This window comes from Malaclemys terrapin, chromosome 22 (genome assembly GCF_027887155.1).
Source record: "Malaclemys terrapin pileata isolate rMalTer1 chromosome 22, rMalTer1.hap1, whole genome shotgun sequence".
Taxonomy (NCBI): Eukaryota; Metazoa; Chordata; order Testudines; family Emydidae; genus Malaclemys; species Malaclemys terrapin.
In genome coordinates this window covers 434965-577190 of record NC_071526.1, presented here as the reverse complement: position 1 = coordinate 577190, position 142226 = coordinate 434965, and the positions used below count along the sequence as shown (strand labels likewise).

General features: G+C 50.3%; 3 protein-coding genes across 3 annotated transcripts; all 3 read right to left on the bottom strand.

Moving 5' to 3' along the window:
• Positions 1–53575: 53575 nt before the first annotated feature.
• Positions 53576–84398, bottom strand: LOC128827732 (maestro heat-like repeat-containing protein family member 7). Its single transcript, XM_054011809.1, has 11 exons — positions 84366–84398; positions 83175–83335; positions 69289–69418; positions 65870–66045; positions 65172–65309; positions 64884–65001; positions 63629–63770; positions 57915–58006; positions 57474–57527; positions 54058–54109; positions 53576–53625 (listed from the first exon to the last, which is right to left on the bottom strand). Exons 1-11 carry the CDS (start codon positions 84396–84398, stop codon positions 53576–53578), a joined length of 1146 nt encoding a protein of 381 aa, XP_053867784.1.
• On the bottom strand, positions 69344–96250 carry LOC128827622 (maestro heat-like repeat-containing protein family member 7). Its single transcript, XM_054011561.1, has 9 exons — positions 96176–96250; positions 95490–95569; positions 94788–94932; positions 91901–91996; positions 90869–90973; positions 89154–89263; positions 84366–84518; positions 83175–83335; positions 69344–69418 (listed from the first exon to the last, which is right to left on the bottom strand). Exons 1-7 carry the CDS (start codon positions 96227–96229, stop codon positions 84470–84472), a joined length of 639 nt encoding a protein of 212 aa, XP_053867536.1. The 5' UTR covers positions 96230–96250; the 3' UTR covers positions 69344–69418; positions 83175–83335; positions 84366–84469.
• An 11740-nt stretch (positions 96251–107990) lies between these two features.
• On the bottom strand, positions 107991–119696 carry LOC128827621 (zinc finger protein 501-like). Its single transcript, XM_054011560.1, has 5 exons — positions 119515–119696; positions 112512–112600; positions 111802–111928; positions 110313–110426; positions 107991–109252 (listed from the first exon to the last, which is right to left on the bottom strand). The coding sequence occupies exons 2-5, from the start codon at positions 112587–112589 to the stop codon at positions 108159–108161; spliced, it is 1413 nt and encodes a 470-aa protein (XP_053867535.1). The 5' UTR covers positions 112590–112600; positions 119515–119696; the 3' UTR covers positions 107991–108158.
• Between the last annotated feature and the right edge of the window lie 22530 nt (positions 119697–142226).

The following is a 142226-nucleotide window of genomic DNA, read 5'->3' as shown; positions in this document are numbered from 1 at the left end:
GGGGGTGGGGGTGTGGATAAGGGTTGGGGCAGTCAGGGGACAAGAGGCAGGGAGGCTTAGATAGGGAGTGGAGTCCTGGGGGGCAGTTAGGGGCAGGGGTCCCAGGAGGGGGCAGTCAGGGGACAAGGAACAGGGGGAGGGTTGGGAGTTCTGGGGGGGCGGGAAGTGGGCGGGGCTAGGGCGGGGCTCCTCCCGTCCTCTTTTTTGCTTGCTGAAATATGGTAACCCTAGGGTTTCTGCCTTTAGTTATGGCAACCTTTGCCTGGGTGCCTAAAGGCAGCAGCACGGCCCAGAATCTCTGCAGCACTGTGCGCCGTGGCACCACCCCAGTCCCCAACAAACCCCTCCTGTTCCCACTAGGGCTTGTGAGTGAGTCCTCAGAGGACAGCCTATAGGTGTCCTATGCAGTGCCTGCACTGCAGGAATCCTCCCATGGGCGACGGGAGAAGCTTCCTCTCGGGGAGGCTAGCTCCCCATCCGATCTCTTCCCCCCACCCCCACTGCACCCCAGCCCCTTCCCCTCCCCACTCTCCATGTCCCTCTTCTCTCAGCCCCCGCCACCACTTGCTGGTCCTTTCACTCTCCCAATGGCCTCCCTGCCCCCACCTGCTCTGAGCTTCCTGTCCCTCCTCTCCTGGAGAGGAGGAACCAGCAAGCAGCAGTGGGGGCCACGCGGGGAACCAGCGAGCGGCAGCAAGTACCTCCAGAGAGGGGGGTGGAGAGAGAGGAGTAGCCAGGCAGCGGTGGGTGGGGTGAAGAACGCTGCTGATGAGTTTTTATATGCCGCATGCAGGTTCCAGGGCGGCTGAGGAAGCGGTATCTGCGACTCAGCTTCCCCAGTTCATCTGGAGCCCAGGCAGATTACTGGTGAACCCGGGAAGCTGAGAACCAGATACCGCCTCCTCAGCTGCACCGGACCCTGCATGGCGCATAATAAATAAGCAAAAACTTCCTCCGGCAGAAGTCCACTCCCAGCAGGGAGAGGAAGAGGGAGGGCCATCACTGCCCAGGTGTCTGGTGTGGGTCGGCTCCGGCTTAGCCTCTCCTGACATATACTTGCTGCCCATGAATTTTCCCCTATATGGCTGGAGTCCTGGTCCTTTTACTGAACATAAAGGGGTTGAAGTGGGGTGGATGTGAAAATCTCACTGACGTTGCACTCCATGCGCTTTATGAAAATATGCTTATGAACATGAATTAAACATAACTGAAATATGCTTTGTGCTAAATGCCCCGTGTAACATATCATTAGAAAGGTTATAATCTACTAAGCATGTTCATCCTATTTGTTTGCATGTATTATTTCTATGTCTGGAGTTAGGAAAATAAAATATAAACTTGTACTCTGATGTAGTCAGATTAAGTGGAGGCCATTAAGAGTGCTTCAGAAACAATGAGTTGTGAATGGCTTTGTTTACTTGCAAACCTTCCTGTGTATGCGTGGGCCAGCCCAGGAAGAATGGAGACTGGGGTCTTACAGAGACCATGTCACCTGATACTGGAATCCATCTTAAACCTTCTACCTTTCCATTCAGAAGCAGGGGTGGGGGCCAAGCACAGACAAAAGACTCCTGCCTTGTGCCAAAGCTATAAAAGGGGGTGGAGCAGGACAAAGGAGGTGGCCAGTCCTGAGAAAACCCCTGATTACCACCTAAGATGTCTGCTGGAACTAAAGAAGACTGAACCAGGTGAAAGGATTGAGCCCAGACTAGGAAGGAGTCTAGTCTGTGAAAGAAGCTTACTGGAATATCTTTGAGGGTGAGATATTACCTGTAATCAGTTTCTTAATGTATTAGGCTTAGACTTGTGTATTTTGTTTTATTTTGCTTGATGACTTACTTTGTTCTGTCTGTTATTACTTAAAACCACTTAAATCCTACTTTTTATACTTAATAAAACCACTTTTATTAATAAACACAGTGTAAGTAATTGTTACCTGGTCAGGGGGGCGCAAATAGCTGTGCATCTCTCTCTTTCAATGATAAAGAGGGCAAATATTTATGAGTTTACCCTGTATAAGCTTTATACAGAGTAAAATGGATTTATTTGGGGTTCAGGCTCCTAGAAAGGCTGAACACTGGATGCTGGGAAAGTCCCTGTTAACTGAGAAGCCCAAGGCTGAGTGAATCTCAGTGTCTAAGGAACTCCGGAGGGGTGTGGTCCTAACTCTGGCTCTGTGCTGGAGCTGAACTGGAGAGTCTGGCTCAGCAAGACACAGGGGAAGGGTGCCCGTTCTGGCCTGAGTCTGCAGGCAGCGCTGTTGGCTGCTCACACTCAGCATAGTGGGGCTGGGATGCTGACACTAAAGCCTGATGGATGACAATTAAATGGTCACCATTTGCAGTTACCTCTCTGCTGATCATTTTAGCAGAAACATCCAGGTCATGCACTTCTCCCTCACAGCTGGATGCAAGGGCAGATCCTGGGGAGGGGGGCAGGAGAAGATATTGGGAGGGGGCAGTGGGGAAAGGAGAGCAGTAGTATACGGACCCTGGGCTTCAGAAAAGCAGACTTTGACTCCCTCAGGGAACTGATGGGCAGGATCCCCTGGGAGAATAACATGAGGGAGAAAGGAGCCCAGGGAAGCTGGCTGTATTTTAAAGAATCTTTATTGAGGTTGCAGGAACAAACCATCCCGATGTGTAGAAAGAATAGTAAATATGGCAGGTGACCAGCTTGGCTAAACAGTGAAATCCTTGCTGATCTTAAACGCAAATGAGAAGCTTACAAGAAGTGGAAGATTGGACAAATGACCAGGGAAGAGTATAAAAATATTGCTCAGGCATGCAGGAGTGAAACCAGGAAGGCCAAATCACACTTGGAGTTGCAGCTAGCAAGAGATGTTAAGAGTAACAAGAAGGGTTTCTTCAGGTATGTTAGTGTAACGGGTTGGACTCATCCCTGCGGAGCCTCCTGCTAGTTATCTGGGGAATCAGCTCAATTCAGCCTCCGGAGCGCCCTCTGCAGGCCGGTGATCCGCCTTGTCATGACTTCTGGCCCCCGTGTCCCTCCCAGGACCCCGGTGCCCTTATCTGGGGGGCTGCCCTCTGGCAGAACCCCTTGCTCTGGGTTTCCCCTCCCTGGGGAACCCCCACCCACTATCCCTACCTCGCTTCAGGATAAGGCCACTGCCAGTCTCCAACTAGCTCCCGCTCCCTGGGCAGACTGCAGTATAGGCCACTCTTCATCGGCAAGGTTGGGTTTGGACCTGCTGCCCTCTGCAACCCCTAGTACCCCTTGGCCTTCTCCTAGGCCGCAGCCTGGGGCTTTCCAGGCTGGAGCTCCCCAGCACCTCAGCCTTTCCCCAGCCCTGCTCCACTACAGGTACCCTGTGTCTAACTCCCTCCAGCCAGGTCCTTCTCTCTCTGAGTGCAGAGAGAGACTCTGTGTCTGAGCGCCTGGCTCCCTGCCTTTATAGGGCCAGCTGAGTCTGTTTGGGGCGTGGCCCCAGCTGCAGCCACTCCCCCCTCCCCCAATCAGCTCAGCCTTCCCTGCCCCAGCCTTCTCCCAGGGCTGTTCTAAGCCCCTCAGGGCAGGAGTGGGTGTCCACCCGCTACAGTTAGCAACAAGAAGAAAGTCAAGGAAAGTGTGGGCCTCTTACTGAATGAGGGGGGCAACCTAGTGACAGAGGATGTGGAAAAAGCTAATGTACTCAATTATTTTTTTGCCTCTGTCTTCACAAACAAGGTCAGCTCCCAGACTGCTGCACTGGGCAGCACAGTATGGGGAGGAGGTGACCAGCCCTCTGTGGAGAAGGAAGTGGTTCGGGACTATTTAGAAAAACTGGACGAGCACAAGTCCATGGGGCCGGATGTGCTGCATCTGAGGGTGCTAAAGGAGTTGGCGGATGTGATTGCAGAGCCATTGGCCATTATCTTTGAAAACTCATGGTGATCAGGGGAGGTCCTGGATGTCTGGAAAAAGGCTAATGTCGTGCCCATCTTTAAAAAAGGGAAGGAGGAGGATCCGGGGAACTACAGGCCAGTCAGCTTCACCTTAGTCCCTGGAAAAATCATGGAGCAGGTCCTCAAGGAATCAATTCTGAAGCACTTAGAGGAGAGGAAAGTGATCAGGAACAGTCAGCGTGGATTCACCAAAGGCAAGTCATGCCTGACTAACCTAATTGCTTTCTATGAGGAGATAACTGGGTCTGTGGATGAGGGGAAAGCAGTGGATGTGTTATTCCTTGACTTTAGCAAAGCTTTTGATACGGTCTCCCACAGTATTCTTACCGCCAAGTTAAAGAGGTATGGGCTGGATGAATGGACTATAAGGTGGATAGAAAGTTGGCTAGATCGTCGGGCTCAACGGGTAGTGATCAATGGCTCCATGTCTAGTTGGCAGCCGGTATCAAGTGGAGTGCCCCAAGGGTCGGTCCTGGGACTGGTTTTGTTCAATATCTTCATTAATGATCTGGAAGCTGGCATGGACTGCACTCTCAGCAAGTTTGCAGATGACACTAAACTGGGAGGAGTGGTAGATACGCTGGAGGATAGGGATAGGATACAGAGGGACCTAGACAAATTAGAGGATTGGGCCAAAAGAAATCTGATGAGGTTCAACAAGGACAAGTGCAGAGTCCTGCACTTAGGAAGGAAGAATCCTATTCACTGTTACAGACTAGGCAGGGCCGGCTTTAGCAAGTGCAGGGCCCGATTCCTGGGGCTTGTACTCACCGGGCGGCACTCCCAGTCTTCGGCGGCACTTCGGATTGCCGGCCAGGGGAGGGGGGTCGCGGGGCTTTCCGCGCTCCGGCCAGGGTCGTGGGACCATGGGGCTGCTACGTTCCGGCTGGGCTTACGGGGCCATGGTGCTCTGGCCATGGTTGCGGGGCTGCGGGGCTGTCGTGCTCCGGCCGGCGCTCTGGCCAGGGGAGTGGGGCCGCCAAAGACCCCGGAGCGGATCGCCGCCCGCCAGGGTGAGTAAAAAAAATTAAAAAGGTGCCTAAGGCACAGGGCCCGCTTAGGCATGGGGCCCGATTCCAGGGAATCCGGCGAATCGGCCTAAAGCCGGCCCTGAGACTAGGGACTGAATGGCTAGGAAGCAGTTCTGCAGAAAAAGACCTAGGGGTTACAGTGGATGAGAAACTGGATATGAGTCAACAGTGTGCCCTTGTTGCCAAGAAGGCTAACGGCATTTTGGGCTGTATAAGTAGGGGCATTGCCAGCAGATCAAGGGACGTGATCATTCCCTTCTATTCGACATTGGTGAAGCCTCATCTGGAGTACTGTGTCCAGTTTTGGGCCCCACACTACAAGAAGGATTGGAAAGAGTCCAGCGGAGGGCAACAAAAATGATTAGGGGGTTGGAGCACATGACTTATGAGGAGAGGCTGAGGGAACTGGGATTGTTTAGTCTGCAGAAGAGAAGACTGAGGGGGGATTTGATAGCTGCTTTCAACTACCTGAAAGGGGGTTCCAAAGAGGATGAATCTAGACTGTTCTCAGTGGTAACAGATGACAGAACAAGGAGTTACAGTGGGGGAGGTTTAGGTTGGATATTAGGAAAAACGTTTTCACTAGGAGGGTGGTGAAGCACTGGAATGGGTTACCTAGGGAGATGGTGGAATCTCCTTCCTTAGAGGTTTTTAAGGCCCGGCTTGACAAAGCCCTGGCTGGGATGATTTAGTTGGGGATTGGTCCTGCTTTGAGCAGGGGGTGGGACTAGATGACCTCCTGAGGTCCCTTCCAACCCTGATATTCTATGATTATATGAACAGTGAATTCAGGCCCCTCCCTCCTCCATCCAAATACAGAGTGACCTCTGGTCATGCTAAAACAGGGCGGGGAGAGAGGAGATACAATCCCCCTTCTTCCCCCAGGTACCAAGTGCCTCCTGGATATCAGAACAAATACACACACACACACCCACATGCCCCTTCTTTCTTTACATGGCTGTGGAAAGGCCAGGACACATGTGGATCCCATGTGAAGGATCCTATTAAACACTGCACAAGTCTCACAGCCCCAGCAATGACCCTGGCCCGCCCGGGCCAGGGCTACTCAGGTCTGGGCTCAGGGTTCTAGGTCTGTAATTTCCATGGGGTTTCTTAGGACAAATGGCCCCTCCCCCTTCAGAGCCTGTCTGGGTCAGCGCGAACAGCCCTGAGCTCACTGCTGGGGCACTAGTGCTGTTACAGAGACATTCCCCCTCACCCATTCAAACACTAGCACCTTATTTGTAATTGTTCCACCCCATGGGTGTTTTGCACTTTCTCCAGCACACACATGTAGCTCCCTCCCGCCCTATCAGAATGTCTCTGTACAAATCCCTCCTCACCACAATGCCAGCTGAAATGGGGGGCTCTGCTGCATTTCCCACCCATCACAGCTCCCCACTGCTCTGCAGTGTCCCTGCTGCAGGTGTTTTAGCCATCACTTCCTATGGGCCTCCAGACACAGCCATGTCCCCAAGGGGAGCAAGGAAATCCCCTACTGTGACAATCTTTGCACTGAGTCCCAGCCTCCCTTTGGCTTCATTCCAAATGTCCTCCCGCCTGGCAATCTCTAGTTGACTGATCCACCACATTTTGGGGAAATATTCTCATATAAACATTATCCCACCCCATTGGCCCCACACACTGACCTTGCTCACTTTCCAATGCAGATTGCAACGTCTCTGGGGGGGGAGAAAAGGGGGAAAGATGAGATTTCACACTGTTGTGTTTATGGGAACAACCCTAATGTCAGTTAATGTAACTGGCCCAGTCAATGACCTTTCTCGCTCTCCAGTGCAGATCGCAGAGTCTCGGGGGCGGGGGGGGGGGGGGGGGGGGGGAGAAAAGGGGGAAAGATGAGATTTCACACTGTTGTGTTTACAGGAACAACCCTAAAAAAACAACAAGGAGTTTGGTGGCACCTTAAAGACTAACAGATTTATTTGGGCATAAGCTTTCGTGAGTAAAAACCTCACTTCTACCCCCTGATACTTGGGAACAACCCTAATGTCAGTTAATGTAACTGGCCCAGTCACTGACCTTTCTCACTCTCTAGTTCAGATTGCAGAGTCTTTGGAGGGAGAAAAGGGGGAAAGATGAGATTTCACACTGTTGTGTTTATGGGAACAACCCTAATGTCAGTTAATGTAACTGGCCCAGTCACTGACCTTTCTCACTCTCTAGTTCAGATCGCAGCATCTCTGGGGGGAGAAAAGGGGGAGAACACACGTTAATGGTAACGTTCCTATTGTTTAAGGCAGCTCTGCTGTAGGAGGTCCCTGCACTCCCATCCCAGGCCAACTTCTAATCTTGTGGGACAGTGACACATGGGAACAGCTCCCCCTGGGGCCTGGGTAGATGGGGATGCCCCAGCTAAGAATGGGGTGGAGCTGGGTGCTCAGGTCAGCAGGAGCTAGGGAGGGGGATGTGGATAGGCCCCTCCAGGCATCACCTCTAAGATCAGCTCTGTCCCGCTGGGAGCTCATCCCCTTGGTGTGTCAGCCCTGGGGTACCAGCACTGCTGTAAATGGAGGTAGCGTCATGTCTGCCAGTCACTGCTGAGCACAGCCTGAGCGAGACCATCTTGTGCCAGGTGTGAGCAGCGTCTCAGACCAGCCGTGCAAGTCCTGAGTGCGTTTGTGTTATTACAGCAGCCTAGCCACACAGCTCACCAGTGCACTCTCTGCAAGGCCCAGGGAACAAGACAGCGACAGTTCATTGTTCTGCCTTTTTAATGCTTGGAAATGAGCCCAACCTAGCTCTCTCTTGGCACACAGACAAATTGTACATAGGACTCAAAATGAGTGAATCCCTGTCCAGGACCGGCTCCAGGCACCAGCTTACCAAGCAGGTGCTTGGGGCAGCCACTTCGGAGAGGGGCGGCACGTCCAGCTGTTCGGTGGCAATTCGGCGGACGGTCCCTCACTCCTGCTCGGAGCGAAGGACCTCCCACCGAATTGAGGCCGCAGATTGCAATTGCGATCTCGGCTTTTTTTTTGTTTTGTTTTTGTTTGGGGTGGCCAAAACCCTGGAGCTGGCCCTGTCCCTGTCACCTAAACATGGGCTCAGCCCACATCTGTAAAACCATTGACTAAACCAGTTCACACCTGGTGCTGCTGACCAAGTGTGCAGGTGACAGTTCTAAATGTACAGCATCCAGTTCCAACTTTCACAAGACAAAAGCACAGCTCCTTTCTGCTTCTCTGAATTACCTGCTTCCGTCCCCACTGGGAAATCATTCTAACAGACATTTCCCCTTCCCAGTTCTTCCGACACCTGCAAATTTCTACATAAAGTTCACAGCCCTTCAGGTGAGAAAACCCTCCGGGTAGGACTTTCACAGCTGCCTTGGAGGTTTGCACATTTGGTGCCTATTAATTTAAAGAAAAATTGAGCATTTTTCAGACCCCTTAGGAAGCTTTGAAAACCCCAGCTCCGTGTGAACGCACAGATCACTGAAAGCCAATTTCTGTCCCTTGTGACCAGAGGAAAAACGACAGTTGAGCACTCATACTACACTAGAGAGCTCATTGCGCTGTTCCTGTAGCACAGGCCTGCACAACTCGTAAAGCGGCGAGGGCCATATTACTCCAAAGAAAACAGCTGAGGGCCGAAACCCTCCGAGCGCTCACAACCCCCACCCAGCACCACCCAGCCCCCCCGAAACACAACACGCACACCCCAGCGCCGCCTGCCCCACGGAAAAAAACCCTCCTTCCCCAGCACCGCCACACCGAAACAGCAGTATTGAACCTTGGTAATATGTTATAGCAGGCCCCTAAGGCAGTAAATAAATACTGCCTTGGGGGGAGGGATAGCTCAGTGGTTTGAGCATTGGCCTGCTAAACCCAGGGTTGTGAGTTCAATCCTTGAGGGGGCCATTTAGAGAACTGGGGTAAAAATCTGTCTGGGGATTGGTCCTGCTTTGAGCAGGGGGTTGGACTAGATGACCTTCTGAGGTCCCTTCCAACCCTGATATTCTATGATTCTATGATTCAGTATAATTAAGGTAAAAGAAAAATGTCTTTTTGCTAGAAGTAGAATAAGATCTTCCTCCCACTTTGTAATCAATTGCCCTGTTGAATGAATGAGGTGTGAATGAGGAAGGCGTGGAAGGCAGGCACCTCTAGACAGCTGCAACCCTTGGAGAGGGCAGGGCCGGCTCTAGGATTTTAGCCGCCTCCCCTTTCTTTTTCGTGCCCCTCTGCCCCACCCCAACTCCGCCCCTTCCGAATCCCTTTCCCAAATCCCCAGCACCGCCTCCTCCCCCAGTATGCCGCATTTCTCCCCCCCCATTGCTTCCTGCGGGCCCCCTGTGACCTCCCGCCCTAGCTCACCTCCGCTCCGCCTGCTCCTCCGGGCGTGCCGCCGCTCCGCTTCTCCGCCCTCCCTCTCAGGTGAGGAAGAGCGGAGCAGCGGCGCGTTCAGGGGAGCAGGTGGAGCAGAGGTGAGCTAGGGTGGGGGGGCACAGGAAGTAACGGGGGGGTAGAGGAACCGCTCCCCACTCCAGCTCACCTCTGCTCCACCACCACCGCCTCCCCCGAGTGCCCGCCGCTTGGCTTCTCCTCCCTCCCAGCCTTGCTGCGCGAAATAGCGGTTTCGCGCGTGGCAAGCCTGGGAGGGAGGGGGGAGAAGCGGAGCGGCAGCGGTGCGCTCAGGGGAGCAGGCGGAGGTGGAGCAGAGGCGAGCTGGGGCGGCGAGGGCACTTTCTCCCCATGCCCCGGAGTCGGCACCTATGATGGCCGGTGCCAGAATGCCGCCTCTAGAAATGTGCCGCCCCCAAGCACCTGCTTGTTTTACTGGTGCCTGGAGCGGCCCTGGGAGAGGGGATGGGAGCCAGACCAGATCAGTAGAACAGGTCAGCCACCGACTCACCACTTGCCTCCTCAGCCCCCTTCCCCCGGCTCGCCGACTCACCCCCCGCCACTGCCTGCTCGCTCGCCTCCTCAGCCCCCCACCCCCCCTGGCTCGCCTCCTCAGCCCCCCACCCCCCCTGGCTCACCTCCTCACCCCCGGCCACGGCCCACCCACTCGCCTCCTCAGCTCCCCCTCCCCCGCCACCGGCTCATCTGCCCCCCCTGCCACTGCCCGCCCACTCGCCTCCTCAGCCCTCCACCCGCTTGGCTCGCCTACTCATTCCCCCCCACTGCCTGCCCGCTCGCCTACTCAGGCCCCCTCCCTCACCCACCGCTTGCCTACTAACCCCCCCGTGGGCCGCACAGTAAGCCCATCTACTCAACCCCCGTGGGCAGCACAGTGAGCCCATGTGGGCTGCATGCGGCCCCCGGGCCGCATGTTGTGCAGGCCTGCTGTAGCAGGATCTCAGGCTGAGCAAATCTTAGTGCAGCTACGATAACTGCTAACCTTTCCATTTGCACAGCCCCCCCCCCCTCCTACTTTGCATTCTGGATTTCCTGCAAGCAGCCAAATTACGTCTGGGTGCTCCAAGCCCCACTCACTGAGCCTAGTGTGACCAGATATCCCGATTTTATAGGGACAGTCCCGATTTTGGGGGCTTTTTCTTATATAGGCTCCTATTACTCCCCACCCCTTGTCCTGATTTTTTACACTTACTGTCTAGTCACCCTAACTGAGCCTCACATGGTGTTTCCATCTGAGCCAGGCTGATCCCCATGGAACAGTTCAGAACCACATTCAATTGAGATCCATGAGTGAGATCTGAAGGGGTGAAATCACTTGACACTTCTCTGTTCAATTGTGAAGTCATAATTTATCCAGCTCCCTCTTCACCCTCAGCCCGGCTCCCACTGCCTGAAACTCCTCCGAACACTGAATCAAAGCCCCTTAATCCTGTCTCTTTACTTTTGGTTTGGTTTTTAAATCTCTCTCTCTCTCTCTCACACACACCAAATTCCTGCCTCTTGTTACTTCACCTTTCACTCTGTGTTGCCTCCAGAAGCAGTAACCGGCCAGGACAATGAGAACAGCCAGGAGAGCCAGGATCACCCCCAGAGACACCCTCCAGGGACTGACCATTGGGAAAAACAGCTCTGCAAGAGAAAGTGCCATTGAGTTGGGAACAAATATATACATAAGAACACAAGAACGGCCATACTGGTCAAACAAATGTTCCATGTAGCCTAGTATCCTGTCTTCTGACAGTGGCCAGTGCCAGGTGCTTCAGAGGGAATGAACAGAACAGGGCAATCATTGAGTGATCCATCCCCTGTCACCCATTCCCAGCTTCTGGCAGCTAGAGTTTTAGGGACACCCAAAGCATGGGGCTGCATCTACAATACAATACAGAAAGAAGTCACAATAACTATTCAGAATTTCCTAAACACATGAAAATGAAGTTACAAACACTTGGTAACTAATACCCTTCATTCCAATTATAATCCTGGATTTTAATTTAAATTACATTACAGAACAGCAAAAAACAAACAAAAAAAGTAGAATGTCATTTTAAATTGCTCAGACTTTCACACATGAAAGTCATACAGTTTTGCTAATTATTGTCCTGGACCTGGCATGGTACTTTGGGAAGTGCTTGGTTCTGATTCTCCTGACATTTTATTGACTGCTTGGTGAATGTTTTATTTGCCCTCAAAGTCTTTTTTTTTTTTTTTTTTAAATGGGTAAGTACAATAAACCCTGAGTTGTAATCTAAGCCCATTGTGCCATTTTGGCACAGGAAAAAAGTGAGACAGCACATAGATCTCCCTAAATCCAGGATTCCCTTCCTGTCGTTTATAAGGACTTGGCTACACTTGCAGCTGTACAGCACTGTGAGTTAAACTGTCTTCGTACAGCTGAGTAGGGAAAGCGCTGCAGTCTGTCCACACTGACAGCTGCCCAGCGCACTGTCGTGGCCGCATTTGCTGCGCCATTGGGAGCGGTGCATTATGGGCAGCTATCCCACAGGGCACCTCTTCCCATTCTGGCGCCGTGGGTTGTGGGAAGGGGGCGTGGGTGCGGGGCATTCTGAGTCCTGTCCCAACGCCCTGTGATGCATCGTTTTGCATCCCAGAAATCCCTTTGTTTCCGTCCACCTTTGGCGCCATCTTTCAACAGTTTCTGTGCAGCGCGATCGGTCTGCGGGAAATGGAGCCCAGACTGCTGAGGGGTATGCTGACTTATCTCGCCAGCACATCACGTTTGGCTGTCAAACTATTCCTTAAGATCCAAAGTGACAGTGAGGAGTCCGACGATGCTATCGAGCTGCGTAACGCGTACGACACGAAATTGCTTGTGGCATTCACGGACATGCTCAGCACCATGGAACGCTGCTTTTGGGCTCGGGAAACAAGCACCAAGTGGTGGGATCACATCGTCATGGAAGTCTGGGATGACGAGCAGTGGCTGCAGAACTTTCAGATGAGAAAAGCCACTTTCATGGGACTGTGTGAGGAGCTCGCCCCCACCCTGCGGCGCAAGGACATGAGATTGAGAGCTGCCCTGCCAGTGGAGAAGCGGGTTGCTATTGCAATCTGGAAGCTGGCAACTCCTACTCAGAAGAACTGTGACTCTGAGTAACGTGCAGGAAATAGTGGATGGCTTTGCACAAAGGGGGTTCCCTAACTGTGGAGGGATGATAGATGGGACGCACATTCCTATTCTGGCACCACCCCACCTAGCATCCGAGTACGTTAATCGGAAGGGGTATTTCTCTATGGTTCTCCTGGCACTTGTGGGTCACCGTGGGCGTTTCATTGACATTAACGCAGGCTGGCCCGGAAAAGTGCATGACGCACGCATCTTGCAGAACACTTGGCTGTTCAGGAAGATGCAGGCCGGTACTTTTTTCCCAGAGCGGAAGATCACGGTAGGGGAAGTTGAAATGCCCATTGTGATCCTTGGAGATCCCACTTACCCGTTAATGCCGTGGCTCATGAAACCCTACACAGGGAGCCTTGACGGCAGCAAGGAATGGTTCAACTACAGGCTGAGCCGGTGCCGAATGACTGTGGAGTGTGCCTTTGGCTGTTTAAAGGGCCGCTGGCAGATCTCTGTATGGGAAGCTGGACTTGTCCGAACACAGCATCCCCGCGGTTATATCTGCATGCTGTACCCTCCATAACATTTGTGAAGGGGAGGGTGAAAGCTTCACTCAGGCATGGACCTCCGAGGTTCAACACCTGGAGGCTGAATTTGCACAGCCAGAGAGCAGGGCTATTACAGGGGCCTAGTGCAGGGCTGCAAGGATTAGAGATGCCTTGAGGGAGCAATTTGAGGCTGAAAACCAGCAGTGATATCTGGTGCCCTGCACGGGAGTGAAGTGCAGTAGTTCCAATCTTTAGGAATCAGTGCTTGCTAAACAGACTTGCAGTGCCTGTTTATTTCCTGGGCTAAGGAATCTTTTACTTTATGCAATAATAAAGAATGTTTTCAAAGCCAAAAAATCCATTTATTGAAAAGAAACACAACTGTTGGGAATCAAAAAGGGCAAGGGGGTGGAGTAAGGAATGGTACAATCACAGATTCGCGTATGTCCTATCTGGTGTGCTGTGCAGTGAGTGCTGCACTTCAGGATAGCTATACTGCATGGTGATGGGGGTTGAGTGCAGAGGGTAAGGGTCGTGGTTTTCAGGGTTGGGTGGTGAAGATACTGGTGTTGGAGGCAGTGGGTGGCGTGAAGAACACGGAAGTTGGGGAAAGTGGGTTGGAGGTGACAGTGGGGCACAATGGAAAGAGTTTTGGGACAAGGGCTGTAGAGGGGGGTGCTGTTTGCGGTACTGTTCCTTCTGCATGGCTACGAGCTCCTGGATAGCGTCTGCTTGGCGCTCCAGGATGCTTACGAGCCGATCCGTGCTTTGCTGCCGGTGCTCCATGCTTTGCCGCCGGTGCACTGCATTTTCCTAGCGGATCCTGCTTTCTCTCTCCCTCCAGTTCTATGCTTTTTCATTCTCTTTAATAGATTGCCGCATCACTTCTTGCAGCATGTCTTCTTTGCTTTTTCGCGGTCTCTTCCTGAGTCTTTGCAGTCTCTGAGCAGGCGATAAGAGGGACGGCTGAGGTCTCAAGTTGATGCTGCTGCAAAATGCAACATTTAACAGAGGCAGCATTGTTTATACCAGACAGAGTAATGATTTCCCCCGCACTTAAGGAGTAGAAAACACACAGGGTCTACACAATTGCATAATTTTCCTGTCCCAAACAGAGCACACATATCCCTCGGGAGCCTCAAAATGGTGAGTAAGGGGGACTGATTGTTTCAGGGTAGTACTGTCCTCTGGGTTTCTGTGCCTTGGGGAGAGCCAACAGCTTCAGGGGGCACCTACACTGAGCACTGTCCCAACATTTTCCACAGGAGTTCGTCCTGGATAGTATCTCGCTGCTGAGGGTGCCTTGGGAAGCAAGGGAGGGTCTTCTACTGCAATGCGGCTCCCGCCCTGGCCCATATGCAACTTGCCTGTGTGCAGCAATGGTCCCCCCGCCCCTCGCGGCACAGTGGCGTGGACACGTTAGCCTGGCTGGGACAAGGACCACGGTGGCTCTCCCGATAAACCTGCGCAAGCGCATTGCACACATTCTGGATGAGACATTCGAAGAGATTACCAAGGCTGATTACCGTGATGTGATAAACCACATCAATGCACTATTCCGCATCTAGGCATGCATGCCTAACCCTCCTCTCCCAAAGAGCCCGCACCGAAAAAATTCCTTCCCGAAAAAAAACCCGCTTACCGGGAACCTGCTCTTCTGTTTGTCCTCCACCAAGTACCGGCTGCTGTGACTGGCTATCTTCCTCCTGGCTCGAGAAGAGCTCCTGGCTGCATGGCTCCAGGGATTCTGGGGTGTCTCCATCCGGCCCACCACCATCACTCCTGTTTTCCTCCTCCTCTTCCTCCTCCTCTTCCTTCTCCCCACCCCACACCGGCTCTGAAGTGTCCATGGTGGTGCTCGGAATGGAGGTGGGTTAACTGCAAGTATCGCATCCAGCTCTTTGTAGAATCAGCAGGTCGTGGGGGGAGCACCCGAGCAGCCGTTTGCATTGCGGACTTTGCGGTAGGCACTCCGCAGCTCCTTCACTTTAATCCTGCACTGCAGGGCGTCCCGGTCATGGCCCCTTTCCATCATGTCCTTTGATACCTTCCCGAAGGTATCGTAATTTCTACAGCTGGAGCGCAGCTGGGACTGGACAGCTTCCTCCCCCCAAACACTGATGAGGTCCAGCAACTCGCCATTGCTCCATGCTGGGGCTCGCTTGACGCATGGAGGCATGGTCACCTGGAAAGATTTGCTGATAGCACTCCACGCCATGCCTGGCTGAGCAAACAGAAAGGGGATTTTTAAAATTCCCGGAGAATGTAAAGGGCGGGTCACATGGTTGGTTACCTGAGGCCAGGGCAGTAGAGTTTGAACTGATGACCAGAGTGGCTAGAACAGGCATTGTGAGATACTGCCGAATAATTCTGGAGGCCATTCACAGCACATTGGGCAGCCACACTGGTGCCGCAGCGCTGCAGCAGCAGCGCAATACTTGCTATTCCTCTCAGAGAGGTGGAGTACATGCAGTGCTGCAACCATGGAGATACAGCGCTGCAAATGCCTTGCCAGTGTGGACGGGGAGTGAGTTACAGCGCTGGGGGCGGCTTTACAGTGCTGCATCTCGCAAGTGTAGCCAAGGCCTCAGCCTGTCTCTCTGACATCTCCTCCTGGAGGTCTAGTCATCAGCTTAAATTCAACATGGCTAAAAGAGAGCTCTTAATCCCCTCCCCCCCCACACACCTCTTTTCGATCACTGTGGATAACACCACCATCCTGCCTGTGACTCAGGCCCATAACTTTGGTGTCATCTTTGACTCAGACCTCTCTCTAGGTCCTCACTTCCTTCACTGTCTAAGTCTTGCAGATTCTTTCTGCATAATGTCTCTTAAGATACAGCCTTTCCTATCCATCCACACAGTCTTTCCTATCCATCCACACAGGCTCTTATCTCATTACTACAATGTCTTTTTCTGTGGCCCTGGCAAATGAAATCTTGCCCCACTGATATTCATTCGGAAAGTTGCTACAAAGATGGTTTTCCTAGCATCCCTCCTCCAGTTCCCATGTCTCTATCATATCAAACACAGGCTACTTTTCTTCACTTTCAAGGCCCTCATGATGCATCACCTCAGGGGTGCTCAACCCTGCTCAACCTTAGGCCCCACCCCCACTCCACCACTTTCCCCAAGGCCATGCCCCACCCTGCCTCTTCCTGCACACTTCTGCCTCCTCCCCAAAGCATGCCCTATCCCCAATCCTCCCCCTCCCCCCAGCGCCTCCTGCAGGCAGCAGAACAGCTGATCGTGGTGGGTGGGGAGGCACTGGGAGGGGAAGGGAGAGGGAAGAGTTGATCAGCTGGTGGGCTGGAGGCACTGGCTGGGGGAGGGGAGCTGGCTGTGGTAGGTGCTAAGCACCCACTAATTTTTTTCTGTGGGTGCTCCAGGGCTGAAACATCTAGCTCCTAGGTGCTCTACATGAGCATTGAAGGCACACGGGCACTTTCCATAGAGGGGGATATTAAAATCTATACCTTTAGCCAAAAATGTCCATCTTTTGCTGTTTGCCAATATATTATGTGTGTGTGGTTCAGCAGAGGTAATTGCATGTAGCTAATGGTGAAAAACTTTGTGGTTGTCCACATTTGTAGAGTACATTTCATGCTGGGGAGCTCTTTGATTTTGGCAGCCAATTTGTCTGGCTGCACACGTTGTTTAGATGTGTATCTGCCTCTGGCGTGACAGGTATAATCAATTAGGTCTAATTTTTTTTAAAGTGTGTCAACCAATTTTGGGTGCCTGGCTTGATCATGATTTCGAATTTCCGATGGACCTCAATAAGAGCTGCAGGTGCTTAACACTTTTGAAAAATCAGGCATGTGTGTGTCAAGTTGAGCACCTAAAAATAGAAGCATCCAGAATTAGTGGAAGTGTTGCCCACACCACAGAGTTCAGATTCTAGTACTGCCAACCCCAAGTGTTAAACTATCATGAGTCAAGTTCCCCCAAAATGTGAGATTGGCTTAAAAATCATGAGATTTTTTTTAAAAGTAGGCTCTTTTCAGTTACCTTTTGGTGTTTGATCCTTTAGGTCTCACTCAATTCACACTTTCAAGCTTTTCTCTACAACCGTGAGGCCTAGAAACTTACTTAAAAAAAACAATGAACATTGAGCTTCTCCCCAAATCACATGCCTTCAGGAGCTGGAGCTGCAAGAAAATATCAAATACCACAAGACTTGTGATTAAAAATCACAAGAGTTGGCAACCCTGTTCTGAACTTTCCTGGTTTGGTGGTGGTCGGATTTGGATTTGGTCTGGTCCATTATAGGGACCTGAAGCAAAATCTGCATGCACATTTCTCTGTATTTTGGGGGGGTGTTTGGGTCTGGTGGTTTGGTTCAAATTCACTGCTACTAAAAACGAAATAAATTATATGAATGGATTCAAAATGTTAGTTAAGCAGTTTGTTGTGAGCTGATATGCCTAGAAACAAAGCATCTGTAGAGGTTCATAGACAGATGCCAAAGTAAAATGTCATGCAGAACAACAGGCAGATAGTGTTGAGCCACCTGTATTCAAGCAGACAACATTGTTAAATGCACACATTCTGTTGCCATGTGTTTTATTATGTGTGGCATTTCTCGCTCCATTGCTTTTTGGTCTATATCTCTTTTAAAGTGTTACTCAAATCTTTATTAATTTCACAAGTTCCTTGGAACCATTGGAAAAACTATAACCAGGAACAACTCAGGAAGCAAAAATAGAGACGCTTCTGAATTCCTCTGAAATAGTGTAAAAATAAGTTAATGCTACTACATAAATGTCAGAAGGAAGTTATTACCACACGGCAGCTTTCTAGCCTGTGAAATTGGTGATTCACAATGCAAGTTCTAGTAGATTAAAGTCCACATATAAAAAAACAAAACACATTTGGCACTAATTGTCACCCTTGCTGGCAATCTTAGCAGAGATGCTAAAGTGTGATGGGAGAATCAACTCCCATCCTTCTTCTAGTTTATGGTTCAGTAACATTGGCAGAGAATTTCGCTGCCTCTACCATATCTTATCTGGGGACAGAGGAATTCACACACAGACTGTCAAGGTGGGACTTTTTGTTAGCACTAAAGTTGCACATCCACACATTGCGTTCACTATATTCATAAATGCTGTAAATATTGTAACCACATCTCTCTAGTTTCCTTAGATCCATGCTTTAATGGGATGCCAGGAGTATTTTTTATGTGTGTGTATGTGCTCAGATTCAGCACTTATTCAGCTTGTTTCGTGTGCAATTTAACTTCAGCTGAAAATCAGTCTGACAACAAAGTGAGCCTGAATCAAACCAGAAGCGGCAATGATTTTGCAATTTGCTGTCCAGTAAGGCTAGGATTTGGGGGACAGAGAGAATGGAGAAATACAGAAAACAATAGGTGTACTTGTGGCACCTTAGAGACTAACAAATTTATTTGAGCATAAGCTTTCGTGGACTACAGCCCACTTCTTCGGATGCATAGAATGGAACATACAGAAAGAAGATATTTATACATACAGAGAACATGAAAAGGTGGGATCTATCCAGTTTATTGCACTGAGTGTAGCATGTATGATTACCTGCCCTGTGGGCGGGTGGCGTATGTGTGCATTCGGTGCAAGGAGCTCCTGACCCTCAGAGACCACGTACGGACTCTGGAGGCAAGGGTGGCGGAACTGGAGGAGCTAAGGGAGGCAGAGAGGTATGTTGATGAGGATTTCTGGGACACTGTAGAATTGTCCCACCTCCGGTCAGACAGCCCCTGCGCTGTTGAGGAGGATGAAAGGCCCAGGGAAGCAGAGCAGTCAACGGGAGCAGAGGGAAACATTTCCATAGTTGGGACCCTCCTTCCAGACGGTGCTGGGGTTGCCTCTCGCACTGAGGTTACCTCTCCGGGGGAGGGAACTCCAGTTGCTAGGAAAAGGCAGGTGTTAGTAATGGGAGATTCAATCATTAGAAACGTAGATAGCTGGGTTTGTGATGACCGGGAGAACCGTATGGTGACTTGCCTGCCTGGTGCGAAGGTTGCGGATCTCTCGAGGCATCTAGACAGACTTATGTGTAGTGCTGGGGAGGAGCCGGTGGTCGTGGTACATGTAGGTACCAATGACATAGGGAAGGGTAGGAGAGATGTCCTGGAGGCCAAATTTAGGCTGCTAGGGAAGAGACTGAAATCCAGGACCTCTATGGTGGCATTCTCAGAAATGCTCCCAGTTCCACACGCAGGGCCAGGTAGGCAGGCAGAGCTTCAGAGTCTCAATGCATGGATGAGATGATGGTGTAGAGAGGAGGGGTTTACATTCATTAGGAACTGGGGAAACTTCTGGAATGGGGGGAGCCTATAAAGGAAGGATGGGCTCCATCTAAACCAAAGTGGAACCAGACTGCTGGCACTAAACATTAAAAAGGTTGTAGAGCAGTTTTGAAACTAGGAGATGGGGGAAAGCCGACTGCTGCAGAGGAGCATGTGGATCGGACAGAGACTTCTCTTAGGGGAGAGTCTAATGATAGAGAATCTCCAGGTTATAGTCAGGAGCAGAGGATGGAAGAGGATAAAGTAGGGGCCAGATCAGATGATAAACATTCACATAAAAAAGAATCTGACACATCAGAAAAGAGCAGACAACTAAATAGTGACAAGTTTTTAAAGTGCTTGTACACAAATGCTAGAAGTCTAAATAATAAGCTGGGTGAACTAGAGTGCCCTGTGATAAAGGAGGATATTGATATAATAGGCATCACAGAAACCTGGTGGACTGAGAGCAATCAATGGGACACAATCATTCCGGGCTACAAAATATATCGGAAGGATAGAACAGGTCGTGCGGGAGGGGAGTGGCACTATATGTGAAAGAAAATGTACAATCCAATGAAGTAAAAATCTTAAGCAAATCCGCATGTTCCATAGAATCTCTAGTGTGATGGGGCAAGGCCAGATGGCTACAGTAAAGTAGTGAGGAACAGGTATGTTAGCCCCAGGTTAAACAAATCCTTGGTACCATGGTAACCAAATGGCAGTTGCTCCAGGTTAATCAAGATACCTGGGGCCAATTAAGATCCTTCTAGAAGGCAGTGGAGATAGCTACATTGATTGGGACACCTGAAGCCAATCAAGGGCTGGCTGGAACTAGTTAAAAGCCTCCCAGTTAGTCAGTGAGGCATGCGTGTGAGGAGCTGGAAGCAAGAGGCGCAAGGAGATGAGAGGGTGTGCTGCTGGAGGACTGAGGAATACAAGCATTATCAGACACCTCCTGTAACAGCTGCATGACAGCTACATGATGCGGGCTAATTTAGCTACAACAAGTCAGGAAAAAGATCTTGGAGTCATCGTGGATAGTTCTCTGAAAATGTCCACGCAGTGTGCAGAGGTGGTCAAAAAAGCTAACAGGATGTTAGGAATCATTAAAAAGGGGATAGAGAATAAGACTGAGAATATATTATTGCCCTTATATAAATCGATGGTACGCCCTCATCTCTAATACTGCGTACAGATGTGGTCTCCTCATCTCAAAAAAGATATACTGGCACTAGAAAAGGTTCAGAAAAGGGCAACTAAAATGATTAAGGGTTTGGAACGGGTCCCATATGAGGAGAGATTAAAGAGGCTAGGACTCTTCAGCTTGGAAAAGAGGAGACTAAGGGGGGATATGATAGAGGTATATAAAATCATGAGTGATGTGGAGAAAGTGGATAAGGAAAAGTTATTTACTTATTCCCATAATACAAGAACTAGGGGTCATCAAATGAAATTAATAGGCAGCAGGTTTAAAACAAATAAAAAGAAGTTCTTCTTCATGCAGCACACAGTCAACTTGTGGAACTCCTTACCTGAGGAGGTTGTGAAGGCTAGGACTATAACATAGTTTAAAAGAGAACTGGATAAATTCATGGTGGTGAAGTCCATTAATGGCTATTAGCCAGGACGGGTAAGGAATGGTGTCCCTAGCCTCTGTCTGTCAGAGGGTGGAGATGGATGGCAGGAGAGAGATCACTTGATCATTGCCTGTTAGGTTCACTCCCTCTGGGGCACCTGGCATTGGCCACTGTTGGTAGACAGGATACTGGGCTAGATGGACCTTTGGTCTGACCCGGTACGGCCTTTCTTATGTTCTTAAGTAGCCATACCAACTGTAAGAGGCCAATCAATTGAGATGAGCTATCATCAGCAGGAGGGAAAAAAAAAACTTTGAAGTGATAATCGAGATGACAATGTCCTGTTGGAAGAGTTTTCTACCACCAGAGAGGAATTTTGGTGGATTGGGGTATATATTTGAACAATACAATTCTTACTTGTTTATTATCTTGAGCTGATGATGTTCATTACTGGGTTGTAGCCATGTCTAAAGCAAAGAAGTAAAAACTGAAGAAAATGTCCTCATAAATAGGAAATGTTTGCACATGCTACACCACGGTAAGCGCTGTGGCGCTTCGTGGTCTTGAAATGCCCTGTTTGTGAGTTAACTGAGTGCTAATTGTTTGCAACTAAATGCCTTGTTTCTTTCTTTAATGGGGGGGGGGGGAAGAGGAACAAACCAACAAACTACTGTGAGGCTGGGTCTACACTACCTGCCTGAATTAGCAGGTAGAAATCGACCTCTCGGGGATCGATTTATCGCGTCCCATTGGGACGCGACAATCGATCCCCGAATCTACGCTCTTACTCCACCAGCGGAGGTGGGAGTAAGCGCCATCGACGGGAAGCCGCAGAGGTCGATTTTGCCGCCGTCCTCACAGCGGGGTAAGTCGGCTGCGATATGTCGAATTCAGCTACGCTATTCACATAGTTGAATTTGCGTATCTTAAATCGACTCCCCCCTGTAGTGTAGATGTAGCCTGAGAGGAAGCAGGGCCCTTGTGCCTTGCAGAGTCTGTGGGCGTGGGGGTGTGTCACATCCTTCATGGTGGGAATGCTGCGTGGAGGAGAGGGGGCTCATGTACCTTAGGGAGACAGTGCTGGGGGGGGGGGGGAGGTGGACCAAGCCCTGCGATGTCCCTGGGGGTTCATGCCCCTCAGGGGAATGTTGGGGCGGGCACCCATGCTCTGCAGTGTTGGGGTGGTCCATGCCTCTGAGCAGGGTCGGCTCTAGGCTTTTTGCCACCCCAAGCAAAATAATTTTTGGCTACCCGCACCCCCCAGCCCTGAGCTTCCCCCCCGCCCACCAGTGGCCCCCCCATCCCCTGCCACCCCAGCACTGGGCTCCCCTCCAAACGTGGGATCCGATACCAGCACACGGCGGCCAAGCCCTGGCCCAGCCGTGACTCTGTCCCCATGCGGGTGGAGCTGCTGGGCGGCGCGGAGTGGGAGTACTTCCAGGTGGCGGTGTGGCTGCGGGGCTGCGCGGACAGGGTCGGCTTTAGGAAGTGCGGGGCCCAATTTGAACATTTTTGGCGGGGCCCCGGCAGGGATGACTAACCAAAAAAAACCCCCAAACCCACAACCTGTAAAAAAAAGCCTTTCATTTCTTCCATGTATTATTTACTTTCCCTAATTATATAAATAATAAAATTATATATTATGTACATTGCATCATATATGCTGTTGATCAGTTATTAATGAGCTCTGTTTCACAAGTGTGGGTCCCTGCCACTGCCACTCCTTGCAGATGTGGTGTGCACATGTGTGGGTCCCAGCTGCTCCCTGACCCTCTCATTGAAGCAGGTGTGCAGGGTTACTGCCCTGGGAACTGCAGGGCACCAGTGGACATGGGGCTGGCTGGAGGCAGGGCAGGGGCTGACTGGAGGTAGGGTCTGGCTGCAGGCAGGGCAAGGGGTGCGGGGCTGGCTGGAGATAGGGGTGTGTGGAGCGGGCTGACTGGCTTCAGGCAAGGTCACAGGTGGGTGTGGCAGGGGTTGGCAGGGCTGGAGACAGAGGAGTGCAGGACTGGCTGGCTTCAGGCAGGGGGGTTGGCTGGAGACTGGTTAGGGGGTGCAGGGCTAGCTGCAGGCAGGGCAGGTGGTGCAGCAGGGGCAGCTGGAGCCCCGGCCCTTTAAATAGCCCCTGCGCCCCCACTATCCCAGGGCTCTGGGGGCTATTTAAAGGGCCCGGGGCTCCCCTCCTTCTACTGCCCCGGCCCTTTAAATAGCTGCGGGAGCCCTGTGGAAGTGGCAGGGCTCCAGTGGCTATTTAAACGCCCGGGGTGGTAGAGGCAACGGGAGCCCCGGACTTCTTAAATAGCCCCCGGAGCCCTGCAGCCCTACCCCAGGGCTCCAGCAGTGGGGCTCTGGTGGCAATTTAAAGGGCCTGGAAGCCCCAGGCCCTGTAAATTGTCCCCTGTGGAAGCCAGGCCTCACCGGTACACCGTACCGGGGCGTGGGCGAGGGGCCCTCTTAGGGGCGGGGCCCGATTCAGGGGAATTGGTTGAATTGGCCTAAAGCCGGCCCTGGGCGAGGAGAACACAGCCCCCTCCCTGGGCTTCGCGGCGCTGCTGGTGGCCAAGGTGGATCAGTTTGTGCTCACCGCCCTCACCCCTGACATGTTGGCAGCTGAGGACCTGGAGAGCCCCCCAGACCTGCTGCTCTTCAGCCTCACCGCGCCCTGGCCCAGACCTGGCGGGGGGGAAGGCGAGGATCTCCGGCTGCGGGGCTACCTGCTCAGCACCGATGAGCCCAGCCGGCCGCTCGCCTCCTCACACACTCCGGGAGCCCCTCTCGCCGCCGCCGCAGCCCGGGCTTGGCTCCAGGGGACCCCACTTCCCTCCCTCCCCGGCTCCTCACACACTCTGGGCAGGGCTGCCCAGAGAATTCAGGGGGCCTGGGGCAAAGCAATTTCGGGGGCCCCTTCCATAAAAAAAAGTTGCAATACTATCGTAACATGTATTTGGAAATGTAAAAATAACTAGTGAAATACATTCAAAAATTAATTTGTAATAATTTGAAAATACACTAAATACATTATTTAAAAACATTCAATGCTTTAATGGTATGTATACAGTTGCAGTTACATAATGGGCTGTTGCTGGGTGATGGTGACGGTTGGTGCTAATGGGCTGTCGCTGCCTGGGGGTAGTGCTGCTGTTGCCCTGGTCTGGGTGGGGAGCTGGGATCTGCGTTGGGGGGTACGTGGCTCACAGGAGCTGGGCTCAGGGTTGTGGGGGATGGGGTCGGGAGGAGTCTGGCTCAGAGGAGCTGGGCTCGGAGCTGGGGGTCAGGATTGTGGGGGATGGGGTCAGGGGGTGCCCGGCTTAGAGGGCCTGGGCTCGGTGCTGGGAGTCAGGATTGTGGGGGATGGGGTCAGGGGGTGCCCGGCTTAGAGGGCCTGGGCTTGGAGCGGGGGGGTCAGGATTGTGGGGGATGGGGTCAGGGGGTGCCCGGCTTAGAGGGCCTGGGCTCGGAGCGGGGGGTCCGGGTTGTGGGGAGGATGGGTTAGGGGGGTGCCTGGCTCACAGGGGCTGGGCTTGGCGATGGGGGTCAGGGCTGTGGGGGGGATGCGGTCAGGGGGGTGTCCGTCTCAGAGGGGCTGGGCTCGGTGCTGGGGGTCAGGGCGGTGGGGGATGGGGTCGGGGGTACCCGGCTCAGAGGGGCTGGGCTCGGCGCTGGGGGTCAGGGCTGTGGGGGATGGGGTTGGGGGGTGCCCGGCTCAGAGGGGCTGGGCTCGGAGCTGGGGGTCAGGGCTGTGGAGGGGATGGGTTCAGGGGGTGCCTGGTTCAGTGGGGCTGGGCTCGGCGCTGGGGGTCAGGGCTGTGGGGGATGGGGTTGGGGGGTGCCCAGCTCAGAGGGGCTGGGCTCGGAGCTGGGGGTCAGGGCTGTGGAGGGGATGGGTTCAGGGGGTGCCCGGTTCAGTGGGGCTGGGCTCGGCGCTGGGGGTCAGGGCTGTGGGGGATGGGGTTGGGGGGTGCCCAGCTCAGAGGGGCTGGACTCAGAGCTGGGGGTCAGGGATGTGGGGGATGGGGTCGGGGGTGCCCGGCTGAGAGGGGCTGGGCTCAGAGCTGGGGGTCAGAGTTGTGGGGGATGGGGTCGGGGGGTGTCCGGCTCAGAGGGGCTGTGCTCGGAGCTGGGGTCAGGGTTGTGGGAGATGGGGTCGGGGGGTGTCCAGCTCAGAGGGGCTGGGCTCCTCGCTGGGGGTCAGGGCTGTGGGGGATGGGGTCAGGAGGTGCCCGGCTCAGAGGGGCTGGGCTCGGAGCTGGGGGTCAGGGTTGTGGGGGATGAGGTCGGGGGGTGTCCGGCTCAGAGGGGCTGGGTTCGGAGCTGGGTGTCAGGGTTGTGGGGGATGAGGTCGGGGGGTGTCCGGCTCAGAGGGGCTGGGCTCGGAGCTGGGTGTCAGGGTTGTGGGGGATGGGGTCGGGGGGTGCCCGGCTCAGAGGGGCTGGGCTCGGAGCTGGGGGTTAGGGATGTGGAGGGGAAGGGGTCAGGGGGTGCCCGGCTCGGAACTGGGGGCAGGGCTGTGGGGGATGAGGTCGGGGGGTGTCCGGCTCAGAGGGGCTCGGCTCGGAGCTGGGGGTCAGGGATGTGGAGGGGATGGGGTCAAGGGGTGCCCGACTCGGAACTGGGGGTAGGGCTGTGGGGGATGGGGTCGGGGGATGCCTGGCTCAGAGGGGCTACGCTCGGCGCTGGGGGTCAGGGCTGTGGGGGATGGGGTCGGGAGGTGTCTGGCTCAGATGGGCTACGCTCGGCGATGCGGGTCAGGGCTTTGGGGGATGGGATCGGGGGTGTCCGGCTCAGAGGGGCTGTGCTCGGAGCTAGGGGTCAGGGTTGTGGGGGATGGGGTCGGGGGGTGTCTGGCTCAGAGGGGCTACGCTCGGCGCTGGGGGTCAGGGCTGTGGGGGATGGGGTCGGGGGGTGTCCGGCTCAGAGGGGCTGGGCACGGAGTAGGGGGCAGGGCTGTGGGGGATGGGGTCGGGAGGTGCCCGGCACAGAGGGCCTGGGCTTGGAGCTGGGGGTCAGGGATGTGGGGGATGGGGTCGGAGGGTGCCCGGCTCAGAGGGGTTGGGCTCGGAGCTGGGGGCAGGGCTGTGGGGGATGGGGTCGGGGGTGCCCGGCTGAGAGGGGCTGGGCTCAGAGCTGGGGGTCAGAGTTGTGGGGGATGGGGTCGGGGGGTGTCCGGCTCAGAGGGGCTGTGCTCGGAGCTGGGGTCAGGGTTGTGGGAGATGGGGTCGGGGGGTGTCCAGCTCAGAGGGGCTGGGCTCCTCGCTGGGGGTCAGGGCTGTGGGGGATGGGGTCAGGGGGTGCCCGGCTCAGAGGGGCTGGGCTCGGAGCTGGGGGTCAGGGTTGTGGGGGATGAGGTCGGGGGGTGTCCGGCTCAGAGGGGCTGGGTTCGGAGCTGGGTGTCAGGGTTGTGGGGGATGAGGTCGGGGGGTGTCCGGCTCAGAGGGGCTGGGCTCGGAGCTGGGTGTCAGGGTTGTGGGGGATGAGGTCGGGGGGTGTCCGGCTCAGAGGGGCTGGGCTTGGAGCTGGGGGTCAGGGATGTGGAGGGGAAGGGGTCAGGGGGTGCCCGGCTCGGAACTGGGGGCAGGGCTGTGGGGGATGAGGTCGGGGGGTGTCCGGCTCAGAGGGGCTCGGCTCGGAGCTGGGGGTCAGGGATGTGGAGGGGATGGGGTCAGGGGGTGCCCGACTCGGAACTGGGGGTAGGGCTGTGGGGGATGGGGTCGGGAGGTGTCTGGCTCAGATGGGCTACGCTCGGCGATGCGGGTCAGGGCTTTGGGGGATGGGATCGGGGGTGTCCGGCTCAGAGGGGCTGTGCTCGGAGCTGGGGGTCAGGGTTGTGGGGGATGAGGTCGGGGGGTGTCCGGCTCAGAGGGGCTGGGCTCAGAGCTGGGGGTCAGGGCTGTGGAGGGGATGGGTTCAGGGGGTGCCCAGCACAGAGGGGCTGGGCTCGCAGCTGGGGGTCAGGGCTGTGTGGGATGGGGTCGGGGGGTGCCCGGCTCAGAGGGGCTGGGCTCGGAGCTGGGGGTCAGCGCTGTGGACGGGATGGGTTCAGGGGGTGCCCAGCACAGAGGGGCTGGGCTCGCAGCTGGGGGTCAGGGCTGTGTGGGATGGGGTCGGGGGGTGCCCGGCTCAGAGGGGCTGGGCTCGGAGCTGGGGGTCAGCGCTGTGGGGGGGATGGGGTCGGGGGGTGCCCGTCTCAGAGGGGCTACGCTCAGCGCTGGGGGAGCCTCCGACATACTCTTGGGGGCCCCTGTGGGGCCCGGGGAAATTGCCCCACTTGCCCCCTGACTCCAGGAGTCCCTCTTGCTGCCGCCGCCGCCCGGGCTTGGCTCCGGGGGACTCCGCTTCTCCCCCCCGCTCCTCACACACTCCAGGGGCCCGGGCCGCGAGACAGGCTCCCGGAGTGTGTGTGGGGGGCGGCGGGGCAGGGAAGTGGCACTTGGGCTCAGGGCCGGCTTTAGAAAGAGCGGGGCCCGGTTCTTGGGGGCAGGGCTTGCCGCAAGTCCCGCCCCCAGGAACCGACCCACGCTCCGGCCGGGATCGCCGGGACTGGGGCCGGCCCGGAGCAGCGCCGCGGGTGCTGGGCCAGGGGGGCCGGGATGGAGCCGCGCCGCGGGGCCAGGCCCGAGCCGAGCCGGACCCGAGCCCTGTGTTGGGGCGGGGGCATGCCCAGCAGCAGAGCCCAGCGCAGGCAGCGTTCGGGGTGGGGGCGGGTCACTGTTCCGCTCCGCTCTCTCCAGCCCTCAGCAGCTGGGAGTCGGAAGCCGGGCGCGCGGCTGGAAATGGAGCCGTGGGCGGAGCCGCACCGCTCCAGGCTCTGATTGGCCGCCCGCTCCTCAGTGCCCACCCTTCCCCCTTGCCCGGCGCGAACGTGCCGCGCGGCTGTTCTCGGGCCTGGGGGGGCGGGGCGAGGCGAGCGGCTTTCCCGCCACGTGGGGCTCTGCCTGTAGTCAGCCCTGCGGGGGGAGGGGCGCTTTGGGGGAGCAGCCCCAGCGCGGGGCTCAGCAGCGCCTGACTCTGGCTGGGTTTGGGGGATGGCGCCACTTGGGGAGTCGGGGTAGGGGAACTGCCTGGAGCTGCCTTCCCCATAGGATGTGGGGGAGCAATAGAGCCATCTTCCCCCTAGGAACTGAGTGGGGGGAAGGGACTGGAGCTGCCTTCCCTATAGGAATTGGGCTGTGCTGGGGATGACTAAAGCTGTCTTCCCCACAGGAACAGGGGTTGGGGCAAGAGCTGTCTTCCTCACAGGAAGTGGGGGGACTGGAGCCACCTTTCCTGTAAGAACTGGGGGCGGGGAGAAGCGGTGCTGCCTTCCCTGTAGGAACTGGTGGGGGTGTTGTGTGGGAGCCACCTTCCCCATAGGAACTCAGCTTGGGGGACTGGAGCCACCTTGTTGCCAGCACAGGGGCCCGAGGACAGCAACAGTGGGGTTCGTTGCCCGGAGTGCTTCGCGCCAATAAACATACCGGGGTGGAGAAACAATCAAAGTTTATTTGAGATCTCAAAGTGGTGCAAGGAGACTGGCACGTCTTAAATCAAGCACACCAGCAAAAACAGTTTCTCTCTTCTTTATACATTTTACAACTAAGCCCCCCCTCTCTCCCCCTTCCTACCACCTCCCCTCTACTCCCCCTCCCCTCTCTACCGAAGGCATGTTTATACATTTAAACAATTAAATCATTCTAGGGCTATAAATCTAGCTTGTTAGTAACTTCTTCCTAAACTGTTATTTGGTCCTGTTTACCCTTAGTTTATTACCCCTTCCCCAGCTAGAAACATGCAAACCTCATCATTATTGTTTGGTACCTGGTATGAACAAGGTCGTAATTGCTAACTGGCTATTTACACATTCCAATTCCTGTCCTTGGTTGTTGAGGTTGATTAGAGTTAAACATGAAAGGACAGAGTTTAAACATGGAAGAACTTTGGCTCAGGCAGGCCTAGTAACCCCAACAGTTCCCTCCTTTGAGAATACTCAACAAGCTTTTGGCTGAGTTTTCTCATATTCTGTAGACAAGATACGATTGAGTGCCATGGAGCTGGGGTTTTCAATGAGAGAGTATGCCGGGATTTCTGGGGAACCACCCTCTAGGGTAACCCTGCAGCATGGTGTGGGATTTGGGAGCATACCCAGCAGTTGAGAGGTTAAACTCTTGGGCAAAGCAAACCTTCAGGGACTCATATGTGTTTGCCTCTAAGTTAGTAGGGATTCCTTTCCATCCCGCATGTGCCTGGGGGAAACGGGAGTTAACAAGAGGAGTGTCCCTATGGCAAAGAGCACCACTGTGGCAGACTCTGAATCTGAACTCATATTGGGCAGGTGACCCTAGGGCCTAACAATCACAATTCCCCAAATACCCACAAAATAACAATTACCAAAAGTAAGCAGATTAAAAACAAAAGGGACCAGGCCACCAGGTTAGGCTGGTCCTATGAAAACAAACACAACCAACGCTCAGAAGTCTCGCGGGGAGTGCGCTGTGACTGTCCAAAGAGATCACAGGGCATTCCCAGCAGACACTATTGTCATCTTAATAACAGCTTAAGTCCCAAATCGTCGCTGGCAGTCTTCTCTGCAGGCTGGACGGTCCACCGTTCAGGAGCAGGCACTGCTTTCAGACGAGAGTGATGAATCCAGTTTTTGTGTCCTTCAACCTTTGCTGCTGTATGGGAGACCAGCAGGACGGTGTAGGGTCCCTTCCACTTCTCTTGGAGAGGCTCGTCCTTCCAGGTCCGGATGAGTACGGAATCGCCTGGCTGCAAGGAGTGGATCGGGGCATCGAGCGGGAGAGGTTGCAAATCTTTGGTATACCTGTGGAGAGAACAAAGAACAGCAGACAGAGAGCACATGTACTGAGATAAGAAGCCATACCCCATTTCCCACTCCCCTGCCAGAACCAGTGTACCATTCATAGGCCATGTTCTTCCAAACAATCTCAAAGGGACTGAGCCCTAACCTGCCCTTAGGGAGAGCGTGAATGCGGAGCAGAACAAGGGGCAAAGCATCAGGCCACTTAAGGAAAGCCTCTTGGCAAACCTTTGAGAGGTGCCGCTTAAGTGTCTGATTTGTACGCTCCACTACCCCACTGGCTTGCGGTCGCCGTGGCGTGTGAAGCTTCCAGGGGATCTGTAGGGCATCCAATATCTTCTGAACGACTTGGGATGTGAAGTGTTTTCCGTTGTCAGATTCCATCCACTGGGGGAGCAATCTGAGCCTTACTCTGTGCCACTCGATATCCTCGGAGTCCAACAAAGTTCAGGAGGCTCACAGTGGCTTTAAGGCAAGAGGTTGGACCCACTGCAGCAATTAACAAGTCATCCACATATTGCAGGAGGAGGACTTTGTCCTCGTTGTCCCACTCCTCCAAGTCTCTAGCCAGGGCCTGGCTGAAAAGGGTGGGGGAATTTTTAAATCCCTGAGCCAACACTGTCCAGCAAAACTGCTTCCTAACCCTCCTTTTGTCCTCCCACTCAAAGGAGAAAATCTCCTGAGACTGGAGGTCAACTGGAATCGTGAAGAAAGCATCCTTTAAATCCAGGACTGAAAAATGGGTGTACTGCCCCCCTATAGAGGCCAACAGTGTATACGGATTTGGAACAAGGGGGTGTAGAGTCTTAACCCGCTCATTAACTGCCCTCAGGTCCTGGACCAGCCGGTATGTGCCATTGGGCTTTTGTATAGGCAAGATAGGAGTGTTCCAAGCTGACGGGCATTCTCGAAGTACCCTGCATTTTAGGAACTGGTCTATAGTTTCCTGCAATCCCTCTCTGGCTTCCCTTTTGATCGGATACTGCTTAATTCGCACTGGACCTTTTCCTGGCAAGAGCTGAACAGTAATAGGAGTATGATGGGCTGCCTTTCCTGGGATCCCTGATGCCCATACCAGAGGAAAAACCCGCTTCTCCCACTGAGTCCACTCTGGGGTTGCATGGCTGAGGGCTCAATTGCAAGGGTCATTATCCAGGCATTCTCTGGAGGTAAGGTGAGGCTTATTTCATCTTGAGTGAAATGCAGGGTGGCACCTAAGCGACAAAGCAGATCCCGTCCCAGTAGAGGCGTTGGACAATCGGGGAGGTAAACCAGTCTGTGAGATAGAGTTCTGTTTCCCAAAGCACATTCCGCTGGGGCATATACTGGGCACTTAGTTCCTTTCCCCGTGGCACCCACCACAGTGAGGGAATCTGCCACAGGCAGCTGAAGGGGTTGGTTTACAGCAGTTCGTGCAGCTCCAGAATCTATTAAAAAGTCTATGTCCAAGTCTCCCACCCGCATTTTTACTCGGGGTTCCGGGGGCAGGATAGTCCGTCTCCCCTGACACCCCTATTCTTGATCCTCCGTTGCCATCATAGGGGTACCTTCCCTTTCGGGGCACTCATTTTTCCAATGTCCCTCCTTTTGGCATATGGCACACTGGTTGCGACCCAGATGCCTTTCCTGTAAGCCAGGGTGCCCACGTCCTCTCATTCCCCAGCCCCTTCCACCTTCCTGAAATCTTCCCCTGCCACCAGCCTGTACTGCTGCAACCATAATTTTCACTTGCCTCTTTTCCTTTTCTCCCTCTCTAAGGCTGTAAGCCCTGTTTGCAGTTTCCAAAATCTGTGCCATTGTCATTCCCATCAAATCCTCCTTTTTCTGCAGTTTCCTTTTAATATCAGGGGCAGCACGGCTGGTAAAGATACCCTTCATAATTGCCTCAGTAGCCTGATCATCGGGGTTTGCATTAGTAGTTTGCCTGATGGTATCCCGAATACGCTGCAGAAAAGCAACCGGACTCTCTTTTGGCTCCTGTACTAGCTCATACGGCTTAGCCCAATTGTTATGTCGGACAGCTGAGTGTCGGAGACCATGTCATAGGAGCTCCTTGTATACAGTGAGACAGGTGAGATCTGTCAGCACGTTGGGATTCCACCGGGGGTCTGCTGTAGGGACCTGAACTGCAGCAACAGGAATGTTTGCTGCGTTTGCCTCATGTCTAAGCTGTGCCTCCTCTCGTGCCTTAGAGTACATCTACACTACAGGGGGGAGTCGATTTAAGATACGCAAATTCAGCTACGTGAATAGCATAGCTGAATTCGACGTATCGCAGCCGACTTACCCCGCTGTGAGGACGGCGGCAAAATCGACTTCTGCGGCTTTCTGTTGACAGCGCTTACTCCCACCTCTGCTGGTGGAGTAAGAGCGTTGATTCAGGGATCGATTGTCGCGTCCCAATGGGACGCGATAAATCGATCCCCAAGAGGTCGATTTCTACCCGCCGATTCAGGCGGGTAGTGTAGACCTAGCCTTAGACACAACCTGATTACGCTCCACCTCAGACAGCAGGGTCCGCATAAGGACATTACAGTCATCCCAGTCAGGCTTATGGCTAGCCAGACACCCTTCAAAGACCGAGATAAACTTGCTTGGATTCGTAGAGAATTCCCCTGCCTGTGCCTTAAAAGCTGCTAGGTCCACTGGGTATAAACCTGCATTGTAGTGGCTGGGCGATTGTCTGTTCCAGGACGGGCTCTCTGAGTCTCAGTAATCAATGGATAGAATCACACCGAGGGGGCAATCTCTGGGACCTGAGGAACCCTATCTTTATACGGTGGGGGTATTGGAGCCGAAGGGGACACCGACTCTGCCATTACAACCGGGGGAGGGCTCTGAGGACTAACAATAGTTACTACCGAACCTGTCAGAGTCAAATCACACTTTTGCAAAAGATCTGATCTATCTCTTAACAACATAAACAACTGTACATACATATGTTCATTCCATTTACCCGTACGCTGACAAAACAAAAGCAATTGAAGGATCATATTATAATTAAGTGATCCTTCCGGTGGTCACCTTTCCTGGTCCTCTAGCTGATATTGAGGCCAGTCTACTGTACAGAACCTTTTTAATTTACTTTTAATCAACGGATCCGATCCAAACACTTTCCAGTTCACCAGAATGCATTCTAAGGGCGTACACCTTGCCCTGCCTGCAGAACTCTGTCCCTGCCCCAAACTCTAGGGAGACACTGGGCGTCCCCAGGTCAAAACAGGTAAAGTCCCCACTGGACTGTTCCTACCTTATCCAAGGGTCCGGTTCTGCACCGTCGCCCGCAGCTGTTTCTCCACTAATCAAGCGCGTTGCACCGTTGTGCCCTCCGGGGTCGACCAAATCACGTCTCCGCCGAGGCCCCCGGTGAAGTCACCGGTGAGCTCTGGGCGTCGGTCATCGTTGTAATCCGTTGGCCGCCAGGAGGGATCCGGGCAAGGCTAAATTTCAGCCTCGAGCCCACCCAGGGGCGCCAAGACTGTTGCTGGCACAGAGCCCGAGGACAGCAACAGTGGGGTTCGTTGCCCGGAGTGCTTCGCGCCAATAAACATACCGGGGTGGAGAAACAATCAAAGTTTATTTGAGATCTCAAAGTGGTGCAAGGAGACAGGCAAGTCTCAAATCAAACACACCAGCAAAAACAGTTTCTCTCTTCTTTATACATTTTACAACTAAGCCCTCCCCCTCCCCCTTCCTACCACCTCCCCTCTACTCCTCCTCCCCTCTCTACCGAAGGCATGTTTATACATTTAAGCAATTAAATCATTCTAGGGCTATAAATCTAGCTTGTTAGTAACTTCTTCCTAAACTGTTATTTGGTCCTGTTTACCCTTAGTTTATTACCCCTTCCCCAGCTAGAAACATGCAAACCTCATCATTATTGTTTGGTACCTGGTATGAACAAGGTCATAATTGCTAACTGGCTATTTACACATTCCAATTCCTGTACTTGGTTGTTGAGGTCGATTAGAGTTAAACATGGAAGGACAGAGTTTAAACATGGAAGAACTTTGGCTCAGGCAGGCCTAGTAACCCCAACAACCTTCCCCATAGGAACTGAGGTGAGGGATTGGGGACAACGGCTGAAGCTGCCTTTCCCATAGGAACTGGTTGGGGGAAGGGACTGGAACCACCTTCCCCATGGGAATTGGGAGGTCTGGGAGCTACATAGACCTCCAAATGGCCCTGTACCCACAGGCCATGGCATAGATGCTGAACTGCCCTGGAGAAGGAGAGGGTGACTGTCTGGTTGACATGCGCATACTGGCTACAAACCCCTTCCTTGTTGGAGGGAGAGATGTTAGATAGAAACGCTCTGGCGCCCTTTCTCGCTCATCCTGTCCACTGGCTTATAATGTGGGTATTTTGAAAAGTGTATGCTGACACCTAGAATTGACAGGGCAGGCAGTATTGAAATGTATTAGCTGGTCAAGCTGAAACTTTGGCTCTCCTCCTAAGCACCTTGTCTTCGCTTGGACCTTAGCCACATTTTTTAAAAGCACTTTGGTTCCATTTTCAGAAGCGACGGAGGTGCTTAAGAGCTTGTTTCATTGAAAGTCAATGGGCCTTAGACTCTTAAGAGCCTGTCACTTTTGAAAATGGGACGTGGGCACCTAAGTCACTTAGGAAAATACAACTTCCCTGACTACACTCGAATTTAAAAATTTATTAGTTAAAACAGGCCCAGAGTATTACCCTGACTGCAGTGGGACTACTTATGGTATAAGGTACTATTCAATGTGAATGAAGGTATCACATTGACCCCTAAGTCGTACATTCTTTAGGGCAGGGGTCTTCTTTTCATTATATTCGTTTGCACAGTGTCTGATACGATGTGACCCTGATTCTGACTGGCCTCTACAGGCTATTGTAATAAAAGTAATCATAAAAAGGAGAAATGACCCGGAATGAGAAGTTCCTCCCTTCAGATGTGTGGGGCTTGGCGGGTCTGATGTTAGGATATCATTAGATGTAACATCCCAGTAATAAAAAGTCTTGGATTAGGAATCGTTGTTCAAGTGACCTGCCCCTCTTCAAACAACATATGTATGTGTGTGATTTATTATTTATTTTCGTTATTAATGGGAACAAGGATCTTAATTTATTCCCAGAGAAACCCATCCTCTTTTTCCTGCATCCAGATTGCTTCAGCCCCAATTTATCTCTGGTATTGAATAATCTCATGCACATACTGGGCCAATTTAATCCCAGGAGTATTTATTATTATTTACTATTTTTATTACAGCGGTGGCTTGGGGCCCAGCACTCCCTGGTGCTAGATGCTGTATGTACACATAGTAAAACACAGCCTATGCCATGAAGATCTTACAGTCTAAATAAACTAGACAAAGGATAGAAAAAGTGTTCTCAGCTTTGGACAGATGGGAAACTAAGGCAGAGATTAAGGCCTTGTCTGTACTAGAAAAATTGCATTGGTTTGACTAAATTAAACTGGTGAAAATCCCTAATATAGAAGCACTTAAACTGGTTTTTCGTTGATTCCAAGGCCAAAAGGGGCCACCATGATCATCTAGTTTGACACAGGCTACCGCTAGAAAAACCTTCCCTAAATAATTCTTAGAGCAGATCTTTTAGAAAAACATCCAATCTTGATATAAAAATTGCTAGGATGGAGAATCCACCACAACTCTTGATGTAAATTGTTCCAGTGGTTAATTACCCTCACTGTTAAAAATTGATGCTTTATTTACAGTCTGAATTTGTTTAGTTTCAGCTTCCAGACATTGGATTGTGTTATACCTTTCTCTGCTAGATTGAAGAACCCATTATCAAATATTTGTTCCCCATGTAGGTATTTTTAACTGTGATTAAGTCACCCTGTAATCTTTGGTTTGTTAAACTAAATAGATTGTGCTCCTTTAGTCTATCACTCTAAGATATGTTTTTCTAATCCTTTAATCATTCTCATGGCTCTTCTCAGAACACTCCCTAATTATAGATTCATAGATTCTAGGACTGGAAGGGACCTCGAGAGGTCATCGAGTTCAGTCCCCTGCTCGCATGGCAGGACCAAATACTGTCTAGACCATCCCTGATAGACATTTATCTAACCTACTCTTAAATATCTCCAGAGATGGAGATTCCACAATCTCCCTAGGCAATTTATTCCACTGTTTAACCATCCTGACAGTTAGGAACTTTTTCCTAATGTCCAACCTAGACCTCCCTTGCTGCAGTTTAAACCCATTGCTTCTGGTTCTATCCTTAGAGGCTAAGGTGAACAAGTTTTCTCCCACCTCCTTATGACACCCTTTTAAATACCTGAAAACTGCTATCATGTCCCCTCTCAGTCTTCTCGTTTCCAAACTAAACAAACCCAATTCTTTCAGCCTTCCTTCATAGGTCATGTTCTCAAGACCTTTAATCATTCTTGTTGCTCTTCTCTGGACCCTTTCCAATTTCTCCACATCTTTTTTAAAATGCGGTGCCCAGAACTGGACACAATACTCCAGCTGAGGCCTAACCAGAGCAGAGTAGAGCGGAAGAATGACTTCTCGTGTCTTGCTCACAACACACCTGTTAATACATCCCAGAATCACGTTTGCTTTTTTTGCAACAGCATCACACTGTTGACTCATATTTAGCTTGTGGTCCACTATAACCCCCAGATCCCTTTCTGCCGTACTCCTTCCTAGACAGTCTCTTCCCATTCTGTATGTGTGAAACTGATTTTTTCTTCCTAAGTGGAGCACTTTGCATTTGTCTTTGTTAAACTTCATCCTGTTTAACTCAAACCATTTCTCCTCATTTATTCTCCTCATTCTCATTTATCAACATCCTTGAATTGTGGACATCAGAACTGGACACAATATTCCAGTAACAGTTGCACCGGTCTGAAGATAGAAGTAAAACAGCTTCTTTACTCCAACTCAAGAGTCCCTTGATTATGTATCCCAGCATGGCACTAGCCCTTTTGGCCACAGCGTTGCACTGGGAACCTATATTCAGCTGATTATCCACCACAACTCACAAATCTTTTTCAGAGTCACTGCTTCCCAGGATAGAGTCCTCCATTGTGACCTACATTCTTTGTTCCTAGATGTATACATTTACCCATATTAAAACACATTGTTTGCTTGCACCCAGTTTACCAAGTGATCCAGATCATGCCGTATCAGTGACCTGTCCTCTCGCTGTTTACCTCTCCCCCAATTTTTGAGTTGTGTGCAAACTTTATGAGGTGATGATTTTGTTTTCTTCCGTTGATAAAAAGGTTAACTAGCATAAGGCCAAGAACTGACCCCACTAAAAACAATCCTGCTTATTTTGATTCCCTGTTTACAGTTAAATTTTGAGACCTATCAGCCAGTTTTTAATCCATTTAACGTGTGCCATATTAATTTTATATCATTCTAGTTTTTTAATAAAATGTTGAGCAGTATCAAGTCAATTTAAGCATATGTCTTAGAAGTCTACTTGTAACCCTTGATTAATTCTACCAAAACAAGCTAAATTGATTTAGTCAGACTAATACCACTTTTCTGGCATAGGCAAGGTCTATGGGACTTGCAAAAGGTCACATTGAGCCAGCTCTCCTGAGCCCCAATCCAGTGTCTTAACCACAAAGTCACCTTTGCTCTCTGATTGAAATTAAGGGAGTTATCTGAGGGTATGTCTACACTATGAAATTAGGTCGATTTTATTGAAGTCGATTTTGAAATTGATTTTATACAGATGATAATCCCGAGTCTGCAGTAGCTCTTGTCACTTCTGCAGTCCAGCTCCACAGAGATGAGTGACTGCTGAATCCATGTAGCAACAGGTCTATGCCCCCGGCAGTAGATCCTCCGATGTTCCAGAAATCCTAAAACGGACCATCCGTTGCCGGTGTCCTCCATCTGCAGTTAGGAGAGAGACAGTTATTATTTTGGGGCATGTATTAGTTTAGCCAAGGGAGAGTTTAAGGGCCTGGGCTTTATGCTCCCTTACTGGAATCTATTCGTGGGTAGTCGTATTTGTAGTGTTCCCCATAGTGAATCTTCCCCCAGTTGTATCTATCCCTTAATAAATCTTCTTTCTGTTTAAGGTTGGATTCTTTCTATCCTTTAGCTCAATGCAACACGGGTGGGAGGCACACAGATTTCTAATTCTCCCACTTGATAGATGCTGGTAGGAGTCGAACCTGTTGTATGTGTCACCTCCTTATTATTCTACACAGAGATTTGGGGTAACAAAACTCATGTGCAATGAGAATTACCTTTTAGTTTTACCATGACTGCGCTTAAATTTCAGTTTCCTTTTCTTTTACTTTCCCCCATCTTTGAACATTAGCTTACCCTTTCTGCCTTCTGAGAATCTTAGATTCCGACAATAGAAATGTACTAATTTCTCTCTCTCTCTCTTTAGTGGCTTGTCATACATCAAATAAAGAGTTCTATAAAAAATACATTGATTGTGCGATGTTGACCTGTAGGAATGATGTTACACACTAAAAGTTATAACATTAATTTGGCAGGAAAAGCAAGAAGGAAGGAAATAGAATTCACTGGAAACTACCACTCCCTAAAATAGAACTGTTACACTTTAAAGGATGGAGCTCCTGAATGGCTTCAGTGGACTGTCCTATCAGTGCAGATAGGTGAATGGAGTGAAACTAGAAATCTTCATATAGAGCATTTATTTTTCCGGGTATATTTACATAATAATAAAAAAAAATCCTTTAATCTCAAGAAATTATAAAATCCTCTACTTTGCTTGAATAAAGGAATCAAAACATTGAAATCTTTGCTCCTTCCTATACAAACAAGTCAGTCTTTATTAAAAGAAAATTATTTCAAACACTCCAAAATGATACATAAAACTCCACCTACTCAAAAGATAGCAATGAAAATAACAGAGGTATGCTTTTAAACTTGCTTGTAAGGTGTTTTTGGTACATGATTATATTCTGTTAGGAATGTTGCTGCAATTCAAAATGGAGATTAGAAATTCAAGATGGCGCATACGTTAGGGAGGGTTTGAACTCCATTTTGGTGCCCTTCTTCATGGCATTTTCCCGCCAAAACTCTGTTTCCAGGCAGAACTTGAGGGACTGAGAACTGGCTGGAACCGGTTGGGGGCAGGGCCTGTCAGTGTGTGCCTGTCAGAGTGGGCCTCAGAAAGGCGCACCACAGAGAGCATCTAAGGCTCGCTGTCAGCTCAGATCTGTTGATCTCCTGCTTCAGCAGTAGATCCTCCAATGTTCCAGAGATCCCAAGAGGGATCATCCGTTGCCGGTGTCCTCCATCTGCAGTTAGAAGAGAGACAGTTATTATTTGGGGGCATTTATTAGTTTAGCCAAAGGAGAGTTTAAGGGCCTGGGCCTTATGTTCCCTTATTGGAATCTATTTGTGGGTAGTCGTATTTGTAGTGTTCCCCATAGTGAATCTTCCCCCAGTTGTATCTATCCCTTAATAAATCTTCTTTCTGTTTAAGGTTGGATTCTTTCTATCCTTTAGCTCAATGCAACAGGGGTGGGAGGCACACAGATTTCTAATTCTCCCAGTTGATAGATGCTGGTAGGAGTCGAACCTGTTGTATATGTCACCTCCTTATTATTCTACACAGAGATTTGGGGTAACAAAACCCATGTGCAATGATAATTACCTTTTAGTTTTACCATGACTGCTCTTAAATTTCAGTTTCCTTTTCTTTTACTTTCCTCCATCTTTGCACATTAGCTTACCCTTTCTGCCTTCTGAGAATCTTAGATTCCAACAATAGAAATGTACTAATTTCTCTCTCTCTCTTTAGTGGCTTGTCATACATCACCTAAAAAGAGTTCTATAAAAAATAAATTGATTGCGCGATGTTGACCTGTAGGAATGATGTTACACACTAAAAGTTACACCATTAGTTTGTGAGGAAAAGCAAGGAAGGAAATAGAATTCACTGGAGACAACCACTCCCTAAAATAGAACTGTTACACTTTAAAGGATGGAGCTTCCGAATGGCTTTAGTAGACTGTCCTTTAAAACTTATTACCAGACAATGTTAACATCCCCACAAACTGGAAGTAAACACAGAATATTAGCTTCTGTGTTTTAAAACTCCTCTCCCGCTTGTACATGCTTTTCATCGTTTTAATTAAAAAACGCAAAAACAAAATGTTAATCACCCTGCAAAGGGAATTATCAAAATTCTGCAACTACATGTTCTGAATGCTGCCAATCACCAGGCTAAACAGGGGTACTCAACACTGAAAATTAAGTTATATTTTTATTGTTAGGCTCTATCCTCTAGTTTTATGTGGTCCTATTACAATATAATGCCACAGGAAGCATCATATTAAACACCTCTGACATGTTGAGCTAGTCTACAGGGAGTGAAGCAAACATTGACCTTTTTCTAGAGAGCATAGTTTGCAAATTGCTACTATTGTCTTCTAATATTTTATATCCTTTGGGACAATATTAAAAGACCCGTAGTCATTGCCAAATTGCGCAAATAGAGTAAAAAAATGATACTTATTTAGTTTCCTATAGACTGGCTCCATGTTGCAGGGAGATCCTTGAAAAATGTAATGCCTCCAACTGGCTAAACCATCATGTAAGAGCTGGAGTCAATTATCCGGGCTACATGTCTTGGAAACTAACAAAAACAGAAATGAGATTTTCAATATCTGTGTGCTGAGTGCCCTTGTTAGTCTGGCAATTGAGGCATTCAGTGAATACAAGCTAAAGATGCCAGAATTTTGACAATTCTTTTAACAGCAGGAGCACATTTCAGGTCACCAAATTCTAAGATGAATTTGTCTGTCTGGAGCTTTTGACCCCTGTTAACTCCCAACAATACTAAAAAAAGCTGAGTTCTTAGAAAGTTAAGTGCCAAGAAACAAAAATAGAGGGCTTTGTGAGTTTGTTTTGTTTGCTTAAGGACCTTGAACCTTCTGAACACTGCTAAAACTGTTAAATATCTGTGTCTTGAAAACATTTGGAATCAGAGTATTCCCTCTTTTGTAGCACATTTCCAGTATGAAGCCTGATTAACTTTTAATTGAAACCAATCATCTGATTAATAGCAGGAAAAATAGGAAATGAACATAACATGGAGCTGAATTTAACAGTGTGATCATAAGAAGATTTTTTACAAATCTATGACAGCAAGGAATACTCCCAGTTTTACACACAGGAATGTCCTAAATCTCATATGTCGTTCATTCCTGGCAAAGTCTGTCCTTTGTCTACATATACTTCATTTCCCCCGCAAATAGAACAGCAGTCAGTTACATAAGTGCTGGACTTATTTGTGTCAGATTTAACTACTATCTACAATAACTTTTAATGAAGCATTTCATCTTCCTATCTGAACAGTGGGCTAGATGAGCAACTTAATCATACTACCAATTACATCTGAAGTGTCACAATACACCAAATATTTTAAAGCAATGCAAGACCAAATTTGCCCATGCAGATCTTTGTTTAGTTTTTAAAAAATATCTTGACTCAGAGGAACTTTCATACCAGGGCAAATGTGAAAACGAGAACATTTTCTACACAAGCAAGCAATCCTTTTACAGTACTTTGCCTGAAGCTTGCTAAATCCCAGTTTCTACAGTTTTAAATAATCTAGGCTCAATCCTTCAAAGTCACTGGGAGTTTTGGGTGCCCAAGGACTGCAGCATCACTCTTTTTAACTATTATAAACTCTTTCTGGTTTTCAGCCTAGCTCCTCTTTCTGCTTAATTCTGCAGTGAAGTCATCATGAAATTCTTAGTCTGTTGCTTAGTAGAATCAATCATGATGTCACAAATTCAGCACTGCACTGTAGAAATATGGAGAAGATAGTGTTACCAGATGTGCCCATTACTTTGGGGTATGCTCATTTATTCGGGTTACTCTTCTGGGGAAGGGGATTCTGTAATTCTATCAATTTACTGCTTGTGTCACTTGTGTTTTCATATGGAGCCTACTTCTCCCTTCTGCAAGTTCCCTCTGTGACGGGTTGAATCACAGAAACCCCCCTGGGAGCTGCCACCCGATGTGCAAAGACTACCCCTGCTTCTGTTTTCCCTGCCAGTTCAGGACTCCAGCACCCTGTCTTGCTGAGCCAGACACTCCCGTCTGGCTCCAGACACAGATCCAGGGTCTGAATCACGCATCCCAAAGCTGCAAGTTTACCTGAAAACAGCTCACAGTAGTGTGCTTGTCCTTAGCACTCAGATGCCCAACTCCCAATGGGGTCTAAACCCAGATAAATCCGTTTTACCCTGCATAAAGCTTATGCAGGGCAAACTCATAAATTGTTCGCCCTCTATAACACTGATAGATAAATATGCACAGTTGTTTGCTCCCTCAGGTATTAATACATACTCTGAGTAAATTACTAAATAAAAAGTGATTTTATTAACTACAGACAGTAGGATTTAAGTGGTTCAAAGTAGTAACAGACAGAACAAAGTAAGTCACCAAGCAAAATAAAATAAAATGCGCAAATCTATGCCTAATCAAACTGAATACAGATACTTTCCTCACCAGTTCCAGAGTGCTCCCTTTTACAGGCTAATCTCCTTTTAGCCTGGGTCCAGCAATCACTCACACCCCCTATAGTTACTGTCTTTTGTTTCAGTCTCCTTCAAGTATCCGGGGGTGGGGTGGGGTGGAGAGGCTCCTTCTTTAGCCAGCTGAAGACAAAATGGAGGGGTCTCCCAGAGGTTTAAATAGACTCTTGTGGGTGGGTAGGTGGGTGGGAACCCCCCTCCTCCCTCCTATGCAAAGTCCAGCTCCAAGATGGAGTTTTGGAGTCACCTGGGCAAGTCACATGCCCCTGCATGACTCAGTCTTTACAGGCCAAAGCCATTGTCCACATGGTATCTTGCATGTCTCCAGGAAGACTTCTTATGTGGATTGGAGCATTCCAAGATGCATTGTTCTCCAAGTGTTTCCTGATCAGGTACTTAACCTGGCAAATTCCTTCCTAAAGAAGCTGACCAAATGCCTCCCAAAGCTTACTTAGAAACCAAGCAAGCATACAGCCCATATTCTTAACCTCAAGTAGAAAATGATATATATATGTACAAATAGGATGAATAGATATAGTAGACCATAACCTTTACGGAGATATGTTACCTGGCACAGGCAGCACAAAGCATATTCCAGTTATGTCATACATACATTTATAAGCACCCCCTCCCCATAAAGCCTTATGGGGTACACTGTCACACCCTCCCAATGAAGCTATCCTGCAGGACCTAGGTTCCTAGAGCTGGGTTACTGCAGCCCCAGAACCAGATAAACACCCACCCACACACCCACACATACATTAACAGAGCAAGTCTGAGCAGACCGGGTCAATCAGCACTGTCAAGCTGACGCCTTATATGTCTCTGGACTCACTGGGCTGGATGAAGCAGCACTTTGAAGCTGCCTTTCCTTATATGCCCCTGGGCTCCATGGACTGGTTCAAGCAGCATTTCAAGTTGTTACCCTTATGCGTCCCAGATTCAGCAGGTCCCTATCCCCAATCTCACAACACAATTGTACTGGCAGTAACCTACTTGATGAGCAAACCCCACAGTATTTTGGGCGCTGCAGGGATCTTTAGCATAGGTAAAAGAAGCGTTGCTGTAGAGTGAATGGGGGAAGCTAAAAACACAAAAGAGTAAAGTTCAGCAAGAGAGAGAGAAGCAACCAACTTAACCATAGAAGTTTTTTATTGAATAATAGTGATAACTGCACAAGGAGGGCTAAACCAACATAACCATACATTATTAAAGGTTAATACCTAAGGTAGAAAGGAAAACAGAGAGAAAGAGGGGGGATCTCATCCACTCCATGAGGCTTGAATTGGTCAGGGTTCCCAGATGATGGTGGTAGCTGAGAGTCCTGAATGCTGGAGACAGGCAGAGCCCCCAGCACGATCAGTCAGGAGAAGATGGAGTTCCAGTGGAACTGATGCATAGTTTGGATCTAAGCATCAGAATCCTGACTAGAGGGTGAGTAGGGATTTTTGTAGAGAAAATACAATGGTTGAAGGGAGAACACTAGATTTGTTTATAGGTAAGCTGATGACTCAAGGGTTTTCTTTAGACTAGACAATAGGAGCTGATCCCTCTTGGCTATGAGTGGTGTTTTCTTCCAGGGAGCTCACAATGCAACTAGGCTGCTTCAGTATTTGGATATCAATTAAAGATTCATTACTAGAATTGGTCTGATAATTGCTGAGCTGGGTGTGTGCAGACATAGGTTCTTTAGCATCTGGAGCAGAGATTCCCTGGATGCAGTGCGTCCCTGCTTTTTCTGGTCCCAGAATTCAGTGTGGTTCTCTGTTCTCCATTCTGTATGTAAACTGAGATGTCTTCCTGTCCCATCTTCCATGCAGATGAGGCTAGGGGAGTTGTCTCTGCTCTCCATTCTGTATGCTAATGGAGATGTCATAATCTTGTCACCCTTGTCAGGAGGGGTCTAGGTGTGTCTCCCAATGCCCTTCACTGCTCTCTGCAAGTTTTGTCCTCTGATATGTTTTGGTTTATGCAGAGGATGGGGGGCGGAGGGGTGTCTTTCATGAGTCAGGCTGTATACTGCACCCTGGTTCCCCAAGAACACAGAGGTGTCTGGTATCAAGTCCTCTCGTTGATGGGGTGCTTGCACTGAGCGAGTATCCCCATCACATCCTTCCTCCGTGGTACCGGGTCTGATCCTCCATCCATTGCAGCCGCCGCATCAGTCGTTGTATCCAACAAACCAGCAGAGCCAGACCAATTGCTAATATAAGTTGGAAACAGATGATCACCACAATGGGGTGAAGCCTGAAATTTAAAAAACCTGTTGCTCTGGGGCTCCACCCAAGCAAAGTCTCCCACCAAGAGTGATGGCCTCTGTTTTTACCTTAATGGCAATGAGACCCATTCCCAGTGAAATGGGGGAAACCTCCTTGTGGAGCTCAGGATCGGCATTGAAATGTTGTACAGTCCATATAGGCACAGAAAACTTAATATCACAACTAACAATGGTGGTTACATTATAGAAACCGTGATTAACGTAAGGCACCATAGGTGGACCCAATGTCCATTAATTAATACAATATTACATCTTGTCCTTACACACACACGCTTTACCAATATAGACAATAACAGACCCCTCTTCCTAGATAAATCTAAGGAACGTTGAGACTTATTCCCAGGTTACCCATTCATCCCAACCCTTATGGCTAGTTCCAATCAGGGGAGCACATGCAGGTGCAATGTGAATTTAAACCAAATTGCTGGCATGAGCTCGTCACCATGTGTGCCCTTTAATGGAATTATCCAGTCTGGGGAACCTTGCTGAATCAAGTCATGTCCAGCTAAAGTCCAGTTCAGCAGTTCCCAGTTCACAATGAATTGTGTGATATTCTTGCCTGCTGGCATGATCAGAGACAGCTGCAGTTCCTCTCCGGGTAACGGAGGTGTCTGAGTTCCAATGACAATGATGACAGGTAGGGGCATGGTTGTTCCCCAAACAGTGGAGGAAACCAGGGCTACCCTGCACCTTCCGCCACCCCGGAGGCTGTCACTGGGTGTGTTTGATGGTGTACGTCCTCTTCGAGATTACAACGGCTTACAGAAGAATGGGATGGAGTCTGGGGTGGTCTTAGTTTCATAACAAAACTTGAGTGACTCTCCGGTGGCACTCTGCGTGCAATTGGCAACGCTTTCCCAGGGGCAACCTGAGGAGTTGCCAACAGCGTAGAACTGGTAGCGACGCTGCAGGGCCAAGGGGTTGCTCACATTCCCATAGAATCCATGCATGTGGCACAGCAGGTTGCCTTCCTGGGCTCCAGCTGGCAAGCACCTCCCGAGGTTCAGAGGGATCACAGATACAGCATAGAGCCTGGACAACATCAGACTTCAGACACTTACGAACAGCAAGGTGCTGGTGCACCGGTGGGATGTCATGGCTTGTGTACGGGACCTGTGAGGGGGCAGAGAAGAGAGAAAAACTTCCCACACTCCCCCCGTATATACTGGGAGAGACTGGGACCAATGTTACAGGGTGAACATGAAGCAGTGACCTACGTGAGGGTGGCTATAATAAGTTAAGGACTTTTCTGGCCTTTTCCTGTCTTAACATCGGGGTAGACACTGATCAGCCCACTCGATGCGTATTTTTCAACGGCTCAAAGCCGTTCCTTCTTGCTGGCCAAGAAGGGTGGCCGACAGGATGGAGAAGACAGTTTTGAGGGTCAGGTGGTTTGTCCTTCCATTCTTTGAGCTGTGAAGAATGAAAACATTTCCACCAGGGTTTTCCATTTCTCCCATTCAGGATTTCTATCTGATAACTGGGGCTGGACCGATTCACAATAGAGCTGCAGCCATCCCAGGTGTGTGTAAAGAGCTGCTTAGCAGTGACAGAGGCAGTGTTGGTTTTAGCAGGGATGGCTTTCACCCTGGATTTTTTTAAAACAAAGTCAGTGGATTTATACACAGTTGAGAAACGTTGGCAGCTAGAAACCGAACCAAATTCCTCAGCACCTACACTGTTGCTTGCTGCAGGCAAGGATTCACTCTGAGCTAACTCAATCAACTCACTTCCACACCCTTCAGTTGCAGCAAACTGATTGCAAAAGCTAGCATGAGGTTTTACTCCTTCAGGAGCACTTTTAGGCAACAATCCATTTCCCCCAGAAATTTTGTCCTTTCCCTTTTCAGCTAGGGGTTGCTCTACAGAAACATCTTCCTGAGCATCTTTCTGGGTTTCAGTTGAGTTCAGAACGACTTCTGAGACAACTGACATATCCTCAATCAGTATAAGCTGAGAGGCACATTCTGTCTGCTCCTCAGACAGAAGATTGGAGACAAACTCTCCCCCAACAGATAAACTGCCATTCTTAAAATAAACAACAAGGAGTCTGGTGGCACCTTAAAGACTAACAGATTTATTTGGGCATAAGCTTTCGTGGGTAAAAACCTCACTTCTTCGGATGTTTTTGTAGATACAGAGTAACATGGCTACCCCCTGATACTTGATGCCATTCTTAACATTCACAAGGTTTGGAATTTCCTCCCCTTTGTTCCCAGATAAACTTTTGGAGATTGGGGTAGCTCCCTCCATGGGCAAGTCATTACCCACAACAGACACAGTCCTAAGAACACTTCCTTCCTGGGTTTTAGTTGAGTCCAGAATCACATCTGGCACAACTGACAAATCCTCTGTCAGCATAAACTGAGAGGTACTTTCTGCCTGTTCCACAGACAGAACACTGGAGACAGTTTCTCCCCCGGCAGTTAAACTGCTTTTCTGACTAGACAAACAGTTTGAACATCTCTCCCCCTTGTCACAGACCACATGGCTTTTCACAGACAAACACTGGGAGATTGGGATGGCTTTCTTAACAGGCAAATTGCCACTCCCAAGAGACAAAGCACGGGAGACAGTTTCTCCCTCATACCCATTGAGCTGAACCTGTTTAGTGGTGGGTCTCCCTTCGGAGATCCTGTCCGCTGGCAATTGGGCTAACATCCCTGGGTTCCCCACTGTAGCCCTCACAGTGGGTCTCCTCCCATACGTCGCACTGACGTCTTGCGATCAGCTGGGGAGGCCCGTGGGGAACCGGGCACCCCTACTGATCATCAGACTCCCAGAGCGTCCACTCAAAAGAGGGTGCAGGGATCTGGCTTTGACAGGGAGTGGACGTGTGGGATGGACTCCGTACCGGGGCAGTGGGTTGTGGGGGAGCTCTCTGCATTTACTCCGTTTTCCGCATGATCTGAGACAAAGCATTAATCAGGATGCTGAGGGGCTGGTGATCATATTTTCCCATATCCTCCCCTAAATTCACCAGCTCCTTCCAAATCATGTTCCTAAGGGTCTGCTTGGGTCAGCGCTGGCCAGGGTTGTGGGAGGTAGGGGAATTAAGTTTGGGAGGGTGCCCGGCGGAGTGAGGACCATTATTTGTAAATGTGATAGCCTGCACGGGCTCTGAGGTAGTCTTTTTGCTGACTTGTCTTTTCAAGATACCAGTTTCTCGCAGCAAATCTCCTGCCTGTTTGATTTTTGCCACTAGTTCACTCCAGGTTATGTGTTCTAAATCCACAGTCCCCATGGTCAATTTTGTCTGAGAATTTAGTCCTGCATAAGTGCTCTGTACTAATTCATGTCCCTGATACTGGAAAGTGATAATCCCATTCTCCTCTGTCTGGGGTAATGAATCAGAGAGAGCTGCCAGCATTTTCTTTCCAATTAGGTAAGCTTCTGGGGCCTCTCCTGGTTTCTGCTCTTCCATTATATACAGTTTCTTAAGGGAAGATGCAGGCAGTAATATTTTAAGAGCACTTATCATCCATTCCCGGGGCCCAGTGGCAGTCCGCTCCCAAGGACCTATGTCTATCTCTAGAGCATCTGCATCACAAGGAGAGGTTTCAGAGTAGCAGCCGTGTTAGTCTGTATCCGCAAAAAGAACAGGAGTACTTGTGGGACCTTAGAGACTAACACATTTATTAGAGCGTAAGCTTTCGTGGACTACAGCCCACTTCTTACCAAGTGTAAGTATTCTCACACTTCTTACCAAACTGTCTGTACTGGGCTTTCTTGATTATCACTTCAAAAGTTTTTTTTCTCTTACTTAATTGGCCTCTCAGAGTTGGTAAGACAACTCCCACCTGTTCATGCTCTCTGTATGTGTGTATATATATATCCTCAATATTTATTCCACTCTATATCCGAAGAAGTGGGCTGTAGTCCACGAAAGCTTATGCTCTAATAAATTTGTTAGTCTCTAAGGTGCCACAAGTACTCCTGTTCTTTTTTCATAAAAGGAAAAAGATAGAGATGAGAGTTGGAATTGGTTAAATGGAATCAATTACATACAGTAATGGCAAAGTTCTTGGGTCAGGCTTGCAGCAGCGATAGAATAAACTGCAGGTTCAAATCAAGTCTCTGGAATACATCCTCTGCTGGGATGGGTCCTCAGTCCTTTGTTCAGAGCTTCAGTTTGTAGCAAAGTCCCTCCAGAGGTACGAAGCAGGATTGAAGACAAAATGGAGATGAGACATCAGCCTTATATAGTCTTTTCCAGGTGTAAGGACACCTCTTTGTTCTTACTGTGGAAAATTACAGCAAAATGGAGCCTGGAGTCACATGGGCCAGCCCCTGCATACTTTGCTGAGTCTCAAGGCATATTTTCCTTCTCTCAGTGTATAGCTGATGGTCCTTAATGGGCCATCAAGCAGGCTAGGCAGAGCTAATCCCAGCTTGTCTCGGATGTCACCCAGAAGCATAGCATAAGTTTGACATACAGACAGTACAGAGCCAGTATTCATAACTTCAACTACAAAACTGATACACACATATAGACAGCATAATCATAACCAGTAAACCACAACCTTGTCTTAGACACCCCATTTGACCCCTTTTATACAAGATTTTGGTGCCACTACAGGACCTTGGTTGCAACAATGATCTATATGGTCCCAGTTTATGTCAATAATGTCACACTCCCCCCTCACAGCCCCCTGGGGGAGGACATAGGAATGTTGAAGGGGTGAGCAGTTTCTGTATGTCATTGCTGCTAACCCCGCCCCCATGTTCCTCCACCGGGAGGGAGCAGGGAGAAATCTGGGCGCCTCCCACCTGGCGCTCCCCTGCCAGCTGGGAGCAGTTTCTAACTACGCCGGCAGTGCACACCTCTGCACTGACGCATGACGCCCTCTGGTGCTCTGGGCAGTTGCCCGGGAGGCCCACCCGTAAGGCCGGCCCTGGAAGAGCAAACTGTGCCACAGAGCACACCTGTCCCTCCCACCCTCTCCCACACTACAGAAGAACTGGCACAAGGAAAAGCGAGGAGATGTGCTCTGTGGGTGAGATCCTCAGCTGGTGTGAATCAGCAAGTTTAGGCACCTGGTTTAGGGCAACAAGATCAGGAGTAGGGGGAGCTCAGAAGGCCTTCGAGCCAGGGGGTTTCTGAGGCCGGGGGTGGTGTATTTCATAGGGCCCAGGCGTAACAGGGAAGGCTGAGACAAGGAAGTGGTTTGGGGATTGGGCTGGGGAGAGGGACTATCCGTATAATAATCAGGCTTTCAAGCAATGGCTCCCACCAGCTGAATGTGGAGAGGAGAACTGCTCCTCATCCTTCCCTTCCCCAACGCATGAGTGATCAGCTAATCCACATCGCTCACATTTCAGATAGGGAGTACTGAATAATTGCAGCAGACGAAGAATGAACTGCAAATGAAAAAAAAAACTGTGGGCACAATTTGCTAATAGCTAAATGTCTAGCCACCTACCCTGCGTGGACAATCTAATAGCTCAACATTTAGGGGGATGTTTTCAAAGGCATAAAGGGTAGCAGTTAGACACCTAACTCATTGGGAGTTGTTGCTCTTGGCACTGAAGATCAGCCCCTTAATTTCTAGCACTTGCATTCTCCATTAATTACATCCCTAACACCGAAGGTAGTTTCTAAAACAAGTCCTATCTCTTGGGGAAGGGGCTCTTGAAAAACATTTGACAGCAGGTCCTTTGCTAATTTGGGGTTTGTTTGGATGGAGGTCCGCAGATGAGCAACGGAACATTCACAGGTTTTTCCATGTCACTGAGAAAAGTTTGTCTCTTATTCAGTGATTTTATTCTTCTTGCATGACTTTAAATAACAGCTACAACTGATCAGTCTCATTGTTAACCTCTTATCCCAGTTGAATATTTGAAGTACTCTCGGAAACTGATATCAGACAGTCAGTTTGTACAGCCCATCTGTTCACTGTGGAAAGAGCTTGATTCATTAGGTCCTGTAGTCCTTACCATGAATGGGGAAAGACTGGAGTAAGTTCACTTCCAAAGGAGATCTTTGTATTTTAAAGACTGAAGATATTGATGGGAGGCCACACAAAGAGTTCACACATAGCTCAGAAAATACTCAAGTTGTGTGATAGTCAAAAGTGTTAGTGTCACTGTGAGATAAACCTCTCTCCCAGACCACACCCTCTGATCCACCTCTTCCACTCCAGATCCAAAAAACCCAAATATCAGGTCTTGTCAAATGGCACCTGGACACACAAGCCAGAACTCGGACTGGCTGGTTGGCAACCCTAATCCTCCATGAATTTATCTAGTTCTTTTTTGAACCCTGTTGTAGTTTTGGCCTTCACAACATCCTCTGGCAAGGAGTTCCACAGGTTAACTGTGTGCTTGTGAAGAGACTGTGCACAGTGTGAAGACTGATCCCACTGATAGATTGTCAGCTCTTCATGGCAGGGATTGTCTTTTGTGTTGTGTTTGTGCAGCACCTGGCACAATGGGGCCTAGTCCATGACCGGGGCGCCTAAATTGTATGGTAATATAAATAACAAACACATATACAGCACCTGGCACAATGGACTGGGGCCGTTAGGTCCTACTGAAATCCAAATAAATAATAACAACAACAGATTTGAATTGCACTGGGCATAGGGCCAGAAACCTATGCCCTAGGGAACCAGTGGTGTCAAGAACCTAGCTCTGGGTCTGTTACTGTCCGTGTCCTTAGCTGCTCTTGTCAACACAAAGCTGAACCGGGGGTGTTTTGGTGGCACTCCCTCTGGAGCTGCCTGTATTGTTAACAGTTTGCAGGTGAAATACAGTCCAGAGCCGAACTTGCCGTGACCTACAGTCTGGTAGGTTTGTTTCCTGCCATGGCTCCGTGTTTGATGTGGCTCTCGGGAGGTCAGTGAGAATGTTTGCATTCTCATGAGTCACCCTGTCGCTCGAGCAATGCAGAACAGGTGTGTTTTCCCCACAGAGAAGTAAGCAGAGGTGTGGATCATTTATCCTGTTACCTCTGCATGGGGCAGAGAAAATTAAAGCTCTCCGAGTGTTTCAGGCTTTTATCTACACATGAACAGGAGGAGGAACAGGAGCAGGCCGTGATGTCAGAGAATGCCAATGTGTAGGAGCATCTGCAGGCACCTGAGGATTTGTTTTTGCAAGACCTTTTAACTCATGATTGTTTACCTCCTCATCAAATGTCACTCAGATTTGGTCTGATTTCCCCCTGGCCAACTATGAATCTTCCAGCCTGCACTGCTTGGAATGCAGGAGCTGGAGGTCCTTTGTGTCAATACTGAGCCAGTGGGGTTAGGGGGCGCTCTGCTGCTGGACCACCTGCCGGAGGAGCCGTAAAACTGAGATCCCAATCAGGGGTTGTTGCTGAAGATCTCACACCACTTTTTGCCAGAATTGGGGGGTTACCCCCACTCTCCTGGCTAAATTTCTAGGTAGGAGATGAATCAAGGGTGGGCAAAGCAGAAGATGAGGTAGAGAACAAGGGAGGGAGGAAATAGGTGGGACCAGAGAACGAGGAACAAAGATGGAGGGAGAGAGACACGCAAGGAAGAGGAACAGATAGAATGACCCACAGGGCAGGGGAAAGGGTGATTTGTGATGAAGACAGAATGATAAAATGGAGCAAGAAAACAGAGAGTGGGCAGAGCTGGGGGACGTCGCTTGTAGGTGTTTCTTCTTGAGAGAAGGCAGCTTGTGCTGCAGGTAGGGTTGCCAAGCCTCCAGGATTGGCTTGGTGTCTCCATGTATTCAAGATTAATCTTTAATTAAGGATTATGTCATGTTATGAAACCTTCAGGAATACGTCCAACCTAAATTGGCAACCTTTCCCCCTGCCAAGGGTTAGACGCAGAGGCAGTAGGGCCAACACCCCATGTTCAAAAATCATGTCATGTCCCCCCAAATCATGAGGTTAATAAATCAATAAATGATTTGCTCTCTGGTTTTTGAGCCTTTGGAGTTCACATTTTCAAGTATTTACCCACAGCCATAAAATCTAGAGCGACTCTCTTGAAAGAAAGGAAGAAGAAAGCTGAGATTCTCCTTCAAAATGCCCAGCTGAGTTTTCGAAAGGAAAGGCTGAACTTGCTCCACTGTGAGCCAACAAGCACCACTTGGAACTACAGCCATTGATCAGACTACAGCAGGCCCCCCGGCTTTGCCCCCTGCCCCCGAAAGTCAGCATTAGGGCTCCTGACTTTCTAATCACACAAAACCGAACACCCCTGCTGTAACCCTTCTCCAAGGCCCCTTCCATTGCCACCCCATCACCGAGGCCCTGCCCCACCCCGTCTCCGAGGCCCCACCCCCGCTCACTCCATTCCCCCCGCCCTCTGTCGCTCGCTCTCCCCCACCCTCACTCCACTCCCTCATTTTCACCGGGCTGGGACAGGTGGTTGCGGAGTGGGAGGGGGTGAGGGCTTCAGCTCAGGGTGCGGGCTCTGGGGTGGGGCCAGGGATGAGGGGCTTGGGGTGCAGGGGAGGCTCAGGGCTGGGGTAGGGAGTTGGGGTGTTGGGGAGGGTGCAGACTCTGGGAGGGAATCATAGAGTCATAGAATATCAGGGTTGGAAGAGACCTCAGGAGGTCATCTAGTACAACCCCCTGCTCAAAGCAGGACCAATCCCCAAGCTTGGGTGCAGGAGGGGGCTCAGAGCTGGGTCAGGGGGTTGGGGTGCAGGAGGGGTTTTGGAGTGCGGGCTCCGGGTGGTGTTTACCTCAGCCGGTTCCAGGGAAAGGGCGACATGTCCCTTGGCTCCTAGGCGGAGGCACAGTCAGGCAGCTGTGCACGCTGTCTCCACCCTCAGGTGCCACCCCTGCAGCTCCCGTTGGCCGCGGTTCCCAGGCAATGGGAGATGCGGAGCCAGCGCTCGGGGTGGGGGCTGTGCATGGGGCTGTGGCCGTCCCTCCATCTAGGAGCCAAGGGACATGTCACTGCTTGCGGGGAGACGTGCGGAGCCAGGTAGGGAGCCTGCCAGCCCCACGCCAACCGGACTTTTGACAGCCCAGTCAGCAGTGCTGACCGGAGCCGCCAGGGTCCCTTTTCGAGCGGGTGTTCCGGTCGAAAACTGGACACCTGGCAACCCTAGCCAGGATGCTTGCAGCCAGCAAGATTCCTCTACTATTAAAGGTGCAGTGCCCAGAAAAGAGAAGGCTGACATCTCAGTCACATGGCTACATGCAGCCTAGTGCACAGTGAGAAAAGTTGGCCGCAAACACTTGGAAATCATCAGCAGCTTTATTATGCAACAAACAACTCTATGCCGTGTTAACTCTGGCCCGTACTTCTGTGATGCTTGGAAAGGCTCCTATGAAAGGGGGAAAAAAACACAATAGAAGCAATGATCTTCAGCTACATATTGATCTTCCAAACTCTCTGTTTCTATCCATCCAGCTTGCATCTAAACACTCTACATTCATATTAAAATGACCATTGTTTCCACCTGAAAGGACCACGTTTCCTGCCCCTCTAGGGTTACAGGGGTGTACCCAGGGCCGGCACAACCCATTAGGCAACCTAGGCGGTTGCCTTGGGCGCTAACATTTGGGGGGCGGCGACCGCGGCAGCCGGATCTTCGGCTGCCCCCGTTGTCGTCGGTATTTCGGGGGCGGGACCTTCTGCCGCCTGTCGGGGCCGGCATTTTGGGAGCGGGACCTTCCGCCACCTAGGGCGGCAAAAACGCTGGCGGCGCTCCTGGGTGTACCTAGAGCTGTAGTGCACGGCCCGTGTCTGTGCTTACCTCGCAAGTCCTGGAACAGCTCCTCGGGAAACAGCACCTCAGCCCTTCTGGCCTGGAATAGGAAGAGGAAGGATTAATCATTCAAACACATAACAGCCCATGTCACCCTGGGGCTGAAGGGCTCCTGCTACTCAGACTACATCAATGGGCACAGAGACCGGCCATAATCTGATTCGCTGCAAAGGGACCTAAGAGGAGAAAAACGTAGGGGAGGCAGAGCATCAGCGCCATCCTGTGGTGAGTGGCTTACATGACTAGTTTCTGCCTTACTTTTTTGGAAGAACAATACAAAGTCCTAACTAAGGGGGAACTGTTTCCTTGCAGTGAGCCCAGGACGAATTCCCACCAGAGGGGCTGCTGCTGGGCTAGGGTGTTAACTTGGACCCTGCCTTCCTTTGCAATCCCCAAGCCTCTTCAAGCGCAGTCAATTAGGACTCCAGGAACAGAGGTGGTTGCTTTGGGTAGGTCTACACTTGGGGCTATTTCGACCCTGCTAGCACGGGTGTAACAGCAGTGTAGATGGTGAAGCCTGGCTAAGGCAAGTAAAGGGACGCTTGAACCCTATGGCTATGCACCCTACCTGCCCATGCAGGGCCTCCCGTGTCTACGCTGCTATATTTAGTAGGGTAGAGTCCTGCCCCTTCCCCGCTGCCAGAGCCTCTCCCCACAGCAGTGAAAGATTCCAGTGGGGAAAGGCTCTGGTGGGGGGAGGCAGTGCGGAATGGCACCGGCAGCTCCCCAAGCTGAGCCTGGCTGCCCTCCCTACCACAGCCTTGCACGTGTAGCTACACGCACCCTACGTGCTGATGTAAGTGTAGACAAGGCCTTTGTGTAATAAAGGACAGCGCAGGATGGAAGAGGGACAGGGTCAGGATTTAAGGATCATGGAAGCTTTTTTTTTTTGTTAGCTGCTGTATGGAGATGGCTGCTGTGTTCGTAAAGGGACCCCTGTACTACAGAAATAGCTCAGGGTCTGGGACAGGGTGTCACATTTTTCCTTGTCCTTCTGCACCTCAAAACTTTTTTTTTAAAAGGCTCCTAGTCAAATCCTGCAGTTGGGAGCCCAGTGTGCAGTGCACACAGCCTAGCTACACACCAGGGGTTATTGTAATCAGCGACTGCCCCAAGCCACATCATTCAGCTCTGGCTCCGGATCCAGATCTCAGCGTCCCCAAGTCCACCAGTGCTGGGTTTGGGGTTTCCAGTCTGAGCCCATCTCTCACTGCCATGATCATTTCAAAGCCTCGGCCAACACACTCCAGTGTCCTGAGTCACTGATGCTGCAGGGCTAGAGATCCTTAGCTGGTGGGAATTTGCAGAGCTCCATTGCCGTCCATAGCGCTGAGCCAATTTGCACCATCCGAGGAGCTGGTTCTTGGCGTCTGGTACTGACTAGTGAAGGACTAGCTATAGGCATTAGCAGACTGAATCAAAACTTGAGTTCCGTCCAGTCCAGTACCCCATCTCTGACAGCAGCCAGCAGCCGATGGTTCAGAGGAAGCTGTCAGAATCTCACAGTAGCAGCTGTGGAAGAATCTGTTTCCCAGATGGGCTTTCTACAGATCTCTAATAGGCCTCTGTCCTTATTCTCCCCCAAAGCGGAGTGACGTTAGCACAGGAAGGAACAAAGGTACCTGTTCTAAATAGAGTTCAGCCTGAGAATTAGTCTGAATCCAATATGCTGACAGGCTGAAAAACATGAAGGGCCCAGCCGGCTCTGTAGTGCTCTGCACTTTCCCAGCCAGCCAGGTCCTTCCTGAAGCCGTTGTTCAGAAAATAGGGGTCTCCTCAGAATCGCCCTGGGCTCATGTGCGCATGGTAGCTGGGGTAGGAGACTCAGTGGGGACAAGAGCCAGAGTCAGTCCAGAGCGACTGTAGGAGAACTACGCTGCGAGGTGGACTGTCCCCATCCCAGGCAAACCGACAGGCTGCTTTCATGGTTAACGTGGTCTTGCCTCCAGCTTTCCTGTCTTAGTTTTAAGCAATTGTCCCGGCCTCCTGAGAATGTGAATAACTCCCGTAGGCTCTCTGACCACCGGGACCACACTTGCCTGAAGCCTTCCCCTTGCCGTCAGCTCCCTCACTCCCTGCCCATAACTCTCCTCCCACAGTCCAGGGACCAGTTATTTTGCCCTTTGCTGTATTTTGTCTAGAGTCTCCTCTGTAAATGTGTGTGTGTATGTGGGAGGGTGAGGGTGGGGGAGGGGTGTGAATTGCCATCTGAAAGGTGGCGAGGAGAGAGCTTGTCTCTAGCTCTACAGAGCTTTGATCTCCTTGCTGTGATTCACACCCTTACTGCTGCGTAACAGAGGTGAAGGAGGCATGGCCCAGTCTAGTGGCACTAGCCCATTTCAGTCATGAGGACAGAGGTTGCTGTGCTCTGGGTTTATCCTGCCAGCCTGGAGCTGGCTAATCACTGTACTGTTATGTAATAAGGGTCCCCTGTGGAAATGGTCTCTGCTCTGTCCTTTGTAGGGCTCAAAGAACACATTCTCTTCTCCATGGGCCTGGGCCAAAGCCCATTAAAGACAACAGAGAGACTGACTTCCGTGAGCTTTGTTTGGATCAGGCCACCATGAACAAAGAGGGGTTGGATTCATTCCTGCGTCTCTAGGCTTAGCCTATAACCATCTCACTGTCCACTATTTCCTTTGACTGACGGGCTGGTCTCACCCTCACTCAGATCCCGGACTAAGGAACTGGATCTGGGGAGTTTGTACCCAATATCCCCCACTTCCTTCCTCTTTACATCTGAGGGTCTCTCTGATGAGTCCTCGCTGAGGACTGTCAAGTCATATTGCCCTGGCCTGATCTTCTTTGACTAACCACCAGGAAATACGGGCTTCCAGGGCTCCATCTGTGTCTTTGCATTAACCAGGTGTATCTTCCTGCCTCATTTAACTACCAGGCTCCACTGATCAGCGAAGCAGCAGAAAAGCTTCCTGACTCAGGATACAGAGTAACTCTGCTGCTCAGTGCAGCATCTGCCAACCTGCCAGCCTTGAGGCCCAGCCTGTGATATGGTTCTGCAGATCCTAGGCTCAGTGCAGATCCTGGCAGCTGCGTGGGAATGTGCCTGAAAGCCGCTTTTGTGCGCCACCCCCACCAACTTGGAGGCCATCTGGCCATTGGGCCAGCCCCCAGCATAAAGCAGAGAAGCCTCGGGGATGCCGCAGCCATGCCCCCTCTCCCTTGGGAACACCTCCCTCTCTTGAGGCTGGGAGGAGGGTGGTGTTGGAGCCGATGGTGCCCATTACAGAAGAGGATCATCACACAGTGGATGACCAAAGCACACAGTACAAATTAGACCCCATTGGTGCCATGACAGGGCCTCTGCGTCCCCATTGCCATCTCCTTGACCCACACCTCTGCTTCCTCACTGCACTAACCTAAGGATATTACTTATGTTCACGTACCAAATCCAGGCCTTCTGATCTGGGTCTGTCTGCCGGCGTGCTGGACAGTGCGCCCTAGGGAATCAACACAACAGCTCTTCTGTCAATGCTTACATTGTCCAGGGTGAACTTTCAGAGGTTCAGCCTCTCAACAAAGAGAACAGTTTTCAAGACGTCTCACAGGAAATCAAACGCAGTCACAATCTGGGAAATTACCGAGGGACTGATGGCCAAATGCTACACTATTTCCATTGTTCCAGAGGGATTTCCTCAGAAGTATCTGGATGATTATAGTTTCAACACAATCCCTGCCTTTTACATAAACCCCAGGCCACCCCACTTACAGGTCAAGAAATGAAGATGCAAGGTGCCCCAGACATACATATGGGGCACTGCCAGTTGTGAGAATATGGGACTGAGCAACGCTCTGCAATCTCAGTTCAACAAGTCAACAAAACTTACCTCAGCAAAGAAGGCAACTGAGGTGAGCGTGTGCTTCTTCCTGCCCCACTTGGGCCTTGGGCCTGAAATCCTTCCCTCTCTCATGTGGGGCTCTGCAACATAAATACCCATGAGTAACAGGGACAGCAAACTCTACAGAGCAAATCTGTACGGCAGATGGTAGAAAGAATAGCTTGTACTATCTATCTATCGGTCTATCTATCATTACATGTTAATTCACTTACAGCATCTAGGCCTCCCCGTTGTAGCTGAATGGCTCACAGTCAGAAGCTGGGATGTATCTGTTGAGGGGCTGGATTGTAGGATGAGAGTCCATGCATAGGCTCAGGCCAATGTCTTCCTATGTCACTGTCCAAAGTCTGGCACTAACATTCCTATTCAGGCATCTAAACGAGTGGATTGATTTTCAGAGGAGCTGAACAGCCACGGCTTCGGCAGATTCAAGTGAGAAGTTCTTGGTATTCAGCATTTGAGAAAGGTCAGGCCATTTATTTAGGTGCCTGAGTGTGGCATTGCAGCCGCTGCCATGGGTCGTTTACAATGAATACGGAATCAACATCATCTCGGCACGACAACCAAGTTCAGGATCAAATCAAGCTGTATCCTCTCTGTACTGCTGTACGGTTACGAAACATTGGGACTGCGCCACTCAGAGTGGGCAAAGCTGGAGGCTTTCCACATAAAATGCCAACGTTGTATATTGGGCATAGAGTGGAATGACTTCATTTGTAAAGCAGATGTTTATGGTCGCTCTGGTCTACAGACTACTGGGGCCATTGTCCGCAGATGGCGTCTTATGCTTTTCAGACATGTTGCGAGTATGCCACAAGACGTTCTGGCGAACGCCGTTCTTTGAGTGGCTCGTAACATCCGAGAGACAATTCCACCAATCAAGGGGGTGCAGGCAGCCCAAAGGCAGGCCCCCTATTACATGGGTGCCTCAAGTCTATTCCGACATTGGGCTCTCGGCCCGTCAAGCACAGGAACGGATCAATGGTGAACAATTGCTACGGCCGACCGTTCGGCTAAGCGTTGAAGAAGAAGTATGGATTTAGGTATCTAACTTTTTACATCCATGTTTGAAAGTGCTGGCCCAAGTGTCTAAAGAAAAGTGAGATTATATAATGTCAATGGAGAGATGAAGGGTTTTATTTAACTGTCCAAGGGGAACTAGAGGCCTGGATCATACGAACAGCCATATTGGATCAGACCAGTGGTCCATCTAGCCCAGCATTCCATCTTCTGACAGTGGCCAGTGCCAGATGCTTCAGAAAGAATGAACAGAACAGGACAATTTATCAAGTGATCCATCCCCATCATCCAGATTCCATCTCTTCCTACAAGGTCACAAAGACTGTATCAGAGATCGGAGGCTAATCAGAAGAAAGGGAAAAGGTCATTAATGTCGTGGCTGATGTAATGAACCAGCTATCTTGCAACTCGTTCCATTATGGAAGGAAGACAGAGACGTGAGAGCAAATGCCCTTGGTTTTACACTAACAGTCTTGTCACCTTTTTGTTTAGCTGGAGCCAGTAGCCATCATTCTGCTGAGTACTGGGGTCACTTAAACTCATCCCCAGCTGCCTACAGCTCATGGGGAACAATGCAGGTAATTACCACAGGATCATGCAGGCACTGGCTTCGGGGCTGGGGTGGTGGCTCAGCTGACCTCCTCCAGTCACCAACTTCTCTGTGGGAACTCAGGGCCCTCCTGAGTCCCATCGGTGGCTTTGGGAAGGGTCCGGGCCACCCAAGAGATCTCTGTCAGGAGCATTTTCCCTCTCCTCCTGGCCAGTCAAGCAGCAGAACAGGTTCCTGAATCTAGCTCCTAGGGTCTGAGGTGACTGGTTTCTACCACCATCCCGAACTTGCTGAATGGCCTGTGAGACACTGACATGGACAGAGGAATCCGGATCTTGCTGCAGGCCACTGAGAGCTGAGACAGAGAGAGGAAGCTCAGGTCAAAACACATATCGTATTAGCATGCCCTAGCACCTGCACCATGGGCCTCTGTATCTTCCACAGGGGCAGCTCTATGTTTTTTGCCACCCCAAGCACGGCAGTCAGGCGGCCTTTGGTGGCATGCCTGCGGGCGGTCCGCTGGTCACGCAGATTCAGCGGCATTTCTGTAGGTGATCTGCCGGTCCCGTGCCTTCAGTGTACCTGCCGCCGAATTGCCGCCTGATTGCCGCCCTCACGGCGACCGGCACGCCGCCCCCCGTGGCTTGCCGTCCCAGGTACGCACTTGCTGCGCTGGTGCTTGGAGCCGCCCCTGATCTTCCAAAGCAACTAACTCCTCCCAGATGCTCTGGACCCACCAGGGCTATCAGTGTCATCGCCATCTGATAACCGCTTAAGTCCTCAGGGACATCTGCCCTTGGCAGCACCATCTTCCACTGCATTCTGGGGCATCCACCTCCTTAGCACCATCTCCCTGACACATGCCAGGGCCTCTCACCCTGCCTGGCATTTACTTTCTCCTGGTAAAACCTTCTGGCACCTGGAGATAGAAGTGACGCCTGACATCAGAGAAAACAAAGCTGGGACTGATGTCCAGGCTCTCTCAACAGCTACCTCTGGCCACGTCTAAATTGAACTCAATGCAGCAGCATGGCGGGGGAGTTGCACTTTTTCCTAGACTGGTTCACAAGTGGGAGGGATAGCTCAGTGGTTCGAGCATTGGCCTGCTAAACCCAGGGTTGTGAGTTCAATCCTTGAGGGGGCCATTTAGGGAACTGGGGTTTAAAAAACAAACAAACATTATCTGGGGATTGGTCCTGCTTTGAGCAGGGGGTTGGATTAGATGATCTCCTGAGGTCCCTTCCAACCCTGATATCCTACAAGGAGCATGAGCTCTCCTTCCACATGCAAACACAGCCATGTGGCAACTACTTACACTGAAGTATCAGCTCCTTCTCTTGCTTGACCATGGCGGGCTCTGAGCTTTGAACAGTGCAACCTGGAACGTACAATGGAAATGAATCTTGCAGGAGTTTTCACCACCCCTGGGGCTACCTTTTAAAAAATGCAAGTCTTTCCAACAAGCAAAACAGCTTTCAAGTGGTCCCTGGGATAATCAGACAAGTCCACAAGCTCCAAGACAAAGAGGCTCATGTCTTGGAAGATACAGAGAGCCTGATTGCCAATGGCTACGGTATTGCTGCAGTCCCACAGGGATTCCAATCGGTGGAGCTGGAGGGTAGGGTTGTAATTTGCTCCAGGCCTTTTGATATAATCCCCAGCCCAACTGGCCACGCTGGTGAGCTCACTCCCATCCAGGCTCTGCAGAAGGTTCTGAACAGCTGAGATGGCCTCCAGAATACTCCCATCATCCATCTCATCCGAGCCCCAAAGGATGGCAGGCAGCAGGGCCTTGACTTGTTCCACCTACACACACACACACATCGGGGGGCTCATCAGATCTCCCAGCCCTCCAGTGAGTACACGCCACAGTGCCAGGGCTGTGTTTATTCTACCCTGTGGCACCAAGTCAGAGAGAAGCTCCGTCTCCACAGTCGGAGGCGTGGTGCTTTAGAATCGATGGGGATGCCTGACGAGGCAATCAGTGAATCCTAACCCTGTCCCGGGTTGTTCTGGTGTAGGGTGGTCAAAGCTGTGCTTTGCTTCGGGGCTTTTCTCTCTTTTCTACATGCTATTAATTATTATTATAGCAGATGCTGGCAGCAATCTCCATAGTTAAGGCTGGTACACAGTTTCCATTCTAGTTGCTCCTTTTGATACGCTCCTAAAAACATTCCCTTTTTGGATGGAAATGTTCCATGCTGTCTCCCCAGTCAATTGTGATTTTTTCCTGGGGTGATTGCGTCTCTGAGCTGTAGGACAGTTTTTCCACTTACAAACAAACAAACGAAAACTTCTAGCCACCTTCTTTTCTCATGCAGACAATCCCCCAAATGGTGAAACTTGGGGAAAAAATCAAACCTGGCCCATGGGGAGTCCTAGGTGAGAGCTGAACCCTCTGCAAAGTTTGAGAAACTTGGACCTGACAGTGCAAGGCATTGAAATATCATTTGGGGGCAGGGTCACAAACACTCTTTAAGAGAGTGCTCTGCCTCTCTCAGGGCCAGAGACTTTGGGGCCAGACAGCCCCATGCATTAATCAGATGCAGCGGAGGAGGAGAGAACTATTTTGGGCTGTCAGGAAGGAAGGGGAAGCAGGAGCAGGGGGGAGTGGCTCCTAGAGTACCCTGGGAGGGAAGGCAGGGGGAATCTGATGGGGGAAAAGGGCCTCCAGGGAGGAAGCCTTGGGAAGCAGTCGTCCCCCAAGAGAACAAAGAACTCCGCAGAGCCTGGGGGCAAAAAGCTTGCAGAAGGGTGCCCAGGAAGGGGGCCAAAGTTAAGTTTTCTTATGTTTACTAAGGACAGGGTGGAACCTTTGTTGAGTGAGCTCAGAAGAGGAGATGTGGTAATGGCAGAAGATCCTGTTTCTGATTTTTAGTCCGTTGGACACTGTCAGGTTTGATTCTGAGGGTTTTATCTTTGGCCTTCAAAGGCTTGTTTGTCTTAATAAATGAGCCTGAATAAGGATGTTATTGAACGAGGTATTTGTGAAGTCAAGCCGAGGAGGGGAAAACTGAGGCAGTGCTGCAATGTTTGGTCTTGCCACTGCAGGGGGCGATGAGACAGGGCCCTGTGTGCTCGCTAAGGTCTTTAGACCAATCAAGATCTTCCTTTGTGACAGCACCAGGAATGGTCTCTCCAAGAAGGAACAGGAATGCTGCTGGGGTAATTTGCATGGGGGAGAATTAGGGTTACCATATCTGAACTTTCAAAGAGAGGACACTCCATTGGGGGGGGGGGGGGTTGCCCCGCCCCCTAGCTACTTCCTCCCACTTCCCGCCCCCTGACAGCCCCCCCAGAACCCCCGACCCATCTAACCCCCCCGCTCCCTGTCCCTGACTGTCCCAACCCCTCTCCACACCCCTGCCCCCTGACAGCCCCCCCCAACTCCCGACCCATCCAAACCACCCCCCGCTCCCTGTCCCCTGACTGCCCCCCTTCTCCAACTCCCCGGTCCCCTTACCGTGCCACTCGGCTTAGAGCAGGTGTCTGGCTCTACGCCCCAAGGAGCGCCCCGCCCCGCCCGAGTGCTGCCGAGCGGCGTGCTGTGGCTGTGGAGGAGGGGGGAAGCGGGGGAGGGGCTCTGGCCGCCGCTGCCAGCCCCGCCGCCGCGTTCCCTCATAGGCGCACAGCCCCGCCCCCCAGCACTGCCAGGCGGCGTGCTAAGGCTGCAGGGGATGGGGGGAGCTGGGAAGGGGCTTTGGCTGCTGAGGCCCCAATGCGAGCGGCGCTTGGCCGCCCTGTCAGCCGCTTTTCGGTCGATAAATAGCCGACTGGGGGGAAATCCCGGACATTTTTAGATTTTTAGAAATCCCCCCCGGACGGCTATTTAAAGAGCAAAAAGCCGGACATGTCCGGGGAAACCCGGACGTGTGGTAGCCCTAGGAGAATGATAACGTCCACCTGAAATCCAAGCAGTAAAATCCCATCTAAAATACTCTCCGAGGAAAGATCTGCATTGAGGGGCCGTTGTGATCCCCGTTCCTGCTGGGGAAATGGAGGCACCGAGAGGGTCAGCAAGCCAGCAGCAGAGGTGGGCTCAGAACACTGTGCCTCACTGCCTGCCCAGAACTCAGTCCACTGGGTCACAGCCACCTCGTCGTTTTCCAGTTAACCAAGCCTGGGCTCTCACCTTCCCTGGTTGGGTTGCCAGGATGCCGAGTCCTCTTTAGACCAAGTGAACGGAAAACTGGGCTGGGGTGTTTTGTCCACTCCTTGGGACGGTCCAAAGTGTCTGGATGTGGGAGCTTCTTGGCCTCTTTGTAACGCAGAAGCTGAAAACAACACAGAGCGAATCAGCAGCAGGGTGCTTACCGGAGAACTTTGTGTCTGTTCTGTGGAGAGGCATCATAACCTCCATGTTGTACCGTCCATTGCTATACATCAGCCCCACTTTGTGTGTGACACCCAGTCCTCCCACTGACTTCCTGGCCGTTAGCACTAGACTCAGCCATACGCATTAGCAGAGCTGCTCTACCCTCCAGGAGAACATGTAGGGCAACAAAATGTTCAGTGACCATTTGTATGGCGGACTCTTGTGCATCTGGGGGTTTGCCAAGAGCACCCCTCGTGGTGACCCTGTGAAGCAGAACAAGCCGCTCTGAGATAACGCGAAAGCTGGGACTGAGAAATCAAACCCCTGAGTTGAAATCCTGACCCCACTGAAGTCAGTGGAAGTTTTGCCATTGATCTCAATGGGCCCAGGATTGGACTCCTGGTGAGGAGAGAATTAAACCCCATCCCTTAATGAGTTAGATGAGGAGACAATCCCTGAAAACTGTCAATAGGAACTAGCCAGACAGAACCCGTGGAAATGGGGAGGACAACCTAGTGATGGACTATAGAGCCACCTCATTCCTGGTGATGTGCCTCTAACTAACCCATCCAATAGAGAAGGTTAAAGATTGCTCACCACATTCAGAGCTAATGATCCTGCATCTGGGGGAGCTTTTACCATGATCCTCTCTCCTCCATACCCACTCTCAATGCCCCTCTTTGCTTTTCCTTAGTGACTTCGCAGGGAGGAACCTTTCAACCTTGCAGAAAGGCTGATGCCGACAGGAGACCCAGCTGCCCTTCGGGAGAGTCCAGGCTGATGCTGTTCTACAGAACCTTAGTTTCTTGGATATTCCCATCAGGCTCCTGATTACAACTTTGGAGCAACCAATGATCCCCTAAAGGATCCATCTCAGATTTTACACTGAGCGTGCTGGGACAGGACTGGGGGAGCCTAGTCAGTGCTGCATGGACACCTGGCAATGTGGACATGACCAATAAAGCTCATCGTTTATGTAGCGCAATAATGAGTCTCAAAGGCTTGATTTAAGGAGTTGCTCACTAATCTAGGACACAAGACCCAATTGCTCTCATCAGCTAATGAAACTTACTTCTACAAAGAAGGCCATCATGGTAAGCCTGTGTTTCTTATCACCTCTGTCGAGGAGCGGGGTCACTAGGTCCAGCAGCATCCTTGTGGTCTCAGGGCAAGCATAGTGCACCATGGCTCTGTGACACAAAGCAGAAATACCTTTGTTAGTAAGGGAAGAAGCACGTTATGCAACAAGGGGGTGAGGGGTCAGCTTGGGGCCACATGGCAGCCCAGAAGTGAGGAATGTTTCATTCTGGAATTGCCCCCACTAGCAGGACTGACTGCATGGAAAACGCTTGTGTATTACCTGGCCAGCAGGCTCACCCCATGGAGGTGATCTTGGGGGCTTTGTAGGAGGATCCAGCCTTGCTCCTTCTCCATAACAGTCAGCTCGGAACAGCAGCCAACACAGAGAAGCAGCATCTTTATAGCCTCCACTGCAGAGCTAGATTCAAACAACACACCAGCGTGACTGAGTGCCAGGAGCCCCCTCATGGTAGGTCTGTCAGGGAGTGACGGATTCACTTGTGTGTGGAAAGACACACCAATGGTTTAAATAGAGCTTAGGAAGGCACAGGTTCGTGACTGGGGTTCCTAGGCACTATAGTAATACAATTTAATAATATGAAGAAAGAGAAAGAGTTCTGAGCAAATCCTACAGACAATTGCACATCAGCACTAGGGCATGTCAATGTCACAGAACAGGAGAACTTCAGCCCTTTAGTGTCGGACCCACATTCCTTTGACACACTGGCAAATTGGCTCCCACTAATTTCTCCCCATAGCTGCTGGGATAGTCTTTCTACTTCCTCTGCAGTGCATTGGTCGGTATGTCATTTACCACTGAGAGACACCCTTGCAACCTAAGCCCTGCCTGCTAACTCCCTCAGAATTAGAGAGTTATGGAAAACCTGCAGGGGCCACATGAGAGCTGGAGAAGAGAACTATGACTTCTCTATGACTGTCCATGTAATTAGACCGTTGACTTTCCAGTAGGCGCAGTACCTGGTGTGGAGGCTCTGCCGGCTGCTTTCCCTTCCAGAGACTTTATCCCCTGGTATGCTCTGTCCCAGGCTGAAATGGATTTCGACAAGAAGAGCCATTAGCAGCTGAGGATAGAGGCGGGTTGTGGCATCTCTGGACTTGCTCACCGAGATCATCTCATAGAGGGCGCATGTGGCCTGAAGAGGGAACAAGACAGACACAAGCTTACTTGGAAATCCTACTCCCTCCTGCGTCAGTTCTCAGGACTTCCTGCTTATGTGCTATGAAACTCCCCTGATTCATGGAGAAACAAACCGAGTTAAACTGCCCTGAGCAGCAGGGCGGGGGAAGCCAGGCACTGGCAGGTTGAAGGCTTTGCCTTGTGGAGTCTGGTGACACTAGGCTGCATTGCCACACAGGGGACCTAGCTTTGATTTCTGATCTTGCAGAGCTTCCTGACCTGCAGGGGCTGCAGAGACAGCATGCTTGGGGTGGGGGTAATGCCTCATGGGACTAAGAATGGGAGAGAATAAATTAATGAAGAGAAGAGTGGCTCTTTCATCAGCTTCCTCGGCATCTTTCTTCTCCCTCATTTGGACTTCCACCGTCATTCTTTCATGCTTGCATTGTTTCTTGGCTTCCAAGTGCCTCAGAGGGGCCTTTTCTTCTGCATCTGGGGTATAGGGGGGCTGAGACCCTGCTTTTTGGTCAAAGTCCATGAGCAAATCTCTCAGTTCGTGTTCTGCGGCTTTCTTCTTAACAGATAGCCCCCTTTCTTTACATACCTTTTCAAGTTCTTTTGAGTCAAGACTCTCATAGGATTGTGATTCACCCATTGTAACTCACCTTTAACCCTTAAAACTCTCCATATCAAATTTAAACTTTAAATAGTGTTGGGTTATGATCTTTAAGCCCAATTGACCTGTGGCATGTGACTCCTGTGCTGACTACGCCAATTGTCACGCTCTCTGGAGTGGTTCACAACTGTGAGTGCCAATCTTAGATCAGACTGTCATAGAACAGGGCAGGCACCCCAAACTAGTAGTATATTCTATAATTGGATTTCACAAAGCCAGTAACAATTGTGCATTCCTGGATTACAGTACCAGTTTTACCAACGACAGTCTTACCACAGACAGTCCCCTTAGATATTCCAGCCTATCTTGCCACCCAGACAAACTGAACTTTGTGATTAAAGGTTATTAAACCAAAAATCACACCACATCAGGTTACTCCCAACCCCAAAGGGTCAGTCACTTACCCTAGGTCAATTGGTACTCTGGATCTCACACCAAAAACAACACTGGCAGCCAATTCTCTAGTAAACTAACTAAAGATTTATTAGCTAGGAAAAATAAATGAGAGTTATTGAGAGGTTAAAGCAGGTAAAATACATTAACAGGTGAGTCAAAATTTGTAAATCCCAAATGATAGCGGAGATGTAGTAATCTCTTGGTTTCCTAAAAGTCTTTTCAGGAACCCAGATGTTTCTGGGGATCTCCATTTTGCATTTGGCATCTTCCCAGTAAGAGTCCAAACAGTCAGAGATACAGGATCATTCCTTGACATCTATTTTATAGCTTTTCCAGAAACCAATCTGAACAGTGTCTTTACCCAAGTGGGTTTTGATGAGTAGGAAATTCAGACTTAGTCTGTGAATTCCCGTTGTCAAACACAGTAGCCCTTGCTTTGAAGTTAGCAGTCTTCTTCATTTACATTTCCAAGGCTCCAATTGTGTTTGATGGGTAATTTAATTACAGGGATATACACGATGCCAATGTAATGTAATAGCAAACAAGAATTCTTCATTAGTTTTCATAAACTTTACACATCAAGTTCATTCTCATCTTTTAACACCAACGCACACTTTTGATCTAGGGTTAACTAATTACAGGGATATACACAATACAATAGCAATCAACAGGTTATAAAGATAAGTGTTTCCTTTAACTTTTCCTTTGAACTAAACAAACTCACAGGTGAACTGCCTGATTACACTACAATAGCTTTTGACACTCCTTTGATTTCTATTAGCATCTGAGTGAATTAGCCTGCAACCCTATCCTGAGCTGGCACCAGGGCAGACAGCGTCACAGGGGTTTCTCAGAGCTCCAACATGGATGCGATGAATGGAACCCTCCCCCAACGGTTTGTCAGGACATTATGGAGTATCCCCAAAACGGAGGGGATAGTCTGTCCCTGTAAAGTAGCGGTGCTAGGGGTCAGCCCACCCTTGTCACGTGGTGTGACCCTGTCAGATTTTGAGATGTCTGATATACGTAAGGAGCTGGGAAATACTGGTAGGGAAGAAGTGGTCCAAGGAATAAGTCGTGCTCAGGAGGAACTCCTGATATGTTTCTGTAAGGACCTGGGACCAGGAGCCTTGCAAAATGGGAGGGCCAGGACTCCCCTCTCTCCCAGTGAATTCGGATGAGCTTTAGGAAGGGGATCAGCATACATGCTGCCTCCTCCCTCCTAGCAGAGAAAACACCAGCAGGAGTGTAGTGGGGGTGCTGAGAGCCATTGAACCAAACTGTAAACCCTATATATGATGGAAACTGCTTCAAGCCAGGGGGTGCTACAGCACCCCCGTTCCCCCAGTTCCAGCACCTATGCCTGAACCCTCTGAGCCTGAGGACTGACTGGGGAAAAAGGGCCACCAGGAGAATCTGGCTAAGGCCCCACAGTTGGCTAACTTACAACCCAGCATAAAGGAGGAGACTGGGGGAGTCCTGCCTGCAGGAGAGGTGGAGGGTCTGCCTGAAGTAAATGCCACCTCCAGGAGGAAGGCTAGGGGGCAGGGACTCCTGTCTTATGGAGGGAAACCAGAAGGACTGTTTGAAACACAGCCCAGCTGCTGCCAGGGAGGCTGGGAACAGCTTTGAGGAAGCTCCTCAGAAGTTGGGTGGGAAGAAGTCACAAGGAGCCACAAATCCAGGGCAGGAAACGCAGAAGCTGCAGACCCCTGGGAGTTGCTAACAAGCAGGGAAAAGGGAGGAGCAGCTCAGGGAAGTGGTGAGGGATTGAAGGAACAGTCCTTAGCAGCCTCTCATGGGGTCCGTGGGCTGGAACCCAGAGCAGAGGTCAGGTCTGGGTTCCCCAGCAAGAGGCAAAGTACCGACCTCAGGACTAAGAGACCAAGAATGATGAGGCTCAGATGGGGGCTGAGGGCCTGGCACAGAGGCCACTACATGTTGGGTTTTCCCATATTGGACTTTTCTGTTAACCCTGGAAGAGGTGACGTGGCCAGAGGGCCAGACCATGGAACCTGCGGAGTGTTGCAGAACCAGGAGGCTGGACAAGGGGACACCAGTGTGGAATAAGCCCTGCAACATCATGTTCTGGCATGAAGAGGCGCGTTGGCAGTGAGTGTGCCTTGTGACAGAGACATAGGATAGATTTAACTGTATGGGGCTATGGATGTTCGAACAGTAACTTACGGCAGCAGACGTGTCAGAGGCTTGGTGCTCAGAGCTGTGGTGACTCTGCAGCTTCACAACCAGGTTCTCCATCACCTGTCCTCCGAGGGTCGGGTCAGCAGATAGGAACTGCCATAGCTTGGCCGCATTGCTAGAAATTCAGAAATATGGCAACATGAGGGACTGGATGGCTTAGGAGAAAAGCTATGAAACCTCTTCACCAATGTAATCTCTTTGTAAGAGAAATCCTCCTGTGGAGCCAACGCCCTGCCCAGCAGTTCAGTCCCCAGAGCTTGTGCAATTCAATGTGGAGCATGAACAAGGACTCCATGGACCTCAGATTGAGAATCACTGGCACAGGATATGGAGCATTTCAGCTCAAGGCTGCCAGTGTGAATCTGGCCTCAATTGGTCACGACCTGTTACTGGCTGATGGCTAATACCGAGAGGCTGATGGCTAATGGCTAATACAGCTTCTCTGGCAGCAGATGTCCTATATGAAATGAACTAAGGGTCTCGGACCAGTGCCCAGTGCACGCTGTCCACATTACAGAGTCAACCACCATACTTGGCCCTTGTTGGTAGGTTCAGGGATTGAACGGGACATGGAGGCTGAATGAGCCTTTCTTGCCTAGTCGGCAGCCCCTCCAGCTATGAGCTCAGAGTGTTGTTACGGGCAGTGTGGAGGAAGCTTCATCGTCACTTCCTGGGCTGCAGCTGAGGTCTTCATTATCCAAGGGTGTCAATGGGGCACCTTTCACCAGCATTAAATTCCCTTTAAAAAAAAAAAGGGAGTGGGCATGCAGCAGAGTGGCTCAGATCTCCGCAGCGCTCAGCCAACAATTGTGTGAGGGAGGGTTTCAGTGGAGTCCTCTGATATACAGGGCTGGCTCTAGGATTTTTGCCGCCCCAAGCAAAAACAATTTTGGCCGCCCCCACTTTTTTTTGTGCCCCCCTCCCCCAACCCAACCCCAACTCCACCTCTTCCAAACCCCTTCCCCAAATCCCCAGCTCTGCCTCCTCCCCCGGGCGTGCCACATTTCCTCCCCCCATTGCTTCCTGGGGGCCCCCGCGACCTCCCGCCCTAGCTCACCTCCGCTCCGCCTGCTCCCCCGGGTGCGCTGCCGCTCTGCTTCTCCCCCCTCCCTCTCAGGCGAAGGAGGGGGGGAGAAACAGAGCAGCGGCGCAAAACAGCTGTTTCGCACGTGGCAAGCCTGGGAGGGAGGGGGGGAGAAGCGGAGCGGCGGCGCATTCAGGGGAACAGGCGGAGCGGAGGTGAGCTAGGGTGGGGGGGGCGCAGGAAGTAACGGAGGGTAGAGGAACCTCTCCCCACTCCAGCTCACCTCCGCTCCACCACCGCCACCTCCCCCGAGCGCCCTGCTGCTCAGCTTCTCCTCCCTCCCAGACTTGTTGCGCGAAACAGCTGTTTCGCAGGCAGCAAGCCTGGGAGGGAGGGGGAGAAGCGGAGCGGTGGCGGCGCGCTCAGGGAAGCAGGTGGAGGCGGAGCGGAGGCGAGCTGGGGCGGCGAGCTGGGGTGGCAGGGGCACTTTTTCCCCATGCCCCGGAGTCAGCACCTACGATGGCCGGTTCCAGAATGCCGCCCCTAGAAATGTGCCGCCCCAAGCACCTGCTTGTTTTGCTGGTGCCTGGAGCCGGCCCTGCTGATATGGATTGTTTTTGGAACTCACCGCTTGGGATCATCCATCATAAAACCACGCTTTGCGTCATCACTGTTGCTCAACTTTTCCTGCCCAAACACAAATGTGCTTCAGACAGCAAACGTTCCACCTAGGCTCACTATCTGTACGTTCCGATGAAGGAGAACGGCGGAATGAGCTCTGCGCTTGCCAGCCGGAGTAGCAAAGGGATAGTGAACTCAAGAACACAGACTTAAATCCACCCCCTGCTCCAGGACCCATGAGCACTGACCGTAGGTGTGGGGGACTGTGCTTTTGAGAACCCCTCCCACAGGCAGATCTCTAACAAGTCCCAGGGGCCTGGAGAGGGGGACTGGGAATGAGAGCTCCTGCCTTGCACATGGGGAGACACATTCAGGGAATGGGGGAGAGGAATCTCTGACAGGCGGATTTCACTCGCTGTGGTTTGTGGCTGAAAAGAGAAGAGCCATCAGGAGGAGAGGGCAGGTAATTTTGTAGGGATATTAAAGAAGGTACTAACAGTGATTCCCCCAAGTGACAGTGACCCCCTCATAATTTGGCCCCCACACTTTAAAATCCAACAGTTTCACCAAGTACAAAAATCTCTGGGGTCTTCTGTTAAAACTTGTAAGCTACTGTCTGTAGAAACCATTGATTATATCTATCCTGTGACTACTATGTAAAACTTACAAACAAGTTAACTGACTTTGTTATACAATGTAAACAAACACTATAAGCTGTTAAGTGTCTTTCACTTCATTCAATGGCTCCTAGGACAGACCCCCACCCTCTGTGATTAAAGGGCCGGGAGTCTCAAATGAATTAGCACACACTCTGAAAGTGGTGGAGACCATAAATTAAAATATGGTTAAGGGATGGAATGTATGCTGATGAATGCTTGATATACATGGATGGTTAGGGAGGTGCCAGCCTAGAAAAGGAGTATCCATCGGCCGAAGAATGTGTCAAGTGGATGACCAGAAACCCCCGGAGGGTAAACTGGGACCCACCCCATCACCTGGAAGGATGAGAAACACAAACTTTGGACAGTGTGGAGCCACCAGGAATGTGCCACTTTGGACAGGAATGTGTGCCATCTGCTGATTGAGTCAGCAACAGCAGGATGAAACAGCTCCCATAGACTAACATAGGAATTAATTCCTATAAGAAGGGACTCTAAAGACTGATGACTTTGAGTCTCTGGTTCTGCTGCCAGCCTCCAGGAGCATCAGGTGCACCTGACACAGACTCGGCTCCATCCTCATGACCAAGATACCTGGCCAGTAACTTGGCATGAGCAACTTCTAGGCTGGTAACTATAACACCTATACAGAACTTGAATGAATGATTGTGTGAATGAATCTCTCTCTCTCTCTCTCTCTCTATATATATATATGTGTGTGTGTATGTGTGTATGTATAAGAAATAAGTAGTCAAACAACGTTGTTTACTTTTATCTTTTGCTTTATCAGTATATTTACAATAAATGTGGCATCTTTGCCTTATCCCTCTTAATAAGATCCTGCTGGTTTTTATTCTATTGGTATAACATTTTGGTGGAGAATTGCGAAAGGGGGAATATTTGTAAAATGCCTCAGTTATTGTGAACATTGGTGTGCACACAGCCGGCTCTATAGAGAGCGGTTCTATTTTTGGTTAACCAAAGCCTACTGACCTCCGGTGGGTAGAGGCTTCATAAAAGAGCTCATAGAAACTTTAAGCTACAATTAATCTTATCCAAAGTGTTCACTGAGAAATCAGGGGTAACAAGAGCCTATAGGGCAAGGTAAAGCTGCTCGCTGAACGAGATCAGGGGTAGCAGGATAAGATAATTTAGGCTGTGTCACTCGCTGCAAGGGTTCAGGGGTGACAAAGGAAACTATACACGTGTTAAAAATGTTTAAGAAAAGACAAGGGAGAACAGGAATGGAGTTTGAAGGAGCTCCAACCTCACCTTTTGTAAAAGAAATAACATCCTTTAAACAAATCCTTCAGAGATATGGGCACAGTCCTTGGACTGAACAAGCCCTTGCAGATGCTTGCTCTATTTCAGACCTGGAGGATAGATTGGCCCACTATATCCTCATATGTAAACCCCCAAATGCAGCAAAAAGAGACGCTGCAGGGATCTGGCTGCTGTGGGAGGCTTGTAATGACAGCTACCTCCGCCTAACAGCCTGTACAGAGGAAAACTTACTGTTTCTCGCTCTGATCCTGGGAAGGATTTTTATATTTGGTGGATGAACCCTCGGTGGTAAAAGCTCGAGCAATACAGAGGGAAGCTTAGCATCTCTCCCTCTGGCCCAAAGTGGGTTAAAATCATAAGATACAAATCTTGTTCTGTTAAACCAAACTCTGAAGAATATAGGAGTTTGGGCAGTGTAGTGTGGTTTATGTTTGTTTGTTTGTTTTGCTTTGTTTTGTTTTTCTTGTGAGTGATATTGTGGTCATTTCACAATATTGAAAGAAATGTTTAAGGAAATGGACCAGGAAGGGTGGGGGCTGGTTGAGAAGCCCACCCTCCTTGCTAAATTGGTAGTGGAACAAAGCTTGTGCCCATGGAAAGGAAAGGTTCTTTGGAAAAAGCAGGATCAGGCCCAGACAAGCAGGCAAGAAATTGGTTGGAAGCCTTAAGGGCATAGTGGCAGGAGCAAGAAAGCAGTAAGTACAGGCATGAATCCCTGGAACAATACTTAAAATGGTAAAATCTAATTGATAAAGGTGTCATTTTGGGAGATAAACAGTAATTTAAGGAAAGACCCTGAAAAGTTAACTCTACAGAGGCTGAACAGAATTAAGCAGTTAAACTTTGTGAAAATGCTAAAAAGTACCATGTTAAAGAGAAAAGGAATTCTTGGTTCCTTTGCAGCCATTCTGAAGGAAAAATGGGCCCTTTTCCAAAGGAATGTCTGTAAATAATCCAGGTATTTGAAATAATTTGACTATGAACAAATTAGTCAAATTTGTTAAAAACATGAGGGGATTCTATTGGAACTTAACTGACCCAAATGTATGAAGGGAATATAATCTATGTACAGCTATGTAAAAACAGCAATGTAGAAAAGATGTTAAGGGAAAGAAAATGTGTATGTATCTATTTGTCTGTGGAAATATGTAAAGTTCTAAGAACCTAAACCAACACATCTGGTTTGTAAAACTCCTGTTTTGTAAGTTTAAGATAAATTACTTTTGTTTTGTTTTAAATAATGCCACTAAAAATCCATTTAACTATTTGATTCAAAGTTGCAAAACTGACAGACCTTTTTGCCAGACACAGCTAATCAGTGTTGGCTGGCTTTTGGGATTTGGCATTTAACCCTTAAGGGGTAACTCGGTGCTTTACAAAATTTAAAATGTTTTTAATAAAAACCAACGTTGTGACTGCAGCAGGGCAGTCAAAATCAGGAGAATAGGAAAAGATTCTGGATTCTTCTTGTTTGTTTGTTTAGTTGTTTTTTTGTGTGTAACAAAATAGCAAATGAGAGCTGTAGTAAAAGAATAAGAAATTAACAGTGCCCCTCTGAAGCAACAGCAGGGGTGAGGTGCACAAAACAAAAGGAAGCAGCTGCAGTTTGGCTTCTATGGAAGACCTGTAACAAGGTATTCCTTCAATTGGCTAAAGGCAAAAATTAAAAACTGCACCAAGATTTACAAGCCTCTGCTGCAAAAGCAGAGAAATAAAATGTATGTCCATTAGTACCCAAATCCAGTTAGATGTCCTTAAGGTTGGGTACAGAGAGTTAAAACAGCACTCTCAAATCTTACAGCAGCAGTAACATCAGAAGAAGGAACATTTAAGACCCCAGAAGGGGCAGATTTTTGGGACCCCTCTGGAAATTGGGAAGGGAGATATTTGGGTAAATTCCTCCTTCCCGGGCCAGAATGCCCTTGCAACAGTAATAACAGTGCCTGCTTCTGCCTCAGACCTCCAGGCCATGGCAAAGTGGCTGGGGATTTTAAAATGAAAAAAAAAAAAAATTTAACTCACAAGAAATGCACCACTTAATTAGCATTTGTGCAGCCCCAAGTATCAAACACACTGTGGCAGAGACCAAGCAGGTTCTGCCAGGGTGAAAGCACTGTGCTAATTTGTTTCCAAGCTTCTATCTTTCAGGCTCTGAACCAGAACATCAGGAGAGCTGGTACCAGCTGAAGAGTTATAAAAGACCATGGTTATAGTGTCGCGACAAATTCTGTGTTCAGTGTTGCATGTTCTGTGTCTGTCTCTAGTGGTGTCCTGTGCTAGCATTGGGTCCAGAGAAAAAGGGGATACTACACTAGACAAGACAAATGTCTTTTCTTCTACTTCCCCCATATCCATCCAACTTATCAATCACCACTTGGGTCCCCAGTGCATCAGGTTTATTTTTTGTTAGGTTCTCTAATAGTCATTTTGTTGTTAATTTTTGTTATTGATACATTTGTATTGTTAGTTACATTTGCTTGTGCTGTTAATTCCACACTTTCCTCTATGCACTCTGTATTCTACTTCCCCAAGCCCTGAAGGGTAGTTCTTGGGCCCCCATAACCTGTAAGACCTTGGCCCATAATTGTATGGCCCCATCTTTCAGGTCCCCAAAAACCTCTGAGAACAACTGTTAGAAATAGGGGATTCTGCATTAAAAAGGTCCTAACCTCAGTAACTTTTATTGTTTGATGACTATTGCAGCATCAAACTTGGACCTCATTTTATTTGTCAATGTACTTAATTATTGTAATGGTTTTAGGTTTTATTGTATTCCCAATTATTATAATTATTTGGTTGCATTTCTGTTTATATTATATCTGGTGTTTGGTCAATTGTAATGATTTTAGTTATACTCACCTGCTTATAATTGTTTGGTTTGTTTACAACAGATCACCTGTGCCCTACAATGACAACTACTGTACTGTAATGATCATAGATCAAGGGGCGGAGAGTTGTAGGAGCAGCACTGATCTGTATGCAAACGGCTATAGCTATGGGATGCACTGAAATGCAGATACTTGCCCTATCTACTTTGGAACACAAAATGTTTTGGGTAACTTTGGGTAATATTAAGGTTTTAATGCATTTGTTAAAACAAAGGAAATGATCTCTGTTTGATACTTACCAATATGACTGGATGCAGTATGTTTCCAGCACTGTGAAACCAGACTTGTTAATTGGGGAAATAATTGTAAAAATAGCACATCAACAGTCTCTGGAGGCAAAGGTATGGAAGGTTAGCCCACTCCCCATATTACACATGGGATCATTCTGGCTGCCTCGGACCTTGAGCCAGTGGGCTGGGGAGGGAGGAAAACTATTGGACACTAGAGGTTGTACCGAATGGACTCCTCAAAAGTGGGGTATGCCTCACCTTACCGGTTGCCCCAGAGCCTTGTAGTAAAGATGTTTCATTGGAATCATGTATGTGGGATGAATTGGATAATGACACCAAAGTATTGTACAATGGACAATGTGTATGTATCCACTCATGGGAGGAAGTATTTTGGGAGGATGGGAGTGTTAGCAACCCCCCCAGTAGATGAATGTAAATGATTCTCTGGATGGTCCCCGACTACCACTGGCATCCTATCAGTAATGCTACACCCCTTGATAGTAGTCTTGATATTAAATTGTATTTGTATAATTGGTATGTATGGCATGTGTTTTCAGATAAACAGAATGTATGCTAAATTGGAATCACAAACACGTTGCCTCACAGTACCTTCTCTCAAACAGGTTAAAAAGAAAGTGACACTAACGATTATATAAATATCGTAGTGTCAAAAGGGGGATTATGTAGGGATATTAAAGAAGGTACTAACAGTGATTCCCCCAAGTGACAGTGACCCCCTCATAATTTGGCCCCCACACTTTAAAATCCAACAGTTTCACCAAGTACAAAAATCTCTGGGGTCTTCTGTTAAAACTTGTAAGCTACTGTCTGTAGAAACCATTGATTATATCTATCCTGTGACTACTATGTAAAACTTACAAACAAGTTAACTGACTTTGTTATACAATGTAAACAAACACTATAAGCTGTTAAGTGTCTTTCACTTCATTCAATGGCTCCTAGGACAGACCCCCACCCTCTGTGATTAAAGGGCCGGGAGTCTCAAATGAATTAGCACACACTCTGAAAGTGGTGGAGACCATAAATTAAAATATGGTTAAGGGATGGAATGTATGCTGATGAATGCTTGATATACATGGATGGTTAGGGAGGTGCCAGCCTAGAAAAGGAGTATCCATCGGCCGAAGAATGTGTCAAGTAGATGACCAGAAACCCCCGGAGGGTAAACTGGGACCCACCCCATCACCTGGAAGGATGAGAAACACAAACTTTGGACAGTGTGGAGCCACCAGGAATGTGCCACTTTGGACAGGAATGTGTGCCATCTGCTGATTGAGTCAGCAACAGCAGGATGAAACAGCTCCCATAGACTAACATAGGAATTAATTCCTATAAGAAGGGACTCTAAAGACTGATGACTTTGAGTCTCTGGTTCTGCTGCCAGCCTCCAGGAGCATCAGGTGCACCTGACACAGACTCGGCTCCATCCTCATGACCAAGATACCTGGCCAGTAACTTGGCATGAGCAACTTCTAGGCTGGTAACTATAACACCTATACAGAACTTGAATGAATGATTGTGTGAATGAATCTCTCTCTCTCTCTCTCTCTCTATATATATATATGTGTGTGTGTATGTGTGTATGTATAAGAAATAAGTAGTCAAACAACGTTGTTTACTTTTATCTTTTGCTTTATCAGTATATTTACAATAAATGTGGCATCTTTGCCTTATCCCTCTTAATAAGATCCTGCTGGTTTTTATTCTATTGGTATAACATTTTGGTGGAGAATTGCGAAAGGGGGAATATTGGTAAAATGCCTCAGTTATTGTGAACATTGGTGTGCACACAGCCGGCTCTATAGAGAGCGGTTCTATTTTTGGTTAACCAAAGCCTACTGACCTCCGGTGGGTAGAGGCTTCATAAAAGAGCTCATAGAAACTTTAAGCTACAATTAATCTTATCCAAAGTGTTCACTGAGAAATCAGGGGTAACAAGAGCCTATAGGGCAAGGTAAAGCTGCTCGCTGAACGAGATCAGGGGTAGCAGGATAAGATAATTTAGGCTGTGTCACTCGCTGCAAGGGTTCAGGGGTGACAAAGGAAACTATACACGTGTTAAAAATGTTTAAGAAAAGACAAGGGAGAACAGGAATGGAGTTTGAAGGAGCTCCAACCTCACCTTTTGTAAAAGAAATAACATCCTTTAAACAAATCCTTCAGAGATATGGGCACAGTCCTTGGACTGAACAAGCCCTTGCAGATGCTTGCTCTATTTCAGACCTGGAGGATAGATTGGCCCACTATATCCTCATATGTAAACCCCCAAATGCAGCAAAAAGAGACGCTGCAGGGATCTGGCTGCTGTGGGAGGCTTGTAATGACAGCTACCTCCGCCTAACAGCCTGTACAGAGGAAAACTTACTGTTTCTCGCTCTGATCCTGGGAAGGATTTTTATATTTGGTGGATGAACCCTCGGTGGTAAAAGCTCGAGCAATACAGAGGGAAGCTTAGCATCTCTCCCTCTGGCCCAAAGTGGGTTAAAATCATAAGATACAAATCTTGTTCTGTTAAACCAAACTCTGAAGAATATAGGAGTTTGGGCAGTGTAGTGTGGTTTATGTTTGTTTGTTTGTTTTGCTTTGTTTTGTTTTTCTTGTGAGTGATATTGTGGTCATTTCACAATATTGAAAGAAATGTTTAAGGAAATGGACCAGGAAGGGTGGGGGCTGGTTGAGAAGCCCACCCTCCTTGCTAAATTGGTAGTGGAACAAAGCTTGTGCCCATGGAAAGGAAAGGTTCTTTGGAAAAAGCAGGATCAGGCCCAGACAAGCAGGCAAGAAATTGGTTGGAAGCCTTAAGGGCATAGTGGCAGGAGCAAGAAAGCAGTAAGTACAGGCATGAATCCCTGGAACAATACTTAAAATGGTAAAATCTAATTGATAAAGGTGTCATTTTGGGAGATAAACAGTAATTTAAGGAAAGACCCTGAAAAGTTAACTCTACAGAGGCTGAACAGAATTAAGCAGTTAAACTTTGTGAAAATGCTAAAAAGTACCATGTTAAAGAGAAAAGGAATTCTTGGTTCCTTTGCAGCCATTCTGAAGGAAAAATGGGCCCTTTTCCAAAGGAATGTCTGTAAATAATCCAGGTATTTGAAATAATTTGACTATGAACAAATTAGTCAAATTTGTTAAAAACATGAGGGGATTCTATTGGAACTTAACTGACCCAAATGTATGAAGGGAATATAATCTATGTACAGCTATGTAAAAACAGCAATGTAGAAAAGATGTTAAGGGAAAGAAAATGTGTATGTATCTATTTGTCTGTGGAAATATGTAAAGTTCTAAGAACCTAAACCAACACATCTGGTTTGTAAAACTCCTGTTTTGTAAGTTTAAGATAAATTACTTTTGTTTTGTTTTAAATAATGCCACTAAAAATCCATTTAACTATTTGATTCAAAGTTGCAAAACTGACAGACCTTTTTGCCAGACACAGCTAATCAGTGTTGGCTGGCTTTTGGGATTTGGCATTTAACCCTTAAGGGGTAACTCGGTGCTTTACAAAATTTAAAATGTTTTTAATAAAAACCAACGTTGTGACTGCAGCAGGGCAGTCAAAATCAGGAGAATAGGAAAAGATTCTGGATTCTTCTTGTTTGTTTGTTTAGTTGTTTTTTTGTGTGTAACAAAATAGCAAATGAGAGCTGTAGTAAAAGAATAAGAAATTAACAGTGCCCCTCTGAAGCAACAGCAGGGGTGAGGTGCACAAAACAAAAGGAAGCAGCTGCAGTTTGGCTTCTATGGAAGACCTGTAACAAGGTATTCCTTCAATTGGCTAAAGGCAAAAATTAAAAACTGCACCAAGATTTACAAGCCTCTGCTGCAAAAGCAGAGAAATAAAATGTATGTCCATTAGTACCCAAATCCAGTTAGATGTCCTTAAGGTTGGGTACAGAGAGTTAAAACAGCACTCTCAAATCTTACAGCAGCAGTAACATCAGAAGAAGGAACATTTAAGACCCCAGAAGGGGCAGATTTTTGGGACCCCTCTGGAAATTGGGAAGGGAGATATTTGGGTAAATTCCTCCTTCCCGGGCCAGAATGCCCTTGCAACAGTAATAACAGTGCCTGCTTCTGCCTCAGACCTCCAGGCCATGGCAAAGTGGCTGGGGATTTTAAAATGAAAAAAAAAAAAAATTTAACTCACAAGAAATGCACCACTTAATTAGCATTTGTGCAGCCCCAAGTATCAAACACACTGTGGCAGAGACCAAGCAGGTTCTGCCAGGGTGAAAGCACTGTGCTAATTTGTTTCCAAGCTTCTATCTTTCAGGCTCTGAACCAGAACATCAGGAGAGCTGGTACCAGCTGAAGAGTTATAAAAGACCATGGTTATAGTGTCGCGACAAATTCTGTGTTCAGTGTTGCATGTTCTGTGTCTGTCTCTAGTGGTGTCCTGTGCTAGCATTGGGTCCAGAGAAAAAGGGGATACTACACTAGACAAGACAAATGTCTTTTCTTCTACTTCCCCCATATCCATCCAACTTATCAATCACCACTTGGGTCCCCAGTGCATCAGGTTTATTTTTTGTTAGGTTCTCTAATAGTCATTTTGTTGTTAATTTTTGTTATTGATACATTTGTATTGTTAGTTACATTTGCTTGTGCTGTTAATTCCACACTTTCCTCTATGCACTCTGTATTCTACTTCCCCAAGCCCTGAAGGGTAGTTCTTGGGCCCCCATAACCTGTAAGACCTTGGCCCATAATTGTATGGCCCCATCTTTCAGGTCCCCAAAAACCTCTGAGAACAACTGTTAGAAATAGGGGATTCTGCATTAAAAAGGTCCTAACCTCAGTAACTTTTATTGTTTGATGACTATTGCAGCATCAAACTTGGACCTCATTTTATTTGTCAATGTACTTAATTATTGTAATGGTTTTAGGTTTTATTGTATTCCCAATTATTATAATTATTTGGTTGCATTTCTGTTTATATTATATCTGGTGTTTGGTCAATTGTAATGATTTTAGTTATACTCACCTGCTTATAATTGTTTGGTTTGTTTACAACAGATCACCTGTGCCCTACAATGACAACTACTGTACTGTAATGATCATAGATCAAGGGGCGGAGAGTTGTAGGAGCAGCACTGATCTGTATGCAAACGGCTATAGCTATGGGATGCACTGAAATGCAGATACTTGCCCTATCTACTTTGGAACACAAAATGTTTTGGGTAACTTTGGGTAATATTAAGGTTTTAATGCATTTGTTAAAACAAAGGAAATGATCTCTGTTTGATACTTACCAATATGACTGGATGCAGTATGTTTCCAGCACTGTGAAACCAGACTTGTTAATTGGGGAAATAATTGTAAAAATAGCACATCAACAGTCTCTGGAGGCAAAGGTATGGAAGGTTAGCCCACTCCCCATATTACACATGGGATCATTCTGGCTGCCTCGGACCTTGAGCCAGTGGGCTGGGGAGGGAGGAAAACTATTGGACACTAGAGGTTGTACCGAATGGACTCCTCAAAAGTGGGGTATGCCTCACCTTACCGGTTGCCCCAGAGCCTTGTAGTAAAGATGTTTCATTGGAATCATGTATGTGGGATGAATTGGATAATGACACCAAAGTATTGTACAATGGACAATGTGTATGTATCCACTCATGGGAGGAAGTATTTTGGGAGGATGGGAGTGTTAGCAACCCCCCCAGTAGATGAATGTAAATGATTCTCTGGATGGTCCCCGACTACCACTGGCATCCTATCAGTAATGCTACACCCCTTGATAGTAGTCTTGATATTAAATTGTATTTGTATAATTGGTATGTATGGCATGTGTTTTCAGATAAACAGAATGTATGCTAAATTGGAATCACAAACACGTTGCCTCACAGTACCTTCTCTCAAACAGGTTAAAAAGAAAGTGACACTAACGATTATATAAATATCGTAGTGTCAAAAGGGGGATTATGTAGGGATATTAAAGAAGGTACTAACAGTGATTCCCCCAAGTGACAGTGACCCCCTCATAATTTGGCCCCCACACTTTAAAATCCAACAGTTTCACCAAGTACAAAAATCTCTGGGGTCTTCTGTTAAAACTTGTAAGCTACTGTCTGTAGAAACCATTGATTATATCTATCCTGTGACTACTATGTAAAACTTACAAACAAGTTAACTGACTTTGTTATACAATGTAAACAAACACTATAAGCTGTTAAGTGTCTTTCACTTCATTCAATGGCTCCTAGGACAGACCCCCACCCTCTGTGATTAAAGGGCCGGGAGTCTCAAATGAATTAGCACACACTCTGAAAGTGGTGGAGACCATAAATTAAAATATGGTTAAGGGATGGAATGTATGCTGATGAATGCTTGATATACATGGATGGTTAGGGAGGTGCCAGCCTAGAAAAGGAGTATCCATCGGCCGAAGAATGTGTCAAGTAGATGACCAGAAACCCCCGGAGGGTAAACTGGGACCCACCCCATCACCTGGAAGGATGAGAAACACAAACTTTGGACAGTGTGGAGCCACCAGGAATGTGCCACTTTGGACAGGAATGTGTGCCATCTGCTGATTGAGTCAGCAACAGCAGGATGAAACAGCTCCCATAGACTAACATAGGAATTAATTCCTATAAGAAGGGACTCTAAAGACTGATGACTTTGAGTCTCTGGTTCTGCTGCCAGCCTCCAGGAGCATCAGGTGCACCTGACACAGACTCGGCTCCATCCTCATGACCAAGATACCTGGCCAGTAACTTGGCATGAGCAACTTCTAGGCTGGTAACTATAACACCTATACAGAACTTGAATGAATGATTGTGTGAATGAATCTCTCTCTCTCTCTCTCTCTCTATATATATATATGTGTGTGTGTATGTGTGTATGTATAAGAAATAAGTAGTCAAACAACGTTGTTTACTTTTATCTTTTGCTTTATCAGTATATTTACAATAAATGTGGCATCTTTGCCTTATCCCTCTTAATAAGATCCTGCTGGTTTTTATTCTATTGGTATAACAATTTGTCCCATGTAGAGGGGTGAGATTCAGTCCTCAACAGTCAGTGCTTTATACTTTGCCTTAGTAAGACCAAACAATGTGCTCAGTGGTGAGGTTCTCATATAGGGCCTCAAAGGATCACGCGAGGCCTGAAGAGTGGAGGCATTTCGTACCTGTCTGTAGGGAAGGAGTAGTCCAGAAGGCATGAGATCACTGTGTCCAGATGCTCCGCCTCGCCAGCCAGCAGGGCCACTAACTTCTTCATTAGGGTCCTGGAGCTGGGATGCTGGACTGAATCCAACCGGCTGCAAACCCCAGCCACAAGGTCTGCTGCCTGAGAGAGAGGGAACCAGATGAGACGGGACAAGACTCTCATCCCATCCTGCAGCTGGGGCAAGAGGGAACCTCAGCATCCCTGGAGAATCAGAGTTAGCCTCTAGGTTTTGCCTAAAAGTCACAATTTCCTATATTATTGGCAGGGCTCATTTCAGAGCCTTACAAGGTGCATTGTCGCAAAGACCAATATCAATGGCTCAAAGGAGATGAGTCCTATCTAGGCACAATACAGGGGTAACATAAGAATGGCCATACTGGGTCAGACCAATTGTCCATCTAGCCCAGTATCCTGTCTTCTGCTGGTGCCAGATGCTTCAGAAGAAATGAACAGAACAGGGCAATTTATCGAGTGATCCATCCCGTCACCCAGTCCCAGTTTCAATCAGAAGGCGTAGGGACACCCTGTGCATGGTGTTGCACCCCTGACCACCTTGGCTAATAGCCATTGATGGACCTGTCCTCCAGTAACTTCTCTAATTCTTTTTTGAACCTGGTTATACTTTTGGCCTTCACGACATCCCCTGGCAATGAGTTACGAGTTGTGTTGTGTGAAGAAATATTTCCTTAGGTTTGTATTAACCCAGGTTTGTGTGTGTGTGTGTCTGTGTGTGTGTGTGTGTGTGTGTGTGAAAGGATAAATAAAACTTCCCTATTTACTTTCTCCACACCATTCATGAATTTATAGGTGTGGGCATCCCATGGATTTATACAGAGGCAATATGATATTTTCTGTCTTATTATCTATCCCTTTCCTAATGCTTCCTAACATTCTGGTAGCCTTTTTGACTGCCATTGCACACTGAGTGGATGTTTTCAGAGAATTGTCCATGATGACTCCACCCTTGAGTGGTAACAGCTGATTTAGACCCCCTCCGTTTGTATGTATAGTTGGGATTATGTTTTCCAATATACAGGAATCAGACTAGAAGATCTGATGGTTTCTTCTGGCCTTAAACTCTCTGAACGTATGACTGTTCCCAGCACTGGGAATTCTAGTTTCCGTCCATCTCAGCAGCAGCGCCCCATACCTTCTCCACCTTAGTCCCACCGCTGTTCACCATGGCAGACAGCAATCCCTCTGCAGTTGGCTGGCAGTTATTATTGCAGTGATTCGTCAGGCCATCCATAACAGTCAGAATGAAATCTGTCCTCTCTCTTGGGTTGAAATAGACTCCAAAGAGCTGAAGCATACAGGGAAAAGTGTATTTTACTAAAGGCCTCGTCCTGATTCCACAGGGGGCTGATAACTACTGGAGCCCAGAGAAAGCCCTGTCTGGGGGTTGCAGGTCCTCTCCAGCTTCTCAGGGGCTCTGTTTTACTCCTTTCTATTACAGGGCCCCAGTGGCTGATGAGGCTCCTGCTGCGAAACCATATCACTCACAGTGAGGCAAGAGGACTAGTTAAACCATTATAGTGGCCAACCTAGGAGTGCTGCCCTGCACGTCAGGATGTGCATTTAGTGGTGTCAGACACCTACTTCTCAGGCATCCGAGGTGCAAGGGTCACCATTAAAAGATAAGCAGTTGCGGGATCCATGTAGTAATATTAGTAATGACTGTTACAGTACTCGGTCTTTGACTGTGACTGTATGTGATACCCTCCTACAACACATCCCAGCATAAATACAGCACCCAAGTCCTGATTACGACACCATCACCATACTTCTTGGCTTGCAGCCTGACCCAAAGACCATTGAAATCAATGGAAAGACTTCCATTGGCTTCAATAGGTTTTGGATCAAGCCTATATAATATAGACCTCGTTGTGACAGCTTCTAACAACCCAAAGTACTAGAGCAGCAGGCATTCAACCTTCCCCATATGGACACTCCCTTTCCTAAACTAGGACCCTCCCAGAGTCCCCTTCCAAACTAGCCAAGACCCTGTCCCATTTGGCAATAAGGAAAGGGCAGGGTGGCTGTGCCCCCAAGGTTGGGAACCCATCTGCTAGAGCAGTGGTTCTCAATCAGGGATACGCATACATACAGGGGCGGCAGGTTTGTATAATTTTTGGCATTGCCCAGAATGGGTCCAAGTCCCGCCTCCCCCTACACCTGCCTAAGGCTCTGGGAGGGAGTCTGGGTGCGGGAGGGGGTTTGGGGTGCAGGCTCTGGAAGGAAGTTTGAGCACAGGATCTGGGAGGGAGTCTGGGTGCGGGAGGGGGTTTGGGGTGCAGACTCTAGGAGGAAGTTTGGGTGTGGGAGGGGTGCAGGCTCTGAGATGGAGTTTGGGTGCTGGGTGCAGGCTCTGGGTTGAGGCAGGGGGCTGGGGTGCAGGAGTGTCTGCGGGCTCTGGGAGTGAGTCTGGGTGCGGGAGGGGGTTTGGGGTGCAGACTCTGAGATGGAGTTTGGGTGCTGGGTGCAGGCTCTGGGTTGAGGCAGGGGACTGGGGTGCAGGAGTGGCTGCGGGCTCTGGGAGTGAGTCTGGGTGCAGGAGGGGGTTTGGGGTGCAGGCTCTGGGAGGAAGTTTGAGCACAGGCTCTGGGAGGGAGTCTGGGTGCGGGAGGGGGTCTGGGGTGTAGGCTCTGGGAGGAATTTTGAGTGCAGGCTCTGGGAGTGAGTCGGGGTGCGGGAAGGGGTTTGGGGTGCAGACTCTGAGATGGAGTTTGGGTGCTGGGTGCAGGCTCTGGGTTGAGGCAGGGGACTGGGGTGCAGGAGGGACTGCAGGCTATGGGAGGAAGTTTGAGTGCGGGAAGGGTGCAGGCTCTGAGATGGAGTTTGGGTGCTGGGTGCAGGCTCTGGGTTGAGGCAGGGGGCTGGGGTGCATTAGGGGTTGCGGGCTCTGGGAGGGAGTCTGGGTGCTTGAGGGGGTTTGGGGTGCAGGCTCTGGAGGGAGTCTGGGTGTGGGAGGGTTTTTGGGGTGCAGGCTCTGGGAGGAAGTTTGGGTGCAGGAGGGGTGCAGGCTCTGAGATGGAGTTTGGGTGCTGGGTGCAGGCTCTGGGTTGAGGCAGGGGAGTGGGGTGCAGGAGGGACTGCAGGCTCTGGGAGGGAGTTAGGGTGCTGGGTGCAGGCTCTGGGTTGAGGCAGGGGGCTGGGGTGCAGGAGTGGCTGCGGGCTCTGGGAGTGAGTCTGGGTGCAGGAGGGGGTTTGGGGTGCAGGCTCTGAGATGGAGTTTGGGTGCTGGGTGCAGGCTCTGGGTTGAGGCAGGGGGCTGGGGTGCAGGAGGGGCTGCAGGCTCTGGGAGTGAGTCTGAGTGTGGGAGGGGGTTTGGGGTACAGACTCTGAAATTGAGTTTGGGTGCTGGGTGAAGGCTCTGAGTTGAGGCAGGGGGCTGGGGTGCAGGAGTGGCTGTGGGCTGTGGGAGTGAGTCTGGGTGCGGGAGGGGGTTTGGGGTGCAGGCACTGGGAGGAAGTTTGAGTGCGGGCTCTGGGAGGGGGTCTGGGTGCGGGAGGGGGTTTGGGGTGCAGACTCTGGGAGGAAGTTTGGGTGCGGGAGGGGTGCAGGCTCTGAGATGGAGTTTGGGTGCTGGGTGCAGGCTCTGCTTTGAGGCAGGGGACTGGGGTGCAGGAGTGGCTGCGGGCTCTGGGAGTGAGTCGGGGTGCGGGAAGGGGTTTGGGGTGCAGACTCTGAGATGGAGTTTGAGTGCGGGAGGGGTGCAGGCTCTGGGAGGGAGTTTGGGTGCTGGGTGCAGGCTCTGGGTTGAGGCAGGGGGCTGGGGTGCAGGAGGGGCTGCGGGCTCTGGGAGGGAGTCTGGGTGTTGGAAGGGGTTTGGGGTGCAGGCTCTGGGAGGAAGTTTGAGTGCAGGCTCTGGGAGGGTGTCTGGGTGCGGGAGGGGGTTTGGGGTGCAGGCTCTGGGAGGAAGTTTGAGTGCGGGCTCTGGGAGGGAGTCTGGGTGCGGGAGGGGCTTTGGGGTGCAGGCTCTGGGAGGAAGTTTGAGTTCAGGCTCTGGGAGGGAGTCTGGGTGCGGGAGGGAGTTTGGGGTGTAGGCTCTGGGAGAAAGTTTGGGTGCAGGAGGGGTGCAGGCTCTGAGATGGAGTTTGGGTGCTGGGTGCAGGCTCTGGGCTGGGATAGAGGGTTTGGGTGTGGGAGGGGGCGTGCGGCTGGTCCAAGGATGAGGAGTTTGGGGTGCAGCGGGCAGGCTGACCCTGGGCTGGGGCAGGGGGCCAAAGAGGAGGACTCCCCCCAGCCCTCTCCCTGCTGGAGGCAGCGAGCTCTGGGGGAGAGGAATGGGGGGGCCTCCTCACCGACCCCCAACACGACACTCATCCAAGCCCCCCCAGGCTGCTGCTCAGGAGGTCCAGCCAGGATAAGCCTCCCCCTCCCCTCCCCGAGTCGACTCGGAGTCTCCTGCCGGGGGGCGGGGGGGAGGGCTGCCATGCGCTCCTCCCCTCCTCCCTCCGCAGGCACAGCAGCCGCCTCAGCCTGCCCCCGACGCCGCTTCCTTGTAGCCGGCTGCGGCAGCGGCTGGCGAGGGAGCACAGTGCGGAGCTGCAGGGGGCAGCCGCCCGCTGCCCAGGGAAGGCAGGGGCGCTTGGGGGAGGCGCTTGGGGGTGGCAGCCGGGGCCGGGAGAGGTGCGTGGGGGGCGGCAGGCGGGGCTGGGAGAGAGACCCGGCCCCGAACATTGGTGGAGCCGGGTCCCTGGGCCCTGAATTTTCTGGGCACCATGGGCCCATATAACTTGCCGTCCCTGGGGGTACAGGGGGTACATCAACTCATCTAGATATTTGCTTAGTTTTACAACAGGCTACATAAAAAGCACTAGCAAAGTCAGTCCAAACTAACATTTCATACAGACAATGACTTGTTTATACTATCTACTATATCAGTGTTTCTCAATCTGGGGGTGGCAACCCCCAGGGGGGTCATGGGATGGGTTTAGGGGGGTCACAAGTTTAGGGTCGCCATTTGGGGTGGCAAGCAGGGCCCCCGCAAATCTAAGATACATGCAGAAGCTGAAGCCCAAGCCAAGCCCACTGCCTAGGTTTGCCAACTTTGTAATATTTAAAAACCGGACACTCATGCAGGAGTGCTGGACCTCTTCTGCCCTGCCTCTTCCCCCCGAGGCCCTGACCCCCATTTGGTCCTCTTGTCCCCTTCCACTGTTGCTCACTGCTCTTCCCCTCTTCCCCGCCCAGGTCAGGAGCAATTTGCCTGCTGGGAGCTGCAGCCGCATGATGTGGGTAGGTGGCGGCCCCGGTTGAGTAGGGGCTGGTGCGGGTGATGACCTGGCACCTCCACACCTCCCTCACCCGCAGTAACTGGACTTTGGGTGTCCAGTCAGTAGATCTGACCGGACACTATCAGATCCCCTTTTCAAACAGATTTTCTGGCTGAAAACCGGGCACCCGGCCACCTTATCACCGCCCGGGGCTCAAGCTGAAGCCCGAACCCCACCCCCTGGGACTGAAAGAGGTACAATAGTCTGGAAAGGTTGAGAACCACTTGCTGCAGAGTAGATCACTCTTTATGAGCATTTGTTGTCTTCACTGTTGTAGCCATGTCGGTCCCAGGATATTAGAGACACAAGGTGGGTGAGGTTATATCTTTTATTGAACCAACTTCTGGTAGTGAGAGAGACCAGCTTTTGAGCTACACAGAGCTCTTCTGTCTCTGTCTAAAGAAGAGCTCTGTATGGCTCAAAAGTTTGTCTCTTTCACCCACAGAAGTTGATCCAATAAAAAAATTGGACCTCACCCATCTTGTTTCTTTCTGAGCATGTCATTTCTAGCCATGAGTAAGGGCAGGAGCTGTAATTCTTGGGTAAGCCATACACAATAGAGATGGGCGATCCAGGGACAGGAAGTAGTTTGGAGCTGTGCGATACCGTATTGTACTGACACCAATGTAGAATAGTCATTAGTGCCAGGATGTGATTACCTCTGCGATCCTGGAGGGGCTGTTGCAAACCACAGTGGGGCTCCAAGCAGCCAGAAATTCCTTGTTCCTCTGTTCAGTCCATTCCACATTCTTTCTGTCCAACTGTGCAACTGAAATACATGTTAATAACACTCTTAACTTTCCATTCTGCTTCCTGGCTTCTGCTCTCATCCCTTTTTACTGGACAAAGCCCTTTGTTTGGCCCTGATCCAGGAAAGCATTTAAGCACGTACATTATTCTAAGCAGATGAATAATCCCAGGGACTTCCGTGGGACTACTCGCCTGATGAAAGTTACAGATGTGCGTAAATGTTGTGCTGGATCAGGGCCTTGAGCCCCAAAGTAAAGTGACTCTATCAAGTGGTGACTGGAATCTAGCCAAAACACTTCAGTGGCATAGAAGTGGATTAACACAGTCGTGAATCGAGCCCCAGATTTGGATCCAGATTTCCAACAGCCATCAAAGTTCTGGGGCGTTCGGGGTACAGGCATCTCGAACTGAACTAATTGGTCTGATGGCGTTGAATCCCCTATCATTGTGTCCCACTGACCCTTCCCATTCCCACTGACGGAATGAGCTCTACCAGTCTCAGTTTGCGGTAACGTGTGTTGCCTTTCTCTGTATTCCCCCCCTCCCCTTTCCTTTCTTTGAAAGTCAGGGCTAGAATTACGGGATGACTATCAGACGCTTGTTTCTAGAGCCACAAAAAAACCAGCACTCTGATCAAAGGAACGTAAGGAACAAATACCGAGCCAGATGCTCTACTTCTTCCTCAGGCACTATCCTGAACGGGAGCTTTGCCTGAGGAAAGTCTCTAGCATTTAGCTCCCAGGAGGGGGATTCAGAGGCTCATCAGTGCTTCTCTTACTCTTTTGGCACCACGCAATAGAGACGAGGTAATGAACAGCCTCTGCTGCCTTTGAGCTGATCGCCTTGACGGGATCCCCACAGCGGATCCCCAGCACTGCAACCAGGTGTCCGAGCCTGGTGAATGGAGACGCTTCCTAATTGTACAAAAGAGGAGAGGAGGAATCCATTACCACTGCAGGTAAAGCGGGCTGTGTCTCCTAGGCAAGGAGTCTATATCCACACAGTCCCTTTCTATAATGGGGCATGATCCTCAGCTCTCCCTCTTCAGAAGAGGCTTGGGAGCCAGAAGAAGAATATAGGGCTCGATCCCGCACCACAGACGTCCACTGGAGTTTTGCCACAGAAGTCAGTGGGAGCAAGATAAGGATCATAATGGTCTGTAATGGCTGAGGTGGGCTGGAATGGAGAGGCCTCTTCCTGCAGCTCCACAAGAGGAAAGTATCCCATGGTACTAGGATGAGGACTGGAGGCAAACAGGGAACCAGCTGGGGATGAAATGTCTTCAGTCTCTAGGATTTTGAAATCTCTTTTCTCTGAAATTCATTAGATCCAACCATAGAAAAACCCGTTCTTCCTGTGCCCCTTGTTAGCTGCCTTTCCTGCATTGGAAAGAGGTGGCCTATTCCTCCAGGGCACTGGATTTATTTTCCAAGTGTATCAGACGCCAACCCATCTCAGTCAGGATGATGGACGAGCAACGAGATCAGTTTTTCCTCCGCCTATTAGGGAGCATTGCACTGTGGGGCCCATCAACATACTTCTAAGCAGGAAGTTTCTCTGGTGTGGGAGAGTGCCCTGTAGGTCTAGTTTGCAATCAGGTCACTAGAAGTCAAGAGTTACTCACATCCAGTTTGACTTCTGTGGCCACGAAGTTTAGGAGCATTATGCTGCTCCATACAGCCCTCTCCCACCGGCAAGCTTCCCTGGACTGCATCCAGGAGTCCATGAGCTGCAGGAAAAACAAGAGAGATTAAAAATAACAGGGGGAAAGGGTATATACAAGTGATCCCCAAAGGATAATCTTTATTCTGGCTGAATCATCTCACTCTTACAGATACAGGCTGCGTCTGCTTTGTGCAGACTCAAAATACACATGGAATTCTTCTCTTCGAACGAAAGCAAAGTGCATTTCTCTCTGAGGGCCCAGTCACACACCCGCTGAAGTCAATGAAAGTTTTGACATTGATCTAAGGACCGATCCAATGCCCATTGAAGTCAACGGAAAGGTCCCCATTTGATTTCAATGAGCATTGGATCGAGCCTTTAATGGATGCAGGATTGGGTCCTATGTAAGGAAGGGAAGGGCCAAGTCTTCTCTGGACAAGCCACACAATCCAGCATTTCATTCAGCAAAATAAGAGCAGCTGGAGGAAAACTTCTATTCTTTCATGATTGCAGACTTTGGGCCAGCCCTCATGCTCTGTAGTTAGCGGCAGTCTTGGTTCCCATTGCACCCATTGGTTCTCACTGTGGGACAGCTGGAGCTGGGAGTTCTGTGGAGGCCAGGTGCCAGCCCTCACGGGGGACTAGAGTCCTGGCAGCAACCCCTCCAATTGCATCAGGAGTGGCAATGATGGGCAGTAAAGGGAATAACGTCCTCATTTGGAAAGGACACTGTGATGTAAGGGCCACCTGGAGACAGGAAAGAAACTGAGGGTAACAATGGAGGAGATTGTCAGACCTCACAGATGGAAATAGAAGACTCCCCCGTGCTACATGAACCTTGTCACATATGCCCTAATAGGAGAACCCTGTGGAGATGGGGCACTCCGTTCTTTCCTTAACTCTCCTTTCCCTCACAAGCTCTTAACAAGATTTTCCTGTTCCTCTTCCCTACCTTACCATCCTCCAACCGGCATCTCCAGATCCTGTTTACCTGCAAGATCCTCTCTAGCTCAGCCGGAACTGGATTTTCTAAAATCAGACTCTGGAGCATCTCGTTGAGGGTCTGCAATGTTTCAATGAAGAGAACCTGAAAGGAGGGGGAACCGTTATGCTCAACACCACAGAGCTGTGGATTATACAAATAATTTATCTTATGGGCTTGAGGCAAGAATCACAGGGTGAAATTCTTTGGCCTGTACTATACAAGAAATCAGGCTGGATCGGGGTGGCCAACCTGTGGCTCCAGAGCCATATGCGGCTCTTCAGAAGTTAATATGCGGCTCCTTCTATAGGCACCGACTCCGGGACTGGAGCTACAGGCGCCAACGTTCCAATGTGCCCGGGGGTGCTCATCAGGGGCGTAGCCAGGTGGAGGGAACAGGGGCAGTGGAAAAAAAAAGGCGCCACCCGCTGCGGCGCTTTTACTGACAGGGTGGCGCTCCGGGTCTTCGGCGGCACCTCGGCGGCGGGACCTTCACTCGCTCTGCGGGTCTTCGGCGGCACCTCGGCAGCGGGACCTTCACTCGCTCTGCGGGTCTTCGGTGGCACCTCGGCAGCGGGACCTTCACTCACTCTGCAGGTCTTCGGTGGCACCTCGGCGGCGGGACCTTCACTCACTCTGCGGGTCTTTGGCGTCATTTCGGCGATGAAGCTTCAGTGCTGCCGAAGACACCCGGAGCTAGTGAAGGTCCCGCCGCCGAAGTACCGCCAAGACCCGGAGCGCCGCCCCATCAGTAAAAGCGCCGCAGCAGGTGGCGCCTTTTTTTTTCTGCTCCCGGGTGAGTAAAATGAAAAAGGCGCCACTTGTGCTCGGTGGGGGAGCGGCCGCTGCCCCGCTTCCACCCTAGCTACGCTACTGGTGCTCACTGCTCAACCCCTGGCTCTGCCACAGGCCTTGCCCCCACTCCACCCCTTCCCACCTCATCCCCTGAGCCTGCCGTGCCATCGCTCCTCCCCTCCAGCGTCTCCTGCACGCCACGAAACAGCTGATGGGGACGTGCGGAGAGGGAGGGGGAGGCGCTGATCAGCGGGGCTGCCAGAGGGCAGGAGGCGCTGGGAGTGGGGTGGGGGAGCTGATGGGGGGCTGCTGACATATTACTGTGGATCTTCAGCAATGTACATTGGTAAATTCTGGCTCCTTCTCAGGCTCAGGTTGGCCACCCCTGGGTTAGATGATCTAATGGTCCTTTCTGGCTTCCAAGTCATAAACCAATAGAATTTATAGTTCAGACCTTGTCCTAAGACAAGGTCTATAAAAATAAGGCCAGATCCTCAATGAGTGCATATTGACATAGCTCCATCAGCGGGCGTGAAGCTACACGGATTCGTCTGGCCCATACTTCTTGTACACAATAGTTGCTAAATAATTAGCTACTTCACTTATTCAATAATGTGGGTGCCCTGAGCACAAGAGAAACCGTATTTAGATTTGTTCTGGGCAGTGAATCCTTCAGGAATCTCGAGAAAACTAGCCTCATGTTTCAACTGATATTGGCCTGCCGTGATTCAAAGCTGTGCTCTTGACTATCACCCAGAAAGCCAGATGCATCGTTATATCCCTGCCTCATTTCCATTATAAACCAAAGGAAACTGATAACAGAAAGACATCTGCAGTATAAATGACCCTTTTCTTATAATTGATCTTCCAAATCATCCCCCAAACCTGATGTAATGAATTCATCAGTGCCTCCCTTGGGAAGATAACATGCAGCAAAGCCCTTATCAGAGAGTAAGGAAAATGTTATAGCAAAAGAAAGTCCTACATTGAAATCAGATTTTTAACATTAGAAATAAATATCACTTTAATAAATATATCACCTTGTCTTTGCAGGAGTGCCGCCAGCTTTTCTGCTGCCCTAGGCAGCGGAAGGTCCCGCCCCGAAATGCCGACCCCCACAGAGGCGGAGGAAGGTCCCGCCGCCGAAATACCTCTCTGGTCGCCACCCCCCAAATTGTAGCGCCCTAGGCAACCGCCTAATGGGTTGCGCCGGCCCTGTGTCTTTGCCCTTTACTCCTCTGGGTCTTAGATACTATTCACTCCAATTATTTGGTTAGAGAGAGCATATGTGAGCATGCGGGATGTGAGGCAAATTAAGTGTTCTAAATTCTATTGACTTTGGTAGTGAATTTGGTCCAGTGTCTGTAATTTCTCTCCCCTCAACTTTAGGGCCATAAATGGCTTTTCAGAATTAAAAAAGCACAGGCACTAAAGCTTTAGCAACTCTGACAGTACGGGTCAGATGTTTAAAGATTTGCCACCATATTTACACCCACAATTTGCAGGCGCAGCTTTGCTCCTACTGGTCTTTTCACTCGTCAAGTTGATCACTTCGATGCCAAAGTACTGGATTTAGGTGTGAAATCAGGTATTTCAGGTGCCCATGTGAGCTAAGGTGTAACTGCAAATAATTGCAGGTCAAAAGTAGGGACTAAAGTAAAGTTCAGGCTGAAAATGTGGCTGTATCGAGTGCCGCAGGACCCCAATTTTATTCAGCCCCTTCATGCAAGAGGACCTAGCTGTGGGAGGTGCCACACACCAGAAATACCCGGTCAGTGATCAAACAATAACCAGCCCCATTTCTGGGGCAAGCACTAAGTACGTTTTCCTCATTCCACATGCCTCATTCTAGCTTCACCACCCAGACTGGGATCCCCAGTAGTTCCCTAGTAAATTGAAAACGGATGGATCATTTTCATAATTGGGAATGTGGCAGCTACTTGCTGTATGCATGGGACGAATGATCAGGGCCACGTCACCGGGGCTAAAGTCCCCAACTGATACTCCACAATGACGTTCCATGAGAAATTTCGCTGACAGTGTAGTCACATATCCCCAATATGGGCCCAAAGTAAGTAACAGGAAACCATTCTTGAGTTACCTTTGTGTACTGGCCGCTTATACCCCTGATTACTCCTTGCACCTGCAATGTCATTAGAAGTGGCAGGGAAAACACGCTCTTGAGGAATGTTCTCAGCAGGACCCATCTCTGGTGGGAGCCCATGGCCTTCACCACATGCTTTTTGCTGATAAAAGGAAGAAGCCTGGATTGGACTTTGAGGTGCTGAAGCATAACGGAGGCATCAGATGGTGAGGACATGAACTGAGGGTTATGCTGAAGGAGCGTGAGACTAAGAGACATCTGGACTATACAAGAGAACAAGATCATGTGAACAGTAACAATGTAGAAGAGTAAGACACTGGCAAAGATTAACAGAATACAGGAAAAGCACGGGAGGGCAGGGACTGGTGACCCGAATAGTAAATCCCGGCTCAGAAACGCTACAGAAGAGAGTGAAGGAAATGACTCAGCTGACACCTCCAGAAAGAAAATCATCTCAAAATGTCTGCAGACACTCTTGGCTTTGAATCACATGTGGAGTAAAGAGGATTACAATGTTACTGGGTAGAAAATCATCAGTCAGCCATGCAATCGTCCTCCAGCTCCTCCCCAAAGAGTCCTCAGCATCTAAAGAGAAAAAGGCACGAAGTGAGGGACTGCTATTGGCAACTCTGGTCCCACCGAGCATGGAGTGAGAAGCCAGGTGTGAAGGCTGGGCAGTTAAATGAGAAGTCACGTTACCTCAGCTCGATAATGATGGCCATGGCCTGGAGCCGTATGGTGCTGGAGAGAGAGTCCTGGGGTTCTTTCTTAATCATCTCCTGTAAGTCACAAAGGGGCAAACATAGTAAATGAGACACAAGTGCTCCCAGCATCAGTCCTACTCCCTCACACATTCATTGAGGAGGTTATACAAAGCCCTGGCATCACAGCTAACTCTGGAGGCCTCAAAAAAGGCGAAATTAGCCACAGGCTTCTCCGGAGTCTCCAATAAATCCCCAGCTAAAAGAACATCAGATATTCCAAAAGTAACAAGGAGCCCAGCCAAAACCCAGGATCTTCCTTTCTGATGGAAGAGCTCCCAGATCATGAAGCTACTCAGCCAGTGTTGTTGTCCAAAGGGATCTCATCTGTTTCTACCCAGCCACAAATTCACTCACTCATTTCCTCATCCATCTCTGTTCACTCATCTCCTACTTCCCACCAACTAGCATCCTCTCTCTGTCCATTCACACTAATATTTCCAGTCAATCAGCACTGACCTCAATTTTACACACTGAAATAATTGCTTCAGTATATACAACAAAGATCTTTACAACTCTCCAGATTCCATGGACCCTAGCGTGGGTTTAGCAGCTAAGTATTCTCCACAGTTCATCAATCTTTTCCAACCAACAACACGGACCCTGTGTATATTATTTACTCACCACTATGGCTCCTGCAGTGTCTGATGCAAAGTTGTGAATAAAAAAGTCAGGCATGTTATGCCAGTCGATGCTCTTGCTGAGAACAAACAAGAGTCTTAAGAAACTTTTTTTCATAATGAAATCCTAAACCAAAATGAGAAAAAATATATATCAGGGTGAAAGGGATTTAGATAGAGAACATCATCGGGTAGAATATTCTACCTTCATTCAAAACCCCTCCACACAGAACACCTGGTAGATAAATTAACAATGTTGCAGAGCAATGAATAGTCAGGATCAGAAATCGTGGTGAGTTGAGGATGATGATGTATCCGGGCAGCACCTACAATATACTGGGCTCTGTCTGCAAACAAAGGAAGACACAGGCCCAGCTCCCAAGAATTGACAGTCTAAGAAGGGTTCTGATGGCTTCCAGCAGAATGTTGGATTGTGTAGGACCTGACTGTGTGAGCTACTTGTTCAGAGAAGGGTTGGATCAAGGAGAACAAGCAGAACAGCAATGGGACTCCATGTGGAGGACTCCACACAGGGCCTGTTTTCTGTAGGACAAGTAGCCAGATGTAGCGTGACCATGAGTAATAAATGAAGGGGGGGTGGGCTCCCTTTTATGAACACCCAGCCAGCCAGTTAGCTATAAAGTCCCTCTTGGTGGCTGTTCTCTGCTTGCTTTACCTGTAAAGGGTTAACAAAGTTCCCCAGCTAAAGGAAAAGGAGTGGGCACCTGACCAAAAGATCCAATGGGAGGGCTAAAACTTTTTAAAATGGGGAAAAAACTTCTCTTTGTCTGTGTCTGTTCTCTGGAGACGGGACATGGAGCAGCAATTCTGTGTAAGGCTGGAACCAGGTATGAAAATTCATCTTCCATGCTGAGAAAAATCATTGGACAGGGAATGTTTAACTAGACACGATCAGGTTTATTTCTTTATTTTGGCTTGTGGATCTCCTCTGTGCTAACCCCAGATACTTTTGTTTTGCTTGTAACCTTGAAGCTGAATCTCAAGAGAGCTATCTTGATGCTTAATTTTTGTAATTGTTTTCTTTTAAGATCTAGCAAAAAGCCTAAGTTCCAGATGTGCTTTCTTCCTTTTTATTTTTAACAAAATTTACCTTTTTTAAGAACAGAATTGGATTTTTGGTGTCTTAAGAGGTTTATGCATGTTGTTTAATTAGCTGGTGGCAACAGCAGATTTCCTTTGTTTTCTTTCTCAGCTCTTCCCCGGGGGATTTGAAAGGGCTTGAGGATACCCCACAGGGAAGAATTCCCAAGTGCTCCTTCCTGGGTCCAAGGGGTTTTTTTGCATTTGGGTGGTGGCAGCGTTTACCAAGACAAGGTCAGAGAAAAGCTGTAACCTTGGGAGTGTAATACAAGCCTGGAGTGGCAAGTATTGATTTTTTAAATCCTTGCCAGCCTCCACCTTCTGCACTCGAAGTGCCAGAGTAGGGATTCAGCCTTGACACCATGTGTATAAGCGACAAACCTGGACCCATTTGTTTTGTCAGTGAAGGTCTAAGGGTACGTCTTCACTACCTGCCAGATCGGCGGGTAGTAATCGATCTATCGAGGATCGATTTATCGGGTCTCGTCTAGACGCGATAAATCGATCCCCGAACGCGCTCTCTGTCGACTCCGGAACTCCACCAGAGCGAGAGGCGGAAGCGGAGTCGACGGGGGAGCTGCGGCCGTCGATCCCACGCTGTGAGGACCCGAGGTAAATCGATCTAAGATATGTCGACTTCAGCAGTGTAGTTGCCTTAGTCCGACGAATGGCTAATCAAATTATACACCAACAAATGATGGCCCTATACCAGCCGGTGAAGGCTGAGGATTGGGGGCCATAAGGCTCTCAAAATGCTTTTCAGGGGGGAATCTTGTTAGGTCCAAAAACTGAAAAACATGTTTTTCTCGGCTTCTGCTTGTTATCCCAGTAAACATGCTTATCTCAGCTCTCACTGTCGTTTCCCATGCAGGAAAGCTGCACGTATACAGGATGTATAGAAGATATATGGCAAAGGGGAGGGGGTTGGACGGACCCTGGGAAAGGAATGTAAAGGACGGGAAGCTAAACAGATGTATCCTGATTACTACTAGAACTGAATCTAAACAATGCATAGGTTAGCAGAATTAGACACGCTAAGTTGTTTGTCTCTCTGTATAAAAAAGGGCCCAGTTGTGCTTGTAAGGTGTGTCTCTTTCTCAGGCACTAGCCGAGTAGAGCACCCTCTCAGCTGACTGACTAATAAAGGGTCTGGTATCTGTCCTCTTGTCTCTCCGTGCCTCCTTGGGGTAATGGGGAAACGAGCCCATTTGGCTAACACTCCCTGCACCCTGACCTACCCCCTGCCCCCACACAGCCCCTAGCTACCCCCTCCCTGCACCCTGAGCTACCCCTGCCCGCACAAAGCTCCTAGCTACCCTCTCCCTGCACCCTGAGCTACTCCCTGCCCGCACCCAGCTCCTAGCTACCCTCTCCCTGCACCCTGAGCTACGCCCTGCGCGCACACAGCCCCTAGATACCCCCTCCCTGCACCCTGAGCTACCCCCTGCCTCCACACAGCCCTAGCTACCCTCTCCCTGCACCCTGAGCTAACCCCCTGCCCCCACACAGCCCCTAGCTACCCTCTCCCTGCACCCTGAGCTACACCCCCACCCGCACCCAGCTCCTGGCTACCCCCTCACTGCACCCTGCGCTGCCCCCCACCCGCACACAGCCCCTAGCTACCCTCGCCCTGCACCGTGAGCTACCCCCTCCCTGCACCCTGAGCTGCTCCCCACCCACACACAGCCCCTAGCTACCCCCTCCCTTCAACCTGAGCTACCCCTCCACCCGCACACAGCCCCTAGATACCCCCTCCCTGCACCCTGAGCTACCCCCTGCCTCCACACAGCCCCTAGCTACCCTCTCCCTGCACCCTGAGCTAACCCCCTGCCCCCACACAGCCCCTAGCTACCCTCTCCCTGAACCCTGAGCTACCCCCTGCCTGTACACAGCCCCTAGATACCCGCTCCCTGCACCGAGCTACCCCCTGCCATACACAGCCCTTCGCTACCCCCTCCCTGCACCCTGCGCTACCCCCTGCCTCCACACAGCCCCTAACTACCCCCTCCCTGCACCCTGCGCTACCCCCTGCATCCACACAGCCCCTAACTACCCCCTCCCTGCACCCTGAGCTACCCCACACCTGCACACAGCCTCTAGCTACCCTCTCCCTGCACCCTGAGCTACTCCCTGCCCGCACACAGCTCCTAGCTATACCCTCCCTGCACCCGGAGCTACCCCGTGCCCGCACACAGCTCCTAGCTATCCTCTCCCTGTACCCTGACCTACCTCCTGCCCCCACACAGCCCCTAGCTACCCCCTCCCTGCACCCTGAGCTACTCCCTGCCCACGCACAGCCCCTAGCTACCCTCTCCCTGCACCCTGAGATACCCCCTGCCTCCACACAGCCCCTAGCTACCCTCTCCCTGCACCCTGAGGTACCCCCCACCTGCACACAGCCTCTAGCTACCCTCTCCCTGCACCCTGAGCTACTCCCTGCCCGCACACAGCTCCTAGCTATCCCCTCCCTGCACCCTGAGTTACTCCCTGCCCCCACACAGCTCCTAGCTATCCTCTCCCTGTACCCTGACCTACCTCCTGCCCCCACAGAGCCCCTAGCTACCCCCTCCCTGCACCCTGAGCTACCCCCTGCCCCCACACAGCACTAACTACCCTCTACCTGCACCCTGACCTACCCCCTGCCCGCACACAGCCCCTACCTATGCCCTCCCTGCACCCTGAGCTACCCCCTGCCTCCACACAGCGCCTAGCTACCCCCTCCCTGCACCCTGCGCTGCCCCCCACCCGCACACAGCCCCTAGCTACCCTCTCCCTGCACCCTGAGCTACCCCCTCCCTGCACCCTGAGCTGCTCCCCACCCACACACAGCCCCTAGGTACCCCCTCCCTTCAACCTGAGCTACCCCACCACCCGCACACAGCCCCTAGATACACCCTCCCTGCACCCTGAGCTACCCCCTGCCTCCACACAGCCCCTAGCTACCCCCTCCCTGCACCCTGAGCTACCCCCTGCCCCCACACAGCACTAACTACCCTCTACCTGCACCCTGACCTACCCCCTGCCCCCACACAGCCCCTAGCTAGCCCCTCCCTGCACCCTGAGCTACCCCCTGCCTCCACACAGCGCCTAGCTACCCCCTCCCTGCACCCTGAGCTACCCCCTGCCTCCACACAGCCCCTAGCTACCCTCTCCCTGAACCCTGAGCTACCCCCTGCCTCCACACACCCCCTAGCTACCCTCTCCCTGCAGCCTGAGCTACCCCCTGCCTGTACACAGCCCCTAGATACCCGCTCCCTGCACCCTGAGCTACCCCCTGCCTCCACACACCCCCTAGCTACCCTCTCCCTGAACCCTGAGCTACCCCCTGCCCCCACACAGCCCTTAGCTACCCTCTCCCTGCACCCTGAGCTACACCCTGCCTCCACACAGCCCCTAGCTACCCTCTCCCTGCACCCTGAGCTACCCCCTGCCCCCACACAGCCCCTAGATACCCGCTCCCTGCACCGAGCTAATCCCTGCCCATACACAGCCCTTCGCTACCCCCTCCCTGCACCCTGCGCTACCCCCTGCCTCCACACAGCCCCTAACTACCCCCTCCCTGCACCCTGAGCTACCCCCTGCCTTCACACAGCCCCTAGCTACCCCCTCCCTGCACCCTGAGCTACCCCCCACCTGCACACAGCCTCTAGCTACCCTCTCCCTGCACCCTGAGCTACTCCCTGCCCGCACACAGCTCCTAGCTATACCCTCCCTGCACCCGGAGCTACCCCGTGCCCGCACACAGCCCCTAGCTATCCTCTCCCTGTACCCTGACCTACCTCCTGCCCCCACACAGCCCCTAGCTACCCCCTCCCTGCACCCTGAGCTACTCCCTGCCCGCACATAGCCCCTAGCTAAACCCTCTCTGCACCCTGAGCTACCTCCTGCCCCCACACAGCCCCTAGCTACCCCCTCCCTGCACCCTGAGCTACCCCCCACCTGCACACAGCTCCTAGCTATCCTCTCCCTGCACCCTGAGCTACTCCCTGCCCGCACATAGCCCCTAGCTAAACCCTCTCTGCACCCTGAGCTACCTCCTGCCCCCACACAGCCCCTAGCTACCCCCTCCCTGCACCCTGAGCTACCCCCTGCCCCCACACAGCCCTTAGCTACCCCCTCCCTGCACCCTGAGCTACCCCCTGCCCCCACACAGCCCCTAGCTACCCCCTCCCTGCACCCTGAGCTACCCCCTGCCCCCACACAGCCCCTAGCTACCCCCTCCCTGCATCTTGAGCTGTTTTCAAACTTTTTGAGCTAAGGTCCCCACCTTTGAGTTATAATTTTTGGTTGCACCCCTGCCCCAACTCCCATGCCAGACAGGTGGGTGGCTTGCTGAGGTGTGTCAGAAGGTGGAGGTGGCTCTGCCTCCCTGGACCCTGCTATCCAGGGCTCAAGCCCCACTGGCCCTGGCCCTCCCAAAAAGACATCAAACTACACCTATGCCCAAGGCCCCTCTGCCCCCCAGCCCCTGAATTTGTATAGCATGGCAAGGGGGGGGCTCAGAGAGAAAAAGGTTGAGAACCCCTGGTCTATATGTTGTGTGGTTGCTGCCCACATAACACAGAGAGAGCTGCCCCCAATGGTAACTAGCTTGAGAACCACTGGGTTAGCTAAATGACTGAGTTGGTGATTGTTAGCAATGTTCCCTCTCATTATTTGCATCTGTGTTTAATGAATTTTGTTATGTGCACCAATATGAAGCTGGGGGGTTGGGCTGAGGGGTTTGGAGTGTGGGAGAGGGCTCAGGGCCAGGGCTGAGAGTTGGGGCATGGGGGGCTGAGGGTCTGGCTGGCGGTGCAGGCTCTGGAATGGGGCCTGGGATGAGGGGTTTGGGGGGGCAGGCTGTGGCAGGGTGTGAGGACTCTCCCCAGGCCTCTCTCATCGCAGTAGCCAGGGGCTGGGGGAGAGGTGTCTCTCCCCATCTGCACCGTCCTTGATAGCCTGCTGCGCGGCCACGCAGCTTAGAGGGAACAGAGGTTACCAGGAGAGTTACACACGTCCACTGTGATGGGTCTGTAGTTCTCCTTTATGACACACGTATCCTCTCCAAAGCCCTGCCCTAAGAATGTGAAATGGAATGAGGCAGGCTCCCCACTAACAGCTGGGCAGGACAAGGAGACAGTTCAATGAGAGGCATAGGTGGAGGAAAGGGGGGGCCCAGGGCAATGCCACTGTCTGTGGAGCCCCGGAGCCAGGGACAGCTCCTCTTCTCTCCCCACCCCTCCTTGGCCAGAACTTGCAGGGGGGCAGGGACTTGGGGGAAAGGGTGGAATGGGTGCAGGGCGGAGCAGGAGCAGGGAGAGGTGGGGTAGGGTTGGGGCCTTGGGGGAAGGGGTGGGGTGGTGGTGGGGCACCCACAGGCCAGAGGTGCCTATTGGGCAGGTGAGGCTACCTGCATGTATGCTGTGGCCATCAGATCCAGAAGGGGGATGTGACCAGGTGACTCTGCCTGGGAAGCTAGACAAATACAGGGAGGAGGAGCAAGGGGTAGGGCAGGGCAGGGGTCAGGCACCTGAAATGGGTCAGTCTCAGCTGGCTTGGAGGGCGGGGAGGGCCAGAGCCCTGGCTCTAAGAAAAGAAAGTATGGGTTAAAAAAACGTTATACCCACAGATATGGAGTTCTAAGGGCAGTTTCATAGTAGACATGGTGAGCATCAGAGTTGCAAAAAGTTCTTTTCAGAATTAGTTCCATAGGTTCTAGGCCAATGTCCATTATCAGGGTGCTCCAGACTGGAGCTGGAGATCTCAGTCATGGACTCAAACATCCCCTGACGAAGCTGAAGCAGATCAGAGATAGCAGGATGCCGGCCCAAGAGTTCCTTTTATAGTTCTCTGGAAGCCTCCTGACAAGCAGGTGTTCCTTGGGTGCAGCATTGTGGCTTTGAAGTAAAACCTCCTATTTCCCCTGTATACACAGGTAACTAGTTGCATTCATCAGCATCAGGTAATTATCCGTTAAGCAGTTCAGAGACAATTTACTACAAACTTCAAAGAGAATTACAGACAATGATATTGTTACACCAAAACTTCATCAAAATGTTAAAATTCTCTTTTGATCTCTGAATCAATAGACCACAGTGACAGACAGGAACCGTCTGGTGACACTGTTAACCTCAAACCAGAGGTGGCCAACCTGTGCCTGCAAAGGAGCCATAATTTGCTAATGTACATTGCCAAAGAGCCACACTATTATGTCAGCAGCCCCCATCAGCTCCCCCACCCCACCTGCCAGCCGCCCGCCCACCAGTGCCTCCCCTCCCTCCCTGTGCCTCATGCAGCCCCCATCAGCTCCCCCACCCCACCTGCCAGCCGCCCGCCCATCAGTGCCTCCCCTCCCTCCCTGTGCCTCATGCAGCCCCCATCAGCTCCCCCACCCCACCTGCCAGCCGCCCGCCCATCAGTGCCTCCCCTCCCTCCCTGTGCCTCATGCAGCATGCAGGACGCTCTGGGGGTGAGGAGAAGAGGGAGGGCACGGCAGGCTCGGGGAAGGGGGCGGGAAGGGGCAGGGCCTTGGGGGAAGGGGGGAAGTGGGGGCAGGGCCTGTGGCAGAGGCAGGGATTGAACAGTGAGCATTGGAAAGTTTGCACCTGTAGCTCCAGCCCCGGAGTCGGTGTCTATGGAAGGAGCCGCATATTAACCTCTGAAGAGCCGCATGCGGCTCCGGAGCCACAGGTTGGCCACCCCTGCTCTAACAAGATATAGGTAAACACACACGAATACAACCACTATCTTCTTCTAATTTTCTAACAATACAAATCTATATTTCACAGCTCTAGTTTATCTAACATGGAATGGCCCCAATTACCATTTACACACTTTTGAATACAGTGGCCTCTAAAGCAGGGGTGGACAAACTTTTTGGCCTGAGGGCCACATCGGGGTTCTGAAACTGTATGGAGGGCTGGGTAAGGAAGGCTGTGCCTCCCCAAACAGCCTGGCCCCCATGCCCATCTGCCCCCTCCCACTACCTGCCCCCTGCTCCAATTAGCATAACAAAAGTGGTGATGGTATCATAATATTTAGACACACAAAAATATAGTTAGTTGTAGTTTTAAGGCTTTTTACAAGTATTACACAGGGATAGTTTAAGGTAACGTGAGCTAGAAATCCAAAATGGTGGCTGCAATAATTTAACATAAGAAAATCAAATTGGAGAACTTAGGTAGAGTTGACCAATAGCATGCAGGCAACTGGGGTGAAGTAAAGTTCAGCAGGGTGAGATTAAATTCACTCCCAGAGGTCAGTCAGGTAAGAAGGAGGTTCCTGCCTGGGTCCAGCACAAATGACAGGTAAAGCTGATTGGCTGAACAGGTATCACCCCACCAGGAGGGCACTATGGTAATAACTGGTATAGAGAGAGCAATGAATCAGAAAAGGGTCAAAAAATCCTATATAAGGTACAGAGCAGACAGGCTTCAGTGCGGGTGTGTAGTGAGCAGAAGAGATAAGAGAGCAGAGAAGAGAAGATCAAGAGAGCGGAGCAGATAGAAGCAAGAAAGAATCCTTCTAGAGCTGAAATCACCGAGATGAGTCAGAAGGAAAGTACGGAATAGATTAAGTAAGGAATAACTCTCTTGATTATAAGGAAATAATTGTTAACAAAGCTGAATGCCTGCATCCGAATGGATTTTACCCCACCCAGTCTATGACTGAGGCGAATCTCATCTTACACGCATTTAACATGCGCAAATTCAGCTTTGCGCAGTCGGCAAAAACAAACAAAAAAAAGAACAATTTAAATACTGTACCTGTAGTGCGGGCGATTCCGCCCGCCATTACACTCAATAAAAAGAAGAACAGGAGTACTTGTGGCACCTTAGAGACTAACAAATTTATTAGAGCTCTAATAAATGTGTTAGTCTCTAAGGTGCCACAAGTACTCCTGTTCTTCTTTTTGCGGATACAGACTAACACGGCTGTTACTCTGAAACCTGATTACACTCAATGTAATTTTGACTATACGCGATTTTCGCTTTATGCGCTGACAGCGAAACGTAACCCCAGCGTAAGATGAGACTCGCCTATATGTTATTACTTAATAATGTCATGTAATGTGTAATATTTCAATGCTGTTTTATATGTGTGTGTAAGAGATCTGTATGTTACATTGTAATAGGTTTGGTAAAATATTGCAACATTTTATAAAGGCTTTATAAATATGTATAAGAGGTCTATTGTATTGTGCAACATTGTATTTGCTACATGGGTCATGTAGTGTAGCTTGTGTTGCATTGTATTTTCCCTTAATGAGTGTACTTAATTGATTTGTTTAAATAAATGTTATTTGTTTTCAAAGTATTACTGCTTGAGCGTCAATCCTTGGGCAGGGCTGTATCCATATCTTCCCAGGAGTTCACAGAACTAATCTGTTCTGAGGAATCCTCTGACGGTTAGAGACTAACTCCTGGATAAAAGGTAGGCAATTCCTCTAGGCCGGGCTGCCTCCTGTTACCCATTGAGATGCACCAAATTGACAACGGTTTGCAGTTATGGAGAGGCCATTATTAGGGTGCCTTGGTTTCAAATTTTGGGGTAACAAGATCCCTAGGCCTTTAGGCCTCCCACAAAGGCCCCTGCTATTGAGTGGATCAGAATATAGAAGATGGTTGGGGTCAATCTAGACTAGGAAAAACAGGGGAGGGTCAGAGGAGATTTGCTAGTGAATCCCAACCACTTTTCCCATCAAGAGGCCCTTGGAGGCTGATGCTCCAGAGTAGAGATGGGATCCCAAGACCTTTAGGCCTCCTACAAAAGACCCTGTAGGAATCAGTCCTTCTCAGTGGTAGGAATCAGTCCTTCTCAGTGGTGCTTTCTGAATGCAGAGGAGGCAGGGAAAAGAGGCAAGTGATAAGAGGCAGCATCTCTCTTCCTTGTATTGTCCGCTGTGATCCCTTATGATTTCCCCAGGACCCTGTGCTTCCCACATCCACCAATCCTCCAATTTCCTCCCCAAAACCCAGTCCTCCTGGTTCCTTCACATTTGATGCCCTGGAACCCAGCACCTCGGGGGATTTGGGGAGGGGAAGAGTTGCCATCCCCAGGGACAGTCTCCCTGCAGGGACCAGGCTCTAGGTAATTGGGGGAGCCCAGCCCAGAGATTGCTGGAAAATGGGGTGTAGGGGCAGGAATCCAGAGTGAATGTGGGGCCTGGCCCAAGTATCCCTCACCTAGTCTCCGTGGAAGGGGCATCACATCTGGGAAGGGCGGGGGGGAGACTTCATCCAGGCAGAGGGAGCTTCTGGAGGAGTTTCTCTCTCCCTCCTCCCAGCAGGTTAGCTGGAGGCAGGAAGGCCCCTGAGCTCAGCACCAGGGCTGCAGCAGGGAGGAAGGGCTGACTGGGACTTCTCCTCCTCTGCTGGGCTTTGCTGAGATGTGACGTTATTGATATAATCTGGGACCATATAGATCATTGTTGCAACCAAGGTCCTGTAGTGGCACGCAAAACTTGTATAAAGGGGGTCAAATGGGGTGTCTAAGACAAGGTTATGGTTTACTGGTTATGATTATGCTGTCTATATGTATCAATTTTGTAGCTGAAGTTATAAATATTGGCTCTATACTGTCTATTTCAAACTTATGCTATGCTGCTGGGTGACATCCCAGACAAACTGGTGTTAGCTCTGCCTAGCCTGCTTGATGGCCCATTAAGGACCATCAGCTATACAATGGACCCATTGAGAGAAGGCAAATATGCCTTGAGACAAAGCAAAGTATGCAGGAACTTGCCCATGTGACTCCAGACTCCATTTTGCTGTAATTTTCCACAGTAAGAACAAAGAGGTGTTCCTACACCTGGAAAAGACTATATAAGGCTGATGCCTCATCTCCATCTTGTCTTCAATCCTGCTTCATACCTCTGGAGGAACTTTGCTACAAGCTGAAGCTTTGAACAAAGGACTGAGGACCCATCCCAGCAGGGAATGTATTCCAGAGACTTGATTTGAACCTGCAGTTTATTCTATCGCTGCTGCAAGCCTGACCCAAGAACTTTGCCATTACTGTATGTAATTGATTCCATTTAACCAATTCTAACTCTCATCTATATCTTTTTCCTTTTATGAATAAACCTTTAGATTTTAGATTCTAAAGGATTGGCAACAGCGTGATTTGTATATTGACCTGGGTCTGGGGCTTGGTCCTTTGGGATCAAGAGAAAAGAAAAAAAGGTTACTGGGGTATTAGTTTTCATAACCATTTGTCCCCATAACGAGTGGCACTGGTGGTAATACTGGGAAACTGGAGTGTCTAAGGAGATTGCTTGTGAGACTTGGCGGTTAGCCAGTGGGGTGAGACCGAAGTCCTCCTAGTCTGGCTGGTTTGGTTTGCCTTAGAGGTGGAAAAAACCCCAGCCTTGGGCTGTAACTTCCCTGTTTGAGCAATTTGTCCTGAGTTGGCACTCTCAGTTGGGTTCCGCCAGAACCGCATTGTCACACCTGAGCTCAGCACCAGGGCTGCAGCAGGGAGGAAGGGCTGACTGGGACTTCTCCTCCTCTGCTGGGCTTTGCTGAGACCAGGCAAAGCCAGAGGGTTCCTGACCAGCTCAGGGTCAGCTGCTGCTGGAACCTGCCCCCAATGGATACCTGGGAGCCAAATGCCCCTGCTGCGGGTGGGAATTAGGAAATGGAATTTTTACTATGGCCAGCCCTAGTCAGGGCAGTGAGAGAATTTCTCTCCTATGTGGAGAAGTCTCTGATGCGAGCACCAAATGAAGCTTCTGCCACATTCAAGGTCTTTATTCTGTGAGTTATCACATGTGAAATAATGTGTGAGCTCAGACTGACTTTTTTCCTGCAGTTATTGAAGCTTTTCCTACCATCCAAGCACTTATAGGGTTTCTCTCATGTGAATTGTCTGATATGAAGCAAGGTTTTATCTTCGAATGAAACTTACCCCACAGCTGAGGCACTTACATGATTGCTCTCCTGATTCTTTGAGCTCTCACTAAAACTTTTCCCACTCTCTCCTGTGTGCACTCTCCAATGGGTATGAAGATTTGAGCTCCGATTGAAGCTTTTCCCACAGATCAAACATTTATAGGGTTTCTCTCCTGTGTGGATTCTCCCATGGTTACTAAGGTCTGAGCGGCGACTGAAGCTTTTCCCACAGTCCAAGCATTTATATGGTCTCTCTCCTGTGTGGATTCTCCGATGGTTACTAAGGCCTGAGCGGTGACTGAAGCTTTTCCCACAGTCCAAGCATTTATATGGTCTCTCTCCTGTATGGATTCTTTCATGGCTAATAAGGCCTGAGCTCTGACTGAAGCTTTTCCCACACTCCAAGCATTTATAAGGTTTCTCTCCCGTGTGGGTTCTCTGGTGTATAAGGAGGACTGATGGTGCACTGAAGCTTTTCCCACACTCAAGACATTTATATGGTCCCTCTCCTATGTGCACTCTCTGATGGGCAGTAAGATTTGAGCTCCCATAAAAGCTTTTCCCACAGTCCAAACATTCATAAGGTTTCTCTCCTGTGTGAGTTCTCTGATGTATAATAAGGGTTGATAGTACACCGAAACTTTTCCCACACTCGAAACATTTATAGGGTCTCTCTCCTATGTGCACTCTCCGATGGGTAGTAAGATTTGAACTCTGATTGAAGCTTTTCCCACAGTCCAAGCATTTATAGGGTCTCTCTCCGGAATGGATTCTACCATGTTTAATAAGATCTGAGCGCCGACTGAAGCTCTTCCCACATTCCAAGCATTTATATGGTTTCTTTTCCTTGGGATTTGTCTGCTGGTCTGTGGTTTCCTGGGGATCCTTGCCTCCTCCCCCACATTCAATTACTTCCTTCACTTTCTTCCTTTGGCGGTTTCCCAACTTCCTCTCTGACCTGTGCCGATGATTCCAGGCTTTTCTCTGTTCCCAGTACTGGGAAAAATTCCCTTGAGCTCTTCTCAAAAACCTCCCCTGCAGTTCCACTTGGTCAGGACCTTCCTGCTGTGGATTCCCCTCCTCGTTCTCATTCATTGTCTCATCACCTGCTGGGGAAGAGAGAGAAAGTCCAGGCAGGAGTCATTGCCTGGGCTGGTAGAAAGGAGAGAATGTGTGATGGGGTCAGCACCCGCCTCTCGTGGGCATGTCTGCGTTCTTTATCCTCTGGTGACCCCTTTCAGTGGTTCTCAGTCGGTTTCTTCAACAACTCAGCCCTCTGGCTGAGTCACACAGTGTCTGCGCGTGAACCAGAACAGGCCCCTTCCGGGGTACACAGTCCACGAGGCCTAGCCCAGTACCCCTCTGGTGCTGTTTCTCTAGCCCTGCCTGGGCTCAGTCCTAAAGTAGTCTCAGCCCTGGTAGGGGGCTGTATCCCCAGGGCTTCCCCCTTGGAGACACTATTTTCCTGGGGTCCTCCCCAGGCTCAGTCCTCACCCAGTCCCTTCAGCCAGACAGGAGCTCCTCAATGCTCCTCTGGTCGCTGCTTGCAAACGGTCCTTAGCTCGGTCTGAGCAGCCAGCCAGGAGCCTCTCACTCCCCCGGTCCCTGCCCCCACTTAGCTGCTGTTGTGCTGCAGTGCCTTCAGGCAGCTGGGCACAGAGTCCTTTTCCTCCAGCTCCCAGTAGCCGCTCAATCCAACAACTCTCTCTCTTCTCTGATCTGCTGCTCCTTTTTATACGCCCCCCCCCCCGGGCCCTGATTGCTTGCTTCTTGTGCAGCCACTCTAGCCTGCTCGGAGAATCTCTCTACTGCTCCCTTCCTGGAATGGGTGTGGCAGAGCCCCGAGCTCTCCAGCAGGGGGCCCTTGGGCTTAGTCCACCCCCTCACACAATGACTGTTGGGGAGACTGAGAAATTGGATTCTGCCTCCACGTCCCATCCAAACACTCCCAGGGAAGTGAAGTCAGGGAGAAAACTCCTGACAGGGAACAGGGTGGGTGGGAAGCCATGAGCGATATCTGCCATGATGATACGACACCTGCTGACCAGCGCCTGACCTGGGTGAGATGAGGCAGAACTGAGGGGGGCTCACACCACATTTTGAGGATTTTCAGCTTTTTCCTCCATTTGCCAGATAGTTTCTGTGTCAGTGTCACTGACTCCTCACCTCTGTGGGTGCCTCTTGGGATCTTCCTTTCCTCGGAGTCCTGGAGATCCGGGACCCACGGCTCTTCCCCTGCTTCCAGCCAGGCGATCAGGGCAGGTTTGGGAATGGGGAGTCCTGCTCAGGGGTGAAATCAGGCATGAGCAGAGTGCACTGAGGATTTGGGCAGGATTTGTCACAAATTGAGTTTAAACTGACCCCATGATTTGTGGGGGGTTGTGGGGTCTGAACAGATGGGAACATAGTCACTGAGCCCCTGTGGGAGAGGCAGATCTCTGGGGGTGGGGGGAAGTTGTCACTCCCTCCCTACGAGTGTTCAGGATCTGTGTGTTCTGGGGGACTTGCTGAGGCACACAAAGCTCTGATGTTAAATCTATTGACTTGAATTTATGGGCTAGTTTATTATGGCTCACCAATGGTCTGACCAGAAAATATTTAGGGTTTTGTCCCAATTCAGGCTACAGGGTTAGAAAACTCAGAGAGTTCAACACCATGAGAGGATCCTCCACTTGTGTGGCAAGGACATGTATTCTGAGGAGAATATCAAAATATGAAGATCGTTACAATAAATGCTATTAAACACAGAATGACAGAGTAGTAATTCAATTCTATGGCACCTTGGGGTAACATTTCTATTCTAAAAGACTACACAAACTAGCATACTCACACCCTTCCCTGAAGACCTGGGAGTGGGAGACAGAGGACCAGCCTCAACTCTGGCATGCCTGATGAATTCAATGGTCCAGATTTCCCCATTTGGTAGGGATCAGGGTTGAGTGTTAAGTAGCTTTGCTATATTGAGCTGATAGCTTGATAGACTATAGGAAAGAATGACCCCTCTGCATGGTTGTTTACTCTCGTATAGGGTCCTGGCCCCATTCTAATCAGGGCCCAAACTACGATGACCAAATATCATTTCCCCATCCAGATAAATCTTCGGGTACACTTACTCTTAGGCTAACATATTATGACATGTATTCATATGCATTGGTATCGATTATCTCATCCCCAAAACCGTTACCTCTGGCCTAAATCATGACTTCCATGTTCTGTGGTGTACCTTGTACTTACTGGTCGGTTCAGCCTGGGCTGAAGGTCGGATTCAGTCTCAGGCTTTAGTTCCCCCTCCCGGGGCCGTGTAGTCGTTTGTTGTCAGAAGGGGTCATGGTCAATGAAGTCTGAGAACTGCTGAGAAAGGATAACGTACCGCTTCTGCACTCATGAGAGCTGGAGGGATGGGTGTGAATTAGCATGTCCATTACGTTCACACAGGAGACTGGATTAGATGACCTCTTGAGATCAATTCCAGTCCTATGATTTTATGACTCCCCTATCCCATTGGAGGGGTTTGGAGGTGAGTGTCTCTCTTATACTGGAGCTGTGGACTATATGATCCATTCCCCTCTAATCTAACTGACCAGGGAAGAACCTGACCAGATGCGGAAATACAGGCCCCATGGCTTCAAATAGCTGAGGGGACAGGAATCCTTACCCAGCGAGGTCACAGTCTCATAGTTCTCCTGCATGACGTCCCTGTAGAGGGCTCTCTGAGCGGGGTCCAGCAGAGCCCCCTGCCCCGCGGTGAAATACACAGCCACCTCCTCGAAGCTCACTGGCATCTGAAACAACAGGTGCCCCCCACTCAGAGCCTGGTGCCCCAGCCACAGCCCCACTATTCATGGGGGAAGAAGCACAACAGCAGGACAGCTCTGGGAGGGCCAGAGGAGCAGAATCCCACCCCCACCCTGCTCACAGTGGCCAGAAGGCTGCAGGGAACAGAGAGAAGAGGAGAGCTCCTTGTCCTCCCAGCAGATGGAGGAGGGCAGGGTCTTCTCATTTCCTACCCACCTACTAGGCACAGGCTGATGTGGGAGGCAAAGCTCAGTGCAGGGAACCGGGACAGGAATCCCAGCACCTCCCATTTGTGTTTCACTGCAGTCTCAGCCCAGGGGGGTCAGGCTCCAGCATTTTGCTGCTTTCCCAGCCGTGTCTGAGGGGGATCTGTTTCCTTTTTCAGAAATGGGGGAATGTTCACCCCCCCCCCAACCGCAACAATGAGCCTGTTCATAAAAGAGCCCCTAGGCTGAGCATGTCCCAGCAGGTTTATCACACCCTGTTCCCCTCCCTGCCTCACCTTGTGTATTTCTTGCCCCTCCCCCCTCTACCTCAACCCTCCCAGCAGCTCCCCCCAAAATCCCCTACCTGAGTTGGATCCACCACAGCCATTTCCCTGCCCCAGCCCCTAGGAAAATGGGATGATCTGGAGTGATCTGGGGTCATTATTCTGCAACCTGTCAGGGTGAGAAGAGCAATTGGGGAGGTTTCTGAATTAGCGTTATTCCATTTCACACACCGATTCCCCCTAGGCTCTTTAAAGAACATAAGAATGGCCCTACGGGGTCAGACCAAAGGTCCATCTAGCCCAGTATCCTGTCTTCTGACAGTGGCCAGTGCCAGGTGCCCCAGAGGGAATGAGCAGAACAGGGAACCATCAAATGATCCATCCCCTGTTGCTCATTCCCAGCTTCTGGTAAACAGAGGCTAGGGGCACCATTCCTGCCCATCCTGGCTAATAGCCATTGATGGACCTATCCTCCATGAACTTATCTAGTTCTTTTTTGAACCCTGTTATGATCCTGGCCTTCACAACATCCTCTGGCAAGGAGATCCACAGGTTGATTGCGTTGTGTGAAGAAATACTTCCTTTTATTTGTTTTAAACCTGCTGCCTACTAATTTCATTTGGTGACACCTAGTTCTTGTGTTATAAGTAGTAAACAATACTTCCGTATCTACTTTCTCTACACCAGTTATGATTTTAGACCTCAATCATATCTCCCCTTAGCCATCTTTTTTCCAAGCTGAAAAGTCCCAGTCTTATTAATCTCTCCTCATACGGAAGCCGTTCCATATCCCTAATCATTTTTGTTGCCCTTTTCTGAACCTTTTCCAATTCCAATATACCTTTTTGGAGATGGGGCGACCACATCTACACGTAGCATTCAAGATGTGGGCGTACCATGGATTTATATAGGGGCAAGATGATGTTTACTGTCCTATTATCAATCCCTTTCTTGATTATTCCCAGTATTCTGTTCGCTTTTTTGACTGCTGCACACTGAGTGGATGTTTTCAGAGAACTATCCACAATGACTCTGTGATTTCTTTCTTGAGTGGTAACAGCTAATTATTTTATATGTGTAGTTGGGATTATGGTTTCCAATGTGCATTACTTTGCATTTATCAATATTAAATTTCATCTGCCATTTTGTTGTCCAGTCATCCAGTTTTGAGAGATCCTTTTGTAGCTCTTCACAGTCTGCCTGGGTCTTAACTATCTTGAGTAATTTTGTATCATCTGCAAATTTTGCCACCTCACTGTTTACCCCTTTTTCCAGTTCATTTATAATTGTTGAATAGGACTGGTCCCAGAAGAGACCCCTGGGACATAGGTGCCAACTCCATGGGTGCTCTGGGGCTGGAGTACACAAGGGGAAAAATTGGTGGGTGCTCTGCACCCACCGGCAGCTCCCCATCCTGCCCCGCCCCAGCTCACCTCCGCTCCGCCTCCTCCCCTGAGTGCGCCGTGGCTCCACTTCTCCCTCCTCCCTCCCAGTGCTTCCCGCCACGAAACAGGTGATTCGTAGCAACAAGCGCTGCGACAGAGAGGAGAGGAGGGGGAACGCGGCACGCTCGGGGAAGAGGTGGGTCCCGGGTGAGGATTTGGGGAAGGGGTCCAATAGGAGCAGGGAGGGGGCGGAGTAGGGCAGGGACTTTGGGGAAGGGGTTGGGATGGGGCGGGGCAGGAGGAGGCGGGGTGGAGCCGGGAGCGAGCACCCACCGGGGCCTGGAAAAGTTGGTGCCTATGCCCTGGGGGCACCACTATTTACCTCTCTCCATTTTGAAAACGGATCATTTATACCTACCCTTTGTTTCCTCTCTTTTAACCAGTTACCAATCCATGAGAGGACATTCCCTCTTATCCCATTGCAGTTTACTTAGATTTTCAGAAAGCCTTTGACAAGGTTCCTCACCAAAGGCTCTTAAGCAAAGTACACCATATTCATTGGATCCCCTTTGTCCAAATGCTTGTTTACCCCCCTCAAAGGATTCTAGTAGATTGGTGAGGCATGATTTCCCTTTACTAAAACCATGTTGACTCTTCTCCAATAAATTATGTTCATCTATGTGTCTGACAATTTTTGTTCTTTATTATAGTTTCAACCAGTTTGCCCGGCACTGAATCAGGTTTATAGGCCTGTAATTGCCAGGATTACCTCTGGAGCCCTTTTTTAAAAATTGGCCTCACATTAGCTATCCTCCAGTCACCTGGTACAGAAGCTGATTTAAATGATAAGTTACAGACTACACTTAGTAGTTCTGCAATTCCACATTTGAGTTCCTTCAGAACTCTTGGGTGAATACCATCTGGTTATGGTGACTTATTGCTATTTAGTTTATCAATTTGTTCCAAAACCTCCTCTAATGATACCTCAATCTGGGACAGTTCCTCAGCTCTGTCACCTAAAAAGAATGGCTCAGGTTTGGGAATCTCCCTCACATCCTCAGCCATGAAGACCGATGCAAATAATTCATTTAGTTTCTCTGTAATGGCCTTATCGTCCTTGAGTGCTCCTTTAGCATCTCATAAGAACATAAGAACGGCCATACTGGGTCAGACCACAGGTCCATCTAGCCCAGTATCCTGTCTACCGACAGTGACCAATGCCAGGTGTCCCCGAGGGAATGAACCTAACAGGTAACGATCAAGTGATCTCTCTCCTCCCATCCATCTCCACACTCTGACAAACAGAGGCTAGGGACACCATTCCTTACCCATCCTGGCTAATAGCCATTAATAGACTTAACCTATGAATATATAACCCTGTTATAGTCCTAGCCTTCACAACGTCGTCAAGCAAAGAGTTCTACAGGTTGACCGTGCAGTGTGTGAAGAAGAACTTCCTTTTGTTTGTTCTAAACCTGCTGCCCATTATGGGAACAAGTAAATAACTTTTCCTTATTCACTTACTCCATATCACTCATGATTTTATATACCTCTATCGTATCCCCCCTTAGTCTCCTCTTTTCCAAGCTGAAAAGTCCTAGACTTTTTAATTTCTCCTCCTATGGGACCCGTTCCAAACCCCTAAACATTTGAGTTGCCCTTCTCTGAACCTTTTCTAATGCCAGTATATCTTTTTTGAGATGAGGAGACCACATCTGAATGCAGTATTCAAGATTTGGGCGTACCATGGATTTATATAAGGGCAATCTTGATCGTCCAGTGGCCCCACTGGTTGTTTAGCAGGCTTCCTGCTTCTGATGTACTTAAAATTGTTTTTGCTATTACTTTTTGAGTCTTTGGCTAACTGTTCCTCAAATTCTTTTTGGCATTCCTAATTGTATTTTTATACTTCATTTGCCAATGTTTATGCTCCTTTCTATTTTCCTCAGTGGTAGAGTGAACTACCACTTTTTAAAGGATGCCTTTTTGCCTCTCACTGCTTCTTTTACTTCGTTGTTTAGCCACAGTGGCTCTTTTTTGGTTCTCTTACTATGTTTTTTTAATTTGGAGTATACATTCAAGTTGAGCCTCTATTATGGTGTCTTTAAAAAGTTTCCATGCAGCTTGCAGGGGTTTTACTTTTGGCGCTGTACCTTTTAATTTCTGTTTTACTAACTTCCTCATTTTTGTGTAGTCCCCCTTTCTGAAATTAAATGCTACCGTGTTGGGCTGCTGTGGTGTTTTCCCCACCACAGTGATAAATTTAATTATATTATGGTCACTATTACCAAGCGGTCCAGCTTCACCTCTTGGACCAGATCCTGTGCTCCACTTGGGACTAAATCAAGAATTGCCTCTCCTCTTGTGGGTTCCAGGACCAGCTGCTCCAAGAAGCAGTCATTTAAGGGGTCAAGAAACTTTATCTCTGCATCCCGTCCTGAGGCGACATGTACCCAGTCAATATGGGGATAATTAAAATCCCCCATTATCAATGAATTTTTTATTTTAATAGCCTCTCTAATCTCCCTGAACATTTCACAGTCACTATCACCATCCTGGTCAGGTTGTCAGTAATATATCCCTACTGCTATAGTCTTATGGAATTATTATCCAGAAAGACTCTATGATACCATTTGATTCATTTATGATTTTTACTTCATTTGATTCTACGCTTTCTCTCACATATAATGCCACTCCCCCACCAGCACGACCTGTTCTGTCCTTCCGAAATATTTTGTACCCTGGTATTACTGTATCCCAGTGATTATCCTCATTCCACCAAGTTTCTGTGGTGCCTATTACATCAATATCCTCATTTAATATGAGGTACTCTAGTTCATCCATTTTATTTAGTCTTCTACCATTGGTAAATAAGCACTTGTCTCCTTTTAGCTGTTTGCCATTACACAATGTAATTGAATGGGAATCTTTTTATTTGACTGTTTTTGATCCGACCCTGCCCGTATTTTATCATTTTCCATTCTCTTGTCCTCACTAGGACATAGAGATTCTCTATGAATAGATCCTCCCCTAAGGGATGTCCGAACCATGTGCTCCTCCACACCTGTCGGCTTTCCCCCAGCCCTAGTTTAAAAACTGTTCTACAACCTTTTTAATGTTAAGTGCCAGCAATTTGGTTCCATTTTGATTTAGGTGGAGCCCATCTTTCCTGTATTGGAGCCCATCTTTCCTGTATAGGCTCCCCCTTTCCCAAAAGTTTCCCCAGTTCCTAATAAATCTAAACCCCTCCTCTCTACACCATCGTCTCATCCATGCATTGAAACCGTGCAGTTCTGCCTGTCTAACTGGCCCTGTGTGTGGAACTGGGAGCATCTCAGAGAATGCAACCATGGAGTCCTAAAGTCAATCTCTTACCTAGCAGCCTAAATTTGGCCTCCGGGACCTTTCCCCTACCCTTCCCTATGTCATTGGTACTTACATGTATCACGACCACTGACTCTTCCCCAGCACTACATATATGTCTATCTAGATGTCTTGAGAGATCTGCAACCTTCACACCAGGCAGGCAATTCTCCGTGTGGTTCTCCCAGTCGTCGCAAACCCAGCTCTCTATGTTTCTAATGATTGAACCGTCCATTACTAAATACCTGTCTCTTCCTAATAGCTAGAGTTCCCTCCCCGGAGAGGTATCCTCAGTGCGAGAGGAAACCACATCATCATCTGGAAGGAGGGTCCAAACTATAGGATCATTTCCTTCTGCTCCAGTTGGATGTTCTCCTTCCCTGGAACTTTCATCCTCCTCAACAGCACAGAGGCTGTCAGACCGGGGGTGGGACCATTCTACTGTGTCCCTCTATGTACATCTCCGTCTCCCTCAGCTTGGCCACCTTGGTCTCCAAAGTCCATACACAGTCTCTGAGGGCCAGGAGCTCCTTGCACCCCATGGACACATACGCCGTCCGCCCATAGGGCAGGTAATCATACATATAAAGACTAAATTTTAAATATAATATATGGAGATATACCTATCTCATAGAACTGGAAGGGACCCTGAAAGGTCAGCAAGTCCAGCCCCCTGCCTTCACTAGCAGGACCAAGTACTGACTTTTGCCCCAAGATCCCTAAGTGGCCCCTCAAGGATTGAGCTCACAACCCTGGGTTTAGCAGGCCAATGCTCAAACCACTGAACTCTCTCTCAACCTCAATTGTAAACAGGCTGTGACAGAGAGGAGATATTTGCCTTGTAAATTCTGAGCCCTTCAGGGGAAGTCCCCTGCTTACCCACCCCCATGTCTAGGGGAAAAGATTCCTCACTGGCTGCAGGGTGGGGGAGCCCCTCCCCCACCCCATGGGCTGGGGGAGCTGCCAATTGCCATTGTATCTCTCTCCATCCCCCACCATCCTCCTGCCCTCTGGCTCTGCCCTCCCCAGCCAGTCTCTGCTTGTTCCATATTCTCCCTCCAGCTCCCGCACAGCCCCTCCCCCACAGCCCCCCTTTTCTTCCCTTTATCAGACACTCAGTTTCCCTCTAGTCCAGCTCTGCTCCCCTGAGCCCCAGAATTCTCCCCCTGCCCCGATACCTGTGTGTTCCCCCAGCCTCCCTCCAGCGCCCCACATCCCCCGGCCCCCTGCATCCCTGTTCCGCAATTCCTGTCCTCTCCCAGATCCCTGGTCACCCCCTCCTACAGCCCTGTTCCCCAATTCCTGCCCCCTCCCACATCCCTGTTCCCCAATTCCTACCCCCTCCCACATCCCCGATCACCCCCTCCTACCTCCCTGCTCACCCCCTCCCACATCCCTGTTCCCCAATTCCTGTCCTCTCCCAGATCCCTGGTCACCCCCTCCTACAGCCCTGTTCCCCAATTCCTGCCCCCTCCCACATCCCCGATCACCCCCTCCTACCTCCCTGCTCACCCCCTCCCACATCCCTGTTCCCCAATTCCTGACCCCTCCCACATCCCTGGTCACCCCTCTCCCTCCCCCTCCTACATCCCTGTTCCCCAATTCCTACCCTCTCCCACATCCCGGTCACCCCCCTCCTGCCCCCTCCCACATCCCTGTTCCCCAATTCCTGACCCCTCCCACATCCCTGGTCACCCCTCTCCCTCCCCCTCCTACATCCCTGTTCCCCAATTCCTGACCCCTCCCACATCCCCGGTCACTCCCCTCCTGCCCCCTCCCACATCCCTGTTCCCCAATTGCTGCCCTCTCCCACATCCCCGGTCACCCCCCTCCTGCCCCCTCCCACATCCCTGTTCCCCAATTCCTGACCCCTCCCACATCCCTGGTCACCCCTCTCCCTCCCCCTCCTACATCCCTGTTCCCCAATTCCTGACCCCTCCCACATCCCCGGTCACTCCCCTCCTGCCCCCTCCCACATCCCTGTTCCCCAATTGCTGCCCTCTCCCACATCCCCGGTCACCCCCCTCCTGCCCCCTCCCACATCCCTGTTCCCCAATTCCTGACCCCTCCCACATCCCTGGTCACCCCTCTCCCTCCCACATCCCTGTTCCCCAATTCCTGCCCTCTCCCACATCTCCGTTCTCCCCCCTCCTGCCCCCCATCGCTGTTCACACACACACACACCCAGCTCTCCCTGTCCCGGCCTCCCCCGCACACCCTGGGGCTGGCGGCAGCTTTCCCGGGCCCAGGCATCGCAGCCAGCTCGGCGGGGAGCAGCCTGGGGCCAGACCCGCTCCCCGCAGCCCGGGGCACCGCTCCCTGGGGGGTCCCTCACCTTCCCCCCGAGCGCGGCCGGGCCGGGGGCTCTGCCTGGGGGCGGCTCCCGGGGAGCAGCGGGAAGGGCCCGGCCGGAGACTCCCCGCTCCCGGCTGCTGCCCGGGCTCCGGGCTCCCGCAGCAGCCGCCGGGCTCGGGGATCGAGCCGGGACCCGGAGTCACCGCAGCGGCTGCGAGTCGCTTCCCGCTGCCGGACTGAGCCCGGCGACCCTCCCAGCGCCGCCTCCCAGCGGCTCCTGGGTCCTAGCGCCCAAGGGATTCACCGCAGCCCTGCCCCAGCTCTGCCCCCGGCCCCACCGCCCACTCCCGGGCTCGGGCAGCTGCTCCCAGCTAAGGGGCGTCGGGCAGAGAACCCAATGTAGCCCTGGGCGAACAGAGAAGAGACGGTCCCGGGGAAGGGGGGTGTCTATGGAGACTGGGGATTGTCCCAGAGAGTCCCAGGGCGATGGGGTCCCTGGTCCTGAGAGGCAGCGCAGAGCTAGAGCTGCAGGCGAGTCGTGGCCGGGTAACATGGACTCTGGGTGTGACCCGCTCCGGGAACAGACCGGCTCGGGGAGGTCTCTTGTCTGCACACACACACCCTCTGCCTACCAGCCCTGGGCCGGAGTCACCAGCTCCGCTCCCCTCATTCCGGGGAGCTGTCAGGTTCCTGGAGTAACTTGTGGGGCAGGTGTGACGGCACATATAGCAACCCTCCCGTTTTGCAACTGGATGAACCTATCCCTGTGCTCTAGGTAAACCCCCTTCATGCCCCCTCAGGGATCCTCTCTGCCCCCTCCCGGCTGGCTCCCTACCGGGCACTGACCGCAGCTCCCTGCCTGCATACCAGCCGTGGCCCCTGAAACTCTAGCTAATCTGAGTCAGGGGCTGGTGCTCTGGCCACCCAGGTTTGGCCCCATTGACCCCCCCATGACAAGGGGCAGTGGTGTGGGGGACAAATGGAGTGAGCTGTGCTGTGACCTGGTGCACGGGGGTCACCTTGCCACTCACTCAATTTTGCCCTCAGCCCTCCCAAGATGGGTGCAGGCCTGGGACAAACTGCAGTGGGGCAGCCAGCACTGCTCCTTCTTGCCGGTGCCATGGGGCAGTAGGGGATTTACTATGGAGCCACTCGCTCCATGGAGCCGGGCCCACACTCCAGGGGGGCCCCAACCAGGCCCACTCTTCACTCCCCGCTCTCTCCTGCGGGGGGCAGAAGCTTGGTGCTCCTGGCACTGAGGCTCCTGCTGCAGTAGGGCAGCCAAGCTCCCCCTCCCCTGCCTCTTCTCACAGCTTGCTCCCTTCCCGCCCTCCCCCTCTCTGCCGCCGATCAGCTGTTTGCCAGCAGGAGGGTGGGGGAGGGGCACAGCTGCAGCATGCTCACCTGGGGAGAGGAGGCAGAGAAGAGGCGGGGGTGGGGCCTTGGGGAGGGGGTGGAAGGAGCAGACCTACTCTGTGACTGCAGAGCTGCACAGCCAGGCTGAAAAAAGAAGGTGCTGCTCAGCTCCCCGGACTTTCCAGCTGGACACCCCCTTCTGGGTCCTAGTGCTGGTTGAGCTCCCGTCTGTGTGCTGGGAGCCATCCTTCATCTTGTACAACAGTGAATGCCCACGGTGGGGCAGGCAGGGCAGGGGGACAGAGGCAGTGGGGAAAGAAGGGGGTGGGATGGGGAGGAGATGGAGTGGTGGGGAAGGGGCATGGGATGGGGACGAGAAGGGGATAGGGCAGGGATCGGCAACCTTCGGCACTCGGCCCACCAGGGTAAGCCCCCTGGTGGGCCAGGCCAGTTTGTTTACCTGCCGCGTCCACAGGTTCAGCCGATCGCGGATCCAGACCAATGGGGGGCTGCAGGACGAGGGATGTGCTGGCTGTGGCTTCTCGCAGCCCCTATTGGCCTGGAGCAGCAAACCACGGCCAGTGGGAGCCGCAGTTGGCCAAACCTATGGACGCAGCAAGTAAACAAACTGTCCCGGCCCACCAGGGGCTTACCAGGGGCTTACCCTGGTGGGCCATGTGCCGAAGGTTACCGATCCCTGGGATACGGGAAATGGGGGCCCAGCATGCGGATCCCCTGGGCAGCAGCTGGGGCACCCCTGTTAAGCAGGCCCATCAAACCCTCACCCTGACAAGCCCCACCTCCCCTGCATCTTTACCACCCCGATGAGCCCCCCCAGACACCCTCCCCACTGAGCCTCAACCACCTACACCCTCACCCAAATGAACCCTGTAGATAAATCTCTGTATTAAGCATCTTCACATAACTTTCATATGACTTTGTATTATGCCTCTTCATATAACCCTGTATTAAGCTATTTTCATACAACTTTGTATCAAGTCCTTTGATATAGGAACTTTGTATCGGATCCCTATGTAAAAAAACTTATAGAAAACTTTGTGTTAAACCTTGGTATAATGTTATAGCCCCTAAGGATAGTTAAAGTAGAAGAAAAATGTCTTTTTGCTAGGAGTAGAATAAGATTCCCCTCCCCACACTCCCTTAATCAATTGGCATGTTGAATGAATGAGGTGTGAATGAGCAAGGTGTGGAAGGCAGCACCTCCATACAGCTAGTTGGAGAGGGGATGGAAGCCAGTTCCAAGGACAATCAAACTTGTCAAGTGGGCTCACTAAAGAAGAGCAGACATATTGATGGCCTCAGGATGGGGGTTGGGGGTTAGAAGCGAGCACCTTCTTTTGGAAACACCCTCTTTGAACAGTATTGGGACAACACTCAGAAGGAAGCAGCACAAAGGACCAACGGGGAAAAGATTTTGAATCTGGTATGGATTTGCATGAGAGGGAAGCTGCTATAAATGTGAGGTGTCTTGCAGAGGACCCTGGGTCTTGTCAACATGGGAGCATTGATCCAGGTCGGCAGAAGCCCAGCTCCATCCCTCCCCTATCTAACTCACCTGGCCAGAGAAGTTAAGGGGAGCAACTAGTTAGTAACAACAAGACGGAGTGTGTTTGTGTGTGAGTGCATGAGTGTAATATAGATCATATGCATATGATACAGTGTTGATTGATTCATGTATTACCAATGAATGTGGTGTTTGCCTTATTCCCCCTGAAAAGATCCTGTGCAGTACTTTAAGTACAACAACCCCACCTCCCCTGCACCCAGACTCCCCCTCACCCCCCTGCTGAGCTCCAACCACTTTCACTTGGTCCCCCCTGCAGACTCCCATTGCCCCTGCACCTGGCACCTCCCTGTACATCCAGATCCCCCACTGAGCTGCCTGCACCCAGACTTCCCCCCCACACAGAACCCTCTTACCCCCGCCCCCACACAGAGAACCCTCTTACCCCCATCTGGATACCCCCACACTAAGTCCCTCTGCACTGGGATCCTGCTGCCGGGCTGAGCCTCCCTGCCCACATCTGGTGAGCCTGGCACAAAAGGGGCAGGGCCCCAGGGTGGTTCTGTGGCAGGCCTGGCCCTTGTGCTGTGTCAGGGTCAGGTTCAGTCTCACTGCCAAGTCCCTGTCCCAGGGGAGGGGGAAGGCTGCAGGGATCTCTCACCTCCATGCAGCCAGTGGCCTGTGCTCCCCACTGCCATGGTGGAGCTTCCACATTTATTATTTTAAAAAAATCAGAATTTTAAAATATGATGCACAGAATTTGATGCAGAATTCCCTCCGGAATATGGGTGCTGTGCAGCTGTGATGGTGGGACTGTGAAGGGGGTGTTGGACAGTCGGGGATCTGTGAGTGGGGGAGCTGGGCAGGGGGTATGGTGTGCAGGGCGCTGTGTAGTTGTGGTGGGATGTCAGTGGGGGGGTCTCTAGGCAGGGGGTGCTGGGCATAGGGATCTGTGGGGGAGGTCTCTGGGTGAGGGGGCGCTGGCATAAGGGCAGGGCACTGGGCAGGGGGCAGTGTGGAAGGGGCACGCTGGCAGCACAGGGCTGGGCAGGCCAGTGTGCGTCTAGCAGTTGTGGGTTTGTAAACAGTGCCCTTGTGCTGGGCTGAGTGGGACCACTCCTGCTGCACTGTGCCTCATTGCCCCCAACCGGCCCCTCGCTCTGCCGACCGCCCCCCATCACATGCCCTATTTCCCCAATGGGGGCCCACAAATATGTTTGGCGCCGGGCCCACAAAAAGTTAATCCGGCCCTGCCATGGGGCAGGCTCCACATACACTAACTGGGCCCTAGGCATAAGCTTAGGTTGCCTCTGCCTTAACTCAGCCCTCATTGCACTTGATCTATCCGGGGCCGGGTCCTGCAGGGGAGTTATTCAATTGCTGCTGTGTCTAGACAGGTCTAAGCTCCACATCAGGAGATCCCATGGCCCAGGGGTGAGAGCAGAGATGAAAGTAAGCCGGTGCGGTCCGGTATGGCGTACCGGCAAGCAGGGCCGGCTTTAGGCCGATTCAGCTGATTCGGCTGAATTGGGCCCAGCGCCAAGAGGGCCCCACGCTGCAGCTCTCCACCCCGCCCCCAGCTCACTTCCCCCTCCTCCCCTCCCCTGAACGCTCCACCCCCTCCCCTGCTTCCCGCAAATCAGATTCGCGGGAAGTCTGAAAAGAAGCAGGGGCGGGCAGGCAACACAAGGTAAGCTGGGGTGGTGGGGGCGCGAGAAGGGCTCCGGGGAGGCGCCGCCTGTTCCCGCCGAGCACGCAGGCCCCAGCGACTCTGGCCCGGCCCGGCCCCCGCGGCCTGGCCCCGCGGCGCGGGTCGGCTCCGGCCCGGCCCCCGCGGCGCGGCTCAGGTCCGGCCCGGCCCCCGCGGCGCTGCTCTGGTCCGGCCCGGTCCTCGCGGCGCGACTCCCGTGGCGCGGCTCCGGCCCGGCCCGGTCCCCGCGGCGTGGCTCGGGTCCGGCCCGGCTCCCACGGCGCGGCTCCGGGTCAGACCCAAGCCCGGCAACCCCAGCCAGAGCGCGGCTCGATTCCTGGGGGCGGGGCTTGCAGCAAGCCCCACCCCCAGGAATCGGGCCCCGCTCTTATCATAGAATCATAGAATCATAGAATATCAGAGTTGGAAGGGACCTCAAGAGGTCATCTAGTCCAACCCCCTGCTCAAAGCAGGACCAATTCCCAGCTAAATCATCCCAGCCAGGGCTTTGTCAAGCCGGGCCTTAAAAACCTCCAAGGAAGGAGACTCCACCACCTCCCTAGGTAACGCATTCCAGTGTTTCACCACCCTCCTAGTGAAATAGTTTTTCCTGATATCCAACCTGGACCTCCCCCACTGCAACTTGAGACCATTGCTCCTTGTTCTGTCATCTGCCACCACTGAGAACAGCCGAGCTCCATCCTCTTTGGAACCCCCCTTCAGGTAGTTGAAGGCTGCTATCAAATCCCCCCTCATTCTTCTCTTCTGGAGACTAAACAATCCCAGTTCTCTCAGCCTCTCCTCATAAGTCATGTGCTCCAGACCCCTAATCATTTTTGTTGCCCTCCGCTGGACTCTTTCCAATTTTTCCACATCCTTCTTGTAGTGTGGGGACCAAAACTGGACACAGTATTCCAGATGAGGCCTCACCAATGTCGAATAAAGGGGAACGATCACGTTCCTCGATCTGCTGGCAATGCCCCTACTTATACAGCCCAAAATGCCGTTAGCCTTCTTGGCAACAAGAGCACACTGTTGACTCATATCCAGCTTCTCGTCCACTGTGACCCCTAGGTCCTTTTCAGCAGAACTGCTACCTAGCCATTCGGTCCCTAGTCTGTAGCAGTGCATGGGATTCTTCCGTCCTAAGTGCAGGACTCTGCACTTGTCCTTGTTGAACCTCATCAGGTTTTTTTCTGCCCAATCCTCTAATTTGTCTAGGTCCCTCTGTATCCGATCCCTACCCTCTAGTGTATCTACCACGCCTCCTAGTTTAGTGTCATCTGCAAACTTGCTGAGAGTGCAGTCCACACCATCCTCCAGATCATTAATAAAGATATTAAACAAAACCGGCCCCAGGACCGACCCTTGGGGCACTCCACTTGAAACCGGCTGCCAACTAGACATGGAGCCATTGATCACTACCCGTTGAGCCCGACGATCTAGCCAGCTTTCTATCCACCTTACAGTCCATTCATCCAGCCCATACTTCTTTAACTTGGTGGCAAGAATACTGTGGGAGACAGTATCAAAAGCTTTGCTAAAGTCAAGAAATAACACATCCACTGCTTTCCCCTCATCCACAGAGCCAGTTATCTCATCATAGAAGGCAATTAGGTTAGTCAGGCACGACTTCCCCTTCGTGAATCCATGCTGACTGTTCCTGATCACTTTCCTCTCCTCTAAATGTTTCATAATTGATTCCTTGAGGACCTGCTCCATGATTTTTCCAGGGACTGAGGTGAGGCTGACTGGCCTGTAGTTCCCCGGATCCTCCTTCTTCCCTTTTTTAAAGATGGGCACTACATTAGCCTTTTTCCAGTCATCTGGGACCTCCCCCGATCGCCATGAGTTTTCAAAAATAATGGCTAATGGCTCTGCAATCTCACCCGCCAACTCCTTTAGCACCCTCGGATGCAGCGCATCCGGCCCCATGGACTTGTGCACGTCCAGTTTTTCTAAATAGTCCCGAACCACTTCTTTCTCCACAGAGGGTTGGCCACCTTCTCCCCATGCTGTACTGCCCAGTGCAGCAATCTGGGAGCTGACCTTGTGCGTGAAGACAGAGGCAAAAAAATCATTGAGTACATTAGCTTTTTCCACATCCTCGGTCACTAGGTTGCCTCCCTCATTCAGTAAGGGGCCCACACTTTCCTTGATTTTCTTCTTGTTGCTAACATACCTGAAGAAACCCTTCTTGTTACTCTTAACATCTCTTGCTAACTGCAACTCCAAGTGTGATTTGGCCTTCCTGATTTCACTCCTGCACGCCTGAGCAATATTTTATACTCCTCCCTGGTCATTTGTCCATTCTTCCACTTCTTGTAAGCTTCTTTTTTGCGTTTAAGATCAGCAAGGATTACACTGTTTAGCCAAGCTGGTCGCCTGCCATATTTACTATTCTTTCTACACATCGGGATGGTTTGTTCCTGCAACCTCAATAAGGATTCTTTAAAATACAGCCAGCTCTCCTGGACCCCTTTGCCCTTCATGTTATCCGGTACGCCGTGCCGGACTGCACTGGCTTCCGTGGCAGGGATTTAAAGGACTCGGAGCTCCCCACCGCTGCGGGGAGCCTAGAGCCCTTTAAATTCCCCCCCCCCCCCCCAGCTCCGTCAGCCGGGCTGAGGCTGGGCCTGGGATTTAAAGGGCTCAGAGCTCCCCGCAGCCGCGGGAGCCCCGAGCCCTTTAAATCCCCACCGCAGCTCCAGCTGCCAGAGCTGCAGTGGGGATTTAAAGGGCCCGGAGCTCCACAGCGGCTGGAGCCCTGAGCCCTTTAATTTGCCCCTGAGGCTCCCAGCCACCTCTGCACCTGGGAGCCCCGGGTTGATTTAAAGTCCCTAGGGCTCCCAGCCACAGCTAATGCCCCAGGGCCTCTAAATCTTGAGAGGCCCCGCCTCTTCCAGTTGAGGCCACGCCCCCAGGGCTCCGGGAGTACCGGTAAGTCCTGTAAGTTACTTTCACCCCTGGGTGAGAGCACTGGGAGCCCTCCTGTTCAAATCCTTTCTCCCCATCCGCCACAGGGGGGAACTGAGCCTGGGCCTCCCACATCCGGGTGGCTGCTGTGACCCCTGGGCTACATGCTTAATGAAGGGATCGCCCCACACTCCCCTCCGCTGGCTGTTTTCTGTGCAGCTTGACGTCTGCCTGACCCATTCTCACATGAGTGCAGGCACCTGAACCAGCTGGCTCGGGCAGAGAGGTTCCCAGCGGTGCCTTCGCAGGCAGGGAGAGGTGCTGGGAGGCTGCTCAGTGCACCCAGGTCTGGGGTTCACCCAGCTTCCACCTGCCTCCGTGCCAGGGAGCCTTGCTTGTGTCAGCTGGGGGGGGGCAGCCCCTCCCCCCTCCTACCCCATGGGCTGGGGGAGCTGCCATTGTATCTCTGCCCATCCCCCTCCCTTCTCCTGGCCTCTGGCTCTGCCCTCCCCAGCCAGTCTCTGCTTGCTCCATAGTCTCCCTCCAGCCCCTCCTCCACATCCCCCCTTTTCTTCCCTTTATCGGACACTCAGCGTTTCCCTCTAGTCCAGCTCTGCTCCCCTGACCCCCAGAATTCTCCCCCTGCCCCAATATCTCTGTGTTCCCCCAGCCTCCCTCCAGCGCCCCACATCCCCCGGCTCCCTCCCGCCCCCTGCATCCCTGTTCCCCAATTCCTGCCCTCTCCCACATCCCCATTCACCCCCTCCTCCCCCTAACACATCCCCATGGGCCCCTCCCGCCCCCTGCATCCCCCCTCCCCCATCTGCCTGCCCTCTCCCACATCTCCATGGCCCCATCCTGCCCTCTCCCCCATCTCCCTTCCCCCTCCCACCTCCCTGTTCCCTCCTCCTGCCCCCTCCTAGCTCCCATCACCCCCTCTCTGTCGCCGTCCTGGCCCCCCTCCTCCCCCCAGCCCGGGCTGTACCCCCGCCCCCCCACAAACCCTGGGGCTGGCGGCAGCTTTCCCGGGCCCAGGGCAGGGGATTGCAGCCAGCTCTGCTGGGAGCAGCCTGGGGCCAAACCCACCCCCTGCAGCCCAGGGCACCCGGGGGGTCTCTCCCCTTCCCCCCGAGCAGGGCCGCCCTGGGGCAGGGGCTGGGAAGAGAAAGCGCCCCCTCTCTGAATGCCCGCCTGAGGCTGCACTGAACATGCACAGTAACATCTGCCCTGGCCGCTGCCCTTACTCTGCCCTCACTTGGTGTCAGACTCTGCTTCCTGGTCTCTGTAGGGGCTCAAGGGGCAGGTCGCTGGGCGGGTTGTGGGGCCTGAGCAGGGGTCAGAAACTCACTGGCCCGGGGGATCAAGCAGCTGTAGATAGCAGCAGAAGAGGGACTGCTCTTAAGCCCAGGGGGGAGACGCTGCCGGACGGGGCAGAGGGAGTGACGCTTACCCCAGTGGGATGAGCCACCTGCCGCATTTGCAAAGATGGGGCGGGAGGGTTATTTCCCCTTCCAGGATGCTGCATGTCAGCACTGTGGCTCCCCAGGGCTGGGGTCTTAAAGGCACCATCGTCCCCATTCTAAGGTGACCAGATGTCCCAATTTCATAGGGAAAGTCCCGATTTGGGGGGCTTTTTCTTATATAGGCACTTACTACCCGCCACCCCCGTCCCAATTTTTTACACTTGCTATCTGGTCACCTACCCCATTCCCAGCCTGTCCCTGCCTAGACACCGCAGTGCCTCTGTCTTGTGTAACGGGCTGAGGTGCCACATTACTGCTACAGGAGACTTAAGGCTGTGGAATATTGTACCTACACGCCCGCTCTCAAGAGTCTCTTATCAGTTTATATGTCTACATGAAGTCACTGCAGCTCCTCTCTCTCTTACTTATTGCTGAGGTGCTAAACTCCCTCCCAGAGCCTGCACCCCCTCCTGCACCACAAACCCCTGCCCCAGCCCAGAGCCTGCACCCAGCACCAAAACTCTCTCCCAGAGCCTGCACTCCTCCTGCACCTAAACTCCCTCCCAGAGCCTGCACCCCACACCCAAACTCCCTCCCAGAGCCCACACACCTCCTGCCCCCCAACCCCCTGCCCCATCCCAGAGCCCGCATCCAGCACCAAAACTCCCACCCAGAGCTTGCATCCCAAACCCCCTCCCACACCCAAACTCCCTCACAGAGCCCCCCTGCACCCTGCACCCCAACCCCATGCCCCAGCCCAGAGCCTGCCCCCCACACCCAAACTCCCACCCAGAGGCCACACCCCCTGCCCCAGCCCAGAGCCCACGCTGACCACTCAAACTCTCTCCCAGAGCCTGCACCCAAACCCCCTCTAGCACCAAAACTCCCTTGGACCCGTTCTGGACACCACCAAAAAAATATACAAACCTGCTGCCTCTGGTGCTAGTTTACTGCTACAGGAGACTTGCTTCAGTGAAATATTTTACCTACATTCCCTCCAACTCTGTGTCACACATTTTAAGTATTTAAAAGAGGCTCTTCTCTGTTTATAGGTCTACATGGAGTCTCCTAACAGTTCACAAATTTGTGTTACCTGCTGCTGTGATTCCCTGAACTGTGCTCCCTTCCTTGAGAGCCATTTTAATGAAAGCTTTGTTCCTTTCACAATGGTATTTCTATTACTCTCATTACTCTGATCCCTGGTATTTATCTGTATTATCATTGTGCAACGCATGTCATTGCGTTTATTTTTCATTTTAATAGCTAATGTTCATCAAAAATAACTTTTAGTAAATAGTTATTGGTTTTAGCAATTCCATCTGTTTCAATTATAGCACTTTCTATGGTGTTTTTACTTTGATTTGTAATTTGGAGTTTTTAATTCTACTTTTTTTTCTTTTTCTTTTTATAGCACAAGTTTATTTTGTTGGCTCATGTGACTTCCAGTAGGACTGATTTCCTGTCCTGTTTTCAACAATTCATTTGCATTTGATCCACCAATGGATTAGGAGTAAGGCTAAGTTTTGTCACAGATATTTAGTTTAGTACAAGTCAGGGACAGGTCACAGGTAATAAAGAAAACCAGAAACCCATGTCCTGTCCCTGACTTGTACTAAAAATATCATGACAAAATGTGGAGGCATTTGGCAGCTGGCTCTGGGTCCCATACCACCTGTTGGGGGCTTGGAGGTTCAGGGTCCACCTCCGCCCATGGCTGGTAGCTCCGAAGATCACCCCTTGCCATTCTGGGTGCCCTCCCACCACCCACAGTGTCAAGGAGCTCTCCAGTCCCCTCAGCCACCGGCATAGTGACGGGGAGCTGAAGGGTCCCCCCGGCCCACAGCAGCTGGGAGCTGCAGGGGGACTCCGCCAAGGGTGGTGGCAGGGGGCAGAAGTCACGAGGTTCTTTGTATGAGTTGGAGTCTTCCTTTTGGTATGTGATTTTGTTAGATAATTATTTTTTCTACTAGTGAAAATTGAGGGGGTAGGGCATGATTGGTTAACATTTTTTTACAGTTATCTCATCATTGCTTAGTGATATTTTAGTACAATGATCGGTGCAAAAGTTAGTTCTTTCAAGCTAAGTTCAGGACACAGTCCCCAGAGCTATTAGACCTCAACACCCTTCCAATCACTGTGCAAAAACTGGAGTCCTCCCCAGGGCCGGCTCCAGGGTTTTGGCCGCCCCAAGCAGCCAAACAAAAAAAACAAAACAAAACAAAACAAAAAAAAGCCGTGATCGCGATCTGCGGCGTCAATTCGACGGGAGGTCCTTTGCTCCGAGCAGGAGTGAGGGACCGTCTGCCGAATTGCCGAGGAACAGCTGGACATGCCGTACCTCTCCGAAGTGGCCGCCCCAAGCACCTGCTTGGTAAGCTGGTGCCTGGAACCGGCCCTGGTCCTCCCTAAGACCTGATTCTGATGGGGCATCAGGAAAGTTTCATCTGTGAGCAGTGAGCATTGTGCTAGTGCCTGCATGCATTCTCTTGTGTGTGTGGTTGGGGGTTTCTTATTGGTTTGGTGGGTACAGGGGGGCTTTGGGTTGGGGGGTGCTGTTTGCCTGCCCGCATGCCGTGTGGTGCTGGCCGGGTGTGTTTGTCCCCTGAGGGGGGGTGTAGCTTGTTGGGTTGGCGGGTACGGGGGGGAGGGTGGTTTGGAAGGGACTGTGTTTGCTTGCTGCTCTGTGTCTGGAATTTTTAAAAAATCATGCCTTTTGAAGTGTGGCTTGTTTGGGGCTTATTTGTCGGGCGTGGGCAGTGCCACCCAAAAAAGGACTTGGCTTGTTTGGAGCTTGTTTGTCACCAGGTGTCACCGAGTGAAAATGGACAGGGCTCTGTAACATACCAGCTCTGTGTTCTTGGGGAACCAGGGCACAGTATCCAGCCAATCTGACACCCCAGCCCCAGCTTCTGCTGGAACAAAAACTGCTCAGAAGAAAGATTTACAGAAAGCAATGACAAGGCTGTGGAAGACACCCCTAAACCCCTCTGGACAAGGGTGACAGGATTGAGGAAACGCCCCTAGCCCCATTTGCATCAAGGATGGGACTGGGAGGCATCTCCATTAGCTACAGAATGGAGAACAGAGATTCCAAGGCAAGAACTGCACTGAACTCTGGGACCAGAAAAGCAGGGAAGCACTGCATGATGGGAATCTCTGCTCCAGATGCTAATGAACCCACACCTGCATGCACCCAGCTAGTAATTATCAGACCAATTCTAATAATAAATCCTCTGTTGGTATCCAAAATACTGAAGCTGCCTAATTGCATTGTGAGCGCCCTCGAAGGAACACTGCATATAGCCAGGAGTGATCAGTTCCTATTGTCCAGCCTGAACAAAACAAAACAACTTTGGGATACTCTCTTGAAGCATCAGTTTACCCAAAAACAAACCTAGTGTTCTCCCTTGAACCATTGTTTTTCCCCTAGAAAAACCCCTATGCACGCTCAAGTAAGTGTTCTGATGCCTGGATCCAAATTCTGCATCAGTTCCATGGGAACTTCATCTTTTCCTAATAATAATAATAATAATTCCTAATAGCTCACTTCCACTTTAATTGAATTGTCTCATTAGAACTGACCCCCCCCATACTTAATAAGGCAACTCCCATCTTTTCATGTACTGTGTATATATATTCTGCCTAGTGTATTTTCCACTCCATGCATCTGATAAAGTTTTAGCTCATGAAAGCTTATGCCCAAATAAATTTGTTAGTCTCTAAGGTGCCACAAGGACTCCTCGTTATCTTTTCCTGACTGATTGTGCTGGGGGCTCTGCCTGGCTCCAGTACTCCGGTCCCTCAGCTACCAACGCCACCTGGGAACCCTGATCGGTTCCAGCTTCACGGAGTGGTGAGATCCAGCTCTCTCTGTCTCTGTCTCTGTCTCTCTCTAAGGGTATGTCTACACTACGAAATTAGGTCGAATTAATAGAAGCCGGTTTTATAGAAATCGGTCGTATACAGCCGATTTTGTGTGTCCCCACATAAAATGCTCTAAGTGCTCTAGTCGGCGGACCGCGTCCACAGTACCGAGGCTAGCATCGACTTCCGGAGCATTGCACTATGGGTAGCTATCCCACAGTTCCCGCAGTCTCCGCTGCCCATTGGAATTCTGGGTTGAGATCCCAATGCCCGAATGATGCAAAACAGTGTCGCGGGAGGTTCTGGGTACATGTCGTCAGGCCCCTCCCCCTCCGTCAGAGCAACGGCAGACAATAGATTCGCGCCTTTTTACCTGGGTTACTTGTGCAGACAACATACCACGGCAAGCATGGAGCCCGCTCAGCTCAGCTCAGCTCACCGTCACCATATGTCCTCTGGGTGCCGGCAGACGTGGGACTGCATTGCTACACAGCAGCAACTAACTGCCTTTTGGCGGTAGACGGTGCAGCATGACTGGTAGCCTTCATCGGCGATCTGGGTGCTGGCAGCTGTGGGGCTGGCAGCCGTAGGGCTGCATTGCACCAGCCCCCTGCCTTTTGCCTTTTGGCAGTAGATGGTGTATTACGACTGGTAACCGTCCTATTACAAGTTGGATCATCGCACATTAGCAGAGTCTTCCCTGAGCAGCAGATCATGCAATAGGCCTGAAGGCCATCGTCATCATACAGGAAATGTGGCTATCAGTCTTAGTACACTAACTGCCAAGCGCCCAGAATTTGCTGCCAAGCACCCAGAAGATGCCGAGGGCTATCAGTCATGCTGCATCGTCGTCTTAAGATGTAAAAAATAGATTTGTTCTGTATTCATTTGCTTCCCCCTCCCTCTGTCAAATCAACGGCCTGCTAAACCTAGGGTTTTCAGTTTAATCTTTGGGGGGACCATTCTGTGTGACAGTTGTTTGTGTTTCTCCCTGATGCATAGCCACCTTTCTTGATTTTAATTCCCTGTACCTGTACGTCATGTCGTCACTCGGCCCGCCCTCCCTCCCTCCTTCCCCTGGTCTGTCAGATACTAGTTTCACGCCTTTTTTCAGACCAGGCGCCATAGCTAGCACTGGGATCATGGAGTCCGCTCAGATCACTGCTGCAATTATGAGCACTATGAACACCACGCGCATTGTCCTGGAGTATATGCAGAGCCAGGACATGCCAAGGCGAAACCCGGACCAGCCGAGGAGGCGATTGCAGCGCGGCGAAGAGAGTGATGAGGAAATTGACATGGACATAGACCTCTCACAAGGTACAGGCCCCAGCAATGTGGAAATCATGGTGTTACTGGGGCAGGTTCATGGCGTGGAACGCCGATTCTGGGCCCAGGAAACAAGCACAGACTGGTGGGACCGCATTGTGCTGCAGGTGTGGGACGATTCCCAGTGGCTGCGAAACTTTCGCATGCGTAAGGGCACTTTCATGGAACTTTGTGACTTGCTTTCCCCTGCCCTGAAGCGCCAGAATACCAGGATGAGAGCAGCCCTCACAGTTGAGAAGCGAGTGGCGATAGCCCTGTGGAAGCTTGCAACGCCAGACAGCTACCGGTCAGTTGGGAATCAATTTGGAGTGGGCAAATCTACTGTGGGGGCTGCTGTGATCCAAGTTGCCAGGGCAATGAAAGACCTGGTGATATCAAGGGTAGTGACTCTGGGCAACGTGCAGGCAATAGTGGATGGTTTTGCTGAAATGGGATTCCCAAACTGTAGTGGGGCCATAGACGGAACCCATATCCCTATCTTGGCACCGGAGCACCAAGCCACCGAGTACATAAACCTCAAGGGGTACTTTTCAATGCTGCTGCAAGCCCTGGTGGATCACAAGGGACGTTTCACCAACATCAACGTGGGATGGCCAGGAAAGGTACATGATGCTCGCGTCTTCAGGCACTCTGGTCTGTTTCGAAAGCTGGAGGAAGGGACTTTCTTCCCAGACCAGAAAGTAATCGTTGGGGATGTTGAAATGCCTATCGTGATCCTTGGGGACCCAGCCTACCCCTTAATGCCATGGCTCATGAAGCCGTACACAGGCAGTCTGGACAGGGGTCAGGACCTGTTCAGCTATAAGCTGAGCAAGTGCCGAATGGTGGTGGAATGTGCATTTGGACGTTTAAAAGCGCGCTGGCGCAGCTTACTGACTCGCTCAGACCTCAGCGAAAAGAATATCCCCATTGTTATTGCTGCTTGCTGTGCACTCCACAATATCTGTGAGAGTAAGGGGGAGACATTTATGGCGGGGTGGGAGGTTGAGGCAACTTGCCTGGCCGCTGATTACGCGCAGCCAGACACCAGGGTGGTTAGAGGAGCACAGCAGGGCGCGGTGCGCATCAGAGAAGCTTTGAAAACGAGTTTTGTGACTGGCCAGGCTACGGTGTGAAACTTCTGTTTGTTTCTCCTTGATGAACCCTCCGCCCCCACCCCACCCGGTTCACTCTACTTCCCTGTAAACCAACCACCCCACTCTCCCCTCCCCACTTCGAGCACCGCTTGCAGAGGCAATAAAGTCATTGTTATTTCACATTCATGCATTCTTTATTAATTCCTCACACAAGTAGGGGGATAATTGCCAAGGTAGCCTGGGATGGGTGGGGGAGGAGGGATGGAAAAGGACACACTGCATTTTAAAACTTTAACTCTTATTGAAGGCCAGCCTTCTGATGCTTGGGCAATCATCTGGGGTGGAGTGACTGGGTGGCCGGAGGCCCCCCCACCGTGTTCTTGGGCGTCTGGGTGAGGAGGCTATGGAACTTGGGGAGGAGGGCTGTTGGTTACACAGGGGCTGTAGCGGCGGTCTCTGCTCCTGCTGCCTTTCCTGCAGCTCAACCATACGCTGGAGCATATCAGTTTGATGCTCCAGCAGACTGAGCATTGACTCTTGCCTTCTGTCTGCAAGCTGACGCCACCTATCATCTTCAGCCCGCCACTTGCTCTTTTCATCCTGCCATTCAGCCCGCCACCTCTCCTCTCATTCATGTTGTGCTTTTCTCATGTCTGACATTGACTGCCTCCACGCATTCTGCTGTGCTCTATCAGCGTGGGAGGACATCTGGAGCTCCGTGAACATATCGTCCCGCGTCCTCCATTTTCTCTTTCTAATGTTCACTAGCCTCTGCGAAGGAGAAACATTTGCAGCTGGTGGAGGAGAAGGGAGAGGTGGTTAAAAAAGACACATTTTAGAGAACAATGGGTATACTCTTTCGTTACAAGGTTGCATTTTTCCTCTTATAGTGAGGGCCTGCCGGTTTGGTATGAGAGATCACTCACGCAGTGCCAGGCAACAGATTTCGGCTTGCAGGCAGCCATAGTAAGCCACAGTCTTTTGGCTTTTTTAACCTTCTTAACATGTGGGAATGGTTTCAAACAGCAGCGCCCTCATTTCCCATATCAAGGATGAATTGGGTTGGCCATTTAAAATGGGTTTTCAATGTAAAAGGAGGGGCTGCGGTTTCCGGGTTAACACGCAGCACAAACCCAAGTAAACCACCCCCTCCACACACACCTGATTCTCTGGGATGATCACTTCACCCCTCCCCCCACTGCGTGGTTAACAGTGGGGAACATTTCTGTTCAGAATAGCAGGAACGGACACCTTTGAATGTCCCCTTAATAAAATCACCCCATTTCAACCAGCTGACTGTGAACGATATCACTCTCCTGAGGATAACAAAGAGAGATAAGGAATGGATGTTGTCTGCATGCCAGCAAACACCAGGACCATACGCTGCCATGCTTTGTTATGCAATGATTCCAGACTACGTGCTACTGGCCTGGCGTGGTAAAATGTCCTACCATGGCAGACGGGATAAGGCAGCCCTCCCCAGAAACCTTTTGCAAAGGCTGTGGGAGTACATGAAGGAGAGCTTTCTGGAGATGTCCCTGGTGGATTTCCGCTCCATCCCCATACACGTTAACAGACTTTTCCAGTAGCTGTACTGGCCGCGATTGCCAGGGCAAATTAATCATTAATCATTAAACACGCTTGCTTTTAAACCATGTGTAATATTTACAAAGGTACACTCACCAGAGGTCTCTTGTGTGCCCTCAGGGTCTTGGGTGAGTTTGGGGGTTACTGGTTCCAGGTCCAGGGTGACAAACATATCCTGGCTGTTGGGGAAACCGGTTTCTCCGCTTCCTTGCTGCTGTGAGCTACCTACATTACCTCCATCCTCATCTTCCTCGTTCCCCGAACCCTCTTCCCTGTGTGTTTCTCCATTGATGGAGTCATAGCACACGGTTGGGGTAGTGGTGGCTGCAACCCCTAGAATGGCATGCAGCTCCGCGTAGAAGTGGCAAGTTTGCGGCTCTGCCCTAGACCTTCCATTTGCTTCTCTGGCTTTGTGGTAGGCTTGCCGTAGCTCCTTCATTTTCACGTGGCACTGCTGTGTGTCCCTGTTATGGCCTCGGTCCTTCATGGCCTTGGAGACCTTTTCTAATACTTTGCCATTTCTTTTACTGCTACGGAGTTCAGCTAGCACTGATTCATCTCCCCATATGGCGAGCAGATCCCGTACCTCCCATTCGGTCCATGCTGGAGCTCTTTTGCGATCCTGGGACTCCATCACGGTTACCTGTGCTGATGAGCTCTGCGTGGTTACCTGTGCTCTCCACGCTGGGCAAACAGGAAATGAAATTCAAACATTCGCGGGTCTTTTCCTGTCTACCTGGTCATTGTATCTGAGTTGAGAGTGCTGTCCAGAGCAGTCACAATGAAGCACTGTGGGATAGCTCCCGGAGGCCAATAACGTCGAATTCCGTCCACACTACCCCAATTCCGACCCGCAAAGGCCGATTTTATCGCTAATCCCCTCGTTGAAGGTGGTGTAAAGAAACCAGTTTAAAGGGCCCTTTAAGTTGAAAGAAAGGGCTTCATCGTGTGAACGTGTCCAGGCTTAATTCGATTTAAAGCTGCTAAAGTTGACCTAAACCCGTTGTGTAGACCAGGCCTAAGTGTAGCCTCCTGACTCTGCCTTGTGTGATCAGTTATGGTTTGCTAGCCCTATCTTTTGTAATCAAATTTAAGTTAGATTTAATATTGTAACTGTTTTGTTTGTTTGGCTCCGCTGGTATGGTTACTACGTGGAAATAAATAACTTTCATGATTAAGCTGGTTGCCTATCCCCCCCCCCCCATGGGTGTTTTTGGCTTCCACATTCACTCTGCAGCAACACTCCTTGTACCTAAGCTAAAGAGCCCTGCAGCGCCCAAAAATCCTAATGGGTTTGCTCATCAAGTGGGTTACTAGCAGAATGGTTGTGGTGTGAAGGTGGGGATAGGGACGTGCTGAACCTGGGGGCATATGAGGGTGGCAGCTTAAGGTGTTGCTTAGCCCAGCCTGCTGAGTCCAAGGACGTATGAGGGTAACTGTTTGAAATTGCTGTTCAACCAGCCTACTGAGGCCAGGGACATACAAGGGGTCAGCTTGTGAGTGCTGATTACCCAGTCCTCAGATGCGCTCTGTTAATGTGTGTGTGTGTTTGTGTTCATCAGTTTCGGGGGCTGGAAGACCCCAGCTCTGGGGAACCTAGGTCTTGAGGGATAGCTCCATTGGGAGGGAACTTGCAGAAGGGAGAAGTAGAGCTCCATATGCGAACAGAAGTGACAAGCAGGACATTGATAGAATTACAGACTGCCCCTCCCCCCCCCACAGAAGAATAACCCTAATAAATGAGCAGACCCCAAAGTAACAGGCAAATCTGGTAACAGCTCATTTTTGGCTTGTTTTGAAGTGGGATTGGCTTCATTCTTGGGACAAGTAACCTGCTATGGCCAAAAATACTTTAGCACTGTGCACCCTTCCGTACAAGTCTTATGTACCAAATACTGAGGTTCTTCCTGGATAAGTCCCTGAATAATCATGGATCTTTACAAAAAATGTAGTCACTTCTTAAAAGGAAGAAAGATTGTTGTTGTGTATACTGTGAAACAACTCTTTGAGCCCTGCAACTCTTTGAAATGTATCACGACAGTCCACATGGTGGACATCAAGGAATATTCAAAACAAGAACTCCACTGACATCAAAGTACTATTGGCCAGGGATGACAAAAGACATTGCCGAGTGGGTTTGTAAAGTAATGAAACTAAATCCTGAAGAATGCTATTTGTTGCACCTCTAAAAATAGAACTAGCACAATCTTAGCATTGGCCTGCTAAACCCAGGGTTGCGAGTTCAGTCCTTGAGGGGGCCACTTAGGAATCTCGGGCAAAATCAGTACTTGGTCCCGCTAGTGAAGGCAGGGGGCTGGACTTGATGACCTTTGAGGGTCCCTTCCAGTTCTATGAGATAGGTATATCTCCATATATTTTTTATTTGTTTTAGGGATAAGGCAATATGCCATGTTTATTGTGAACACAGAAAATCCTTAATAGCAGTAAAAGACAAGTAACTTCAAGTAATTCAGTTCCTATCCCTAGCTAAAATTATCCACCATGCATACACACACGCACACACACACAGCTCTATGGATGAAATATAATTACCAGCCTCAGTTGCTCGTGCTAGTCCACTGGTCATGAGGAGGGGAGCCAAGTTCTAGACACGAGGAGGGGAGCCTTTTCTAGACACGAGGAGGGGAGCCAAGTTGTGTTGGTGCGCACCGATGCTCCTGGAGGATGGTCATAGAACTGGAAAAAAAAACGCAACCCTATGGTTTTGCACCCATCTTTGTATATGGTTTCTGTCCTGTCCCATTGCCCCTGGGCACTGTATGACCATGAGTCATCAGTTAACAGCAGATATGATTTTGATCTTTTTCTTGATGAGGCTTTTGTTTCTCCCTCTCTCAGGTGGGTTCTTTTGCAGGTCTTGCCCATATTGTTCTTCGGCCATCAGGGTGGTGCTGGCAGCTGGTCATTGAGATGTGTTGGTATCAGGGACTGATCCCATTATACACACACCCACATTCACACTTTTAAAGGAAACACACACCCTCTAAATTTAAACAGAGTTAAGGCAGTACAAAGTTTAAAATGGGGTTCCAGTTACAATATGGAGGCACTTTATCTCCTTTTTAATACATTGTAACTACAATAACAGATTCTTTACAAGCTACTAGCACACAATTTATCCAAAGGTGGTTAACACAGTTTCATTTATAAAATCTCATTCACAAAGATTGGTTCAATTTCATAACAGGTGTACAGAGGCATAACGGTAGATATAATTCATTGAAAGGGCGATTTCATTCTTCAGCCCTACATTTTTACAATTGAAATACAAATTTGAAATTTACAAAATAAATATAAAAATATATTTGATGTGCAAATCTGAACTCTGTTCCCTTGCAATACTATTTCCATAACGAGATGTTAATATCATATTGTTCCATGCAAACTAGGTTGTGCGATGTCTGCAGAAAGAGGGAAGGGAATTCAATCTGGATACCACCTTGAAAAGCATAAAGGTGAATTTGGTAATCAGACACACCTTCTAAGTTTCCTCAGAAATTTCTTAATCATCCTTTCAGTTGTCAATGTATTCTTAGTATTTGTAGTGCATACAGCATACATATGATAGTCTTATTCATTTCCACAAAAGTAAAATCTTTTAAAGATAGAATCAAATAAAATGTTTTAATCATTATGCGTTGTTATTACTGTTATACAATGAGTGCAATGCATAGAAGTGGCACAGAATAGTGCAGCAATTACCTCTATTGCTCCTTTGCACTGGCGGGGCATATTTCTTCAGCTTTCCTCGTGTATTGTTTTTCCTAATCCACTCCTGTACTTCTTTGTGTTTGTTTGTTTTTCTATCTTTCTTTTTCTTTTTTAAAAGTGGACATTACCTTCTGATTGTGTGGCTGTTGTAACCATATTACATGGTGTTCTCTGCTTATGACATACGGGTTTATTGAGAACATTTAGTAAGAAACCTGTGAAGTATGACTGTAACTGGTACCCTTGCATATAGGTCACTCGGATCTGGGAATTGGTGGGACTGGATTTAATAGGACCATTATTAACAAAGGATGGATTAACAAAGTAACAAAGGATGGATACCAGTATATACTGACAGCCACAGATTATCTTTCAAGATGGGTGGAAGCCTTTCCACTTCGAACTAAGTCAGCATATGAGGTGGCAGAAATCATGTACAAAATGGTTCTTTGATGTGGATGCCCATGGTGGATACTGACTGATTTTTTTTTCAGGTTATTTTTACTATTTATTCAACCTCACTATCAGGTCACAGATAGTTTGCAGTGAACAGGGGTTTCATTGCCTTTGTGATTTTTTTATTAAAGGCACATTGTTGTTGATAACTGTTTGTTTGAGAACAATCACCCTACTTTAAAAAAAAAAAAACCTGCTGTGGGTCACCGTCAGAGTTGCTATAACATTTTTTGATGTTGTCTTCATATCCACCAAAAACCCACAACTTGTTTCCAATAATAATATTAAAGATATTCCTGTTGCTAATTATACATACAAGTAATGGCACATAGCAAAGGAACATTCCTTAAGACAAGTCTGTATGTAAGTTTATGGTGTAACTTATTTCCTTTCAGTTTAACCTGTATATTTGCAAAAGATGGGGAATAGAATGTAGCTTCACCAGCCCGTAACACCCACAAACCAATGGCTTAGCTGAAAACACTAATAAATCCATCAAAAGGTAAGTGAATGGGTGAGAATATTACAGTACTGACGGCAAGTCGCGTGTACCATGCCACAAGATGCAGCTCACTTCAAAGTCTTTGAAATCAATGTGTTAAATTGAAAGTGTTTGATTATGTACAATCTGTCTCAGTCAAGACTGTACAGGTGCTTTTTTCCATAAACGAATCAATCATCATTTGTTACAGGGCGCTGAAGAAGATGGTTGATGAAACTGCAAGTAACTGGAATGAATTCCTTGAGCCCACTTTGATTTCTTTGCGAACTAAAGTACACGCAACAACAAAACTTTCACCCTTTCGACTAATGTTTTGCAATGACCCAGTGTTTCCAGAAGAAGTCTCAGAGAATGGCACGGTAAGTGTATGTAAGTACCAGCAGCTTTCATGTACATATGGCATTCGGTGTGTCTTCATTTTACAAATACAACCCCTTCTCCATTTGTTTACAAAGATTCCAGATATCAATGAATTTGGGGAAGATTTCTGCAAAGAGTACAGGACAAATATGAAATCTAGACCAGTGGTCTCCAAAGTGGGGTGCGCGCACCCCAGGGGGTGTGCAAGACGATCCACTGGGGGGCGCGGCAGGAGGAACGCCGCCAGAGGGAAAAAAAAAGAGGGCGGCCGGAGGAGCGCTACCCTAAGGTTGGCTGGAATGCCGCCCCTTACAGTGTGCTGCCCCAGGCACGTGCTTCCTACGCTGGTGGCTGGAGCCGGCCCTGTGAGGTATCCTGAGGGAAGAGTGGGAGTTCCACAATGCGGAGAGGTTGACAGTGCTGCCCCCTCTCGTTCGTTCGCTTTCAGCGTATTGTGACGTATCACAGTTTATGTGTGCCCGGTTAAGGGGATTTATGGATTATATTATCTAGTTTTAACTAAACTAACCCTCACAAAATGGACAAGTGGCTTAAAAAGATTCCTGCAAAGAAACCGCAGATTGAAGATAATACACCTCTACCCCAACATAACGCTGTCCTCGGGAGCCAAAAAATCTTACCGCGTTATAGGTGAAACCACGGTATATCGAACTTGCTTTGATCCGCCAGAGTGAAATTCATTCACTGCATCATTCATAGGCAAGCTATTGCAGCAAAGAAGTTGGAGGCAGAAGTGCACAAAGTGCTACAGAATGTCATTGATATGGTTAATTTTATAAAAACAAGACCTTTAAATAGTAGAATCTTTACAATACTTTGTAATGAGATGGGGAGTGACCATGAAAATCTTTTGTACCACACAGAGGTTCGCTGGT

What these genes read in the sequence shown, in the direction of transcription:
- LOC128827732 (XM_054011809.1), bottom strand. Translation starts at nt 84,398, where the DNA reads ATGGTGAACAGCGGTGGGACTAAGGTGGAGAAG. An exon ending in CGGCAGAGCCTCCACACCAG is followed by an intron (nt 65,310 to 65,869) that starts GTACTGCGCCTA and finishes GTTTGAATCTAG; the next exon opens with CTCTGCAGTGGAGGCTATAA. An exon ending in TGATGGCCTTCTTTGTAGAA is followed by an intron (nt 63,771 to 64,883) that starts GTAAGTTTCATT and finishes TGTTGTTTTCAG; the next exon opens with CTTCTGCGTTACAAAGAGGC.
- LOC128827622 (XM_054011561.1), bottom strand. Translation starts at nt 96,229, where the DNA reads ATGCCTGACTTTTTTATTCACAACTTTGCATCAGACACTGCAGGAGCC. An exon ending in ACACTGCAGGAGCCATAGTG is followed by an intron (nt 95,570 to 96,175) that starts GTGAGTAAATAA and finishes TGTGACTTACAG; the next exon opens with GAGATGATTAAGAAAGAACC. An exon ending in CCACAGAAGTCAAACTGGAT is followed by an intron (nt 89,264 to 90,868) that starts GTGAGTAACTCT and finishes CATGTATTTCAG; the next exon opens with TTGCACAGTTGGACAGAAAG.
- LOC128827621 (XM_054011560.1), bottom strand. Translation starts at nt 112,589, where the DNA reads ATGACCCCAGATCACTCCAGATCATCCCATTTTCCTAGGGGCTGGGGC. An exon ending in CTGTGGTGGATCCAACTCAG is followed by an intron (nt 111,929 to 112,511) that starts GTAGGGGATTTT and finishes CTGTTGTTTCAG; the next exon opens with ATGCCAGTGAGCTTCGAGGA. An exon ending in TGAGACTGTGACCTCGCTGG is followed by an intron (nt 110,427 to 111,801) that starts GTAAGGATTCCT and finishes ACCCCTGAGCAG; the next exon opens with GACTCCCCATTCCCAAACCT.